General features: G+C 39.9%; 8 protein-coding genes across 12 annotated transcripts; 6 read left to right on the forward strand and 2 right to left on the reverse strand.

Annotated features, from left to right (window-relative positions):
• Window positions 1-2,908: 2,908 nt before the first annotated feature.
• LOC137606915 (cyclic AMP-responsive element-binding protein 5-like) lies at window positions 2,909-18,108 on the forward strand. Of its 4 annotated transcripts, none has more exons than XM_068332252.1 (11): window positions 2,909-3,016; window positions 5,524-5,590; window positions 6,392-6,485; window positions 9,122-9,231; window positions 9,402-9,634; window positions 12,791-12,917; window positions 13,170-13,241; window positions 15,576-15,896; window positions 15,982-16,275; window positions 16,352-16,460; window positions 17,282-18,108. In XM_068332252.1, exons 2-11 carry the CDS (start codon window positions 5,537-5,539, stop codon window positions 17,410-17,412), a joined length of 1,545 nt encoding a protein of 514 aa, XP_068188353.1. In that variant the 5' UTR covers window positions 2,909-3,016; window positions 5,524-5,536; the 3' UTR covers window positions 17,413-18,108. The 4 variants fall into 4 exon arrangements, with proteins under 4 accessions (XP_068188353.1, XP_068188351.1, XP_068188354.1 ...); XM_068332250.1 differs by having other exon boundaries at window positions 2,933-3,016; window positions 17,276-18,108; XM_068332253.1 differs by having other exon boundaries at window positions 2,976-3,016; window positions 6,345-6,485; window positions 17,276-18,108.
• A 102-nt stretch (window positions 18,109-18,210) lies between these two features.
• On the reverse strand, window positions 18,211-22,281 carry tril (TLR4 interactor with leucine-rich repeats). The gene is made up of 2 exons (XM_068332249.1): window positions 22,251-22,281; window positions 18,211-22,140 (listed from the first exon to the last, which is right to left on the reverse strand). Exon 2 carries the CDS (start codon window positions 22,017-22,019, stop codon window positions 19,566-19,568), a length of 2,454 nt encoding a protein of 817 aa, XP_068188350.1. The 5' UTR covers window positions 22,020-22,140; window positions 22,251-22,281; the 3' UTR covers window positions 18,211-19,565.
• A 9,559-nt stretch (window positions 22,282-31,840) lies between these two features.
• Window positions 31,841-43,862, forward strand: LOC137607206 (oxysterol-binding protein-related protein 3-like). Its single transcript, XM_068332780.1, has 22 exons — window positions 31,841-31,957; window positions 36,507-36,613; window positions 36,781-36,897; window positions 37,523-37,576; window positions 37,661-37,774; window positions 37,852-38,004; window positions 38,116-38,206; window positions 38,333-38,436; window positions 38,622-38,705; window positions 38,814-38,973; window positions 39,084-39,208; window positions 39,313-39,444; window positions 39,652-39,745; window positions 40,015-40,250; window positions 40,353-40,490; window positions 40,660-40,723; window positions 41,259-41,337; window positions 41,488-41,632; window positions 42,063-42,207; window positions 42,304-42,430; window positions 42,609-42,731; window positions 43,303-43,862. Exons 2-22 carry the CDS (start codon window positions 36,551-36,553, stop codon window positions 43,397-43,399), a joined length of 2,445 nt encoding a protein of 814 aa, XP_068188881.1. The 5' UTR covers window positions 31,841-31,957; window positions 36,507-36,550; the 3' UTR covers window positions 43,400-43,862.
• Window positions 43,863-45,711: 1,849 nt separating this feature from the next.
• Window positions 45,712-51,833, forward strand: LOC137607317 (gasdermin-E-like). The gene is made up of 10 exons (XM_068332999.1): window positions 45,712-46,069; window positions 47,225-47,463; window positions 47,632-47,824; window positions 48,077-48,254; window positions 48,403-48,523; window positions 48,853-48,999; window positions 49,253-49,374; window positions 49,483-49,666; window positions 49,758-49,828; window positions 49,965-51,833. The coding sequence occupies exons 2-10, from the start codon at window positions 47,253-47,255 to the stop codon at window positions 50,196-50,198; spliced, it is 1,461 nt and encodes a 486-aa protein (XP_068189100.1). The 5' UTR covers window positions 45,712-46,069; window positions 47,225-47,252; the 3' UTR covers window positions 50,199-51,833.
• Window positions 51,834-52,246: 413 nt separating this feature from the next.
• nup42 (nucleoporin 42) lies at window positions 52,247-57,010 on the forward strand. The gene is made up of 7 exons (XM_068332981.1): window positions 52,247-52,525; window positions 52,964-53,261; window positions 53,353-53,441; window positions 54,392-54,468; window positions 55,734-55,820; window positions 55,913-56,006; window positions 56,207-57,010. Exons 1-7 carry the CDS (start codon window positions 52,348-52,350, stop codon window positions 56,701-56,703), a joined length of 1,320 nt encoding a protein of 439 aa, XP_068189082.1. The 5' UTR covers window positions 52,247-52,347; the 3' UTR covers window positions 56,704-57,010.
• Window positions 57,011-60,387: 3,377 nt separating this feature from the next.
• Window positions 60,388-88,177, forward strand: rims3 (regulating synaptic membrane exocytosis 3). Its single transcript, XM_068333552.1, has 7 exons — window positions 60,388-60,561; window positions 71,262-71,565; window positions 85,459-85,600; window positions 85,679-85,791; window positions 86,352-86,453; window positions 86,790-86,929; window positions 87,276-88,177. The coding sequence occupies exons 2-7, from the start codon at window positions 71,301-71,303 to the stop codon at window positions 87,486-87,488; spliced, it is 975 nt and encodes a 324-aa protein (XP_068189653.1). The 5' UTR covers window positions 60,388-60,561; window positions 71,262-71,300; the 3' UTR covers window positions 87,489-88,177.
• A 5,071-nt stretch (window positions 88,178-93,248) lies between these two features.
• On the reverse strand, window positions 93,249-107,673 carry smap2 (small ArfGAP2). Of its 2 annotated transcripts, XM_068333817.1 has the most exons (9): window positions 107,542-107,673; window positions 98,492-98,625; window positions 97,865-98,029; window positions 97,661-97,720; window positions 97,403-97,460; window positions 97,002-97,159; window positions 96,700-96,880; window positions 96,167-96,576; window positions 93,249-96,087 (listed from the first exon to the last, which is right to left on the reverse strand). In XM_068333817.1, exons 1-9 carry the CDS (start codon window positions 107,645-107,647, stop codon window positions 95,962-95,964), a joined length of 1,398 nt encoding a protein of 465 aa, XP_068189918.1. In that variant the 5' UTR covers window positions 107,648-107,673; the 3' UTR covers window positions 93,249-95,961. The 2 variants fall into 2 exon arrangements, with proteins under 2 accessions (XP_068189918.1, XP_068189919.1); XM_068333818.1 differs by lacking the exon at window positions 97,661-97,720.
• A 953-nt stretch (window positions 107,674-108,626) lies between these two features.
• Window positions 108,627-112,603, forward strand: trappc3 (trafficking protein particle complex subunit 3). The gene is made up of 5 exons (XM_068333133.1): window positions 108,627-108,776; window positions 109,411-109,508; window positions 110,527-110,626; window positions 111,553-111,735; window positions 111,883-112,603. The coding sequence occupies exons 1-5, from the start codon at window positions 108,735-108,737 to the stop codon at window positions 112,000-112,002; spliced, it is 543 nt and encodes a 180-aa protein (XP_068189234.1). The 5' UTR covers window positions 108,627-108,734; the 3' UTR covers window positions 112,003-112,603.
• The last annotated feature ends 31,576 nt before the right edge of the window (window positions 112,604-144,179 follow it).

Genomic DNA, 144,179 nt, shown 5'->3' on the forward strand with positions numbered 1-144,179 from the left:
CCTCTATCTGTCCAGCCATGCGAAGCACACAGACAAAAACTTTTAATAAACTCAAATTAACCCCCTCAAGTAACTATCGGTCCAAACAGACACTGACACAAACAACATGACATCACTGCCATCCACCGTCTCAATGTACACTACAGAAGTCCAGTGACTTCATCGGCTTAACACAGATGTTCTCTCTTACACACAAGTGCCTAGACACACACTCCACATAAACACAGTCATTACACACACGTGGTGTATCAGAACTGTGACAGTGACGCAGTTCCTGACACCATTACGTAAAGGAGAAGTGGTAGCATGTGTTGTGAAAAGCGAGAGTGGGAGAGACACAGAGAGTTTATGGTGCATGACATCATCTCATCAGAGGTCTCTGGGTGGTGCACAACTTTGGGTCGATATCAAACTAGTAAAGATTTCCAGATCATCAACCCATTTTTGCCTAAGATCGACAATCAGACCAGTGTCATACACATATTTTTTTTTCATTGTGGACCAAGTACAACAGTAAAGTTGGATACAACTAACTCCAATCACCTCGTTATGTAATCAGCTGACTCTATCTTGTATTCTTGGCTTCTAACTTAAAATATCTGTTTCCACTTGCTTTTTAAGTCCCACATTGCTCTGCAACTTGCAGATAGGAATGGTCATAATGCACCTGTCAAATCAAAACTGTTTGGCAGCCTGACAGTGTGTGTAATGAAGCAACAAGGAGGATAATGTTACAGACTTGAGAACACTAAGTTTGCTTGACTTCTGAGTTGAAATGTCATATTTTAGAGACAACATGACATCAGGCCTTGACCAGACAGGTCTGTACCACTCCTAGTCAGGCTGTTAAAAGCTATGCTGAGGAGAAGACGCCAGATGGTAATGGCTGGTACAGCCACTGAGTTATGGAGGCAATCTCAGCCGCATTATTTTCTCTGAAACACCAGCCAGTGATTTCCTGGCTGCCATCATACACTTTTGACTACAAGACACACACAAACACACACAAACACACACACACACACACACACACACACACACACACACACACACACACACACACACACACACACACACACACACACACACCGTAACACATCCCTTATCTTCGCTGAAAACATACTCAGTGATTCACATCTACACAAGGGGGAAGAGCTCAAAACACAGGGTGACATCATCACAACTTCCTGTTTCTTCCTGTTGCTATGGGCACTAGAATTTGAATACTTTTGGCTATTGGTGGATGATGAGTCAGTAAGGCTGGGTCCTATTTTGCACATCAACCATAATAAAACCTCATTCCTCTCTTCTCCGGAAAGCTTGACCAAACATGGCAGAGATAATATGCCAAATCAGTGAATATGTAAAAGACTAAAGTTACTTTTGTTAGTTTTTATGGCCAATGGAATTTCATGACACATTACAAGACTGAGAATCTTTTTTAAAATAACAACTGAATGTAGCATAGCTTTACCAAAGCCATCAAAACACACACACACACACACACACACACACACACACACACACACACACACACACACACACACACACACACACGCAATGTTTAGCAACAGTGGATTTACTTATAAAACGTAAGTAGGCTTTAGAAATAGAAAACAGTAATTATTCAATGTAAGATATGTTATTTCCTGTCTGCTGGTTGAGATATATCTGTCTACATGTGGCTCCACGGTGCACTGGCTTTGTGCCTGGAGTGTATCCTGCCTCACACCCCCAGTCAGCTGGGATAGGTTCCAGCACCCTGCAATCCGCGACAGGGGAAGTAGCATTATTGTGATATAATAACATTTCATCCTCAAGAAAAGTAGAACAGAATCAGCTTTATTGACATTGTACATTGTACAATGCTCACAGTTCCAAGAAGAAGAAAAAAAAACGAGGTAGATGACACAATACATACAGATGAAAGCTATGTACATACATGTCGATGAAAAACTAATATTTAAAACACACACTGCTAAAATAAATAAGGAAACACTTCAAACAGTCACAGATCACATTTTCACAAACAAATTATTTCAATTTGATTTTCTGGTCTACATTGTATGACCTGTTGAGAAGAGGATGATTGAGTAGAAGTATTGTTCTAGTCACAAACATTCCCACCAGCTCTCTTCATGTCATAGCTGCTCTGCAGACTGTGCTGGGTGACACTGTAGTAAACTGTCTTGCAGTCACACATGTGGATGTGTCATCCTGGAAGAGCTGGATGTTGTGATGGGCCCATACCCTTACGCTACTTGATAATTTAACCAGTTCGGAGTCAATCAATTTTGGTGGTCATCATATCTGCGCAATATGCGGGGTACACCGAGACAATATATTATCATTAGTCATATATAATAAAGTATAATAACAGCATATCTAAATTACTTTAATTACTATTAAAACCACAAATGAAATTGTTTACCAGTTATAATCATCATCACACAACTTATCTGTATTCATTGGAATCAGTTCGGGACAACGTAAATCCGAATTCCATCGAACCACGACCCAGAAAAAGTCAAATTAGTTCACAAATAAATCAAACAGAGTCTTACCCTCTGAAAAGTTAAGAACAGACAAACCCCGGCCTTTATAATGGCTCATTTTGATTCGTAAAGTCGGCTCAGACGCTGGGACGTCCCGTTTCAGGCAGACACAAGGAGGGGAAAGAGGGGGGGGGGACAAAACAGGGTTTCATCCGCCCACCGGTCTGCCCACGTCCCGTCACGTTGCTGTTGATGTGTCTGACACGGCCCGTCTGCCGGGACAAGCCCACAAACCATGTTGCCGTCCCATCCATCCCCTTTACCGGTGGTGTAACCCCGCCTCCCCCCCCCCCCCCCCATCCTTCTCTCCGTACGGGACCGCAATGATTTAGAAGTTCAGGAATCCCATGTGACGTCACCGGGAGGGTGATGTAATGCTTCTGTAAATAGATCGTATTGTAATCCCGCTCCAGTCCAACGTGGTTCCTCTCTGGAGCGCCGCTCGTCTCTCTCCACAGTAGGTAAGGCTCCGCTAGACGCGTTCATTCACAAAAGTTTCAAACCGCGCAGACTCCACCGAAGTCAACTTTATTTCTTTTCTTTCTTTTTTTTTTTTTAATTTTTTTTTAAAATTTTTTGAATATTTTGTTTTCTTCACACATCGGAAAGTTAACGAGGGAAGTTTAGGACTACCGCTTCCAGTCTCATCACCAGGCGGACGGGTCGAGCGTTGCGCGTCTATTTGGGGGGTGTGACAGCACCCTGCGTACAGCTGTGCCGGGCTTGTTTATGGGTTGAACAGGTTGTTTTACGGAGCGGTTAAGGAACGGATACACCGCGGTGTGTTTACGGGACACATGCGGGCACCGACCGGCCGCTTTTACGCAGAATTTGCGGGCGAGAACCGCTGACTAATTTGAGCTGAATGAACTCCAAACCAACGCGACCGATTTAATGTCAAAGCACCGACAAGTAGTAAGTAACGACCAACTCTTTCAAAGTGAACACATGGATAAATGGATCAAATGCACGCCAAGTTTTAAAAGTTATATAGCAAGTATGTGATGTGGAAAAAAAAAAGTTTTGAAATCCATTTGTCCTAAAGTCTTTTTTTTTTCTTCTTTGTCACGTCGGACATTAATCCGGGTTGGATTGACAACATGTTGTCCGGTCTGTTGTTGGATTTATGTATTAAGGATGACGTCATTTGCATTGATGTAACCAGTCTGACAGAAGGTTTTGCTCAAAAAGTGCTGAGTCTGCTCATCTTGTACAAGTGCTGCTGACAGGAGGATAGAGACCATAATGGTGATGGTCTGTAAACAATCTAGATAAATACTTAAAAGTGAATTAAGACATTATGTAATCACTGTTAAATCCTGCTCCAAGAAGGGCTACACACCATAGGTACAGCTTGATAACAAAATGTAAGCTTGCAAAACTTTTTCATCTGATTTTAGGAATTAGTTTTCTGTTTGTGGTGCTGTAAACACTTGCTTGGTCATTTACTTTGCGAAGACTATAAACATAGATAGACAAATAAACACACACACACACACACACACACGCACACACACACACACACACACACACACACACACACACACACACACACACACACACACACAAACAAACACACACTCACACACCTATGAAGTCACCTCTTGCTGGGTGCTGGAAAATGGAGGCGGGGGGAGAGACAGGTTCAAACCTGTCAGGAGTAGGCCTGTGACGCAGCCCTCCCTCTGCTGCCTCCTCATTCCTTCTGTCTTCCTTTCATTGTGTCCTCTCTCACTTTCTCTCTCTCTCTCTCTCTCTCTTTCTCTCTTTCTCTCTCTCTCTCTCTCTCTCTCTCTCCCTCTGATCGCCCCTCCTCATTCGCTTTGCCATCACCTAATGTCACTCTTCACCCCTCCATCCCACCCCACACACACTTTCCATTTCTTATGGAAGCATGCACTTTTGCCCTCTCTCTCCTCTCTCTCATTCTTTCCCATAACATCAGGAGCCACTTTAGTGTCTTCTCAATGCTTTCACGCAAACCCCAATTTTTTTTTTAAGATGAAGAAATGTACAACGCTCTTCTCATCACCTCCAACTCCACCTGTTACATTTCTTGATCACATTTTCCTCCTCGCTTGTAGTTTATCAGTCCAGTAGGACAATAAGAAGTGAAGGAAGGCCCACCCTGACCTCAACAAGTGTGTGTGAATCTTGTTAGGTGACACTCAGCACTAAGGAATGTCTGAGGTCACGATGTTTAAGGATTCTTTCCTTGCTGAATGAAAAATAGAGGGCCAGTAGCGGCAGCAGCACTTCAGATCGGACCTAATTACTGCCCACCGCTGCCTTGACATCGCGACTGAAGACCCAAGAGGGTCAAAGCTTTGTTATGATGAATGTGTTCTATTCCATGTTTGATATGAAAGATGACTTTATTTTTCCAGTTTGCACGGAAAGCAGCTATCATTTCCTTTTTATTAACCGATGCCCTGATGAAAGTCTAATTGCAGGCTGAAACAACTGCACAACATCAGATTATAACCACTGGAAAGTGAGGATCACCATGCTGTAATACGTTAATTCCCTTCTAGTGCCTACATGCTATTAGCAGCATGTAATGAGTAGTTTGGAAACACACAAACAGATTATTCTTTTTTAGTACTTGTCCTAATAAGACGACTCTCTGCCATGTACATCAAAGACAGTTGTGCTCCCACTGGCAGCAAATGGATCATTTCTCTTGAGATAATGTAGAGTCTCAGGGTGAACCATCCATCAGATGTTGCATTACTTCATTACACAATGCTTTCACAATAAGACGTAATAACAGGAGGAGACCTGAATCATTTAAGCTTAGAGTTTGATTTATCTCACGCCATTTCCTCTGTGTGAATAAAAATACAGGACAAATAAATGACAGGCCTTCTGCTAAATTATATTGTGTAGTGACTGCGATCTAACACTTCCCTGCGTATAGGATGATGAGGTTACAATTTAATGTATTCTTGCTTCTTCTGTTTTGTAGGCTTGCATATGACATGAATGAAAAACAGGATAGGCCTTATGTGTGCAGTGCTCCAGGCTGCTCTCAGGTCAGTAGGAAACAATATGTGTGTTGCATCTGCGCTGTGGTGATGACATTTCAGAAAATATGTGGTTACATTATCATTAAGAATTTTTAAAGAATGAGGTCGAAGTGAAAGAAATTGTTTTAATGTGGCAGGGAAATTATTGTAACATAATGATAAAGTGAGTTTATATTAGTCCTTGTGTGCTGGCAAACAGAGGTCATGGTGTATTTCTGGGCTTGTAAAAATAGGATGTAAGATTTTAGTTGTTCTTTGAATGTCACTGTAATATGTCCTAAAGGTTGGTGAGCAATGAAGAACTATACTTAGAATTAGAAGGACAATAGAAAGTTCACCATGACTCCATTTTTTTTTTGTTTAAATAATTTAAACTGAATCCTTGTGAGTTTCATGAAAAGCAAGTTCAATATAAAAACTGTTTTTAAAAGATGAAAAAAAAAATTCACCTCAAATTATAATGGGTTCTTCTCTCTGATATGCATCAAAATCTGGCTAATAATTTGTGTGTAATCTTGCAAAGAGACAGACAAACATGTGAAAGACAAATAACTGGTGGAGAACATATTATCCACTTACTAACCATTGGAAAAATAAATCCAAGATATAAATTTGAAAGACAAAGAGTTTAAACATATGTATCAAAATAATGTTCCGTCCGTCTTCATCTGGAGTGATTCACTTGAGAAAGACTTTTATGACTAATTATTCAGCTTAAATGTTTAACTGATCATTTCATTCCGTGTGTCATGTCATCCAGCTGCATGCATCTGTTCTTGTCTCTTTCACTCGATTGGTGTGCTGCAGCGCTTCCAGGTAGAGGAGCATCTGATCATCCACAGACACAAACATGAGATGACCCTCAAGTTCCCCCCACTCAAGACAGACACGGCTTTTCCAGGTGAGGCAGTGCAAAAGAAATAAGAAAGCACTCAGAGAGACAACATTGCCACTGAGGGCGCTGTCACTAAAACCTGAACAACCAAAGAAATTGGTGACAGGCAATATGAAAACAAAATCCTGTAATAATCCTCAAACTGACGAGATCATCAATTGTTATGCCACTGGGCCCAAGGTGTATAAAGCACTCACTTTAGTGATGTTGCCATGGTGATGTCTCTTTACTTGGATTAACTGCATTCCAAATCAGCTGATGCTACCCAACACTTTGACTTAGGAAATCTTTAGTATAGACAGTCATGTTCATCAATATTTCTAACATATAAACAAAAATATAATTGAAATGAATGTAATTCACTATATTTCACAAATATGTAAATCTGATGGAATGATTCTGAATCTGCATTACCTCAACTACATAATGACTGCAGTGTTGTGTTAGTGCACTGTAACCGAGACGATGATTTAGATTTGAACTGAGTGGTGTGACTTCATGAGATATTCATGCCTGGATATTTTAATTTTTATTGTTATATAATTATTTATCTTGATATTGATAAATGATTTAAAAGACTTGTTGCTTTCCTCTATGCCTCTAGTTTTTCTCCTCTCCTGCACTCCACGTAACCACGGCACACCACACGATCTCTTTTTACTGTTCAGACATTCTTTATGTCAGCTGTTTTCTGGGTGCGACTTCTATTCAAGATAGGGGCTTGATGAACATGACATGATGACTGTACAACGTGCAGTATGAAATCAGATAAGCTTGAGGGCTCCCTTCCCTGTGCTGTGAAAAAGAGCTGCTCATGTTGCAACATGTAGAGTAAAATATCAGATTTTACCAGACATCTTGATGCTGCATCAGTGAAGATAAAAAAAAGGTGGCATGCAGAGGTCTGTACAAATTCAAGTATTTTATTTTTTATTTGTACTTTTACAGTCCGTGTAAATTATTGCTTCATCAGCGGCTTGCTGTACATGAATACGCATAAGAAGTTCACTAATTCAAAAAGTCCCAAAAGACTTTTTTCATCCAGTCTGGGGCATTATTCATAAAAATGTCCTATTTACTTGGATTTAATCTTGACATCAGCTTCAGTGATGTGCTTACATGTTATTGTTACTCGCTACCCATAATCCATAAATCTCAAATCAACTTGTGTCAGTGTCATCTTCCTTATGATTTCAGCTTTCATAACACCAGGACAAATGAGGATTTATTCAAGAATAGTTATGCACCAGAAGAGAATTCCCACTTTTCATATAATGGGAATGTCTTATGAAAAGATTATGTGAGAGAGTTGTGGTCCATTAAGTACTTAGTTCATTAAAAGATGAGTACTGTCACACAGTTCATAAAGATTATGCAGAGTTCCCCTCAAGTTTGGAGGCAACCCCGAACCAGCAGGAATATCACTCACATCACGTCTAGACTTTGCAACGAGATATTGTCCAAGTCAAATTAATGTTTTAAAAATAACTGATTTTGCATATTTTTGTGTTTAAGTCATACTTAAAAAATAAAATGATCCTAAATAAACATGTTATATCATTTGCAGCCCAGCATTCTTCACCCAAAAGATTTGAAGTTTAATATTTAAAGAAAATTTTTAAAAAAGTATTGAATGCTCACATTTAAGGAATGCTTTGGCTTTTTTAGGTTACAAATAGCTAGGACATTGGTTTGAAAAATTATTTCCACTTACTTTGTTGATAAAATATTTAAAAAATATTTGTTGAATCATTTCTTCTCAATACCACATCCACATAAAAACTGTAAAACACCCAGACTTAACTGGTTTGTATTTTATGTCTCCCGTGTCTTCAAGGCTTAATTTTTCCCACAAATGTGAGTCATCCTGTTTGAAGATCTGCAAACATACAAGAAGAATTCAATTACCTTTGGATGTAGTGGGGAGATTTTGAGTTCCAGAATAAATGCTGCTCCAGGTCCTAGCTGTAATTGTGGAAAGAAGACTGGGGCAGAATGGCTTTCAAAGACATAATCAGATCCCAGTGTGTTTGACTCATCTGAGAAGTCAAATAAAATACCTTTGTGGCTAAAGGCAAAATAAGTTCACAGCCAGATATTGGAGACCTGACTTTTCTTCAACACCCTAAGTCTGTATTGTAAGGTACTGTAAATGTAAAATCCAATAAGTACATCTAACCGATACAGGAGAAGTTTCTTTTAAGTGATCCAGTCTTCCTGTCAAAGTAATGTCACATGATGCTGTCTGTTACCATAGAAACAACTGTCTGTCTGGATGTAAACATCAACATGACATCTTATCTTTGTTCTCCCACCGAGCTTTTCTGTGTGTCTCAGTCTTGCAGCCTGTCACAGCTCCCACAGGAAATCTCATATCAAAACAAAAGGCCCAGCTGACCTTTGACCCCTTCATGTTAAGGAGGCCCAGAGAGGCAGACTGATGTTATCACAGAGCGAGACAGAGCACAGCTGAGAGGAGATCCGGTGTTGGACCACAGTTAACGTTAATGGAAAATTTTTCATTTTTTAAACCTTTCTCTCTGTCTTTTGTGTGTGTGTGTGTGTGTGTGTGTGTGTGCTTCTGTGTGTCTGTGTGTGTGTGTGTGTGTGTGTGTGTGTGCGTGTGTGTGTAATAATTTTAGACCAAACTCCGACGCCAACGCAGTTTTTGCAGAACTGTGACGAGGTCGGCCTGTTCAAAGAGATAGAGGAGGAGTTTCTTCAAGCACAAGAAGAAGAAAAGTGCAAACAGGTAAATTTAGGACAAAAATGAAAAATAAAGCTTAAGCAAAATTTCAAAATTGTAACTAAAGTTAGTCTAGAAAGCCCAAATGGGGACAATATTCACAACAACACGCATCCACACACCCAACCTTGCTAAATACTCAGACTGAAATCAGACTATCGCGTCCATCTCTGCAGACACTTCCGCATAATGGGCCGTCCTGTATGAACCACCTCAAACCACAGCTTCAGCTCCAGCACACGCACCCCCACCCACAGCTGCATCACCCCCAGACCCATCAGCTGGAGCATCCACAGGCTCACGCCATCATGATGGGTCCGAGCTGCAGCTTGACTGCACAGCAAACTCTTTCCTCCTCCCAGTGTGGATCAGTCAGCACCCAAACTCCTTCCACGCTCACACACTCAGGGTGAGTACGGTCATTGCATACACACGTACACACACATATATATACACACGTACACGTACACATAATGTCTTTTTTTTCCCTGTCCTCCTCTCCTCTGCTGTGTTTCTCCCATCCTGCTTTTGACATGTTATAACTCACTCAGTTCGGCACAGGCTGGCATTTCCCTCATGTAATTTATCACTGCACTAATGAACTGAGGGAAAGCAAGGGAGAAAAATCAAACAATAATTTACTGACACAACAAAGTCGTAGCAAAAGAGATGAAAAACCGCTGTGCAACACCCACTTGAACCCACTGATACGAAAGAACCTGCCACCCAAACGCTGCCTCTACTCTGTCTGTTCAGACTCAGACTGGAGTCTCTCAGCTCTCTTCCATGGCTCCCTGGTTATCACCCAGTTCAGTGGACAGATTAGAGGAGTTCCTGTCTTTTATCTGAACAGCTGCTCTTTCTCTTCCTGACATTAGTCACATACATATGCTTTCGGGATGATGAGAGATTTAAGATCAATATATTTTCAACATGTTGCTATATGAAAAAACAACAGTATTATGTTAAAAGATGTATGATTTAAGATGTATATTGGCAATCCAAACCTGTTTTTAGCTGTAATTGTTAACAGTTTGCATTTGGAAAAGATTTTCTTTGTGACATTTATCTACGTCTGTTTGGATTATAATAATTCTTTGTAATAAACGCGTACGTGGATTATATTTATCTTTATAGAAAATTTTAGAAAACAGAATAAAGCATCAATAAATGAAACGATGCTGTGGGTTTTAAAAAAATATTTTTTCTCGAGCTTAATTTCGAACACATCAAATTCTTTGAACATTTTTGACGGCACATTATCCACATATTTCACACTCTTTTTCCAGAAATGTTTTGTTTCATAGTTATGGTTCCAGACAGAACATATGGGATAGAGAGATATAGCATTGCACAGGACAAAGGCCACCAAGTGGAGTCATATCAAGGGGCAGTCCTTACACTTGGGTGCAGTAGTAGCTCAGGGTCTTGAACTGGGGACCCAGATGTGTGTGATTCAAGGCCCTTATAGACCAAAACGTTTGGAGAGTGAACTCGCAGTGGAACTGGCGGTTCACCTCTTGAGCACTGCCAAGGTGCCCTTGAGCAAAGCACCATCCACCTACAAGTTGCTCGCTGGGCACACTGTGAAAGAGCTGTCCACCACTCTATATCTCATTATTTACATGGTTGATGAATAACAACCCAGATACGAGAATGGCAAGAATAATTTCCCCCACAGCGAATCAATAAAGTTGTTTCTTTTAGCTTTAGGAGGAATCTTAATTTTACAAAAAATAAAGAAAAGTATTGATGGACCTTGACTCCTGCTTGCAAGACATTTTGTAAAAATCAGCGTCTCTGTTGTAACTCTGCCGTTTATTAAATGAGAGAATCGAAGCAGTAAATAAATAAATAAATAATGAAATAAACTCCAAAATTGAGGACAGAATGAGACGGGATGGACCAACAGAGAGAGGGCCGACAGTCAGTCATGGTGCAGTAATGCTGTGTCAGTTGAATCCAGATGAGTCCAATGAAACTAGCTAAGTGTTGCTGAATGAAACATGGATCGGTGGTGTGACTGTTTCTCCTTATGTTTACCACTGGTTTCCGTAGTGACCTGGTCTCCGAGTGCCTGGCTATTGGCCCGGAAGGACTGTTGTGGTTACGTTAGGAAATGCTGTTTTGGTTTGTCTCTACTTTGTTGTACGTTAAACGGGCTGCATACCCCAGATTCAGTGATGACATCATTGGCAATGACTTCAGCTAAGTTGTGGAGGCCCACACTGTGTGATTGGTCAGAGCGGTTAGGTCAACACATGGCACCCCGCTTTTCAGCATCCCCTGCTGTGATCCCTGAGCTTCTCTCCTGCCTCTCAAGCTGTCACTTTTTCTAATATATATCTGTAATATCTTGATAATTGTTTTGATACATGAATGCTTTTGCATGCATTTTAATTATTAGTTGTTCAAAATTACCAAACACCCTATTTTCACTTACTTCAAACAGCCTGTAGTGGTACAAAAATATTTGGTTGTATGTGACCACATTTTTTAAGCCTTTCATCTCTAAGATTTCTACCTCCACTCAGCGTTGCCAGGTTTTAATGACATCTAATAGCCTTATAAAAACTTCAAACCTTCCTTTCTTCTACTTGTTTTTCTCCTTCTTCATTATTCTCCAGGTGTGAATGTGTGTGTGTGTGTGTGTGTGTGTGTGTGTATGCGTGTGTGTGTGTGTGTGTGTGTGTGTGTGTGTGTTTGTGAACATTTACATACTGATCATTCATATATCAACACCATTAAATAATTCACCGCTGACAACCCGCTTAAAAAAAAACATATTTAAATGCATAATCATAAATAAATACATTTAATATAATAAATAACTATACTTATATCATGTATACATTTATATATATTTCAATTAATTATGTTATTAAATCATAATAACATTTATGCATTTTGATACAAGAATATTTATTATATATATTATGTACTGTATATTATATATATCTTTAGATATATATCCATAAATGAATAATAAATAATGAAAGTTGTACATCAATTAACCTTAAATAAAAACCAGAAATTAAACAAATTTTGCAGACAATTTGACAATATGAGATTGATTGTACACGGTATATTCATATCTCATAATTTATATTTATAATATGAAATTACAAATTTCAAAAGAAAATTACTAAGATTCAATGACACCCAACGATTAAAAAAGTAGGTCAAACAACCCCAGAGCTAATTTTAGTCACACAGTCAAATAAAAGGAAACACATTTAAAAAGAAAATCACCAAATCAGGCAATGCTGCTTACTCCTAGGCACAGTGAAAGTGAAGACAATTTGACAAAGGAAACAGCCTTTTCCCAGAAATAATACTCTTATTCTGGATAATCCATAGAACAATAATTTTCATAGAAAATTTTAACACAAAATCGTTCACATTGAGGACTGATATATCTACAGCACCTAATTTCTAAATTCCACATAGACCATTTTAAGTCATGTCCACTCATTTCAGTCACTGCTGTTAACACCTGTCTGAATATTGTGCCTCTCAAAGTGTAGTTCCAGAAAGCCTCTTAGCCTTCTCTGTCTCACCACAGGCCGGTCCCAGGATCGCTGTCCTCCCTCCTCCACATGCGGAACAGACACCGGCAACCGCTGCCAGCATCCTTGCCTGGAACCCTGCCAGACCCCGCCATGCAAGGGGCATCTGCTCAGCACATGCCTGTAAGAATTGGAGAGACATGAGCATCCAGACCCACATGCATTATGATTTATACATGCAGGTATATCGACCAAAGTGGTCAAGATCCTTGAGCTAGATCTATTCATGGCTGACATAAAAATTCACTTCACGGTTTGGGATGAATTAGTCAAACTCCAAATGGATGTGACCTTGTGGGGAACTCTTTATACTTCAGGGTGATATGCTGAAGCTTTTCCTTGTCATGGTTGAAAGGTTATCTTTCTCTTCTTCAGATAGAGAAGCAGATGTCGTGTTTAATGGGTATACCACGTCCTGTACACAACCCTTCCTGTTCCTCGCCTCAGGTAATCACTTTGAAGCACTGGTGTTTCTTTCCTCTTTCTCTGGATTGCTCTTCTCTCCTCCAGTAAGACCAGCGAGCTTTGTCACAGAACATCACACCTTCATAGCTGTGGCATATAAATCAAAGCGGAGACAAACTTTTAAAACAATAACCGTCTACTTTATTCTCTCTCTACACACACACATGCACGCACGCACGCACGCACACACACACACACACACACACACAAACATACACAGAGTCACCATGAAATCACAATCTACATACTCTTCCTGTCTTCCTTGTGTCAACATGCTCTCAATCTCTGTCCATGTAAATGTGATATTTTTTTACTTTTTAGGTGCATGTGGCATAAATTGTTAAACATACAGTACAATGGCTATCAAAAGCAACTTGAAATGAAAAACTGTGAAATTGTGCCACATCGACAAACACATGCGTGCGCGATTTATGATTCCGAGTACAGAGCGTGTATATGGAGTGGCAAATGAAAAGTGGTTTCAGGTTTCGGAGCCACGCAGGTCACGGGTTCAAAAAACGAACCTCTCTTCTTTGTGTGTTTGAACGGACTTGCATACACTCATCTTCTTCAAACCATGTCTTTTATGTCGTTATTATTTTTATGTATTTTGCATTTCCCACATATGAAACAAGACTCTTTTTCTGTGAACCCAAAGTAGAACATTAACATTCTTCCATTGTGGAGTATCTCTACACTCAACTTAAGTGTAAAAGTCAACTTTTAAAAAGTAGATCACTGCTTCATGTACAGTTTCATGTCTTCATTCACTGATCCCTCCAGAAAGAAATATCAGCGTGGTGTGTCATCCAGTCCAAGGAGATCCATGATGTAATCACAGGCCTCTGTGTCAGGGTGTTTCTATGTAGTAAACAGAAATACCCATGTCCCGTCCTACTCGGTGTGTTTTTCTGTGTGTGTCTGTTAGGCTGGCAGCCTGGCCAGTCGGTGAAGCTGGCACAGACAACCCAGTGACCTCATCTTTGGCATCCACTAAATGTGCTCCCTTTTTTTTTTCTTTCAATGCTGAATGGTTGAAGGGGGAAAAAAAACAACTGCTGCTGCTCTTAAAGAAATATTGTGTAATAGGGACCAGATAGCGATACTCAGATACCAGGGAGGTGGGTTGATGTCATGCTATAAACATGACCTCCCCCCCTCGCTCCCTTCCTCGGCTGAGCGTAGGAGAAAGGTGAGATGAGGTTTAATTTAGCTCTAACAGTCTGCTTAGTCAGATGATACACAGGAATGATAAAGTGTGAAGGTATCAAACGGTAGGCAGCAGCATTTACTGGAACACATCATTCCTCTCATCCACATCTATGGTTGCTGATGATCGGTGTGATTAGAACCAACTGCAAAAAGTGTGTGATTGTTTCTGAGAGAAGTTATAATGTGAGACATCTTGCTACACATTGCAGGAGCAGGCTTCAAGTCTATTGTGTATGTTTGCAGGCTATTTTTAAATGCAGTAACATAATCTCCTTGCCAGAGACCCTTGTGATAGGAATACAGATATGTTAATGATATGAAATATTCATACAGCAAATGTGAAAGCACTGTAGTTAGCAGAAACTATGGTATATGTGATCCCCTTAAACAAAACAAAAAAAACCTTGGTGTCAGAGGTCAGAAGAATTCATTTTTCAGTAGTTTGAGACTCTTGACATGCTTTTGTTGAGCATCGAAAATCAGAATAATCCTTACCTGCTCCTATTTACTGTGGAGGGGGGCTACAAATCCCAGGATAATATAATTGAAAGTCATGCTTGATTGTCTGTAACATTCCTGCAGGACCCAATAAACTCAGATGGAATGTGCAGTTCACACGCGAGGGTGTGAGAATATACCAGTTGTAAGGTTTTGTCATCTACTGAGGCTCCACTGTGTTTATCTTTCATGAAGCACTGACACGTCCATCTTTCTTTTTTGTTAGCCCTGGCTCTTTGCCTAAAAAATGTGAAGTTCTTTTGCAAATAAAATAGTGCAAAACAAGAAACAAAGAAACAGAACAATCACCAAACATATGAGCCATGTAAATTAACAGTATTCTACTGTTCCTTCCTCATGGACAAATGTTTTTCTCATATTAGGGCAAAAAGACATTTCAAATTTAAGCATGCACGGGTTTAACAAATTGAAGGAATCGCTGCACATTTATTGAAATAAAGTCGTCATTGCTTTAATATAAAAGGTTATCTTCATCTTCTAAATTGTTTCTCATAATTTTTTAATCATTTTGACTGCATGCTGAGCATCAGCTGGACTCTCTGTATAATAGTTTTTGTTTTCTATGTCATATTTAATCACACCCAGAGATCCAAACAGATGCAGGGCCACCATTTCCAACAGCACCACACAGGAATGGTCGCCGTTAACAACCCTGTGGCATCCATGGGTCGTGTGATGGATATGATGTCACACCATCATCAGCACCGTCATCCTCCGCCTCATCATCACCATCATTATCATCACCACTCACAGCTTTCAGCTCCACCTCTCACTTACCAACAGCGATGCCATGCCCCGCCTCCGCAGCATCTGGGAAACGCCCACTGCCACCAGCATGCCCCGGCTCACCAATCACCCCCTTCAAACCTGCACCAGGGCTCGCCTCCACTGTCTGTTCCAGCTCAGGTGGGATGTCTTACATTTACTGATCATCTCAGTGATGTCACAAGGATGACAATGAGGTTTTATTCTGATGTGCTTTTGTTTTCAGTTATCTCCTGTTGCACAGCACATGCAACCCTCTCAGCCATCACACTCTCAGCATGCACAGGCAGGTGGGAGCTGCAGTGGTGGAGGAGGAGGAGGTGGTGGAGGAGGAGCAGGAGGAGGAGGAGGTGGCAGTCGTCGCAGAAGGACAGTAGAGCATGACCCCGACGAGCGCAGGCAGAAGTTTCTAGAACGGAACCGGGCTGCAGCCACCCGCTGCCGACAGAAGAGGAAAGTGTGGGTGTCGTCGCTGGAGAAGAAAGCAGAGGAGTTGACGCACACAAACCTGCAGCTACAGGTGGGGCGCGCTCTGAAACAGTAACACGATCACCATCCATTATTTGTGGGTAGTACTTAGTTCCTCTGTGTTGCAGAACGAGGTCACGTCGTTGAGATCTGAGGTTGGTCAGCTGAAGCAGATTTTGCTCACCCACAAGGACTGTCCTGTCACTGCCCGGCAAAGAGAAGCACAGGGGTACCCCAGTGAGTAAAACCCCTTACCCTGCAACTCCTCCTCTGTAAATTCTCATCTGTTTTTTTTTTTTTTTGACACAGACATCTCCATCCACAACTGAGGGTATCATTCAAATACCTTCAGTTGTTCATGTAAGGGAATACATCCCGTTGACACAAATAGCCCCTCGGCACAAAGAGAGACATTACCTGTACTGTACATAGAGGACCTTAACAGCACTTAAAAAACAATTATTCTGTTTTTAACCCCACTGCCTACAATTATTGGTACTTGCACTTTTATTCCAGTGGAGAGTCAATTAGATCAAACACTGCACTCTTTTCTCTCCAAAAAAAGGAATATATTTTTTATTGTCATTTTCATACTCACTCATGATATTTGAGAAACTCTGGTGGGCAATGCAACATTCTGGCATTAGCTATTTTCGTTTGCATGAAGCAAGCTTGCAACAAATCGCCATGCCAATCTTGCTCTTAAAGAAAGGCTAAAGTTTAATCTCAACAATAACTGAATCTGTGTGTGAACTAAAATGAATGCTATGGAAAAGATATACTGCACATTGTAATTAAATTGAAAGCCAAAATTAGTTTTTGTTGAGCTTCAGAGAACTAAGGATGGATGCAATATTGGCATGTGTTCTATTTGTATTTTTTGTTGTCTTTTCACCTGTATTTGTTAAAATAAAAGAGATATTTTCCTTTAATACGAGCTGTAGTGGGTTTTTCATTCATTTTATGCACACACACTCATGCATCCCACCCGCGAAGCACAGGGTTCCATGCAGGATCGTGGGTCTTTGATTGACAGCTGTCTCTGTGTTCAGCTGCAGGGGTGAGCCCAGGAGGAAGTCCCACCCCTGCAGGTCGTGGGTCTCAACTGCAGGCCATCCAACACAACAGCATCTCCACCTCCTCGACTGCCGGAGGCAACACAGGGCGTAACCCCAGGCCGGGACTCTAGCCCTTGACAGATAAAGGAATAGGTGGGGACTGGGTGGCTGAATCCTGACTGAATTATCTGTCTGTCATTCTTCACCACTCAGCTATGGATCCACGTGTCTTTCCATTGCAGATTAAATACTGAACTGGATGGGTGAAATTTTTAACACATTTATGTAAGCCATGTAAAGTATTTTTAAACAGAAGAGATGACCAGAACCATGTACTGCTACATTTCCATAACAGTTGCAGAAATAACCTTAGCTCAAAGCATTTTGACCAACTCTGATGGTTATATGGCAAATGAATCCTGTATTTATTCAGATATCTTCTGTTTCTGTTCACAACAATCTAACCACTGACTGTGAGCATGCACACACACACACACACACACACACACACACACACACACACACACACACACACACAAACACACAATCATAAGTATTTTTCTCTCTTGTATGTTGCACTCTTTTGGTAAAAAAGCCTGCATATTAGTTTTATATAACTGAGCATATGCAAGTTCACATTTTACACCTTCTCATCTGAGCAGCTTATTATCGAAGCTATGTATTTTTCTACAAATAATTCAATGATGATTGTACAGGATTTCTTTTCATGCTGTTTTTCTCTAAGTGCCCGAAGATACAAAATAGATATAAACTGTTCCTCATAACTCAAACCGCTCCAGATAATAATAAAGAAAAACATATTGTTATTTCCTTGTGTTTTTATTTTAATTATCCTTTTTCAGACTCTTTACTGATATAAAGTAGGTCTGAATGTTTGATTTATATCCGTGGTTGTGACCATGAGGTCGCCTGTCTGTATATACAGTGTGGTCTAGTTTGCCATCTAGTGGCTGCTTTTGTTAATGGTTTACCAGAATAACTGGTGACAAGTACTGTAGATCACAGAACCGATAAATCACAAGTATTTCTTAAGATCAATAGCACAACGCAACTTTTTTTTTTTTTTTGTCTAGTCTAATTTGACTGACTTCATCATTAAACTGGCCTTAACTTTGGGACTCAATTTTAGGCACCAGGTGTTAACAAAATGAAAAGATGTAATCGTGCAGTATGCTTTCATGTCAAAACCCTTTCCATTTTGACATCTTGACTGATTATATGAAACTAGCTTGCATGCATATGTGTGTGAGAGAGCGACTGTGATTTGGAGTGTGGAAGGTGATCCACCCTGTCTACTCAAACAAAGGGACTGCTTAAGTAATGCCAGACCTCATCCTGTGATGCATGCAAAAGCATGGATGCACAAACACTTAGTCTTTAACATATGATTGCCATTATTGTAGCCACCCACACGCTTCATGTCTGATGATATTTCTGAGCCCGACCAGTTTGGCCTCCTTAATTTAGGCTTATACAATGACTAAGTCAGAAGTGGAAAAATAAAGAGTAAAATAAGATCATCTTGATGTATGGATATCTAACCAATCATGTATAAAGTGTGTTTATATATTCCGCTGATATTCCAAGGATCTCTAAAAACTATCTTTGTGCACAATGTCAAAAGTCTCACACAAAGTGACATTAGTAAACATTCAAATGAGAAATCAGTCACATTGCTGGGAATTTTACTTCTTCAGTTAATGCAAAATCATATATAAAAAGTATAAAACATGATACAAAGTGATACAAAACATGTGCTTCTTTCCCTGCCAGCCAGCAGCCATCATCACATACTGTACAAATATGAGACAATAGGATGTCTATGAACTAAATAGTAGCACCATAGTTGAAATCAGTGATCAATCATTCATGCATACAGAATTTGCATTCGCAACAAATCACACATTAAAAAAAAACAAAAAAACTCACAGGTGCAGGGAAGTGAGAGACAAGGTGAAGAGAAAAGGAGCAAAACAGGAAGAAGAAGTCAGAGGGATTGGACTTCCTCTGGTGTCTGAAAAAGCACTGATGAGCTCAGCTGTTCTTTAGTCACTTCTAAAAATGTCATGTGGTCAAATGATAGAGGAAACATAGCAAAGTGGTGGGACAGATTAGCTGATTCATTCACAACCACTAACACACTATTTTTTTAATGTGACACTTTAGTGTGACAGCTTTGTCTTTTCTGCCGTATACGTCTGCTCTCACCTTTACACTGAAATTCTCTCACTACAGCTGAAAAAAAATAACAGCATTTCCAGCGTTAGTCAGAGAATCTCTGCATGTCACTGTCTCTGCGGACGCTATTAGTGTCCAGAAAGCGCTCACAAGGGAACTGAATGAGATCCCCTTCCTCCAAGGGAGCAAGACGCGCTGGACGACTGCTTTGGTAGCTGGTGAAGTCAGCGGACACCGAAGCCGTCGTCATAGTGGGACGAAATGGTCGCCTGGTGGAGTACATGTGCCGCACATGGACTGCTGACTTCCTCCTCTGCAACCTTCTCTTCACACTCCGCCCCAGCCACACACAACCAATGACCAGAAACAGCATGGCGTTCCCAACCAGAGTAGCCACAGTCACCAGCTGGAGGTCAGAGGACAGCAAGCCTCCATGGCTCAAGGCCTCAGGGAGCGTGACCAGCCCTATGCAGTGGTCACGGGGTGCGACTTGACAGACAGTTCGTCCCACAACTCCTTCCACGCAGACCATGTAGGTCACATCTGAGCTGAGCTCTCGGAGGGTTACGGAGCGGGCTGTGCCACGAGTGTAAACATAACGGGGGAAACGATCTGGGGTGCCAAAGCGGTCAAACAGAATACGATAGTGTACTTCATCGAGCGATGGCCCTGGCCCTGGTGTGTAGCGGTGATGATCCATGGTGGTCCAGTGGACCATGACCGTACTAGATGTGACATTATCCACTGAAACATCAATGATGAATTGGCGGTTGAACACACATGGATCTGTGATAAGCGGTAGAGCGTCCTCCTCATCTGACCTTAGAAGATCAAACTTCTCCTTCGGCTGGACAGGAGAGGCGGTGGTGAGCTCCTTGTGCAGATCAGTAGTGCTTTCACCCTGGTTTCCAGCCTGTCGTGTTAGAGAGATGGCTGGTGGATCAGTTCTGAAAATGACATTTGATCTTCCTCGTCCCTTAGTGTGTTTTGACGCGGTCCCTGCAGGTCGTGATCTTGGACTCATCGAATCTTTCTTTGTTTTCTTTCCAGCTACCCCTCTCACATCCTCCTGTCCTTCTGGCTTCCTTTTTTCTCTCTCCTTCCTCGTTATCACCTCCTCCTTGTCCCCCTCTGTCAAATCAATAGTTTCTGGGCCCCTGACCTGACCACCTCCAGCTTCCCCCCCCTGCTTCATTGAACCCACTGGTTCTATCTCTCTGTCCTTCACCTTTACCAGCACATCCCCTCCCCTGCTCTCCTCGGGCCTGGGTGGATTCCTACACAACTGGGTCAAGTTTCCCAGAGGTTGCAGTTGGGAGCTGTTTAGATAGTCCAAATATTTCCCTCGAAGACTTTCTGGGTGATGACATTGTACAATAACAGTCAAAAGTTTGCCCTGAGAATGCTCGGCGCTCATCCACCTCCTCAGCTCCTCCAGACGGCAGTCGCACGTCCAGTTATTACCATGGAGATCCAGGTCGTAAAGCACGTTGTTAAGGGCAAAAATGTTCCCTGACAGGCTAGTGAGCATGTTATTCTTCAGTTTCAAAACCTTTAAATGTTTAAGTTGGGAAAACGCAAGAGAGTCCATGTTAGAAATCCGGTTTCGACTCAAATCGAGTTTCTCGACGCGCTCCAGGGAGTCGAACAGACCCGCGGGGACTTCCTGCAGTTCGTTGCCGTCAATGAGGAGTTCCCTCAGGCTGGAGAGTCCCTTCAGAGCCCTGCTGTCCAAACGAGAGATTCTATTGTTGCTGAGGGACAGTTTGGACAGTTTTTTAAGGTTTTGGAAAACGTGGTTTCCGATGTGCCTGATTTCATTTTCAGAAAGCAGCAAAGTTGTCAAAGCTTTGAGTTGAGAGAAGGTGACGACATTGCGCACTGCAGTCTGCTTATTGTTGGCCAGATTTAGAAATCGCAGGTTGGTGAGTTTGGAAAAAGCGTTTTTGTGAATAAACTGTAGTTTATTGGATTCCAGGTGAAGATAATGCAGATTGGTCAAACTTTTAAAAACAGAGTCCTGCAGAACTTCTAGTGAGTTCCCGTCCAGACGCAGTTTAACAAGATTATCCAGGTTGGCAAACAGCTCAGGAGTGATTTTTTGGATGTCATTATTATTTCCATAGAGAATAGTTAATTTCTCCAGGGGTTGTAAAGTCCCTGCGGGTATGTTTGATAGAAGATTATGTCCCAAGTACAGCTCTTCCAATCTGGCCAGCTTCTCAAAAGCTTTTGGCTGAATGTTTTGAATTTGATTGTACTGTAAATTCAACCTCATCAGGTTACTGTACCGTGTGAAGTCGAAGGCAGAGATGTTACAGATGAAGTTTCCTCCGAGACTCAAAATCAACGTCTCCTCGGACACCTGCAAGGCGGGTTTGGGCACCGTGCGCAACCCGCGATTGGCGCACATGAGGTGCTGCTGGTGCTGACAGTCACAGCGGTCTGGACATCCGTTTGTCACCGGTGAGGAAGAGATTGTACCGTTCAGCGTCAGCAGGAAGAAGCATAACACCGCCAAGAAACTACCGGTATCCATTCCCACAGCGCGGATGGCACAGCCAGAGGCCGGCGCGTCATTCGCTTGGTGTATTTCAGGTGTAGTCGCCCTTCTCCTCTCTCTCGCTGGAGATCTTTTCGTCCATTATCCAGTGAATGCCCTGCAAAATGTGCGTAAAAGCATCGCCTACATCATGCACAAGACTAATAGCAGCATCTTCCTCAGAGCTGTGTGCAGTGCGCCCTCATTCTGTCTGAGGAAAACGCTCACCTCCCCAGTAAAGCCTCCATCCCCCCAAGCGGTCATCTGCTGCGAATTACAGAGTTCTGCCAAAAAAAAAAAGTTCAGTCGCTTGCGCGCGCTTTTACACACACACACACACACACACACACACACACACACACACACACACACACACACACACACACACACACACACACACACACACACACACACACACACACAGTAATGTAGTCCCTCCCACACAACTCTGGAACGCTGAGAAAAACAGATGTGCTATGGATCCAGAGCTTTGCTCGTGCACGCATGTAATCACATACACATATAGAGAAAGAGGGGGGAGAGAGAGAGAGAGAGAGAGAGAGAGAGAGAGAGAGAGAGAGAGAGAGAGAGAGAGAGAGAGAGAGAGAGAGAGAGAGAGAGAGAGAGAGAGAGAGAGAGAGAGAGAGAGAGAGAGAGAGAGAGAGAGAGAGAGAGAGAGAGAGAGAGAGAGAGAGAGAGAGAGAGAGAGAGAGAGAGAGAGAGAGAGAGAGAGAGAGAGAGAGAGAGAGAGAGAGAGAGAGAGAGAGAGAGAGAGAGAGAGAGAGAGAGAGAGAGAGAGAGAGAAAGAGAGAGACTCTTTGACCGAGTTCTCTGCGCGCCCCCGCAGCCACCGGGGGTCTGAGATCTGGCTGGGATCTCTGGAATCGGACAAAGCAGACAGGAAGATCTCCTTCCCATGGAATCCCGAGGGAGTCCCGATGTTCTGGACGCCCTCGCAAAAGCAGGCTGTAAACCGAGCAAACCAACACAACAAGTTTATCAAACCCGTTAACATCAGTGCTTTTGTCATTCGATTTGATCAGCTGTGAAAATGATAAATCATAAAACAGATACAGCCTAGGGGGAAATTATGCTTGTAGCAGGGAGACATTAAATGGCGACAAGCAGGACCTAAAAGCTAAAATCATCACATAAACAGCCTATAGTCTATACTTTGTAGAGTAGGAACACCACGCTTTGCAGTTTACCATCCTCTTATTAACGCGTCTTGTGCTGCCCAGGCCATAAGGAGAACAGATGGTTCACATTTACAGACAAGGTATTCTGCTTGTGAAGTGTTTGTTTAGACTGGGGAGAAAGGTGCCAAATCTGAATTAAAGATCTCCAACTTGAAAGTGTGGAAATTAGTGTAGCGTGAACAGAGCATGTGCAGAGCTGTGCAGAGTGAGGAGTCATTATCTTCAGCACACAGGGTTGTGTTCCAGTTCTAGATGCATGGTTTGATACCACCAAGACTTTTATGGAACATGAGGTAAACTGCTTGCCCTTGGACATACATGCAACATCCTCTAGTGGTTCACAAAGGTGTACCACTACTAAAACTCACCAAGTAGAACTTAACTTTTCATGACATCAACTTTCTTTTTACTACGATTCGTAGAGTTTTACTCTACTGATAGAAAAGCGGATATTTAGTGGCACTAAGTTTTGGTAATTGTTTGGTCTAGTTTGCATTCGCATTGGTAGATCTTTCATCTATTCATTCATACTTTAAGTAGCCCTCTCTTCACGTTACAAAAAATAAATCTTAGAAGCAATTTAATTTGTTTTTTTCACAATACAAAGTAAATAGTTTATTGGTTATGTTTTGGGATGTCTCAATATACCAATATGGATGATAAACAACACATTTAAAAATAGAATTTTGATAAATGTTAGTAATACAGTATACACAGTTCCATCTTGTAAACAATCCAGAACAGCTGTTAAGCTTCTCTGCTTTCTTGCTAACTAGATTTATCACCTTTTCATTTGGAACATTTGAAGTTAATGTCTATGAATAGACATTTGTCAACCATGTGAAAATTTAACAGTAGTAACTCATCCATGCTCGCACACACAGACCAACACACACATGTATAAAAACACTAAAAAAAAACTTTTCTTGAGAAGCAAATGATGCAATGCTTTCCTTGTATTTCTACCACTGAGCCAAATCCCCAGACACACTCCCTGATGACTCATTCTTATACATATCTGTTGGTAGACATCATCGTCAGGCGGTATAGCTGTGTGCGAGCATCTGCATGAACAACAAAGAGTAATACAACCCTTGGGGAAGCCCCTTCTCTCTGGGAGAGCATTTCCTGTCTGACCATTTCTCCTGAGTTTTCCTGCATCTCTTCCTCCAAAAGGTATCCATGTCTTTCTGGTCCCTCCATCTCTCTCTGAGGAACACACACACTGAAATAACTCTCATGACATTTGTCCTTGTAGCACTCGTATGGTCTGTTTCAGCGTTGAAAGGAATACACAAAGAATTTCGTCAGCGTAGATTGAGTTTCACTGTACCATCAGATACAATTTAGGCTTACCTCAAATGCAGCAACATTTGGACATGATTAAGGGTGAAGCACTCATTAGGAAGACATCTTGCCAAGATGAAAGATTGAGAACAGATAAAGCGAACAGAGGAAAGCGAGAGCAGGGCATCAAATGATAAGAGAAACGTGTTCGATGTTAGATTGATGTAGCCTGAGATTGTTGCAAGGGGGAAAAGTGTGCTGGAGTTGACCCAGATTCAACATTCAGACACAGAGGAGCTAGCACAATAGGCAGCATTGAAGACTCTGAACAGTGGTGTCTCTCACTCTGCCAGTTCTCAATAAAGACTGGGTAATGATTTTGCTGACCCAACCTTTCATCACTTGTCTCTCACAGTGAGCCTCTGACTGTCCAATCAACCGACCGTAAGACGATTCGGTTTCTCAGCAAACAGACGGGAGAGATACTTAATTCCATCTTGAGAGAGGGGAGAAGAACTTGCATATACTTCGTGATACTGATATTGTGTGCGTGTGTGTGTGTGTGTGTGTGTGTGTGTGTGTGTGTGTGTGTGTCTGTGTTTGTGCATATGAAAGAACGTCTGCATGGAATAAAGGATATCCAGGTCAGTGCAGGTAAGGCTGTAAGTGAGTGTGTGCTTGTAAATGAGCTGATGCTTCAACATATGTAGGTCATCTAGGCGAGTCATATTTCTCCTGCTCCTGAATCTCTTCGGTGAATCAAGCCAAGATGGCAGGTGTGTGTGGGGGGAGAAATTAAGTCTTTTTAAACAATATTACCTCTATAAATATACCCCTAACAATTTTGTAAAGGTCTTTATATTGTTATGAAATTTTACTCACTCTACCAAGGAGGTCTAGCTGTCACCTGTTGGATGGTTTGAACATATCTGCGCTGGATTACACACAAACTACAGACTGGATTTCAGATGAAAATTGTGGATAACTGATACATGGGCCATAAATGAACCCGTTATAGTACAATACAACATTGGGCATTTTTCAATGTGTTCCGTGGGTACCCAAAATGAATTAACTACTTCCAATACAGTGACGTGGAGAAAACTTTGTGGAAGGATGGGACTGAGACAACTGTATGGATATGTTTCGGATTATTAAACCTTTGGTGAGGGCCTAGATTTTATATTTCTTGCATTCTGTGGGTCAGTTAGCTAATTTAATCATCTGTCACAATTAATTTAGCAGTTGTTGGCTGGTACATAGCATTAGGGTTAGATGCAATAAAAAGAATGACGTAGGTTAAAATTATATGAATCACCTGCACGGTGACAGGTTTAATCCAGATTATGTGAGATTCTTTGGGGTGGGGTTGAATATAGTGTGCATTTGTTTAATATTGAGAAGCTGTCTTTTAATGGTTAACCGACTGAAGCTCTGTGGAGTCATGTTTATATCATGTCCATAGATGTGATTTGCTGTGATAGGTGACATTCACTAACATTAGGCCTCTGACAGACCTTTGTAATGTCTGTGACAACCTTAATATCGTGTGCTCTATGTGAAAAACAGCAGCGAAGAGAAACAGACTAAACATACTTTTCACTCAGGGAGTTTCTAATGAAATCATGGAAACTGTGAGCTAGGTGAGTAACATTAGCAATGTGTAGCCGTGAGGCCCTGGAGCCAACATCCAGTCCAGAGGAGTGACATCTCCCTTTAGTGTGCAGATATGAAATCCCCACTCTCTCTGCCTCACCCCCTCAAAGCCCTTCTCTCTATGCCAAATCTGCGACTGAAAACCAGGGACACTGTCCAAACTGTCTTGCTTTGCTTAGCACAAAAGCTGGAATTAAGGAAACAGCCAGTCTGGCTCTGACCACAGGGAATAAATTCATTGTAACACCAGCTCAAAAGCTCACTGACTAAGAAATTATCTCCGAGCTGTTGGCTCGGCTACTGGTTCCCTTGTGTTTTAAATAGACTTAAAAGTGCAGCACACAACACCGAGGCTAAAATGTGAAAAAGAGGGAAAATGCAAAATCCTACCAAGTTCTGGGAGGTAATGTACACAAGTAATCTGCAATACTAGCATATATGCATTTAGTAGTACAAAATCACATTATACCAAACAGTGCAAGGGACCAATGAGCCTCACACAAAGTCACACACCTGTAGTACATTATTCTAGTGGATACATGTGCATCTTATTGTAGCAGAATGCACAGACCTCAGCAGCTCACTTTCCCCTCTGGGACTATCATCATATAACAGAGGCAATCCATACAGGCATGTCCTGGAAATGTGACACTGCATGAAACTAACACATGTCTGGAGCTTATCATAGTAATCAGCGTAAAGGATGGGATATAAGAGATTAACAGCAGCTTTGTTCTTCAGATTAGCCCTCCAACAGGGCTCCAATCAATAGAAAATCATCTGAACCAATAAGAAATCTCTGTGCGTGGCACAGTTCCAACACTTCATTGCTTCTGTTGTTCATGTGTGTGTGTGTGTGTGCGTGCGTGCGTGCGTGCGTGCGTGTGTGTATGTGTGTGTACTAATGTTGGCTAAAGTGTATGTAAGTCTTTCTTACCTTTGCTATTTGAAGCGTTGCTTAGTCCATTTAAGAAAAAGGGTGGTCTTCGACTGCCTTATTGTTTTAAGAAGAATTATCTGGCTGCTCAAATGTGACTAGTTTCTTTTTGAAAACCTCAGTGTTTCTCACTGGGTTTCCATTGGAATGCACACCGTGGGAGAGAAAGTGCCTTTGATTTTATTTACAAATGACCGCCGATGACCATGGCTATAAAAACCGACAACCCTGTATTTATACATATAATCAGCATATGGTATGAAGTCGACAAATATCTGGGACAGGAAACTATAGTCTGTCACCCAAAACCCTTTAAGACAAAATGAACTCATCCTTATGACTATGGACAGTAATATTTTGGATGTGTGGCATCAGAAAGGGATTCTCTATCTGGAGGATTGTTACAAGAATGGATCTCTGATGTCCTTTGAGCAACTAAGGAGGAAGTTTGATTTGTCCTGCAAAAACTCTTCCTGTTATTTGCAACTCAGGTCCATTCTTAAGCCTACTCTGGGATCCACAATGTCTTTATTTGCGCTATGTGACATTTGTAAAGCTTCTTCATGGGGAAAATGTATCTGGGTTGGGTTGTTATATATATATATATATATATATATATATATATGGTAAGATTTGTATGAAAAATAATATATTCCGAAAAAAAAAAGGCAAAGAAGCTACTAGGGGTTGGGATTTGATAGTGTGTGTTTGTGTGTGTGTGTGTGTGTGTGTGTGTGTGTGTGTGTGTGTGTGTGTGTGTGTGTGTGTGTGCGTGTGCGTGTGCGTGTGCGTGTGCGTGTCTGTTTACATGAGCAACAGCTGCTGGGATCATTAAGTGATTTAGCTGGAGCAGCGGCTCATAGATGTAGTTCATGTTCACATGCATGAACATTCTGTGTGCGCCTGTATGGATGTGAGCATGTGAGTGAGTGTGTTAATACATTTAAGAGGGAGACAGTGAAAGAGACCGTCTGCTGCTCCACTAAAATGTATGTTGGAAGGTGGGGTTTTCATTAGGTGTCATCTTACAAAAGAGCCAATTTAGCTTTAAATTACATATAGTAAGCCATACAAGCCATTGTCTTCTTTTTGTCTGTAAAAATATTCATACATTCAACTTCAATACCCCCTTCTTCTGCTGTCGCGGGTCGCTGTGTAAAAATATTTCAAAAACAAATTGTGGCAAATAGACCCTCACATGTGTTATTGTGAGATTTCATGACTCTTATTCATAAGACCAGCTGCCATAGAATGAAATTGCGATTTCATGTGACCTTTCCTCCATGACATGAAGACAGCAGAAAGCAAAGGGCTGTCCATGGTGAGATGGAGCATAGATCAAGCAAGAATATAAGAGGAACCATTATTCTGGAGGACCACCTGTTCTCAAGCATGAACACCCCCATATTCACACTGGTCAACTTCCAAAGTTTGACTCTATCACAGAAAGTAGAAAAGGAAGGAAGGACTAATAAAAAGAATTTAATCAACCAAAAAAACCCCAATTAATGCACACTTCCAATCACTTAATTTTAAAACTTAAAACCATTTGATCCAAATCCAGAACAAGGTGCTTGTGAAATGTGAGCGACAAAATGAATGAAAATGTAGTATAGTCTCAATGGCTGATTGCAATACCGGCATCATGCAATGTGGAAAATGCATTTGCTTTAGCATTCCGTTCTGCTTTGGGAGCGCTCCAACCTCTCCCTCTTGACCTCATGGGTTCATGTTTTGCTTTTCATACCACTATTTTGAGTATTGGGGAGGTGAGTGTGGGGAAGAGTAAAACATTCAGACCTTTAGACCCCATGACAGTTGAATCTAGTGGAATAGAGGAAAGGAAAAAGGGGGATTGACATCTGGAAAAAATTACAGAGCATGCTAATGCCCTGTTGTAAGGGCGGGAGTAATGGAAGGGGAGATAAGGGGGAGGAATAAGAAGGGTAGTATAAAGGATAGTGTGTGTGTATTGTGTGTGTGCATGTATGTGTGTGTGTGTGTGTGTGTGTGTGTGTGTGTGTGTGTGTGTTTGTGTGTGTGTGTGTGTATGTGTTTGTATTGGAGGGCCTTTGATCTTCTGGGTTTGATCTGACTGCATGCACATAATCAGCCTTATTCACATAATGACACAGAGAAATCCCATTGTCGTAAGATCACTGAGCTGTTTCAGAAGATAACGTCCTCAAAAGCACAAGAAAGAACAAATCGATGTTGGACTTCTACTAATCCGAGCTAAGACAACGCAAAACAAGTCGCAAGCAAGACTACATAAATGACTCATTAAAACAAAGTTGCCAGTCAGTAATTTGGAGCGCCGACTAGACATCTGATCTGCAGCTGTCGGGTCTGAGTCACCCCACAACATTGCTTCTGTTGAACATTGCCCCCTGCAGACGTGGAACATTACGACTTACAGCAACAGAAGTGCAATGTTTCCGTCCAAGAAACTCACATTTTTTGTGTTCTCCTTCACACAGAATGAACAAAAGTGAACAATGTAAACTGAAAATGATAGGTTCCATTGGACAGTATCTACATTATGACTCCATAATGCAAAGTTGTTGAGAAGAAGAAGAAATGAGAGGAACCTGTTTATGTTTGTATGGCAAAGCTGTCACCATCAGCAGGCTATCTTAGCACAAATAGAAGAGCTAACCTATTAACGATAGCTGTTTCATTGTTCAGACCATCGGTCAACCAAACAGGAGGCAAGTGACGAGGGAAAACCAGAGATCATCCAATATGAGTACTTCAAATAAATGACATTTTAATTTAATCCAGAAAACAAACAAAAGCCAGGCCAATAACCAAAACCTATAATAAACTTTGTTTTTGCATTGAATAGATGAAGAAGTTCATTCATCCATTTCCTATTACCACTCGTCCTTTGCAGGACCAGTTACTGATTACCAGCTGACACTTAAACAGCACAGACCGAGTCAGGGGCACGAGGGATTAATGTGTGTTAGTGTGTTAATATGACAGAGGACAAGAGGTCCTCCCTGACACCAGCATTACAATTAAGGTCAAATTGGACAGTGTATGTAGCTACTTATTTACTGGACTGTTGACTGTAATTAAAATTGCAGTAGTGCTATTATTGTACCAACTGTGACTGCATTAATAGAGCGGGAACAAGTTGACACTGGGAACAGGCTGCCTGGAGTCAGCCTGTTCCCAGTGTAAAAGTCAATCACAAACAAATAAAAACTGACTTGCTGAAATGTATTTAGAATTTCATTTCTAACATTTACATCTTGATCATACACACACGGATTGGAATAAAGTTACATGACTTTCTGAGTGCATTCACAAATAGATTTGATACAGAAATGTTCTTACTGCAGTTCACGTCCTTCATAACAAGAAGCCTTCTGCACAGCAAGTAACGTTTCAGTTTCCTACATGAACATGAGCTGCTCTGTGTGCAGTAACCATATCTGACCTAAAGATGACACTGTCATACATAATCTGCTCCTGCAGTATGGGTTTGCATATCTGTGTGTGTGTGTGTGCTGTAAGATCTGAAACGTGATAGGGGATATTAATACAACACTTGTATACACAGACTTACAAGTGCCAGATGTCATCTCCCATTACATTGTCATATTTATGACCATCTTGCTGTCTCATCTTTATCATCCCCTTCATGAAGTAAAATTTAAACTGCTAATATCTGTGAATTTCATGTTTGCCCTTTCAGAGGATTCAGATTCGGGTCAGGTTTGCAACCTAATGCTCAAACAAGTACAGGCGAATCCAGCTGGGTTTGATACTAATTCTGTGACATTAACACCAGTTTCTTCTGTGTTTTATTTCCAGTATCACTCCACTGCAGGTAAGTAGTCCACATCCATTTTCTTCCAGCCAGCTGGTGGTGTTGTAGACATTCCTTTAAACTCCAAACACGACCGTAAGTTTTGTTCGTTCTAACTTTCTGGACACACCTAACTTAAACTCTCCCTTCCAAACACATTTCCTCCCTATTATATGTTTTCCCTTCTCCCTGTTGCCATAGATATAAGCCCACACCGGAAGTGACAACTGCATGCCCATGCAAAGGAGGAAATTTGTTTTGTTGGGTAAACAAATCCAAAGGCATGAAAGAGGTTCAGAAGGCTGCAAGGACAATAGAGGTGGAATGACTAGAGTTTACTGAAAAGAAAATTCTGAGAGGATTATGAAGGGAGACACAGACATGTATTAACACAATAGAAACGCATGATTGGTGTTTCACACACGTTCATTATGTCTTGATCTAGTCATGCAAATTCTCTCACCAATTTCCAGTTTCATTACGTCAGTACACGTGGTTAAATGATTTTTTTTCCCCCAACAAATGAGAAAAAGCACCAAACATAGTGAGACTGACTGGATTAAGTCTTGTCAGATTTGTCAGGTGTGTTTTCAGAGTTGAGTGCTTATAATAAAATAAAAAAATTAAAAAATCCAGCAAGCATAACCCATCCTCACAAAAATTGATTGTGATGAAAAACAGGCTCAAAGTAAGGAAAAACGTGTGACAACACATTAACACATTAATGCGTCATATTAAAACGACGTAAACATGCAGGATTCGCCTAACATTCCTGTCTGACATTAATCTGTCACCTTGATTGCTATTTCCCTGTCTTCGCATTTGTCGTGTACGTCATTCACTGTCTCACCCTCAGAAACTTGTTCTACCACTCAAACTCCCCGCCCCTTTCTTTTTTAATTTTTTTAAATTCTCGATTGCTATAGGCTCAATGAAACGTCAGTCAGTCGTACCTTCTATGTGAGTCCCTCCCCCTTCTCCTCCACGCAGCACACAGGCAGCGGACGGAGACGGGAGCAGCGACGAAGCCTTTCAGGTAACATACCTCTCGTTTGTCAGGATGTCATAGCTTTCAACACGGAACCGTAAGCATCTCCATTTGTTTTTTTTTTTAAAAGCTAATCATAATCCTTGATAAATCAAGTCTTTATTTACACTGTTGTTATTTAGCATTGAATTATGAAGCTGAACTGGCAGCACTGCTGGTATATCGATGTTTCACGACTGTTGCCGACTTGCTGAAAAATCGCTTTCGATAGAATTATTAATGGTTTGGTGTGAATGAATGGGTGGACGACTGCCTCCGTGTACCAGTTTAGTGTTGGTGTGTTATGTAGGGTGTGTTAGAGACGGGTTACGACCACATGGAATATATGAGACATTTTTCCTGTGCTGACAAGTTTGAATCGCTCTGCTGGCTGTTAGCAACAGGAACTAGAGCCCTTCATTCAAAGCGGACACCTGTGGTTCCCAGCAGTGAAGACTCAAGCTAAACTAATATCCATCAGAAACATTGATTGTGGGAAAGTTGAAAGTGTTGAAAGTGTAGCACACAATTATAAAAAAAAAACGCAAGTTGATAAAATATAACAAATAATTAGAATTACAAAAGCACTGCTAGGTTTTCTGATTTACCAACTTAAAATCTTAAACTCTACAAGTTTAGAGAGGAAGATCTCTATTTGGAAAGTAGATTAGTTGAATCATCATTAAAGCAAATAATTATTCCAGAACTGACAATTTTGTTCTAGAATTTTTTCTCTCTCTTGAATATAATTTCAAAAGTCTGTAATAATTGGATTGTTGATCTTGCCAAAGCAAATTTCAAAGAGGCCTCTCTGTTACAGATCAAATATTAAATAGAACCACAGAGAAACTACAACCTTATTAAGAGAAGATTAGTTGATTAGTTGCCCAACTTTGAAACTCTTGACAAATGTTTTTTGCTTTATTTTGTTATTACGATAAATATCCCTGTGTTTTTTATGTCATGAAGAACAAACAAAGTGAATTTATTCTTGCCTTAGCCTTTAGGGTTTTTTTTGGGTATCCATAGCAACCCATGATTGAGCCACAATACAAAGTGTCGCTTATCTGAACAGGAACTTGACAGAAAGATATCTCTGGTGAAGTAGTTTCTCAAAAATACCTCGGTGAAGAATCTATGGGCCTGATGGTTTCCTTTGTGTAATGGCACTTTGGCCCTGCTTTTAACCTCAATGATCCTGCTCACAGGAAATATGAGTTCCATACAACTTTCTGATAAAAAAAACAACACATTAAGAACACTTAGTCACACATGAGGTCAGAGGTTAAGTAAACTAAGTGCTGCTGCCGCTGGTCAGTGCAAAGCCACAGGCTGTCATACATCTGTTTTTCTCTTTTTAAAATAAAAATAAAAAAATCATTTTTCAGAATCTGTTTTGATGATTTGAAGCTGTCTGTTAAAACTACCGGATGTAAATCTTTTTAAAGTGTCTTATGCCAGATTTCCGTTTGATAATCAGAGGATCATGCACAGCTTTAACCGAAGATAATGCCGTAATTCGTATTTTATTGGAGGTCAAGCCACAAGATGAGAGTTATGTGAGGACCCTGTTTGCACGACTACATTCATAATGTGCTGGAAGCTAATGACTTGCTAAGTCAATGCCTGTGTTTGACATGCCAGGACTGGAAAGTCCAGGCTGACAGTTCCTCAGACTTCAGCCTTTTGTCTTGAGATCCTGTCCTGGAAACTGCTGAGCAACAGATGAGGCTTCACATAAAGCACAGGGCTTTTCTTTTAAAACTACAATATGTGTTGCCTGTGGCTATTTTCAAACTAAACAGGATATAATGGCAGACTTAATGACTTCTTGCATAATTATTCCTGCTATGAAGACGGGATACAGAAAAATTCCCTCTGTCTCATTTTGTTTCCACAGCCTATTTTTTTCATGAAACTTCCTGCACACAACAACGGAGTAAAGAAAGTGATGTCTTTTCCTGTAAATGCTACCTGAATTGTTCGTTTTTCTCTATGAATATAACTTGTAATTTACATGTTGAGTTAAGGCTCATTGTGTGAGTAGAATTTTTTGTCAAAAACATATTTTCTCATGACATTATGTACATCTGGTCCTGTGTCATGGAGGGCTTTTTCTTTTTGATATTTTTGTAGATTTGAAGTATTTTAATTTCTTGTTCATATACTTTTTAAAAAAAAATCTTGAATATACAGTGAACAACTTATATCTTTCTGTCAGTCTTCAGTGAACTGCATATGTCTTGACTCCGTGCTTGTTGGTGGTTGAGGTTGAGTTTGAGTTGCATGTTGCCTTTAAAAGCATCCCTGGACATTTCCTTCTCCTGTGATTATTTCCATTCCTGCTTTGAGGACTGTGATAGCTATAGCAATTCTAAATTTCTTTTCCCATGCAGACTCACAGTATAGAGATGTTTACCATCCCTTTGTGTTTGATCTCATACTTTGTGCTGCACTGTCTGTTGTACTGCCTGTGTTGTACTGCCTGTGTTGTACTGCCTGTGTTGTACTGCCTGTGTTGTACTGCCTGTGTTGTACTGCCTGTGTTGTACTGCCTGTGTTGTACTGCCTGTGTTGTACTGCCTGTGTTGTACTGCCTGTGTTGTACTGCCTGTGTTGTACTGCCTGTGTTGTACTGCCTGTGTTGTACTGCCTGTGTTGTACTGCCTGTTTACCGTGGGTCAGAGAGGACTGCAATTTCATCTGTGCTGCATGTCATGCATACTGTATATGGTACACCTGACAATAAAGCTGACTTTGACTTTTACACATAAAACATCCCAAAATATTTCTCATTTATATCTGATTTCTTCAATTATTACTCCATGACTTTTGTACATGTTTAAGTAGGAAACACATAAAGTAGAAGTACTTCCTTCACCTTTCGAACTTTTATTCCCTCACTTGGGCCTTGTGACTCTGTGGTATCTGCCCTTCCTGTGAGAATGATCCCTTTCCAACTTAACAGATCATTTACAACGTGTTGTGCTATAAATGATTGACTCCTATTACATAAGCCTGAAGGCAAAACCCATCCGCTTCTAGTCTTACCAGTGCAGGAGTCTCAGTGGTCTATGATACTACAGTAATCACTCAGCTGAGGCATGCAGGCCGCTCAGCGGGATGCCTGGTTACTGACATCTCCTGGCTTCATTTCTTCATATCAAATTGAGCAGTTCCTGTGATGTAGGGACACATGAAGTGAAAGCCGGGCACAGATACTTTACAGTTTTTGGAAATCTTTTTTCAAAAGAAGGTTTTGCAGTTTTTGTTGCATGTGGACTCACTATTGAGTGTCTTATTTAAAGTAGTGCCTGATGGCTCCATCCTTACCCACTGTTTACTGCATTTGTAATCATGATTATTATTTTCCTAGAATTAATCTGGAGCTGTAGATTCACCGTTTTGATCGGAAGCTTTCGCAGCACTGAATGTTTAATGGTTGGATGTCCCTTTTGCTGTTTTAAACTTATTAATATACAGAAATAAGGATCTTAAAAGTAGCAGTGTAACAACTTGATAGGTTGATAATCGTGTGAGAACTGCTCAAATATGTTGTATTTAATTGGGTGGATGTGTGTTTCAGTCTGCTTTCAGCTGTTTCAACTGTTGCTCGTTGTGTGTTATGGTGTGTTCGGGGGTATCTAAGCACAGGACACATTCTTTCCTCTTGATGACTCATGTCCTGGGCACGCTATTGACTGTAAGCAAGGCTTTGGCTCAATACAGAATACACAAACACTCATTTAAACCACCAGACCGTTTCAGAAGAATTCTTAGAATCCGAGAGTTTATATGAATTTCAGATCTCAAAGCAAGGATGTACCAGACAGCTCGCCAGTAGGGTAAATTTCCATGCTGGTACATGTGAGTCTTGTCTTTCGCGGGATCAGAGTACACAGGGAGAGGCACTTGTGCTCCTTTAGAGGTTTGACATACTGTGCCAGGTTGAGGCATGTCATTTGTGGTGAGGGCAGGAATGAAAGTTGCATCACAGTTGGAATATGTTTCGCTCAGGCCACATAATCATTAAAATGTACGGTAATAATTTGGACACATAACATGTATAATATACTTCAAAATATGCAGACAGTGTGATGGTTAAATGTATAGACAGAAACCTGCATACATGGGACATGCGTTCAGACAATTAAGCCCCAGCCAGACGTCTCCTACCCTTATTGTTGTTGGCTTTGTGACGTCTTTTTTTATAGAAAAAACCCAGTAGCTATAAAATACCTGTGGTTTCCCCCCCCTGTAATTGTTTTCTAAGCAAGGTACTGTATTTTGATAGTTCCTTAAAACAAATTTGCCTTGGGGATTTCACATCCTCTGGTTCACATGTAGTCACACAGACGGTGAGTAAGGAACTACTCAGTCTGTCTCGCCCATCTCTTTTCTACCATTCTCTTTAAAGCGTGCATAACCTCTGTCCCACTTTGACTTGGATTCATTCTAACCCGTCTGCGCTCTTCAGACTGTTGTGGCGTGACCTTCAAAGGTCAGGGTGATGCTCCTGGTGACCCTGCTGTGATCTTTGTTGTTTTGGTTTCCACAGAAACAAGACAACCGTGGGATACAACGCAGTGAAGACACTCCGAGATGACGTCGCCATCACCCACTCACAGTGACAGTAGCAGCTCCTCTAAGCACGACAGTAACCATGTAACTTATTATTTATTGTACTTATTATTTATTGTACTTATTATTTCACTGTACTTGTTCAAACTTGATTTACCTTACTGTTGACATGTTAAGATTGTGATGCACTTCTGTTATTCCACTGGGGAGATGTCTGTCAGTCTAACTATCCTTCTGGCGTCTCTCTGCAGGACAGCTGGGAGATCGTGGAGGGTCTCAGAGGGGTTCCGGCTGGCATGCAGAAGCCTGATAGACAGGAGGGCTTCCTGCTGAAAAGGAGGAAGTGGCCCATGAAGGGGTGGCATAAGGTGAAGACCACAGCGTTTTTTTTTTAAGCTGGAGACGACAACAATAATTATTAAGCTTTTTATTAGAGAGCACTGCTACTTCCTTTCTTCCTTTTTTCATGTAAGACCTATTTTCACTCATCTTCAGTTTTATTAGACAGAGACAGGTGAGTTTGCTCATAATATGAGGCTATAAAGACTTTCTATTTGTAAATGCATCACTTGTAACTGCATCACAAGGCAATTGTGTATTTTGAATTATGTTTTTAATTAGTTGTAATTTCTTTCCTAATGATACCATGATGGAAGATAACAAACATTTAAACCAAAAATGAGGCCTAAAGTACTGTTAAAACGTGCGTTGTCAGTGCATTCCCCTGAACCTGTAAAACAAAAGGGAACAAAATGTACTTCTAAGCCGATGCTGTGTTGGCACATAGTCCTTATCTATACATATACTGTTGCTGTTGTGACGCTTGAATGGCAGGGTCAAGGCAGTGAAATGCAATTGCTGCAAAACTTCACAATGTCTCCATCTTTTGAGCATTTATGTAAGCAAGGCATGCAATAAAAGCATAACTTAAATTAGAAAGCGAAAAAAAATCTTGTAAATGAATATTGATTGTCTGATTTCTCCTCTGCACAGAGATACTTTGTGTTGGAGAAAGGCATCTTGAAATATGCGAAGCGTGGAAATGATGTAGGTAGCTCCATAACACCATCTGCGCTTCATTGTTGCATTTAGTCACACTCAGACCTGCTAACAGAATGTTTCGTATCATAGATGAAGAAGGGAAAGCTTCACGGCTGCATTGACGTTGGCCTCTCTGTCATGTCAATCAAAAAGAAAAGCATGTGCATTGACCTGGACACTGAGGATAACATCTATCACTTAAAGGTAACACCTGAAACCTGTGTGCTGAGACGCATCAACAGCAAGAGCCCCTGTTCCTGATCTGACTTTATGACACCCAGGTGAAGTCTCCAGAGCTGTTTGATGAGTGGGTGTCGAAGCTCCGACATCACCGCGTGTTTCGGCAGAACGAGATTGCCATGTATCCCCACGAGAGCCACCTCTTTCACCCCCACTCCTCACCCTCCCCTTCCCTCAGTGACTCCATGAGAAAAGTAGGTTGAATCGATGCTCATTTGTAGGAAACACTGTAAAAAAATTATTTGCTGTTCCATTAAACCTGGTGCAGATATGACCCCCCCCCCTTTTTTTTTTTTAAAATATAGAGGGCTACACTTACCAAACAGACACCACCCCACCATTCAAAAGTGAGTTCCTGGCTCTATTCCTCAGGAGAGATGGACAAGTGTTGCAAAGGTCGGTTGCTGTTTTGTCAGCTTATTGATTGTCTTGTGGTTTGTCGTTCGTTCTTCTGCCATCACTGCGCCTGTATGCATCTGAACCTAAAATACTTAATGGAATAATAATCTTTCTGTCACTTAGACTTGGAGGAATGTGAATCGCATTTACTTGAACTGAACCTGCTGCTGAAGAGCATGGAAGTTCTCCACCGCACATACTCAGCCCCGGCCATCAGCGCACTGCAGGTAACCACAGATGCACATTAATACATCCATGGTACTAAATGTAGAATATAAGCATTAAAAATAAAAAAAATTAGAGGTAGTTGGCTGTGTTCATCTCATTATGATGGTGCAGGACTGATTCGAACAATACTAGGTACAGTTTTTGTATTACTGTCTCAATATCTCTGCTTTTTGTGGTATCACAGGCATCTGATGTACCGAAAAAGGAAAAGAGGCCAAGGAGATGGCGTTCCAAAAATAATGGCAAAGAAACCAAAGCAACACTGCAGGTACCACCGCAATCTTGTCTTTTCCCCCAGTCTTTCGTCTAATTTATTAAACAGACATACTGAAATTACGGCACACTTTCTTCACATTTACCTCTTTCTGTGCACCAGGTCCCAAGCTGCATCTCTTCCCAGTCGCCTCGTCTCCATGCATCCAACCCCAACCTCTCCACCACTGAGTCAAACACCCAGGAGGCCTGTCTTGAATCCCCAGATTCACCAACGGATGCGTCCCGTCTACAAGAGGACTTCTGCAGGCTGGCTAACAACGGTGAGTCCTTTCTGTGATTTCTCCAGATTGAATAGAAAAATATGCTCTTTACTTTCATAGGAGAAAAGAGTTGTAAACTCGTACACCTGCTGTCTCCCTCTTTTCTCCAGTCTACACAACGCTTAAATCAACTCAAAGTTCTCTAGTGGCAGAGAGAAGCAGATTGAGGCACGCTATAGACCTGCAGGCCGCCCAGCCGGCCCAGGTCATGGAGTTGAGGACTGCCTATGCCTCAGTGAGTGTTTCTGCTCCCAAGTCATTGTTGTGCATGATAACACATCAAATGTCCACCTGTAACCAGCATCCAGTGTTATTCGACTAATTTCTTTTTCTCTTCAGGACGTTCCAGGCGGCTCCCACCCATTGGTCCACCAGTTGTCCAATGAAAGCAAAGCATCCATCCCAGAATCCATATCAGAATTTTATGATGCTCAGGAGTACCTCGTCTCCTCTTCTTCTTCGGACAATGAGGTTAGACATGAACTAATACCTTATCATCTTCCATCAGTTTTTCCAATATCATGCATTGGGTGCAACTGGGTTTAATCCTAACTAAATTAATTTAAACAATTCCTGGGGTTAAAACAAGCCCCCTGAATACAGGCTGTGCATTTCCCCCCCTTTGGTTCTATGTCCTCGTCACTTACTGACCTTTCACCATTGATTTTGATGTGCCAGGTGTCTGATGATGACTCTTACATCAGTGATGTCAGTGACAGCATCTCCATGGAAACATACAGCAACGAGGGAGGCAGTGAGAGACACAACTCTGGTATGTGGTGCAAGTAACACATGTGTGCATCTAAGTACAGTGTGTCTGGGCACACATCAACTCCCTTTGACAGGGGAAAAGTTGAGTGTCACACAAGTGTACAATGTCAGCATGATCTAAATTCTAAATTTGAGTTACCTCACTCTCATTTATACCTTACCTTTCACTCTTTTATGTGAGTGGCGACCCCTGAAGGGAAAAGCCGAAAGGAGAAGAAGAGATTGTAACTTCCTCGTTTCCCCCTCTCTTCTCCACAATCTCCTTTTTAGTTAGTAGTGTGATGACGTTGACCCAGCGGCGCTCCACTCTGCCCTCGCCCAGACCGACCAGCAGTGTGAGCCTGTGGAACATCCTGAGAAACAACATCGGTAAGGACCTGTCCAAGGTGGCCATGCCAGTCCAACTCAATGAACCAATCAACACCCTGCAGAGGCTGTGTGAGGAGCTGGAATACAGTGACCTGCTGGAAACTGCCAACCAGACCGATGATCCTTACCAGCGGATGGTGAGTGAGAAGAATACCTGGGGAAAATGACAAGAGACGTTTACATACAAACACACAATGTGTCGTCTTTAATTTTTCACTCATCTCTGTTTTTCTGTGCAGGTATATGTCGCTACGTTTGCGATATCTGCGTATGCTTGCACCTACCATCGGGCAGCAAGTAAACCCTTTAACCCTGTCTTGGGGGAGACGTACGAGTGTGACAGACCGGATAAGAACTTCAAGTTTATAGCTGAACAGGTAGACGTCACACAGTTGTACAGTAATTACACAGATCTCTCAAACATAAATGTTTTAGAATTTTAGAGCTGGAAAAAAGTTACAGGCATCAAAATTTCTAGTTTACTGTGGCAAAAGGTTTGATAAAACGCCTTCATCTCATCTTCTGGTTTTGGCCTGTTATTCACAGGTTAGTCATCACCCGCCTGTGTCGGCGTGCCACACTGATTCAGAGAACTTCACCTTTTGGCAAGGTAAGAAGCAGATAACTTGTTCAGAAACAAAGATCCAGTTCCCCTCGATTGCCTGGCAGATCAGTGAAAAGACAATAAGAATAAAGCAAAATCCCAACTTGCAATGACAAATTAACCACCAAATACCAGTATGGAGGGAAAAAAGGAATGACTTTTGCTTTTGCATGACCTGTAATGTGACCATTGGTTGTTGATACATACATAATATTTATCTCCGATGACTTATTTCTCTGCACATTACTTTCTTACACTGGATAGTACCATGATTATAACAGATAATGCATATCACAAACTCCATTCTCAGGGCTTTTGACATTTCAGCGTTTCCAAACCCTCACAAAAACACGAAAGGGTTTTAGGGATTCAGCATCTACTTATATTATAGGGGAAATATCCCTCTGTGCACAAGAAAAAGCTGTTGATGAACAATATGCTGCTGTTCACTGATGAAACCCAATGAAACCTACGACATTTACATTTTAAAACGTTTTTGTTTTTTTTCACTCATCTGTTACATGTTTCTTTATTCTCTTAGATGTCCGATGGAAAAATAAGTTTTGGGGCAAATCTATGGAAATCGTTCCTATGGGAACCACCCACGTTACACTTCCTGCGTAAGTCCTTCACTCCTGTGTGTGTGTGTGTGTGTGTGTGTGTGTGTGTGTGTGTGTGTGTGTGTGTGTTACACCGGTCAAAGTGAAGCCCAAGGAAATTATATGCATTTTTAAATTTGTAATTACAGTATGTGTGTGTGCCCTATCCAGATTTGGGGATCACTACGAATGGAACAAGGTGACGTCCTGCATCCATAACATCCTCAGTGGCCAGCGCTGGATTGAACACTATGGAGAAATGGCCATCAAAAACATCAACAGTGACATATGCCAGTGTAAAATAACTTTCGTCAAGGTCAGAAAACATTGATGATTAAATTAACGTTTGTTGTGAACATCCTTTTGCCAGCTATTGCTCCTCAACATTACAGTGAATATGAAACAAATTTAAACTCTGTCATACACTTGCAATCATTAGTTGTCTGGGTTTTAGGATCCGATTGAAGTTTTATCAACCTAGAGATTCTTCAAGTTTGTGTTTAACTTGATCTGCAATGCATTCAATTCATTCAGAATTGTTTACCAGGCATGATCATTGCAGTAAAAGTAAACAGCACCCTCTTCTGGACATACATGGGAATAAAGCGCACCAGAAGAGCAGCATGAATCCAGTCCTTTTAAACTATTGACATAAACTCAAAACTACTGTGAAACTACCATGTCAAAAAATAAAACTACTGTATCAAATGTATGTAAGATTTTATCTGTCATTGTCTTCTTTTCAGGCTAGATCATGGAGTTCTACGGTTAATGAAATAGAGGGCGTAGTAACGGATTCCAACGGAAAACCCATACATTCCATTTTTGGAAAATGGCATGAGTCTGTTTTTCAAGGAGATCCGCCTTCTGCCACATGTATTTGGAGAGCAAGTAAGTGATTGTTTCCTGGAAAAGTCACTTATAATATTTTTTCCATCGGAATACGTCAATCAAACAGCAAGACTGAGTGTGTATGTGTCTATGTAGACCCAATGCCCGTGGATCAAGAGCAGTATTATGGCTTCACCAAGTTTGCAATGGAGTTAAATGAGCTGGACTCGACCGTGAGACCTCTGCTGCCCCCAACAGACACACGCTTCAGGCCCGACCAGAGGTGTGCACTAGTTTTTCTGTTAAGAAAGAAAGACTCTTTGTCCACTTACAGACTCTCGCTGGACTTAGCTGTAGCTGACATGTACCATTTATATAGGCTCGGAGCAGATTCGTTCGACATGAGCAAATTTCTGGTTTCCTATTTTCATTCTTTTCTATTTGTGTTGAATTTTTACCAGGCTGTTGGAGGAGGGGAACACAGACGGAGCTGAGGAGCAGAAACAGAGGATAGAGGAGCTTCAGAGGGAGAGGAGGAAAGTGCTACAGGACAACAACATGATCCACCAGCCACGCTTCTTTAGGTACGCTGCTGTTTTGTCAGCTGTTCATATATGTCTTGGTGTGTGATCAGACACAGTGTTTACGTGTGTTTTCCACTAAATCGTTCCGCAGCATATGGTCACAGATCATCCTATAGTGGCTTCTGTATCTAAAGTGATATGAACATGTGAGATAGTCAGGATCTACATATTCCGCCAGAGTAGGAATATTTTTGCTGATTTTGCTTGTCCATTTCTGGCTGTTAGCAGGATTACACAACTAGTGTTAAATGATGCCAAATTTGATGGGTTGTTGGGGAATAGTTCTTCTTTATTTGATCAAAATAATTCCCGACAGTTTAAAGTTTTTGTGCTAGATCTGGTAGACAAGAGCATGAGCGAAAAGTTGATTTTCTTGAGTAACTATTAAACTTATAATCATTCCACTGTGATTCCGGAATCAATTGTTAGGTTTTTATGGTCAAGGAGTCCCTTTGTGAGGTCAAACTATTGCTTTAGACTAGAAGTCTGCTGATTTGACTTTAAATTTGTGTGATGAATTACTCAATGTGTATAAATTTAAAAAAGCACTTCTGTTTTTTTTTTGTACCAGAAAGTCAAACAATGATATGTGGGTGAGCAACAACACCTACTGGGAGCTGCGCAGTGACCCTGGCTTCGCTAAAATGGACTTCCCGGTTTTGTGGTGACATCTGGATTTAAACCAAATTCCTCCACGACAACTACACGTAGAAGGAAGTATAAAGCTGAACTGAGACCTCATTGTCCTGACTGGGGTGACATGAAATGCTCCATGTCAACCTAAATGGAACTGCATCCCCTTTCAGGGCTCATCAGAACTTGTTTATTACATTTTTCTTCAGGGTACCTTTTCCACCTCTCCTTATCATAAATACAGTTTCCACAGTGTTTAGTATGTTCTATTTATCAATATCATTATGTCCTGTTGGTTCTCAGAATTTACCAAAGTGCCTTTTATTGCAGTGCCTCACTCGAACTGCTGTAGCAAGTATACAAAAATTCTTGTATTCATAGACTGTAAAGCATCTCAAGTGCTCATGACTTTGAAGACTGTGGAAAATGTGCTTCAGTGTGGACAACAGCAGTCACTTATGTTTAAAGAAGAAAATAAACTAAGTTGGCTGGACAAGTTATGTTGTGACTCTTAGTTTTTGTAAGGCATGAGCCACATCATGAAAAATTCATTTAGAAGATGGGGGATCATCGCCCTGCGGGGGAGCATCAACCGCATTCCAGGGTTCTGGATGTCGCAGGGGTTTGAGTTTGGCAATAAGTCAGATACAGTGGTTTAGGGTATAGGACAGGATGGTTTTAGTGATTGCAGGGAGATCAAAAATTCTAAATCTTTTATAGAGAATTTAATTTGATAACTTCCAAGAGGACCACAACTCTAGGTCCTGTGAATGATGGTGGATTAAAACTGAACAAAGTCACATAAAGGAGCCAAACTGTTTTATAAACTAAACAGAATTTACTAAAAGACAAAATTTCTCAAATATGATGTTTTTCCTCATATCACAGCAATAACAATAAAATGTGATTGCATAAATGTCTGATTTAAGTCAATATGTATGAAACATTTCATAATTTTTTAATTTTAAATGATTGTTTTGTCCTTGGGTTTATAAATGTTCTAGATATTTAAGCAAAATTCCACTCTAAAAAAAGTGTCCTGTCTGTGATATGATTGGTGGTTCTGTGGTATGTCATGCTTTGAATGTAGATATACTGTATGCTTTATGTTTGAGTATATTTTTCTGGAGATAGGTTTGTTTGGGAGGGATATGTCATGAAATTATGTTTATGACGTAACTTTTTTAAGTATTAAGTGAGGTTCCAACTGTATTTTCCAACTATATTTAGTTCCAATTATATATACTGTAACTATACAAAAAGTGCCATAGAAAAAAGTCTTTTGTTAAATTCTATTTTGTACTGCACTGTTCCATGCCAGGCCCTGCGATGTACTGGTGACCCGTCCGGGGTGCCCCCCGCGACTCACCCATAGTGAGTGAACCAAGATGCTGAACTAAAACAGACTAATGTACAATGGATTTCTTGGGTGACCTAGCTGGAGCATACAACATTTTACACAATCAGTCATTCTCTTCCCCTTCTGGTGTTGCACAATCTCAGGGTGTCTTCAGTCCTAGCTGCCAGGAGCTGCTGGAAAATCGGTGGAGGAGGTTCAAGCAGCGCTTTTAGCCATTCCCACAGGGTTCAGGTCCTGAAAACCCCGAACCTCTTCCAGCATCCTGATTGCATTGCATCAGTCATGGTGATATAGCACCTGTAATTCTCACCTTAAAAAGAAAAGTGGATTAAAAAAGGTTCCAATCATTTGGAATCAAATGAGTATGACTAAATATGTGAAGTGACTACAAATTGTGTTTTCAGGTTGATCAGCACTTGAAAAAATTAGTGGAGTAAGACCAAATCCACTTAATTGAGGATGATCAATGAATCATCCCAATATACTGTATAAGCCAAGATGTGAAAGCACTTTTATGACACACAAGCTGAATGTACAGTAAGTAATGGGGGGAAAAGTGATGCATTAAAAAAAAAAAAAAACCCTGAGAGAAATTTACAAAGCAAAAAAAAGTCCCAGCACAGAGGTAGCGGTCGGGAGTGAGCTGCAACTGGAACGGAATTTGGTTTCCGTCCACAAGAGGGGCAACCCCAGCCTCATGTTCATACTTTAGAAACGATATTTTGACAGCTACATGTGTCATGTGTTAAAAACAACGTTAATATTCTGCTGCATTCCACACATTCTAAGTTTTTCCCCTCCACGAAAAAGAAAGTTAAGTCCTAAAATAAGATGCTCAGGAAATTCCTTCTTTTACATGAGATCGGATGACAGTATCGGCCATGAAGCTGTTGGGCTGTCCTACAAACCTCCACCATCAGGCAGGCGGCACAAATGTATGAATGAACCGTTCTACGAGCAGTTCCTCTTTTACATTACTGTTATTTGGAAGGAGGGAAGTATGGTCCTACACACACACACACACACACACACACGCACACACACATTGAACATTGGACAATTCATATGATCATAATTAGTGAGAGTAGGAGGAGGAGGCGGTCCCTGCCCGAACATCTAGATCGTCTCCCACCAGTCAGACACAGCTCAAACCGATCCACTGATGTAGTCGATATTCTTTCCCCTGTCTTGAGTCACTGCACGTTTTTTATTTACATCATCCAGGCTATTTTGGAACGCGTTTGGACGGTTTGCTCTACTTTTACGCATGGCAAAACTTGTGACAGCTCAGAAGTGACAACTGGACGGACTTGAATTCTGAACTTGGAGCTCTATCCAGACTGGAGTGAGTATTATGAGATATTAATACTTAAAGCAACTAGTGAACGCATTAAAAAAAAAGTTGATATATCTTAGCTGGAAGTGGAAAAACGAAGACTTTCCCTTCTAGTTTGGTCAATTTGGCATAAATCTGAGATGAAATGGTCGTTATGTAACGATTTTCCAATCACAACAACATTCGTTTCTCTGGATGGCCATAATTTTACTTCCATAATCCGAGTCATGCGTCCTCAAGGTTTGCGCGCAGCTGACCTCACCATGCAAACGCGCGCAGCCTTCAGACGCGGCACCCTGGTTACATTACAATAAGTGGACTGCCGGGAAGTACGCACGCACTGGCACATGTGCAAGAGAGGCGTGTGTGTGTGGAACACACACACACACACACACACACACACACACAGACACACACACACACACACACACACACACAGACACACACACACACACACACACACACACACACACACACACACACACACACACACACACACACACACACACACACACACACACACACACACACACACACACAGAAACATTGTATGTGCGCGCAGCCCACCCAGACGATTTCATTGGCATAGAACTTCACGAGAAACTGCTGCGGTTTGTTCTAGTTTTCTTAAAAAAACGATAGAAAAAAAAAAAGTTCTACTTAGACCCTCCTTTCACAGAGAAAACACTGATGATAAAAGAATTCGTTTTGGAATCTGTTGGTCGTTTGCTTTACGCTGATCGGACTCGTACTTACAAGCCATAATATTTTCGTACGAGTAGAACTCACCACACAAATCCCTTTCACGCCTGATTGCTTGAATTATTTAGGCTATGAAAGCAGAGCCAGTGTGTGTGTGTGTGTGTGTGTGTGTGTGTGCGTGTGCGTGTGTGAACTACATGCAGGTGACTTCCTTCAAGCTTTGTGAGTCACACTTGTTGGATTCAAGACATGTGTGGTTTCACTAACAGGATCTTGTCAGCTTTATCTGGGTTTCCCATCTTTTGAAAAAATTACTGTAGACACAAAACTGGATGGGATGCCTATAAGAAGTCGCTTTGGTGATTTAAAATACATGCAAATATAACTTCTTCTTCTTTACCCCAGTTGCCCTCCAGTAACCAAAATAAGCTCAAATTGAGGCCTTGATCGTTTCTTTTCCAGATGTTGGCAGTCCTCATCTGATGAAGACATGTTTTCCAAAGCCACTGCTAACTTTGTCCATCAGATTGACCCAGAGGGAAGTCTCATCCATGTGTCCCGCATAAATGATTCTAAAAAATTGATTTCTATGGCACTGGTTGTCAAACGCAAGCGGTTCTGGTTCTGGCAGAGACCCAAGTACCAGCCGACTGATTTCACCCTCAGCAAGTTATTGCAGGATGACAAGGAGCTCATTCCTGGTATGAAAGTTAGCACATGTACACTGTTTGTGTAAGAACACTATGCAAAATAAATATACATTGTTCAGATTACATTATGTCTATACCAGCCATCTTATCGTAAGAAACAAATATTTTGTATTTTTCTTTACACATCAATATGTATCGTAACACCCCATGTCCTGTCAGGAGTGTCTGATACAGAATTCCTGACCTACAAGGAGACATGTGGAGACAGCCTTTCTGGGAAACTGGACACCGAGACCGGCCCTGTTAGCGTCAAGCTGGAGGGGCTGGGCTCTTCTAAGCTCCAGTCATGCTTTGGAAAGCTGAAAAAAGAAGAACTTGATGTGAACAAGCTGCTCCATGACTCCAGTGACAGGTATCAAATACTTCCTTTTTGTACTTTTTGCCCAATGCCAGCAGGTGATGGTAGGTTGTTAACTTTATTATTAATGAGATGAACATTAATATATGATTAGACATCAGATATATAGATATCAGAAAACCACAACCAGAGAGATTTAGACCCACATTATCTGTCCATGTTCATTTTACTGTTCTAATCAAAGTCATTCTTAGCTGACTAAGTGATGAAATAACAATAAGTCAAAAAACACTGTGTTTGCTTCAGGTGCATCAACATGCAGCATGTTCTGGTGCAGCAGCTTAAAAAGCAGGCGGAACTGCTGGCAGTAGTGAAGGAGAGAATCATCACCACCACCTCATGCTCCATCACCCAGACGAAGAGGGAGCACTGCACCTTTCAGGGGGTGCTTGGCCTAGCGGGCATGCTGGGAAACTCTGTTAAGGTGGATTGGATTAAGTGTCTGGGCATTTTAAGATTGTGTTCTGTTTATATTAGGCTGCTAAATCAATTTTCATTCAATGATTCTGTTGTGTTGTTCAATCATAACATTTCCAATCATGTGCTTCTGCATGTATTTTTTGATCTTTCAGGTTTCTGTGACAGATTCCAACAACATTGAAGCGGATAGCGATGTCTCCGTGGAGATCCCAGCCGGTACAGTTGTGGCTTACAGCGTTCTGGAGCTGAAAATTGAAAAAAATGGACACTTCAGTGAGTGCGCTTGCCTCCTCATATAACCTGAGGTTGATGGGATAAAGTAATTTCTGGAGAGGAAACATGAATGGGCAATTCAAAAAACATTATCTTGTTGCAGCTCTGCATCTTAAATATTATGGATAAATGGTACTAAAATCACAGATTAACTTGTGTGCCTAACATACTGTATATTACTACTGTTGACAAAGAGACATAGCATGGAATATAGAAGTGGAGGGTTAGAGAAACATTCTGATGTGGTAATTCTAATTATTCAAACATTGGGCTGACATGCAATAATGTAATTTGATTGTGTTTGTAATACATAATGTGTGCTTTTTCAGTTATATGCCTACAACCTGGCACCTTAGGAGGCATTGAGACAGACTCTGAATTGTCCTGGCCTTCTGATGATTCTCTGAATGTAGTGGATGGCGAGTTCCATGGTGAGATGGTTCCATATGACACACCGTTCAGAGCTCCGCTAAATGGTTCGTGTTCATTTTTTCACACATCAGCCAGTTACTCAATAAAAGTGTACTCATATCCATTGATGATGTGAAGTGTAGTAATGAAAATGATGTAAGAGAAATGGTTACATTTTCTATCTTTCTCAAATGGCACTGTGAACATAATTATTTTTTGCATCTGGATGAATAAGGTTTGCAGTAGACAGATATCTGCATATTTGTGTGGCTTCAGTTCATTATAAAAGCTGATACAGTATTTTCTGGTATATTTTAGGATCAGGGGAGATGAACCTTACTCCTCTTGCAGACCTTCCCAAATCAACTCAATCGGCTGTATTTAAAGGACTCCTAGAGATTCTAAAGGACAGGACTGCTCTCTCTTATCTGCAGTGTGCAGTATGGGACACTTGATTTGATCAGTTTATGCCTCCATAAGAAACTATATTGTAGCAAAAATATTCTGTATTAACCAAATTCCCCTTTCTCTGTTCCACTCTCTTTCAGTTGGCGGATTTGTGTTGTGGTGCAACACCTAATAGCACTGCATGTGAAGAGCTGTTAGAGAATCAGAGAATATTAGTGTCGGACATAGTGGACCATCTCGACATAGACCATTCCCCTGAGAGTAGCTGGTCTGGTCCCTCCTCTTACCTGCAAGCAGCTCACCTGCTGGTTACTGCCCTGGAAGGTGAGAATGCTAAAAAAAATTCTCTAAGGCGTAAGAAAAACATAAATGTTTTGGAGCAATGTTTTTAGTTAATGTGTTTTTGCTTTTGCAGAGTTGCCTGATGAAACCCTGAAGATCTTGACTGAGAGCCGCTCCTGTTTTCTAGAGGACTTCAACACGCTGGTTAGGAAACTTTTTTCATTAACTGCACATGTTTACTCTACTGACTTATTCTGTCAATGCAAATTAATGCAAAAAGTTAAGGTCCTATTTTGAAAAAAAGTATTTTTAAACCTGTCAATCTATGTATCTGTAACAGATGTGCGAGTTGAAGGACATCGGTGAGCCTGTCTCCATCCAGTTGCCCCCGGATCTCTTGCGGGACAAACAGGACTTCCAGATGGCAGAACAGCTTCTCAGCTCCTCCAATGTGATGCTGAGGAGAGACGCCAACAGGCAGTGGATGGAGGTGGAAAGTATAACAGGAGTTCCGCTGGTGGTGCTCTGGCTCAGCATACAAGGATTATCCTTACTTGGCAAAGAGTTTAAGTAGAACTGTCCAGTTTCTTTTACGTGGATTATATTCTATTCCATACATTTCTTTCTTCATTTAAACTATATTGGAAATAACCATGAACTTATTGTAAAAGAAATGATCATTATCTTATATTTGTAACAGAATAATATATATAGTCCTACATGTTTGTTTTTACCAAAATTTTATTTACCTTGCAAAAATTCATATATGTTTGTGTGTGTGCATGTGTGTGTGTGTGTGTGTGTGTGTGTGTGTGTGTGTGTGTGTGTGTGTGTGTGTGTGCGTGTGTATAATATAAAGCTTTTTACAAGTTTTATAGCTGCTTTACAAGTTTCAACTCGAAACTATTTTTTATACATTTATCTCGCTATTTGTATTCATTTTTAGCTCATGGTGAAAATTGAGTTGTTTATCATTGGTTATGGTGTTTACGCCAGTTCAGATTTATTTACTTTTACTGATAGTAAAACTAAAGTTAATGTCTCTTTGTGGTACAGAGTTGATAACATTTCTATATTTTTTATGCACCATGGTAACTGCCTACCTGTCCTGTGTCAGGTGGAACAGCCTTGAGCCACCCACAACCTTTCAATGGATAAGCTATATACAAAATGAATTTAATGATGCACAAAGTTGAAAGCTGTGTTTACAGCCTATTTGTGCCTGAATGTTTATTTTAAATGATTTTAAAGTATTAGAGCATTGTATTACAGCTCCTAACCGAACATTATGCTATGAAACACTTTTATGTAGTATATAGGCCACACTGCATACATGCAGAACATTCCAAGAAATAATGCCATTGAAAACCAAAAAGATTTATTGTGGTGTGTTATGATGCAGTATTGTTTGATGGAGTCCTGATCTTACACAATTTGAAATTTTGTAAAGCTGTCTCTTCTTTAGCTTCTCTGATAGTTAATGGCCTGATTTATCTTTGCTTTGGAAAAAGGGTCAGTTTTTATTTCTTTCATATTTTCTATCATTTACATTTCTCCTTGTATCATTATATCATATAGATTAAAGCTTTTTGTAATGGAAAATAAGACGTCACCATATTTGGACACATTAAAAGAAAAAGTTCACCTTTGAGGTGAATCCCTATGTTCTGTGACTGAAAGATCTTTTGATGTTAATGGAGTTATAATGGTAGTTATAGTTTCTGGTGATGTAGACACTAGTTAATAAGGACTAGTTAATAAGTATTCAATATTTGTTCACTATTTTTGCTAGGGCACTCTAACAGGTTAATCTTGGCTGACCATATTAGTTAATGAAGTGGGGACCTCAGGAAAGTCAAAGCACACTGCTCAGTAAGATGCATACATGCGTGTCATTCCATGACAGCTGTTAAGTTTGGGTCTCCAATATTCAGAGAGGAATGGAAGACATAATAAGGCTGCCAGTGATATTTTCAGTGTCTGAAAGCTTTGATTTAGCTTTGCTTGTAAGCATGAGGTAAAATACAATTACAGTAAATAAGAAATATACAATTTGCATATCATTTTCTTGTTTCCACGGATCATTTTTGTCATTAATGTAATGTAAACCTTAAAAAAATTTCAAAGAAATCGTACATATTTATTGTGCTTTCATCTTAAAAAGAAATGTGATAATTATAATTAAATGGCATATTTTTTGGTTAAAATAGCAGGATTTGTCTGTGTCCTTTTAATTCTTATTCCACCCCGACACACTGTTGTGACACCACAATCAGGCGGTAACATCATTCAAGACTTTGAATAATTTATTATTATTTATGTATTATTTATTAATTCCGTAGGGAAATCATTTAAAACAGGTATATTTCCTTTCAAAACCTTTTCCGTTAAGCATAACATCTAGACCCCACAACACACACAAAAAAAGAGAGAATATAATGTTTTATTCAAATTTTTACAAATTATATTTGTATAAATTATGTTTTATTTTTATGTACTGTAGTTTCAAAATATATACTGTCAAAATATCTTGGAAAAACCTCTGATTTGACCTCTGGACTAACGGAAGTTTACACCCTCGCCACAGGAAGTCGCTGCTGCTCTTTGAACCCGGAAATACACGTTTGTTTTCCTACTCGAGCTCGAAGCGCACCAAACATCCGACGAGTGGGTAAATAAGGTTCCACTTCGGACGTACAGAAATCTACAGTCACTGTTAGAACATGACAGTATGCAGTTTTTTCCTCGAGGGCCGTTGTCGGTATGGTGATAAGTGTTGGAATGAGCACCCAAGAGGAGGAAACCGAGGAGGAGGTGGATATAACAACTACAACCGTGGATATAACGACAACAGCTACAGCCGCTCCTCCACTCAGCAGCAATCTCGAGGCGGCGGGGGAGGTAATAGTGATATGAAACACGTTTTGCTCACGTTATCTGTAGCTGGTTTTGTTATGTGAGAAAATCCGATAGCCAAGAGAAAATCTAGCTAGCCAGAGTTGCTAGCTAGCTCCAATTCTGTTAGCTAGCTAGCTAGGTTTCGGTAGCTCGTTGGGCATCGTCAGTGACCGTTTAGTTACCTTAAAACAAACACACACAAGGTTCAATAAATATCTTTTTACATTTATATATTAATATAACCATAACAAACCCACTTACCTACACAGGTGAAAATGAAGGCTCTGTATCTTGTAACAGGCATGTGATTAGGTCTCTATATATGCATTATAAGGCGATGGCAACAGTAGAATAACAATATGGGCAGAATGATTGTGATAGTTTTAGGAAGCACTTTTTCCCATCAGTGTTTATGGGTGTTTGTGTGTTTGTTGATTTCAGGCTTTGGGAACAGAGTTTGGGTGAATCCTTCCCAGCAAAAAGGAGGGTATATCCAGCCTTCATCATTCTCTTCTCGTGGGAGTGATGACTGGAGCAGAGGAGGAGCTGGAGGAAATGACTGGGGTCGAGGAGGAGATGATGGAGGTGGAGGAAGAAGCGATAACAGAAAAGCTTCCGAATTCAGCTTCTCTTCTCAAAACAGATTTTCAGCGCTTGGTACACCGAGCTCCTTTGAAAGAGGAGGAAGAGGAGGTGGACAGCAAGTGTCAACTGGTGATGATGATGATGACAGAAAACTGTGAGTTTTGTTTTTTTCTCAGTTGTGCGCAGCATAGAAATCAATGTTTTCAAAGGGAATCAGTAAGCATCACGTCTATCTCGGTTACCAGGGATATCATTCAGATGGACATGGACACATGGGAGAGTTCGGGACAGTGGGGCTTCTCCTGCTATTCCAATGGGAAGACATGTTTATCTGGTTAGTGTCAAATTTGCATTTAATTACTTGATTTCTGTTGGTATTTCTAAGGACTACAGTAGTTTTAATTGATCTACTATGGCAGCGTTTTGGATGAGCTGTGAAATTCCAAGAGGGGCGTGTGTGACCCTAGGGAACATGCTTTTTTTGTTGTACTAGAATAAGGTGTAATTGCACATCCACTACAGTAGTTAGTAGTGGCACTCTCATTATCAGGTGTGCGCAGTTAGTATTAGCTTGAGGAACTATGGAGAAACGTCTGTAGCGCTGGGCTAGTGGCCGTCACTGTGACTACAGTGGGAGATGAGGAGAGACCAGTGTGTTTACTGTGTCTAAAAATGCTGGCAGCAGATAGCGTGATGCCTAATAAATTAAGACGGAACTTTAAGACATTACACCCCAATCATGCTGATAAGCCGCTGAAGTCTTTTCAGCAAAAACTTGCCGAATATTGTTAGAAATCATCCCGCTTTGTGAATGCTACTTCAGGAAACCAGTGAGCTCTGTTAAAATCATATAAGGTGGCGTACCAAACTGCTCAGTGAACCTCCCCACCCCCATCATAGCAGAGGAGCTGAAACACTGAGCAGGAGCTGAGAGTTCAGTTTTATGCTTCAAAGCCGAAAAGCTGTGCACTGCCTAAACAAGCTCATTGTAGCCATTAATCCTGATTTGTATATTATTATAAAAAAGTCAGTACAAATTGTTTCATTTATTTTTGTTTTGTAGGTCAAGGTGTTGTATATATTGTCCTCCTTAATTAATGTTATGCAGAGGTGGACTCAACAATTTTGTAGACAACTGATATTATTTATAGTCACAGTGGAGAGTGAGGGGTGTGCAAATTGTTTTCTTCTTGCTAGGTGGGGCGCAGCAGAAAATAATTGAGAAGCACTGTACTATAGCAATGACCAAGAAACCTGATCTGATTCATATTTTTTACCCAACAGGTTTCTCTGATGTCTCTCCAGAAGAACTCAGGCAAGAATATTACACCGCAAGAGCTTCGGGTGATCTTCAGGGCTATGTAAGTGTGTTCTCTTTCGAGTCAATTCTAATATTTATATTTAAGCCATCCATTTTTTCCTCCGTTAAAAGGGTTTTGGGGGGAGTTGTTCCTTATCTGATGTGAGGGTCGTGCTGCTCGCAGTACACAAAGGTCAGAGGGATATCGTCCATGTGCAGATTGTAAAGCCCTTTGTTTTGTGAAATTTTAAGCCTTATTTGAAGACCTAATGTCCGAAGTAAGTCAGCACACTTACAAATGGTTAATATATTTATTATAACAAAAGATCCACAAAGCAAGCAAAGATAATCAACAGTGATGAAAACGCTAGATACTGGTTGTCACTCCCGCAATCCCCACATTAACATCAGTTCAAAGAATGCAAACAAGTCATCAGCTATATCACTCTTACTGTTGACAATAGGCGGAGAGCCAACACCTCAGTCAGAGCAGCAGATGAAAAACAAAGGACCAGGCGTCTGTACCAAGACCCGTGGCAGACTCTTAACTGGCAGAGAAAAATCTCTCTTCTTTATAGTGGAACATCGCGTGCAAATGAGGAGGGCCGGTCCCCACCTGCAGGCAACATCCATCCCTGGTCAAGGCTAGCAGTCTCCCCTTATCTAAGTTGTCAAGGCAAAATACGAGCATCAGCTAAAATAATTGGTCTCACAAGTTTGACATGTTTTGCAATAACAAGGCCATATATTGTATGGGAATGTGCAGATAAGGATATTTTATGACAATGTGCAACAGTAATGAGTTTGAGCTCATTTAGGAGTTCATTCGTAGAACACTTGAGTTCATTCATACACTTGGGTTCATTCATGGGACACATAAGACACATGCATTCATGGGACACATAAGACATATACACTTCAGTTCATTCATGGGACACATAAGACACATACACTTCAGTTCATTCATGGGACACTTAAGACATACACTTTCCTCCACACCCTTTGAGACATTCTTTGTGAATCTGGGCTATATAAGAATAAATAAACTTTAAACTTGAAGATAGTTTAATTTCTTTTGTGAAAGTTTGAAAAGAAGTGAAACCTTCTCCTGGATGGATACAAGTCTGCTGGTGTGTTAAATAGAGATGTGAAACCTTTAGTGTATGTTGGTTTCTGGATGCAGAACAATTCTGGTGCATCAATAATGTTAAATCTGACACCAGGAAAAATAATAGGTAAGCAAGTCCATCTTTCTTGAGGGGCTTCCTTTAAATTAAGGTGTAAAACTTGCATGAGATTTTAAGGAACTTGCTTGTATGTTTTCAGATTAATGGCACTAATCAATTGCTGCAACAATGGAGAAATAGAGTCCAGGAGCTGAAGATCATGAATCCAAACACCCGCACTGCTTTGGTAAGGAACATACACACACAATTATTGAAGCTTAATAAGTTTTATAAAACATTTCTGTGACATTTCCTTTATTTCTTTTATTTTCTTGTTAGCTGAAAGAATTAAACAACCAAGCGTCTCCCAGTGGCTTTCAGTCACCGACAGAAGCTGGATTTGGCTCCACACCCTCCACCTTTGGAAGTAAAGGTAAAGATGTAGTATTGTTTCATTGTAATAGTGGAAATCAAGAAATTGATTTGATTACAATAAGCAATTTAGCAAAATTATTGCCACCACGGCCCCACAATGTGGTACTCACGGGACTGAGTGACTGCAATATGTTTATTACATTACTCCATCTGAGTACTACATGCTAACTATGCAATCACTTATCCATTCTCATATAGGATTTGGGGCTCCAGCACCAGTCCAGGCCAGCAGTTTCCGCTTTGCTGCTTCAGATGGTGGATTTGGTTCCACAGCAGCACCCACACAACCTGCCAGTGGGTTTGGTTCCTCCTCTGGAGTGCCCACTGCTCTTTCATCCTCATCTTTTTCCTTCAGTGCCCCGACCTCCAGTACTCCAGCAGTCACATCAGGATTCGGATCTGCTTCAGGATCCAGTTTCTCCTCAACAGCAAATGCAGGAGGAGGATTTGGAGTCAATTTTGGCGCACCTGTACCTGCTGTAACAGGAAGCAGCAGTGTTTTTGGACAGACAAATGTAGGCTTTGGAACAGCTGCTTCTGCAGTGGGAGCCAAGTCCACTGGTGGGGCCTCGGCGAGTCTGTTTTCACCTGAGGACAAACTTACTCCAGAGGAACTGAATCAGTTCAAGGCTAAAAGGTTCACTCTGGGTCAGATTCCTTTAAGGCCTCCCCCAGCTAACATGCTAATGTTGTGAGAAAAGATAGCCAGGATTATTGAATAAAGAGTTAATTTAATACAGTTTGTTATATTCTTATAGATATTATTTAAACATTGTCAGTATTCATTTTTAAGACAGTTATTTTAGATACTTTAGAGTATTTTTGTAGGAGAAACTGTAAAGTAAGATTTTTGCGCACATTTTGCTCTATGTATATCTGTATAATCTCATATAAATTTAGATCATGTCCTTTGTCATATATCAGATGAAGTGTCTTTGGAGTGTTTTGTTTGCTCATTTTATAATTTCATATTTATTGACATAAACTCAGAAGATATACTCATCAGTATATACTACAGTATATCACTTTGTTGCAATAAACTAGTGTTTATCGCAACAAAACAAAACAAAAAATCCTTCAAAACACATCAGACCTCAATTAATGAAAGTTGTAATTATACAAAACAACCAGAGGAGGGTTCAGACTACAAGCCTAGCTGTAAAGTGTCATGAAACTGGAATCAAATATTAGCTGGCAAAATGTTGATAAATGTGGTTAGATATTGGGAAAGATTAACACGGGGTTCTCTGGTTATTGTCTGTCCAGTGACGGCAATAAGCCACACTGCCAGCTGCTGTCTTGAGGGGCTATAGTCCTGCTGACTGAAGCATATTTTCAGCTGACAGAGACTTTGTGATATTAGCAAGAGGTGAAAATATTTTTGATTTGGCTCCTCTGTGTGAAAACTCAATATATGTTGGTCACATCAAATGTGTTGGCTCTGTGATGAATACAAACGTAGAGTGGTTACATTAATAACAAGCAGTGATAGAATTACTAATTTTGTTTAATAATGGAAATTACTGAAAAATTGAAAGTGTTCTTAAATAGTTGAATATTTACATTTTTTATGCTTTTATTCTGCAACAGTTCATGAAGAGGAATTTTGGTCTACATGTTTTCAACAAATGTTCTTTATGCTTTGCTAAGAATTAATTCACTCCATAGCAAATACTGAAATCAATTAAAGGCATTCTTCAGCATGCAAACACAATTGGTTCTGAAAGATTGTAAGTTGAATTGTTAAAAAAACAAACATGTTGCAAGTGTCATTTTATACATTTAGTGTTTTTAATATTTCAAGGACATTTCATTCCCCCTAAAATGTTTGCATGCAATGAAAAATTCAGGGCTTGCATTTAATCTAAAACATTACTACCGTCTGCCAGGGCCAGGATGCCAGCCACCGTCCAACTGCTGTTTGGCAGATAACACAGATATAGTATTAATGATCAAATTAAAAAAGGAAAAGGCACCTCCACTCCTTTTTAAAACTGTCGTGCGGTGATACATCTAACTAAGAAATGAGCAGATGCAATCTCCAGCTCCAGTGCCATCGAACTGCCAGCCAGCCAGTTTTTAACTGATGATCGTAACGTGATCAGAGCAGTATTAAAGGAGCGCCTGGATATATGCAGTCATACTGGAGATGCAGTGCGCAGTGGAGTCAATTAAGATTCATACAGTATTCTTTATGAATGTTGTCATCTCATCCCAACCTATTGAGAATTGTTCACAAAGGGAATCACGCAAACACACACACACACACACACACACACACACACACCACACACACTCCTCCTGCTGCTTTAATTACAGTTTTGCCCCACTCAGTTTACACGATCTGTTCATGACCACAGTGTGTGCTGTGACTCATTTGGATGTGACATAACTTAATAACATGAACCAGACTTGAAGTGTTTACAGCACTCTAATACATTTAACACACTTCCATAGGCGGTATGGGTGTATTGTCTTGTTCCTGGTCTGAACTATGTTTGTTAGCTCTGTTTGTGTCAGAGCTATGGAAAAAAAAAAATCAATCCTATGAATTATGACTTTATCCTGCAGTCATTAAATTCCTCCTCCCGGGCCGAGTTCTCCAGATCAACACTTTTTAAATGACAAACACTATTTAAATGCACTATGTGCTATTATGCAGGGATTGTGGTCGTTAGGCTGATGACAGCAACAGATGTTCTTACCACTGCTTGAATCCCCTCTCACTACAGAATGCCAATGAGCTAATTCTGATTCACTGCTGGTATAAATGTTTGATGGGGGCAGTTTCCACTCGACCCTCCTTACTGTTGCAGAGGAGAGCAGGTATTGATTGGGTTGTGCCACATCAGATTGCCTATGGGAAACAGAGAATCGATCCAAGGCCTTTGATTCATTCCTATTTGAGTGGTTTGCCACACGGGTGACTGAGCAGCACATATTTCACCTGTAACCCACTGAACCCGGGTTTATGTAGAGCAGATGTTTACGGGCTCATATTAAGATGTAGTCAGTGCACCACCAGTGTGGTTAATGTTAAAATTTAACATTAACCACACTGACAGCATGAGCACACTATGGAGAGTAAATACTTTTAAGTGGTAAATTCAGTGTGGCCTGGATCATCTCTGTGTGAGAGGAAAACATGTGAAACAAAGTCTAAACATCTGTTTTCAGCATCAAACTGCAAAAGATTCCATATTTAATAAAAATACTTTAGTGCGAACATCATGTCTGATCTAGTTGCATTATTTCACTACAGATACAACCGCAGAACCTGAGAAATGTTCAAAACTGGAACACTCCATTTAGAAAGCGGTGCTATATGCTATTCTAACAAAAAAAGACGGCTTTAAACCTGTTAATGAAGAGATGTAACTTCTTGTTGACAACAAGATAAGCTTTAATCCACTCTCATTAGTATCCCATTATGTTAAGAGTGTTAGCTTAGTTTAGCACAAAACCAGAAACAGACAAAAAGCCAGTTTGCGTCTTTACAAGGGGAAGAAAAACCCTCCAAACACACATAAACTTCTCCAATCAACGGATTACATTGTGCATAATGTGTTGGGCTATTTCTTGGTTGGGGATGGTGACTTCCCAGAATCTTTTTGTCATTGTGAACTTTTCCAAGAGAACTGGACTAAATACATGGCCTGCAATCTTTTATTATTTTCACTGTTGTTTTATCTATTAGCTGTAATTACAACATTTATCTATAACTTTGCTCATTTACACGATATTCCCGTGTTTCTTTCACTTTGACTCTTGGTCTCCATCATTTCATGAGGAAATAAATGACACATTATTGGAATAAAAATATTTATTCCAGCTACTTTAAAAGTACTGTAGTTGTTTTTAGTGGATGCTAGAGGAATGGAGCCATTGATAGAGACTGGGTAATACAGTAGTTTAAAGATGTGCTAAACTAAATGGTTTCTGGTTGTAGCTTCGTATGATTAGAGGTGGATTTGTGAGTTGGAGCCTTTCTGTTATAAGAAAAACCTGTAGTAACCTGTTATAGCCTGAACTTTCCATCTTTAACTAATCAGTGCCATACATACAATTAATTAAAATTGACAAGAGGGGAGGGGGTCAATACGGCCCAAAATATAATTTATTCATCCTCATAAAATTAATCCAAGGGGTGCGGTCAGAGCCAGTTTTACGTGGGTCATTATACCCCACATGCTGTAAAGATGATAAAACCAGGTTTGACTGTCGCTTCTCTCCTGAAGCCACACGGTGTCGCTGTTTGCCAGACCTCCTAAAGCAGCGACGCACAACTTGGTCTCTCCTGTTCGCCTGCCTTCATCTCTCCTCTCATCTCCTCTCTTCATAGCAGCGCGTCTTGGATGCCGAGTGAACAGCAGCCCTGACCGGGGGAGCCGTCCAGCAAAATAAAATAAAACAAAACAAAACAAAAAAAAGACAAAAATACCACCAGCGAAGCAAAAAGAGATCTTGAACGATGACATTCTTACAAATCCAACAGAAACAAAGCATTATTTGACAACTTCCGACCCTCGCCTTCCCCATTCTTGCTCTAAGCGGTAAGTGCCTCTTGTCTTTTAATTGCGGCGCTCAATTTGTGCACCGGGTTGCCACGGCGCCGCCGGACCGACAAACGTAAGCGATGGCGGCATAGCGGATCAGCTGTAACCGGACGCAAGTCAGTCTTCATTGTCTATGCAGGATTGTTGTAGAGGGAACGTGCACCACATTCAATCATTAGCATCCGATCAGAAGACTTGGTTTGTTCTTTTACACACTGTCTCCGTGTAGCTGCGTGAATCCGGCAGTGCCGGGATGCGCTGGGAGCTGACGTTTCCATTCGTCCGGATAGATCATATAAGAGGAATGCACATGAAGACGCCAGGGCAGTATATGCTGGTTACATGTTTTACACCATATACCTAGTTTTGAAATATAAATACATTGCAGATCTGTATGGAGTGGTATTGTTAGTGTGCATGTGAAAGTAACTGCGCCTCTAGATTTACCAGCAACCGGTCGATTTTATGCAGTTGCTGGTGATCTGGTGCAGAGCTGCATGGGGTCAAATACATACAGGGCTGCAGGTGCCTTAGGATCAGTTCTAGGCGATGCTGCCTCTTTCTGGTTGAGTGCATATGGGAAAGCAAGCAAAGGTGGCAGGGGGGGGGAGGAGTGAGGGGCATCAGCATATTGTCAGTGCCCTGCCAGGCCGCAGGTTGGGCCAAGTGTATGCTGAGGCATGAGATGACATCATATGTCAACACAAACAACAAGCAACAACTTCCAGGATCCCAGATCCAACTGTTGGCCACCTGTGGATAGAGTCCTAACCATGTGACCATCGGGCATTAATATGACCTGTTCTTGTTAAGAGTAGCTTAATAAAGTAGGGCAGCAATAAAATAAGACATTTCAATATTTGCCATAAATTGCAACATGGAAAAACAAGTATGACTACTGTATATTTGAAAATAAGGATTTTTAAAAAAAATGCTTTTTTAGTGTCAGGTGCGATCATTTTCAATGCCAGTGAAAGTGAAGCAAACATTGTCAGATACCGTACTGCTAAAACAAATAGACAGCTGTGTTCAGTTTTCAGTAGATGCATCAATCTAATTCACCTTAACTTTTTGGGGCAAAAAACTAAAGCGACAGCTCAAATTACAGCAGATTTATGTTGTGAACCAACTGGTATGCATCCTTGAAAGAAGTCTTCTCTTGTGAAAGTGATCCATCTGGGTGTTATATAGCTTTTGATGTCAGTAGAAAGTAAAGATTTTTGTTAGCCTAAAATAAATTAAAAAATGCATTTTAGTACAAATATCTAACTGTGGTTTTATCTATGAAGGCTTGTAATCGGTTTCAAAGAACAAAACCACAACTTGTGTTTGTTTAGCTCCATTATTGCATAACTCAAAATTCAATTTCAAAACAGGCCATTTTACACAAATATACAATTATGTATTGATGCAAAAAAAAAAAAAAATCCAAATCCAAAACATTTGTATATCTTCCCTTGAAAGCGTCACATGACAAATATTCATCTGGATGGGTCTGTCTGCCTCTCAGATTTCACATGTGTTGCAGACAAACTGAAACCTGTATCTTGAGTGGAATATATATGTCAGTCTTTGTGTTTGTTTGCACGTGTCTAAGTGTGTGTTTGACAAGTAAAGTGAGATGGCAGCAGGAGAACTTCCAGTGTTCAGTGTGACCCTAACATGCGCTTTATCATCTTGCATCAAAGAGATGCTGTACACACACACACACACACACACACACACACACACACACACACACACACACACACACACACACACACACACACACACACACACACACACACACACACACACACACACACACACACACACACACACAACACACACACTTCAGATGTGTAGCTGGCAGCTGCTGCTCTGCTTTGAAATGAAAATAACATTGAAACAACCAAGAGGCTGAGCAGACACTTATCATAGTAATGAGTCGGCTGCAGTGTGTTCATTGTTGCTCTGTGTGTAGCTGTTTGCTCTACTACACTGGCCAACTGGTTTGCGTCATCAGAGAGTGCAGCTGTGATTGGCTGTCAGTGAAATGTTGCCCCAACCTCCTACTTGAAGCCAGAAAAAGGCTGATTAAATGGTATTAATTATCTTGAGCTTAATGATAGGTGCGGTGCTTTTATTTACATTTATTTATTACCACGCACAGTGATTATGTTTTCAATACTTGCTGCTTTTTTGTCTGTCTTTAGGATTTTATGAAAACAACTGATTTGGAGATATGGATAAGGGGAATGATTTAAAAAAAAAATATCCTAATTTAATATAACAGAATATATGTTCTCCCAGAAGAATAAAATAAAGACTGAATTCACAGTGGTCAACCAGTCATGGTATAATTAACTTAATTAGATTACAACCATATTTTCTAGACTATAAGTCGCTCCGCAGTATAAATCGTCAGCCAAAAATGCGATACATACTTAAGGTACACTGGACTATGAGTTGCATTTTGTGGGAAAAATTTAATGTAAACATTTTAACATCTGCAACTAAACGCACTAGGAGTGGATTTGTTCAGCTGTCAAAAGTTGTTGGGCTGTTGCCATGTCTCCGTTAAACAGATAAAAGTCTACCTTACGGTCAATGAAGAGGTCCTGGATGAGATGTCCCTTCCTAGTCAGTACTTTGCACCACAGTATAAATCGCAGGACCAGCCAAACCATGAAAAAGGTGCGCGACTTATAGCAAAATACAGTAATCGGAATTTGGATTAGGGTGCAATTTAATAAAATGTGCTCATTCGGCTTTGGAAGCAGTTCATATGTTCACATGAGTTTTCATTGCTGTATATAGTCAGTAAAATAGTTTCTAATTAAGTCAAGGACCATTTATTTCTGGCTGTGGCAAATTAATTTCATCAGGACAAAGGGGATGATATTGGCTGATTATTATTATTGTTATTATTATTATCCATTACTGTTGAACCTCAGCATCAAACCAGACTTGCTAATGAGAAACTATTGTCTTGTTTAATATCAGTATGCTCCCTTACATTCAGCCAATGTTGATTTGAATGTGGATTTGTCAGTTGTTGCTTTTACCAAGGTACCTTTCTCCAAGCCATACTGACACTAACAAACTGTATTTTTTTTTCTCAGCACCAGATATGTGGTTGAGGCTTTAATAGTAATAGTAATGGTGACTTCTATGACATGCGTGCAGAAACCAGACAAAAACCTTTTATGCTTCCAGCTAAAAGCAAGTGTGCAACTAGGAAAAAATAGTAAGAGAACAGGTAATTGTCTGGGAAATAACTTCATTATTTATTCATTAATGCCATGTTTATATAAAATGAACTGTTGCACAGTACTTTAAAATAGAATATACTATCAAACATTAAAGACCTTTCACCGACACTTAGTGTCTCAATGCTTGCAGCCATGTTAAGGTAAAGATGAATGCATTGCAATTGTCAGTTTGTGTGCTTGATGTCCTCACAATGCACTTCATACAAATATGAATTCAATTTGTAAATGTCAATTACAATTCAAAAGATTAATGACCACCTTGTTAATGCAATGTTAGACAACATATTCCATCCAGGGTCGGCAACCAAAATCCCTCTTGGGATGTTGTGATGGCATATAGTGACAGAGATGTCACCAACCACATTTGTCACCAGAGAAAGCCAACCATGAGTCAAGAGTACTCTTAGTCTCATCCATCAAGCCCTTCCTAACCCACTTTCCTTCCAGTTCAGCCACCAGCTTTTTATGTTTTATTTTCTGACAACCCCTTTATCCCGCCGCTGCTGACAGAGTGTCTTTTTTCCACCATCTTTCTTCAGACGTAATGAAAACAAGAAGAAGGAGCATTATTGCAGTGTTGTGGTGGGAAGTGAGAGCCAGAGGAGGTTTTGGGGTCAAACCTTTGGTGTGCAATGATGCGAAGAAGGAACCCAACTTGTCTCCCAAACATCTCTTGCATTTGAAGAAAATAGTTTGAACGACTACCTGCAGCTTGTTTGGGGTGTGTGGCTGCAGGGAGAGACAGACGATGACACTGATGTGTATGCATGTCTCAGCTGAGTCCCTATGTTGATGTGTAGACTGAAACCCTGTGAGCTGGTGAGACCGGGGTGTGATGATAACTGATGATATGTGAATTCTCACTTCTCCAAAAGGCCACTGACTCAAATCCTTGAGGTATTACATCCACTGCTGAGGAGAAAACGTTGTATCGCTAACTGCTCTGGGGTGGAGGGATTAACAGGAAGCATGGGAAAATAGGTACGCATCAGAAGAATGAACCTGAATGAGTAAATCAGACATGATGTTCTACACGCTTGTGAGCTGATGATGACTGATGTGGCTTTGTGTAATAGTTATTTTTATTAACCAAACCATCTACCTCCCAAGTGTGTGATTGTGTGTTTATGTCTGATTCATGAACTAGCATCACATGAGCAGAATGCTCACCTGGTGGTTATGAAATTAAAATACCAGTGTAGCAAACTGTGAGTGTCTTTTTAAGGTTGATGCAAGTTAACTTTCAGTGTTTTTTCATATAGACTATTTTCTTTTATAGCATAAAAGAATGTAAAAGTAACATATTTTCACGCTACCAAAATAAACTTGCTTCACACATCCTAATAATTATTGACTTTATATCAAGAAATCCAAAGAAGGCTTGGATCTACATGGAAACCGCAGTAAATTACAGGCATATTGACACAGCATTAAAGATTCAACTTAACAGAACTAGTGTGCTAAAATAGAGTCATCAGTGTATGTGGTTCTCTTTATGGAGGTAATGCAGGTAAACAACACTGTAGGGTCATTGTGTCCTTGATTGTTGAATATATACTACAAACAAGTGTATGCTGTATGGTTTCATTAAGAATTTAAGTGCTTTACAACATTGTGGATAACCTCTGACAGGGTAATTCCACCCTTTAACTATAGTGAATGTAATGTTCTCAAAGAAAATGGAAATCTTTGTTTTCCCTTCAACACAATTCAGCTAACTTGTGTAGAAACACGAGGTGTGACGGATGGAATTTATGTTTGTCGTCACAGTTTGATGTGGAAGGAGTGACTCAATAACCCGCCTCATTGAAGATGTTATTGGATAAGTATTTGATTGGGCTGTTGTCCATGTCTTTTAGCATTAGATTTAGATTTGTGCGTGTGTGTGTGTGTGTGTGATCTGTTACTTTGTGCGCGCGTGCACCAAACATTCTATTGCTCAGCTAAGGGTGAAATTGGGAATTTGCAAGCATTTGCTCACACTGTGACTGTAGCTGGTCAACTCATGTCTGGTGCAACGCCCTGTATGGTCAGGGACATACGTAAGAAATTAAATCCGTCTTAAAGCTGAGTGTTTCAGCAATTCAGACGCTAATTCAGGTCCATCAGTAAGTAGTTCAGCATCACTGCCCCTTGTCATTCAGCGATTTGGCATGTATTCAGTGCAACATATGTGTGTTTGCGATACGCTGGGTTCCCCAATGTGTGATTTTTGTGTCTGGCTCTGTCATCCTCCGGCCTGGCGCTCGCAGCTCTGTCTCTCTGTGAGTGTAGGCTGAAAACGCATCATTCTATTTCCTCTCCTTAAGAGACCCCTCATCATCTGCGAGATACATCAGTCACACACACACACACACACACACACACACACACACACACACACACACACACACACACACACACACACACACACACACACACACACACACACACACACACACACACACACACAGACATCACACTGAGCCAAACACAATGGCAGCAGGCGTTGGGTCAATAACATAGCTTCATGGGAAGTTTCCATGGCAGCCCTACAGGAAATGCTCGTTGCTATAGACCACCGGTGTGACAGCTCATCCTGAATTTCCTTGAATTTAAGATGTTTTTCAGTTGTTCACACGTTACGTGAAGGATATGTAATTTGTAATGTTATCAGTATTCAATTTTATGAAACATCAAAATAAACCTTTATCATTTCAAATTCATTACGCATTCTGACATAATTTTGTTTGCTCTGAGTAAACAGAGATTTACAATCGACTTTTCAATATTTTTTAATGTCTCCAGTGTAAACACATCAGCTGTATTGTATAATTCAGAGTTCATTTATCCAGGAGAAATGACAGACGCACACTTGATCCACTACTTAATATAATCATTATAACTTTTTTTGTTCTTTCAAACCAAAAGTAAGCTCAGGCTCTTCTGAATAAATACTTACATTTAAATAACCTCACATATCATGGTTTTATTCCATATCTCGAGATTCTGATCTCTGCAACTTTAAATGTCTAATGATGTCTTACTGCTGACAAATGATCAGCACATTGCTGACAGATGCACTTTCCCTGTTAATTTAGCTACGATTCAGCACGGTTCACTGTGGGAACTTGTTGCAGCCAGAAGTACAACAAAGCAGACCAGTGTAACAGCAAACACACCACAATCAGATAGTTGAAGAATCATGCAACGCCAAAAGCTGTAAACACAAGTAAAAGCTTGTACGAATTCAATCAAGGTTGTCTTTCGCTTGTGTTTAACAGCACTGCTTACCTTAGCTTGTTTTCTAAGTAGTTACTCAGATCTGCAGCATATTTTAAGCATCTTCTTTCCAGCTAAATCTAAGTTAATTAATGGAAGGGCTATGGCAGTTTGGTTATGAGATTAACGTTAAAGGGACCATTAATGGATCTTTCAGCCATCTAATCTAATATAATTACACCATTGTGGTGACTGTTAGTGGAGAAATGTAAAACGATCATTCTTGTTTTTACTCATTGCTTCACTTCATCAGCCCACACCGACAGAAGACGTTTGTGCTTGGTCGGACAACACTGACATTCATGTGTTGGGGCTTTCACTGTATGCCCACAAGCTCTTCAACCAGATGTAACTACAAATGAGGAATGACAGTGGTGAATTATTGGAGCGTTTTCCATTGGTTGCTCACATGGAGGGACGGAATAGGGAAGCGAACGAACGTCAGAGTCCATGACGAGTCAGAAATCTGCAGCAGACTTTTCCAACTTCTGTTTGGAGGAATTTAGTCCTGGCTGACTATGAGAAAGTGGTGAGACATGTTGGTGCCCATGGTTTTTTGATACAACTTTTCAGGGATTGCTGCAGTTGAAGGTCACTTATCAAACAAATTAAAGTATTAAGTGCGTCTCAAATTAAAGTATTAAGAATCTATTTGTTAGTTGAATTTCAACGGGATGTTTGAAAGAGTGAGCATATACTATCTGATATCTATGCTAAACACATTTATTTGCTCTGATTGGTCGCACGTTCAACCAGATCCATTTTTGTATGCACTTGTGAATGCTATTTTTAAAATTTGAAAACAAATGTATTTTCTAAATTACTCACAAGCCATTGGAGACAATGCTTGTGTGGAAACACCGGGACGGAAAAGTGGTGACATCATCAAATGGTGTTATTCATATCGAAAAAGTTTTTTTCTATTCAACTCCAATTTATATCCATCATAAAAAACAACAACATTTTCCTGAAATCCAAGACTGCGTTTTCTGTTCAGTAATTTTCTCAATGGACTATTCCTTTTCAATTTTACCTGTACAATGTTCGTCTTCATTTAAAAGATTCAACTTTTTAAAAGCCTGAAAGAGTATTGACTTTATTAGGCTAGCAGACCCGAGGGAGAGAGAACCACATTGTTTTTTGCTATGTCCATTCATTATGAAGCATCCTCTCCTCCCACGTTTCTTTCCCAGTCCCATACTCGTTCTTTGGCTTTCTGAAAGCAGAGCTATTCTGTTTATCTCTTCTCTCTCAGCAATGTACTCCATCCTACCTCCCCATCCTCATCTCGCTGTGTTTTCAAAGTATACAGAAGCCTCCCCCATCCAAGAACCAGAGAGAAGTGTGTGTGGCCTGGAAAAGAGAACAGTGTGGAAGAAAGAGGAGGGAGAAGGAAAATAACAGAAAGAAAATTGAAGTGCATGCAGGCTCACCTGATTTTTGATTTTAATTCCCCTCGCTCTATCTTCTTTCCCCCTCAGTACCCTTTTCTAGCAAATTACAAATAATAATACAGTATATAACAAATGTCACTGTAATAGCTCCTCATGAAGCATGAAGTCAGCCTCAGCTTCCCAGGTGGCTTTTATTGTGAGTGTATTGCAAAATGCCAAAATTTGCCCTTTGCTACCTCAATTCATTGTTCATCAATAGCACCGACTTTGGTCATTGTTGTAATTCAGGAAAGTTCTGCAAAAGGTGCCACCCAGCAACATTTTTTGGCATCATGGTCCTGGTGGTTTGAAAAAGCAAGGCTACCAGACTACCTAACGGCTTTTTACATTTTGATCTGCATTTCCATAGATGAATCAAAGGGGAATTCGCTATTCAGTATATGTATTATTTATGATTTTCAGTCACGGTTGTGAGCCTTTACAGTATGTTGTATAATGAATTTATGCAGCATTCCCTGCCATCAGTCGCATGGAACATAAAACCTAGAGATGGTCCACTGCTCCACAGTGATTGAGGTATTTTTTGTTTACATGGACAACAATTTCATTGATAATGGAAGTCATGGTCGCCTGATGTCGAGTTCTGCAAAATTTTAGTCGTGAAAAGTAACAGCAGTTGCTGACATAACATCTAATACTGTATGTAGTACACACAATCATCTTCTGGAGGAATTTCAACAACTTTGTGGATTTTTCTTAATGGTTCCATACTGCAGTTAAGTCATTAGTAATATTCCACCTCAAATTTTCACACATTCACCGAATTTGTCATTTCGTCAGCCTCGTCAGTCTCAGCAGCTTTCAGTCACCGCCACCACCCATGTTGGGACTCCACGGAGGGACTTATCTTGTCCCTTCTCGGAGTACAGTAAATGCTCTTTGATCATTATCTTCCTGAAGAGCTGGTGCTGGGGACTTTCCAACTGATTTAAGTATCTCATATCACTGGCTGTAAAACAGGTTGGCTATTATAATTAGAAACACAATCATCAAACATAAATGACCATACTGACACAATCTGAAAATAAACATAAATCCACAGAACTGGGAAATTACTGGTTCTGAAATGGTGTGCTATGAAATGAGAAGGACAGAACTTAAACAACACAGCCATGCGCAAGGAAATTAAGAGTTATCCTGGAGAATGAATGTACTGAAACACATGTACTGCTCCTTTTTTCATATTTTTAGTCTTTTGTTGCCCTATGTATATTTAAATCCCTTGTTGTAAAACATCCTGGGCTGCAGATGCCGTAGAAACACAATTTATTATTATTGTTGCTATGAAACATGCAAATTGACTAATCAGGACCTATGGCATGAAGTTTTCAAGGCTCTTAGTAAACGCATTCTGCATTGGGTCGCCATGACTCAAAGAACAGAGCAGGGGGAAAAAAGAAGTTCCACAGAACTGAAGAAGTGAATAATGAGAATTTTTAAATTAGCATGTGAAAGCTAAAGCTTGTTGGACGGTGTGTGTCTACATGTTTAATGTGCCCCCTGGCTGTCAGTTTAGCTGCAGCATAACTCTGAAGTAAGAGAGAGGAAAAGGATCTGATCTGATCTGTTTCATGGCAAATTAAGTAACACGGCGTAATTCATTGACCCTGGAAACTCATTCTGTGCCATTAGATCATGTGCTTAGCATTAGTGGCTTAACAAAAATAGGTTTTCCATAATGCCAGCTCTATTTTTCATCTTGATACTCTTTGCTATAACTTCTAATATATCACAAATGAGATACATGAATGCATTACCTAAGTCCAAATGCATATTCCGCTTTTTAATCCAATCCCTTGTTTTCTAGCCCCTCACTTTTTTTAAACTTACCCCTTAAAACAGAGTAACGAGGGGTAGTAATTGTAATTGTTTATCTTAGAAAAGGGACACCACTCGTCATATCATGGGTAGATAAGTTACATCATAACTACGATAATTATGACAGACATTTATACATTTATACAGTTGATATTGTGATTGGGCTAAACTGCATCTCAGCTACATGTGGTTGGCAGCACCATGTCTATAACCCTCCCTGTTCCCTTACTATAAGTCAGTACTTATAACCCCCACCCGGATACATGTTTTAATCTCTCCAATCCATTTTATGATCTGTATCATCATCCAGATCTGGATCCACTTTTCCTGATCGTGGGCTTGTCCGTGTTTGGATGTGTTTATTTTTATGAGACCATCATAATACAGTAAATGTGCAGAGTTTAGAATCTCTCATTGACTAAGGTCAGACACAGAAAAAAACACACAAAAAAAACCACTCACGAGATAAATGCCGACCGACAAGGTCACCCCCTCCAGCGGCAACCCAGCCCTGACATTTGAGTGTGCTGTGAGTCTGTGACTGAAGATCCGTCTCAACTCGTTTGAACAGCCTGCTGCCATCTGCACAGTCCTGACCTTTACGTTCTTTGTTTTCTCCGCTTGCAAAACTCGGATATGAAAAACACTTTCATAGCTTTTCATTTTCAGTTTGTCTTTGAGGGGGGCACTCAGTCGTTCTGCTGCCAATGCAGTATGTTGGGTAAATTAAGTGAAAGCCAAACTATGGTTGAAATTTAAACTCATCCTTCAACCTTGGGGAGCTACTGCCTCAGCTAGACTAGCTATTCTCTGATTTTATCGGACACTGGCATTGTTGTTTTCCCATCCTTCGCTCAGCTTCCATCCTCATTTATCATCTCTATCTGTCCTCTGACACCTCCTTTTCCAGCCGTGCCCCAACTTTCTGGCCCTCCAGTCCAGAGGGACCATGATGCTCAGCAGCTCCGTGGAGGTGCCCAGCCCAGGTGGGATGAGCACCCTCAGTGGGCTGAGCGAGGCGGCGCGAAATGTGGTTCGCTCCTCCAGCATCTCGGGTGCCATGTACAACCTGGAGAAGAGCCCCAGCAGTGGGGGTCCGGACTCCACGTCACTGAGCGGCAACAAGAAGCGCCGCTCCAGTCTGGGAGCCAAGATGGTGGCCATTGTTGGGTTGTCGCAATGGAGCAAAAGCACACAGCAGCTCAACCAGCAAGGTTGGTGACTCTTGTGTTTCCCTCTTAAATTTGAAGATTAATGCAAATTCAGGTGAAAATTAAAAAAAAAAAATTAGATTCAACTTTTGCTCAAATTCTCACTTTTTCAAGCTATTCATACCATTTCAGTTTGCTGAGTACAATATTTTCATTCATTCTTTCATTATCGATCAAGCTTCTGCTTAAATTTCAGTGTAAAGTCAAAGCTCAACCTTATATCCCTATCAAATAAAGAAAAATAAGGAATTTTGAAAGTAAGATATTTCATCACCTCTACTCTACCAGTGTGGCTTTAACATTTCTAGATATGCCACATGCAATAGAACAATTCATGTCTTTCTTGGTGCAGTCGAACATTTAAATAGATGCTAACATAGTACTACCAAGAAAATTATATTTTTGGAGAGCAACATTTACATAATCCATTCCAAAGGGTATTTGGTGGTGTGCTGCCTCACTTCTAATAACTATAATATCCCATTCAGTAAGCTCTGTCTAACCTTTTGCTATTATTGTCACTATAATGAGCTTTATTTAAAAGCCTTCATTGCTGTGAACATCATTGTGTGCTTACCACTGAAGTAGGTTTGCAGTAGTTGCAGCTTTTATGTGTAGTGGCTGTATCGTAATTACAGCACTGGTGTGTTCCTATACATGTCCTGTGGGCAATAATTACAGATATGTGCAGCAGCAATGAAAGTGTCTTTCATTTTGCACCCCGGTGTCAAACACAAACACACACACACTCCTGGTGGGATGCAGAAAAAAACATGACGGAGGCTTGGTAAAGAGGCAGAGCCATGAGATGCAGGGGATGCAACTTATTTTCCTGCTTCATTCTTCTGCCTGTTGATAACAAATGTTCACGTCCCCACATCCTTCTGGTACATTGTGTTTCTCCTTCCAGTACACTGAACTGCAACCTTGTCAGAACAGTGACTCCATGTGTCTTTCTGCCTGCCTGCTTGTTTTATAGCTGTGTCTTCCTGTTATTTTTTGAGAACATTCAGTCTCATTGCAAGACCTGAGGATGGTTAATTTCTCCTTTGTGCCGAGGGTAGAGGTAATCAAGATGCGAACAAAGGGACCTTATAGGGACACTCTTGTGAATACATGATGGGATTAGGTCTATATAGGTCTCCACAAAAATCACTTGGCATGATTCAATGAAAGTTCACATATCTGTCAGTTTTCACAAATTTCCCTATTTTCTTGATTGTTTAATCCCCCTCTCATCACTCCTCCTCTCTCTTTATAGACACAGTTTATACTAATTTGACACCCAGTCCTGCTTCCAGGATGTTCCAAATATTCATCACACCACTGACACATACTATGCGAACCATGAATGGAACTAGATGACATGGCAAATGGTTTCCGTCCTGTCAGACGAAGAATCTCTGAAGTCCTTTGCTGTTTCTTGACTGTAGTAATGTTGTGTTAATAAATATTTGAAGCCTTTATTATCTCTCTTTCTGTGATCATAAGTTCAAATTGATTGACTATCAGTGACAGATATGCAAGGTAATTTTTGTCACACTAGGTCACAATTATCCTATGACTTATGGGCAGTCATGGTACTCCTGCTCAGCTGACGTTTGCTTGATTGACATTTGATGTGTGATTGATAAGATTCCTCTTGATATTTTCACCACGGGGGGAGGGGGGGGGGCTCACATTTTTCTTTGTTGATGAGGAGAGAGAAGTGTAGATGGAAAGGCTAGGAGGGGCTGAGGATGCAGAAAAAGAGGAAGGGGCGATGAGGGGTGTCTCTAAATTTAGATGTTCTCAGCTGCCACAAGAGCACATTGCGCCTGGTACAAAAAAAAAAAAAAATCCTCCTCTGCTCCTTTATTCTCTATCCCAACCATGTCTCCTTGCTGAAGCAGTGTCATCTTCAGTACAGGCACACTGCTGTTCATGCTGTGGCAGCACAACAGGGTATGAAACATATTTAGAAATAAACCTCTGGCTACCTTGGCTTCGAGTGAAGCATAGCCAATTGGATCAGTATTGTTCCTGATATCGTTTGCGACGTAGAAATAATAAAATCCATGTTAAATATGTAAATACTTCATATCTGAGTCTATTATGCTCAACCTGATTCATGATATCTCTGCTTTACCAGCAACTTTCAAGTACTGTTCAAAATTAGCATCAAGATCACCACAAATAGACTCAGTCTAGTTGAAGTTTGCAGCTTTTTGTTTTGTTTTAAAATTGTTGAACCTTGGATGCTGTAAAGTCTTTGCAAATTTAGAAAAGGTTAATGGCACAGCAGAACTTAACATCAAACTATAATGCCCAGGAATAAAAATAAACATCACTATGGATCAGCTGAGTAATTCTAATGAGAAATAAGGATCAGTAGTTTTATCTGGAGACAGTTATTATTATCAGGAGTTTAGGTATTATTATTTGGAAAGATAAAGTGGTTTTGGTGCACCCCAAGTCTTAAGCTGAGTGTCAGAAATGACAATACAGAGTCAAAACCATGTCTTTTATTTTATAATCAATGTAAACCTTACTATCAGCATTTTACAATTTGACCAAGCTGAGTCTAGGAACCTGTTCCTGGAGACAAACAAGGTTGTTTACTCAATGTGTCAGGAAGGCTGAAATGTCCTACCCTAATGTGTGGTTTTCTCGGCTTTGTAATTCCCACCAGCTAAGGGCAAAATTGGGTGCATATAATTAGAGGGCTAACCCACACAGATGGACCAACAGGCAGACATTCTCCCTCACTTGGTCAGGTTTGATTAGTGTCCTCACTCTTCTCTTTTCCCTTTGATCATTATGGGCTGGGCTGGTCAGCGGTCGCTGCTTCATGTTCTGAGTGACACACTAATCAATTAGCTGATGGGGCGGTTGGCCAAACCCCTCGCTTTGTTCACTTAGTCACCAAATAACTGCTAAAGCCATGAGGTCCTACTGGACTCTGAAGAGAAGGAGGTGTATGAGGAACGGGATTAGAGGATGCAGTCTCCTCAGAATCTATTAAATGCATTTATTCAGTTTTTACCACCCACCCAAACTTATTGCATCCCTTTTATATGTTTAAAATTGATCAATATCACAAGCTTCTGTTTCCTTTTTATTTATGAACAAGATCTCTTTCTGTTGTTTATTTTTTTGACACTAAATAAAAAAAATACAAAGTGAACAAAGACAGAGGGAGAATATTTTAGCATCACTCTTTAAACACAGTTGGTGATAATGTGGTTATTGAGTTTCCACAGGGCATGTTCTAACCATCTCTGGGTTTGGGAATTAGATCTTCATAATTTAACTTTCAGTAAAATTTACCCACTCAACATTGCAAGTAAAGACTTGTTTTTGTATAGAAAAAAATCAGGTACGGTATGTTATTTATAGGACAACTTCATTTCCAAACTACAGAGAAACACACACACACACACACACACACACACACACACACACACACACACACACACACACACACACACACACACACACACACACACACACACACACACACACACACACACATATCAATATCCCACTGATATGTCTTCACACTCATCTGCCAAAGATAACTCTATAATTAAAGTACAGTAATGACAAAAAGAATGGTAAAACAGATCAGTGAGGCCAACAAAGCACATAGCTAGAGAATGAGGTTAGATGAATTCCTTTGTTTTGTACTGACTTTTACAAAAGTGCTGTTCTTGTGTAAAGTTATTGTTACCTTTGATACTATTTTCATTTATTTTTGCACATATTGTGCACCTATTTATCCAACAATGTGTTCTTCATGTAACTCCATTGGTAGCCCCCTCCCACTGCATCATCGTCTCGTTATTCCAGGTTTCATAAGAGTGTTGTGGTTGGCATTTAGATTCTGTCTGTGTTCTATATATTGCCAGCGCTATTAATAGTATCAGGGAGGAGAAGGAGCACAAACACAAATGGTTTCCCAGGTTTAATGAGTGACTCACTCCTCCGTTGAACACGGTCCTATCTCCTAACAAGTTTATCCATTTCAGCGAAAACAGAGCCAGCTGAGCGGTCCCTGTGAGCCCTCAGTCTGCACAGGGGGACGGAGCTTGCACAGAAACATGCACCGGTGATGAGATGCAGTGCTCTGGGAGAGTTAGATAAAAGGCAAAAAGAAAAACAGGCGTGGATGTATATCAGGTTGTGATTCTGGCGAGCGTCCCAGTGAACGGCTTCACATTTGAAAAAAAAAGAAAGAAAGAATATATTTGTATATGTAAGATTGTACTGTATATGTATATTCTGTTATTCTTAACTTCACCTTTAAATTATTCTATTTATTTAAAATTTGTCTTCTGCTTATTTATGTTTATGTTGCTATAGATATTGGAAGTATGTCAGAGACACCAAAAAGAAATAGTGAAGCAGAGGAGGAAAAATGTGTGACACAAGGCAATAACACTTGTTAGTTTACATTCAGTAAACCATGCTCCTTGAACTTTCGATGAACTAGCACTTTGTCATGAGCGTACCTTACCCAATGTCAGCGATGATTAGCTTCAAATGAATTTTAGACTTTCCAAGAAAAGCAGGTCCAGACTGTATTCTGTGCAACTTTGGTAATGCTTGAACACATGAAACATAACTGGCTTTATCTTTAATATACAAACAGTGGTTACAAGAATTTTGCAAGCATTTAAAAGAACCTATAGTTCTTGTGTGCAGATATTCCTTTTATTTATTATCAGTCACTTTTGTTATATTAGTTATCTATTATGGAATGTAAAGATCAGGAGTTCATTTGCTGTTTTATAGATTCAGAACATTTAAATTAAAAAAAGATCTTCAGTGTTCCTGTCATAAATTTCAACTTATTGACAGAAAGAGCTAGTTTTGTATTGCTTAAGGCAATCTCTTCTCCTGTAACAGACAGAAATCATTATGCAAATGCAGGGTTACAACATAAATATGGAAATGATTCCCTGCTTCATTTCTCTCCAATTATAGATGAAGAATGTCATGAAATTATGAACTCAAGGAGCATTTGCAAGTACGCAGTATTGTTGTTTAAACTAAAAAAAAAGCAGGATTGCTTACCTCAGAATGCTAACTATTATAAAGCCTTGAGTTCAATCTTTCATTTAGTTTGTAAAGGGGATGTGAAGGCAGATAGAATTGATGTAAGCCTGTAGGATTAGAAGTGAACCTTCATTTTCCTGGGAGATTTGGTAGTGCACAAATCTGCATAGTTTGCAGGGAGCCAGGGAATTGTTGCACAATCATGTTTTTTCCCCCTGCCTTGTTCTTCTCTTCTTATTATTAGGAATAAAGCAAAAAAAAAAAAAAAAAAAAAAAAACAAACCCCAAAAAACTGCAGCAATTTAATGTGGCGTTCAGAGGTGCTTGCCAAGAAAACGATAACACAATAAAAGGTCATGCACTGCTGTGTCCACTGGATGTAGACTATTACAGTAGACTGGTGAATACTCCTGCCATTTTAGTAATCAGGGTGCTTTAGGAGTGAGTCACTCATGCCCTACTTCTAGCTCTGTCTCTGAATCAAACACACTTCAGGAATTTTGGCAAGCTTTTTGGAAAGCTCACGGTGATGTGATCCTTCAAGGGGAAAATTCACCCCAAAGAGAAATTCTTCTTCGACTCAGAAAAGGTTTGAGAACAAAAATATGGATGAAAAGCTTTGAATTACTTTGTCTTCTAACTCTGGTGCCACTAAGCTGTGTTAACGCTTAACTTGCCCCTTCGTAATATTAGCTATTTCACAGGATGACTCCACATAATCGCCTTTCATATTCACTATGACTAGGGGAAAAATCCTCTTTATGTGCTTTGAGCTGCTGTTTCAGCTGAGGCTGTCACTTTGCTGTCTTTCTCAATACATCTCCAGCTTCACCAGTGCACCCCCCCCCCCTTTCAAGCTTATAGTGTCACCGGCTCTCCTGACACTCTCAAACTGAAAGGTTACTCATGTTTCTAAAAGGTTTCTCTCCCCCACTAGAGCTTTTAGAGGCTACAAAACTCCAGCGATGCTATAATCACTTTCTCTGGCCCTTCTGTCTCTCATCTTTCTTGCCATACTCCCTTGTCACCCCCTTTGTGTTTTGTCCAGATCACTAACATCTTACTTTCTCCTCTCGTTTATCTCTCTACCCTTCATCTCCATCTTTTTTTTTTTTTCTCACTTTCACTCAGAATCTCTATCATGTTTTCTCAATCTCGCTCGCTGGTTCCTCCTCGCTCTACGCTGTATTCTTAACCAGAATGACTGATGAACCGTTCAACTGAAAATCTGCCGTTATTGGTGGCTCCATGCGTGTTCATGCGTGCACGCCAGTCAGTCTCGGTTGTAAAAGACTGCACCTGCAATCTTTGTTTGAAAAGGAATCATTTGTGAATAAAAAAATCTTTTGAGTGTCTTTGCTTAGAAGTAGAGAATATGATTGATACTAATTTAATGCCTGTATTTCTACAGAGGCCATTGTTTTCTTAAACAGTAGAATAAACCAGAATTTAATATGATATAAGCTTTTATAGACAGGCTTTTATTTCTGCTTAACTCCCTCTGGTAGTAAATACTGTATATATACAGTATATGTAACCGTAACACCCTGAAAAGACAGCGGATGAGAACACTGTAATTGAATCTGTGTAAACAATAAAAAAGACATCAGAGGTTCCATGCATTCACAGCCCTTACTATAGTAATAACTGTTGTACATTGAAGCTACTCAGATCCATTTGAATCCATCATGTATTTTTATGCCTGTGCATCTAAATCTGTCTGGATACACTTAAAAATTGAATGACTTCCATCTATCATATGCCCAACAATGCCATGAAAATGTGTGTTGCTTTCTGTGTTTCCGATTGTATACTTACATTTCTACAAAGGGGGAGTTTGAGTGTGTTGAAATTCCCATTCTACTGAAGTATATAGAGTATAGTACAATTGATTATACTAACAGAAGTATGTGATTTGGAATTAGTACCCCTGCTATCAGAAACAAGGGCTCTTGTAGCCTCCTCGGTAGACGTCATACGATTCTGCTGCCCAAAGGAGCACTCATAGTGGCACCCCAGCAAAGATTTATAAGGCCATAAAGTGTTACTGAGCATGTGTGGTGAGTCACCACGTTGTGTGTGTGTGTAGTAATGTGTGTAAAAGACCCAGAAACTACAACATCATTATACTGAAGATATACAAGCCTAATGCCATCTGTTGTAAGGTGCTGTTGAAGAAAAGGTGGCCAAGAGAGCAGCTTTGTCAGAGAAAACACACATTCACACATCGACGCTGTATCACGGCACTGGGGAGACAATGCTGCACCGCAGGAAAGATCGACTAAGAGAGTCTTTTAGAGCGGAGACTAAAAATGTTATTTGCTCTCAGTCAAAGTCAATTAGTCTCACCTTGACATTTTCATTTTACAATATGCAATTGAATTATTCTGCTTCATGTGGAGACACACACACACTGTGTCCCGACTCCTGTTTAACCGGAGCGGAAGGAAATGTTAACGTCACACCAACTTGCAGATTTTTTTATTGTAAGAATTATGAGGGTTTATTGAAATGAACACGAATTAATGGAAAGGATTTTTTGCAATTTTTCTAATTTTGATTTGTGTCTTGCCATTGGACGTCCTTTGCCTCCTCTCATCTTTTTCTGTCCAGTACATTGTTTGACCCTCTTGCATCAACTGTGTAGAATAATCAAGAGGAAATTACCTTTGAATTAGATTAGTCCTTTGCTTATCATAATTAAATGTCATTAGACTGGAGCCCGTGTGGCATATTTAGTCCCTGACAGACATCCTGCAATACATGAAGGTTTTACAATAATAATAATAATTTCTCGACAACATGCTGTTGATAACGACTAATTGCTTCACGCTGTCTGTTGCCTGCCATCCATCCCTGTTTGATCTGTTGATGTGACTCATGGACAACAATGGTTGGCCTACCTTTTTTTTTGTTTCATAGAACTAACTAAATAAATACAATCATTAAAGACAGTAAATGTCAGGACAGTAGATGTAATGTAATTTATTTTTCCTTACACCGAGTTCAATTTCTGTCTTTGAAAAGTGGAGTGACTTGAAACATTGCTTTCAAATTAAAATCCACCCTCATCAAAGCAGAAAGAGGAGCTGAGGAAAGCATCAAAACTGCAAGGTTGCTGATTTTTCATGCAAATAAGTGCTTACGTGTCATATTTTAATAAGGGAGATGAAGGAGGATAAAATAAGTTTCCGTGTATCGAAAATCAGCAAACAAACTGACCACAGTTCTCTGAGGTAGTGATTTACTAAAGCATTTTAACTAAAAAAAACTGTGTACAACTAATAGGATAAAGTGTAATAAAAGAATTTTGCAAATTTTGCAAATATAAAAAAATAATTTAGATAAAACCACATACAACAAACAATAATAAATGTCAATATGGTATTTTAAAATTCCTAGGAAGTGCTGTAAATCTATTACTTGGTTTGTTTTGTAATCATAACTCAGCTTCTAGCTTTTTGTATGTACATTCTGTCCTAAACGCCGACTGTTTATGGTTTTAATTAACTGTATGATATGTAAATACATTTCTAAATCCCATCTCATCTCATCCGGATTTAGAAGGTGTCTGATGGTGAAGGTACAACAACAGATTCTTAATCTATGACACTGATGCTTGGTTACCGTTGCTATGCGTGGCGGATCATTGGCGTCACCGGTGCATCCAATAGACACATCGGTCCAGCCACAGACTCTAAAAACACCTTTCTGTATTACAGCTTATAATGAGAAAGGTTTCATCAGTGTTCTCTCTAAATGTCATGGCAGCTTTAATGATCTTCAGAGTTTACGACACACACAAACACACGCACACACACACACACGCACACACACACACGCACACACACACGCACACACGCACACCTGCACGCACGCACGCACGCACACACGCACAAGCTATGTATCATATATCAGTGTCTTTTTTCTTTATTGTTGACATTTTCAGTAATCTCACCTTTCTTAATTTCCCTGTCTGCTTCTAATTGCCTACAATGAAATCATTATTTTTCCATCCCCTTCATTTCTGTTTTCCCCTCATTCTAGTCTTCCTGTCCATCACCAGTTCTTGTCTTACCTTGATTGTTAAACGCTACACAAGAAGCTTTGTGCACAAAAACAAAGTTGTAAGTGTGCGATCGCTCTCTGAGCTACATATTTCTGTGCCATTGTCCTCAGGGACGAGGTATTACTCATAGTGTGACAACAGGAGGCATTTTAACAGACTTGTAGCACAGAAATAACTCTCCAGCATGGTTGAGTACACCAGTTTATGTAATGTTGCTATTTCAGCTTTTCAAATAGCATGTATATTAATGTACGTTTGATAACTTTCCTGAAGATGCGTATATACATGATGTTAACCCAGAATGACAAAATATATTCAACAGAGTTAGAGGAGATAATATTATACGTATTTGGATGGGATGGACCGGCCACAAAAGTAGTGAACTGTGACAAAAAAAGAAGAAAAAGTAAGTGATTTTTGAAATGCCGATCAAGCAAAGCAGCAGAGGAAGTAGTGAGTGAGTGTATTTTTAGGAGCAATGATGTGAAAATAGACAGAGATCAAAGAGTGGAGATGAAGATCAAAAAGAAAGTATCTGGAGATGCGAATAGACAGGGAGAGAAAAAGACATAAAGAAAGACACACGCGGACACACACAGAGAGGGGAAAGGCTTCTGAGAGAACACACTCAGCCGGGGCTCTTGGTGCAATGCAGACAGCATTGCCATGGAAACGAACGGAGGGGTAAGCACAGACGAGGAGGAGGGGATTAAATAGGAAGGAACAGATCACTGCTTCGCATCGGGGGTGGGTGGTGTGGGGAGGGGGGGGGGTGATGGTGTTGGTTGGTGGAGGGCTGCTCTGACGAGAGGGGTGAGGCCTGACAAGTGTGGCTATGATGTGAAATCAATAGCTACTTGATCGTTCAAAGACGTTTGTTGTTTGGAGTAAATGAGAACAAACTCACTTGCTCTTGATTCGCCATCATTAAAGACCACGTTGACGCGTCAGTAAATCATACACACATTATATTTTCATTCTTGGGAAGCATATATTAATGCTTTTACTGCGGGTGAATTCAGATATCTGTTAGAATGATGGTGCTGAATTCCTGCCTCAGTCTGACCTGCAGGAGTTTCAGTGAAATATTCCTTCTATAGATTAATTTAAAAAAAAAAAAAGTAATGGGGGACAGGCCTGTCACATTTGGCGCTGTGTGTCTCCTGTGGCATTGTCTGTGTCCAGCTCCGACGGTGAGAGTTGTCATGGCAGCACGGGTGCATGGAGTTTTTCTGGGTGTGATACTGCAAACTTGCACACACACACACACACACACACACACACACACACACACACACACACACACACACACACACACACACACACACACACACACACACGCACACGCACACACACACTGTATCTGTTGGATATATTCTTGATGGCAGGATTATAAATAGAAAGCAGCAGAAGGCAGCGTCTCTCTCCTCATCTCCAACACCCATGGGACCCCATCATTCTTGTTTTCCTCTTCACCCATCTCTCCTCAACACTTCTACCTGCCCTCTCCTGTTGCACTCCTCATCCCTCTCTCTAAGACGTTCCCTCCTCTCATTAAATCTCCTGTTTCAACTCCCTGAAGCCTCATCAGGTGGCTTGGTTTTCTGTCTGTTTATCGTGATGTGGGAAGAGTTATTAGGAGTTTCGTATTTTTAGCTTGTGTATTTTGTTTTCAATTAAGTTTAGCTTCAGTCATTTCAGTTTGCAGTTTTGGCATCATTATTTTTTTTATTATTGTATAAGATGGGTGGTTTAAAGGGAGCTGGACAGATTAAAGCTAAAAACAAACATGTATTCATCACCACCAAGGTGGTTTGAACTGGTGTCTCTTTGTTGGCCGGGTTACACAAAAATATTCATTTTTTTGTAGCTGCTTATTGTTTGCGGGAACATTTGGGGAAATGGAGTCTAGCTGACATTGGACAAGAGCCGAGGTACACAGTGAAGCATTTGATCACAGGGCCACCACCAATTTACACTCACATTCACAATTACAGGCAGTTTACAGTGACTGGTTCACTTTGACACAAGATGTTACAAACCCCATGCAGAGACTTGTGTCGGCTCACGTTCTGAGCACTGCCGAGATGCCCTTGAGCAAGTTGCCGTCCCCCTTTACAAGTTGCTCATTTGGGGCGCACCATGTAGGGGGTACCGACCACTCTACCTCACCCTGCATGCGTAGAGTGTGCTCTTAATTTCCCTTCAGGGATTAATAAAAAGTATACAAAAAAAAAAGACATCCCAGCTCCTCTGGCGGATTTGAACTAAGGACCTTTTTGCTGTGAGGCAAATGTGTGGCCAATTATGTCATTATGGCAACTCTTGTCAGAATTTCATGAAGCCTGGTGGGGGGATTTGGTGTGTGGCAGGAAAGAAACCATGACATTTAGTTGTGGATCCAGTTTACAGGGTGGATTCACAATTTTTTTGCACCTTTTTGGACACTATAGGGCTTTATCAATGTAAAACCTATTTCAGTGAAACTCAGTTAAAGGACAATTACATTTTGGATTGGATCCATGTATAGAGGATGATTAGTATTTGTGTCATCATTAATATGGTAATATGGTTTTTTTTCCAGGCTTTTCCTCATTTACAGATAAACCCTTACAAGTATAACCGTTGGTGCAACAGGGCAGCATTGTAAGCCTGGCCCATGTTTGTTATGTTGGTGAGCTGGGTACAGTGAAGATGCTTAATGGTAGTGGAGATGCTCAGGCTAATGAAATAAGACAGCCTTACCCTGAGTATGTGCTCAACTGGCAACATTGTGCAACCGCTTGTTAAAAATCTTCTATGCTGACTGTACTGCACCATTCCACAATCAGGGCTCCTATAGAGAAGCCCCTCATTTCCTACAGCAACTACCACCACAATAAGCTGCATTGATGCTGCACAAGCACAAGATGCTAATTAGTTCCTTCTTCTTGTTGCTACTTACAGTATATATCCAGTTGTTTTACTCAAGCTACTTAAACTTACTCTGTAAAACACATTTTCAAGAGTTTAAATCCCCTCCTGCAGGACGTAGGACTTCAGAAGAAATATATTCCAGCCGCAAAATCCCTTGTCAAGCAGAGGATTTTAAAGAGGACTTCAGAGAGGAAGCCGTGCTGCCACGACAAGCATTTTCCTTATCCTCATCTAAAATGATCTTTCACCTGTTCTACTTGTATGCAGCATCTTCAAGTTTAAATGTTTCAAGGAGCTGTGAAAGCATAGACATAGTCTCACGTCACCATGATGCCGATGTGTGAATGAGTAGACTTGTCTCTATGGATTATTGAGTTAAATGAAATTGGGAGTTACTAAATTGTGGTTACACTAAAAAAAGAATTTATCAGTGCAATCTCACGTCTGTTATCAATAATGAAAGAAGACATCGGTTACTACAACAGTTATACTTTAACATTTATAATTTCTGAATTATTTTTGAAAGACGACAGAGATGTGCATATAATCTGTCAATGCCCACTGTTGTCATGCAGATTATTAAATTGCTAATTTCTTGTCTCATCCCTGTTTGTGGACCAACAAATTAAGTAAATGATGAAGTAAATGATGGTTAAGTAAATAAATATATTATCTCTACACTCTAACATCATCATGTACATGAAAAATTACATATGCAAGACTTTTAGATTTTAATTTTTAAATAATATATGTTGCTATAGTAATGCTACAACTATTGAAACATCAACTTTATTTTGTTGGTTTATTTTCTGAAGAGTATTTTGTCTTTACCAAATTATGTTTTGCTTGACCAACAGTGTTGAACATCAGTTTAACATCATATATGATGAAGGGAAGCAGGATGGCCTCACATCTGAACAAGGAGAGAATATTTATCTGTTCAGATTAAATGGCTAATTTAATAAGGTATTAATGCATCAGTGTGTATTTGTGTGGAAGTGCATTGGTAAAATCTTAGCATACATTGCCTTTTTTGGAACCTAAGAACTTAGGTTCAGGTAGAGATGAAAGGGATTAGGAAAGAGGTACCTGTAAAAGCTAGGTGCACAACCTTCTGTCATATCCTAAATCACTTAAACTGAGCTCTGAAAGTTTGAGGCTCTAGGTCTCATTACAGGGGATGATGCCCTGAAAGCATCTTCTGAGGTTAGCAGTTCTCCGTGTCTGCTTAGTCTCTCCGTGTCAGCAGAGCTGCAGAGCTCAAATACCTTCCCTTCATCTCCCTTTAGCTCAGTTTCCCTGATTTCCACTCAGAGCCTTCCTCAAGCCACCAGTCTGTGTGTTTCTACCTCAAACTCAGGGATAAAGGGTACCATTGAAGAGACCGTTGCCCCCTACTTATCACAGCCATTGTGAAAATTGTATTTAAATGCCCCATTCAGTAGTCTCAGTGGAAATTAGCTGAGATTACCCTTTTGCCTGATAGCAAGGTAATATAAAAAAGGTAAACACTGTGGCCATTTCTGGTACGGCTGAGCTAGCAGAGATAAATTAGAAAGTTTGAGAGAAGCGTCCACCTGTTGGTCAGTTTCAATATCGACATTTTTAAAATAATTGTCATTTTTTTCATATTTTTCTGGAAACAAAACAAACAACCATTTGGTGATGAATTTGATGATTTAAGCCCCACCCCACAAAAAAAAGTTTTTAAAAAAATGATTAAGGGTAATTATTTTAGCAGGGGACAATATGTTTTTGTTGTAAAGTTGGTAAGAGAGACACCAGATTCTCATTGTTGTTAGGATCAGTGGAGTATCCTGCTAAAATAAAGTTCTTGAATCATAAGATGTGACCTTTGTGATTATTATTAGATGGAGGGACAAAGAAACTTCGCAGCACCATCCGACGGAGCACGGAGACCGGCATCGCTGTGGAGATGAGGAACCGAGTGACACGGCAGGGAAGCAAGGACTCAACTGATGGCAGCACCAACTCAAACAGCTCTGATGGAACGTGAGTACACCAGCATTCCATCCATCAATCCATTCATTAAACACCATCTGTGTCATCATTCTGTTTCCTCCCTCTCAGGTTTGTCTTTCCTACCACACGCCTGGGGCCCGAGAGCCAGTTTAGTGACTTCCTTGATGGCCTAGGCCCTGCTCAGATCGTAGGTCGGCAAACACTAGCTACACCCCCCATGGGTAAGACCAACATGGCCTTTTTTAACTATTAAATCCAGCTTGTTTTTTCCTCAGTGTTTAATTGTTTCTGTGATTCTTGGGAACCATGCACATCAGCACTTCAGTCTTTTAAACTTATAAACTTAAAGTCACATATGAGTAAGAACCAGAAAATCAGAGCTAAGTATCTATCTATCTATCTATCTATCTAAATAAATTTTAATACAAATCTATCCAAATATTATTGAACTGTAGCCCGATATAGAATCAAATACAAAGTCTACAGCCATATAGCAATGCAGCACCATCTAAAAATACTGCACAATACAAGTGCATTCACTAAGTTACTCTTGCAAGTTATAAATCTTTCATGTAAAGGTCATTGCCTGTGAAAAACAACAGAACAGAGCGCTGCAAGCTTCTGTTCCTGTGAAAACATACAGCTCTATGTCGCCCCCTGGAGGTAGAGATGAGCCATTGCAGCCACAACAGACCAAAGTCAACAAAAAAGAAAGTTTTTTGAATCTATTTGCAGAGATGTTCTGGATTGTTAAAGTCGTGCATTTTCTTTCTCTTTGTAGGGGATGTCCATGTAGGTGTGGTGGACAGAGGAGGGCAGCTGGAGGTAGAGGTCAACCAGGCCAGAAGATTGATTCCCAAACCAGGCTCAAAGAACATACCAGGTATAGTAGTACATCAAGATACACGTTTTATGAGACAAACAACATTTCCCCATTCATAATAACTAAAATAATTTTAATCTCTTCCAGCCTTGTAAAAAAAGCCCCAAACCCCTTTAAATTCTGAACCCCCCCCCACATTAAATGTATTATTTATTTGATTTTGCCCATATGTCGAACAAAAATATGGACAGCGCAATGGCTCGTATCACAAATAACTCATATGTCAAGGTACTACTGTACTTTAAACTGTTTCAACCACGACATGTTATATTGCTTTAGCTCATTTGTCCAACCTGTTTGCTCTTGTAGCTTCACTGTGTCTTATTTTGTTCATAGCCACATATGTCAAAGTGTATGTGCTGGAGAATGGCGTGTGCTTGGCCAAGAAGAAAACCAAAGTTGTTAAGAGGAATCTGGACCCTACCTACCAGCAGGCTCTGTTGTTTGATGAGAGTCCTCAGGGCAAAGTCCTACAGGTATGTTATTTCTTTTTCTTCCGAAACATCATTTCCTAATCTTACAAATGTTACACTCATGAATTTTCGCACTTGACAATTGTAATAATTACCTGCAGCTTAACCATATTTTCCTAACTGTTTCAGTGTTATAACCTATCAAATAAAACTCATATGTTTGAATGATTTTTTTATTTTTTTATTTTTATAAAATTGTAAAAAAAATTAAATGCAAGAATTTCTCATTTAAATAATAATAATAAAAAATCAGCATTAAATCTCCTTGACAATAAACATAAACCTAACTATATGTTAGCGTTATGTGTAATAACAGTATGTGTGCAATTTTCTCTCATGTACTGCACAGGTGATAGTTTGGGGAGATTATGGCCGCATGGACCACAAGTGCTTCATGGGAATGGCCCAGATCCTGCTGGAGGATTTGGACCTGTCTGCCACAGTCAGCGGCTGGTACAAGCTTTTCCCTACCTCCTCTCTGGCGGATCCCAGCATCGGGCCCCTCACCAGACGCCTCTCCCAGTCCTCCCTGGAGAGCGCCACCAGCCCCTCATGCACCTAGACACCCGGTAGACACCCACATGCATAAGCAAAGTCATGCAGATGTGGACCCATGTACTGTACATACACAACAACTGTATTTGAAGACAGGTAAACATACAGACATATTCCAATATGTATCTGTGCAGGATACACTTTTGATAGGCGCAAATACGTTCTGTCATCCACATGAATACACTCACTGATTATGCTGCCATATCCTTTAGTGGACACCCCACTTGATGCCCATATTCTCTACCCACTGATCAGTGTTTATCGCTGAGAAAGTGTTTGCAAATTCCACTTGAAGTACATATTATTTATCAGCATCATCGAAATGTAGCATTTTTCACTCTCCCATTTCTACATTTCCTACCATGACACCCACCGGATGCCATATTCTGCATTCCAAGGTACCAGATATTTGTGGTGTGACTCACGCCAGGGCCATCCAGAATGCCAGTCTTTAAACTCTCTATGCCAAACTAAGAAAAAAACTTTATTTTTTAAAACCAAAGCAATTGTTATTGTTGTTAGTAATACTATCAGTAGTAGGTGAGCCAGTAGACAATATAACGTATGGATATGTAGCAGAGTTGATGACTTAGATGTAATGCAAAAAAGAAAACTTAAGAAAAAGAATTATTCTACAGGAATGGTCTGAGAACAGTAAGCCAAACTCATAAAATACCTGAGCTACAGGTTTGGATATTTACATAATGGCAATTATATGAGGTAGCGACACTGCTATTCTATAATTTTCACAGGGCAGAGTTTATATCTAGATATATAAATATACATATATATATATAAATTACTTATTTGTGTTTATGTATGTATAGGCTGCATTCTGCATGTTTGCTTGCAACCCTTGTAGTGAAACTTTTAATGTGCTTGGATCCTTTTATTTTAGCTCAACCAATGTAATGCCGGTATAGTGCCCCTTCATTATGCTGAGAAAAGAGCACTGCACTGAGGTAGAGAGGAGGATCTTGGAGGACAGGGACTGCCAAGCATGAAAGACGAGAACCAATGAGTCAGCTAGCTATCCTTTTCACAGATAAACATGTCTGATCCTGCCTTCCTCTATATAATATAAAGGACTGTTGGACCACACAGGACACTCAAGGCCAAGGCACTCTTCTGAATGTGTCCAGCTCTTGTCTGGGAGTTCTTGTGTTCTACACCCAGGGTTGTCACCCTCTCTGTATATATACCAGCATCTGCACTTCTTTGGATTTCTTTTCGATTTGCCCTCCGGCTGTGACTATTCTATCAGACTTTGACTTATCCTTCTATAAATATAAAAATGCATTTAATTTCAGATATTTTTATTATTTTTTCAATATCTTTACAGTATCATTTATGGTGGTTTTATGTGTTTCAGGGACAATAAACTCGTATTTTTCTGTCAGGCAGAGTGCTCGTAATGGAAAAAGCACTTTATGACAAAAACTTTGAATCACAAGCAGGCAGTAATTCCCCACCTGTTTTTCTTTGGTTGTACTGCAATCTGCAGTGCTGGAGCTTTTGGTGGAATGGCAGCACGGGAATGTGGTTTGAGTGTAATTTCAATTGGACATTGTAAAACTGAAACAGGTCAGTTCTGCCACTGATTTTTAAACAGAAATCAAATATTTAACATTTTCATTTACTTCCAAAAGCTATGTATTTTTATGTATATTCAAAGAATATACATGTCAGAACATTTATTTTGACATTTGGTTTATTCAAGTAACACATAAATTGAATTGAAATAAGATCAGAAGCTTTATTTTTCTTGACTTAATAATCACTTTGAATCATAGCCAACCCCACTTTATTCTTATTATCTGTATTTTGTTTCCATTTGAAAACCCTTACAGGGTCAGACTGACCTGTTCAGTAAAATGAAGTGCAGTAGGTGGGTCATCATTGATGTCCAAGTAGAGGCGAGGCAAACTGAGCAGCTGGTGTGTACTATTCTTTAAGATGAATGTTTCATCTTTATTCAGTGTTTTTCCTGTTTTCATAATCAAATCTATACACTGCTGCTTTCCAGTAGTGTTATGAGACGTGATAATGTCAAGGCAATTCCAATCTTGTGCATGTTTACGAGCTCACATTTTATTCAAGACTTGTTGTCCTCCGAGGACCACACTGCGCTTTCCTCTTTTATTCTCTGTGCAAAAAGGGGAAACTAATTTTCACTTCTCAACATTTCAGACCACAAGTATTTAGATTTTGTCACTTGAACTTTGGGATCTCTTGTTATTCTTGAATTTTTTGGGAAATTAATGATTATGGTCATTTTTGGCCTTCTTAACCCTCCCAGCATGGACACAACTGTTTTCAGACGAGCCATTGACTCTGATTCCTTATTTTGGAGCTATTCTTTCCTTAGCCGATTGTTAGCTTGTAATTGCCATGTTGATGAGGGATTTTGTGTACATGATTGGTTTTTATCTGTTTTTGTGGTCAGCTGGCATGTGCACACATTCTCTTTGGTACAGGCCTTTTGTGAGAACGAAAAAAAAAAACCCTCTTTGATTGAAGAGAGAGACAAGAAATGCCAATAACACAAAAACATTAATAGACATCTGGAATACATTTCCTGACTTGTATCACTCTCCTGCTAAATGTTAAGTGCTTGGTAAATTCCTAAAATTAATGTTGAAATTTTTCCATGTGTTTTCCAATATATTAGAGCTCGTATTAAACTGAGTATTCCCCTTACTTACTTCCCCTTATTTAGTTGGAATTATTGAAAGTAGGGGATGAAAAAATATGAATAGATGCATATATGCGCTATAGCAGATATTTTATTGAGAGCAAAGAGCTTTGTCCAAATTTTGATTTCTGCAACCAAAAGGAAAGTTGCAATACTGCCTTACATTTGAGAGCTGTTGGAGTCTGTATTAATTGGTGCATAGTGCTGTGTGTCGTGCATAATGATGAAGACAGAAAGGTGTGCATGGTAGATGTTAATGTGTAGATATTTGTTAAGAAACCTGTACACTCACATTGTGGACCACAGTGAGGGGAGTTGAAGTATCAGGGATTTCAGATATGAGCGTTAACAAACATTTATTTGGCATTTACCACAAATTACAACAAGCTTAGAATGGGATGCTAGAGCATCACACGGTTAACATGCATAAAAGTCACTATTTACTTGAACACATCGACTGAAAGAGAAGTTGAAGTCAAACAGGGTAGAGTGACATTAGTTCATTACAAAGTTTTAATGGATGTGTGAAGCTGAGTGATGTTTGAGTCATGTTAATATGAAAGTTAAGTGGTTGCAAATGAAGCAGTTTATGGGAAACAGCAGAGAGCATGTGGGGGCTGGTTAAATCTTTTAGGTTGGTGACGTTTAACATTGGTTAGAATACATTTCTTGAATGTAAAGGCTTTGGATGTTTGGAATGTAAACCCATATGCTTGCTTGCTTTTCTTTAAAATTAACATTAAACATTCTCCAACTCGGTTTTATTATGTGCAAAAAATTAATTGAGGTATCTTCAATCAACCTGAGTTGAAAATGTATCTTATTTTTGTAAAGAGAGAGGAATTATTCTGAGATGGAGGAGAGGTGGTGTGGGCAAAACCTGCCTTTAGATTTTATCAAAAAAGAGGGCTTGTTCAGTTTACAATGGCCTTATTTTGTGCAGGAGACATTACTTCGCTATTGTAGCACACAACTGAAAGTTTTGACAATGTATTTTGCTTGAATAATTGTAATGAAGTTCTATATGTGTATATGTATAGTTTTATGAATGTTTTTCTTAACCCTTACACCAGATGAGTGTAATTTTTTTGTCACTTTGTTTGCTATACCGTCTCTTTGAAGACTTTCCATGGACCTCACCTGCCTTGGTTCAGGCATCTCCTACTTTTGCTGTACTGTATGCTGTATGTTTTATTCTTTGTTTGGTCATTTACTGCTCTGTGATTGAAATAAGCATGAACGCTGTCAGGCGAAATGCAAATGTATTTATTTAAATAGCAATGTGTGTCAAAAAGAAAAGATTGCTATTTTCCCAACCCCATGCACAGATGAACTTACCACTTTATTTATAAAGCCGATGGAATTATGATTTTTGTACTTTGAATTAGAAAATGTTTATAGCATGGTCACTCTGACAATTTTCTTGTATTTAATCTTTATGAAGGTATGACTATGATATAACAATTACAATAATGACAACTGGTGAGGAAGCAGGTTTAACCCAGTCCAATATAAAACAGAAAGTCATTGAAATGCCAATAGATTTTCAAAAAATGCTGAGTTATTTTAGTAGCATGACATTAGCCTTCCATTTTCTGAAATATTTCTGGCAATAAGCATCGGGTGTAGCCTCTACTGTTCTTCACCTCTAGCCCCAGCCTCAGATCTGAGTTGTAGCAACCTCACACAGATGACTATGATGACAAATAGAAATATAGCATCAAAACACATTTTTGAACACTAGACTCAACAGAGCATGCATTGCATTGAGAATAACTGCTTTTGATATGATTAGATATGATATGTTATATGATATGATGTAACATAATATGATAGATCCCACCAGAAACAACTATTTATATTTATTTATAAAACATTTCCATTTACCTTTCGTTTTACTAATGTAGCATGCAATCCATATGTAGCAGCTGTTAACAGGAACAAAGCAAACATTACTTTTGACCTGATGGACAATTTGGGAGTTTTTGCTGCTTTGTCTGTCAGTTAATTATTATCCACCTCTACAAATGTCTAATCACAGCACAAGTTTTCCTGAGAAGGCATTTAGACTTTTTAGATGTCTGTCAAACTTTACTATGACCATTGTAGCTCCCCTTCATACTATTAAGACAATGCTCATTTTATCGAGCCCAGCAAAGCACAGATCTCTTCAATACAACCTGAGCTAAAGGTGCAATGTGGAACCTCAGATTAACATAATAATTTGAAAAGATTTGATTACAGACTATCAATTGAAAAGATGAATGGGAGTATCAAAACATTCAGCTAAGCTAAATTGAATTGCTGGTGCTGGTAGATGAGTTGTTGTCTATTCCTAACCGGCCTTAACCTTTCAACAGGGGAGTGCTACCAGACTAAGATTTTAAAGGGCAAAGCGCAACAAAGTATGAGGATTGAGGCAAAGAAGAAAAAGGGAGCTGTAATTTTATACCCGTGCTTTGTAAATGTTTTGTATGTGCAGTATTTGATAATGTAAAACTGGTATTTTTGTCGTTTGTACGCTGCAGAATTGATTACTTCAGGTGCACGTAGTTTTGTAAGAAAATAGAACCAAACTGAAGAAAAAAGGAACAATTTCTGATTCAGAAGCCTGTATTTGCATGCCCTTTGACATCCGGACGCAAAGTCAATAAAGTTTATTTGACTCACAAACCTTTTGTCGGGTGTGGATTTTAATCATTTCTATTCCAACATTAATTTAGAGCTGTGTCTCTGGCATCCTGATAAATATCAATCCAAAATTAACTTTCTTCAAGCTCTTTATTTGGTCTAAACATCCCCTGAGGAGGAATGCAAGCTGTTATATACTTCATCACTTTTTCCAAGTTGGCAACTTTTTTTGGTAAGTCTGGGCAGGGGCTATACAGTGGAGAGTTTAGAACTATTTAGATAAAATGAATAGTTACACAATTATCTGAACAGTCAGAAAATACTTTTCAGTGTCAAAACCAAGACACTGTCAAAATTTATTTGATTATTCTCCAATCAATACCAGACATCAAACATAATCAAAACAATATTTATTTTGTATATTTTCACAAAGACAAACGCTGTTTGTTACATACTCACATAGTGACTAATTGTATGAACACGGAATCAGAAGTTGCGAAGCATGTGAAAAAAAAAAAAAATCCAGAGGAAGTAGACAACTGAAAAGTACATATTCATCAATATTGTTTTCAGAAACATACAAGATAAAATTCAATAAACAATAAAAGTACACAATATCTTCATCAACAAGTACATAAAAAGATACATTCCTTCATTTGCTTTCATTTCACAGAAAATATATTGGACAAAAAAGGAATGGATTACAAGCCTCAAGTTAAAGATAATTGACAGAAACATTCAGGTGGAGCCTCCTTCTGCTCTTACAGAACTGAGACGAGTTAGATGACAAATTGTCTGAGGGGGATTTTATTCCCAGTAGAGAAAATGACTGCTACTGTGTCACATTGTTGCCTCAGTTGTCACAAAATAAGCTAAATGTGAAAAAAAAAAAAAAAAACCAGGAAGGAGATAGAGTGAGTTTGGGGAGCCGGTACTAGGAGTCTTATTATGTTGCTCCTTTTACATTCGTGCTCCTTGCATTAAAATGGCATAAAGGAATGAAAACAATAGTTACACTAATGGCTTCATGCTTAGGGGAATGGAAATAGAAACACTTTAGGAGAAAACGGTGCACACAGATGGTTTGTAGAGGCGGGTGTGGGCGAAGTGTGAAGGGCCGACGACAACATGGAGATGAGACAGATTGTGGTCACACAATCACTTTTTCAATTCACAATGTGGTTCGAACTAATTGTTAACTCCCCGAATGACTTGAAAATGTTCTTGACAGCCTGGTCACAGTTTGCTCCTGAATTTGCAGTATTGTTGAAACTCAGTCGACTCAAAACATTGACCAAACAACATTCAAAAGACATGAGTGCTTGACAGAGTCATTTAACCAAAAACTAAAAGCGCAAAAGCAATACTCTCGTCTTTGTGTTTGAAATTAGTCCGGTATGATTGAGAAAACATTCAGGACAAACATTCAGTGAGATTTTTTTGTTGGTCTTAGTCAAACTAATCGACAAATAGAGAAAAACATTAAAGGATACACATTCCAGAGACATTTTCCATCTCAATAAACACACAGTACATACAATCAGAGCTAGAAATACATTCTCCTCATGCAATTCAGTGGAAGAACCTGAAACATGATTATCTGTACCTTCAGGTTTTCTCATTGTCCGCCTCTCTGCCTTTATTCGTCTTTATAAGGAGCATTCTTCTATAACCAAGACCTCTATTGTACAAGTAGATCGACTTGAGGTGTGTCCGTGTGCAACAACTCAACATTCACACGATATGGCATGCAAATACCTCTTTATTTTTTTTTAGTTTCCAGCTCTTGCAGGATAAATAGCACAGTGGATTGATAAACCCAGACATTCACAATGTGAAAGCAGATGTAACCAAATGCGAATTAAAAAAAAAGAAATGCTGAACTGTATTTCCTTCCAATCTCTAATTAATTGGCTATAATAAAGCACAGAAATATTTCTATAAAGCTTGAACTGATCTTTGGTTTCCTTTGACTTAAAATGAGATATTAGTTGAAAAACCAGCCCTCTGTAAATTGAATACATATTGTAATTAAAATTTTTGGGTGGGCTTTAAAGCTGCTCTGTCTCGCCAACAAGAATGTATTAACTAGAAATATTTAAATTAAGATAAAGGAATGAATGAATATTATCAGATGGGTGTGACTAACTAAATACTAATATAATTTTGTACTGCTTCGCACAAAGCAAGACAAATTCTTCTGTCTTACAGCTTCAAAATCAGATAATAAAACTAGCCTAGCCTAGCATAGATTGATTTTCATATCACCTAGAACCTTTAAAAGTACTGTATAGAAATTTCCCTCTATGCTTGACAGAGGCTGGAAAACATTTCTAGCTGCTTCTTCGTAATAATTGTTGTGGCTGAAACAAATCACATTTTTGCCATATGTTTCAAATGAGATAAGACTGTACATTAATGTTGGGTAACAAGAATAATCCAGCATAAATTGAATATATGCTGAACCCTCCCACTCTGACGAAAATGGAACTATCACAAGAGGAGAGTTAGCTCAGCAAAAAAGAATTAATCTGAGATGTCAAACCAATGTCCTTTTATTGTATTTTGGTCGTACTGTGCACCGACTGTATCATACAGAACTGAAATCTAATCAGCGGTGAAATGTTTCACCTGTTTTGCAGTGTTCACGCAAAGGCATTTGCCATATTTTCCTTCCCAATCTTAATCTCAGCAAATAATCTCATTTATATCTTTATTTACATTAACCAATCCCATTTTCACAAGACTAAATGTTTGGATTCATTGATTCTGATCAAGACAGTGTAAAATTATCAACAAAAATCCCCCCAAACCTTTCTCACACAGTCACACACAGGCTATTAACAAAGAAAGAGGTGAAGTCTTAACCAGTGAAACTTTGAACCCTGTTGTATTGGTCATTATATGAAAATGTTCTGAAGGCAAGCATGGACATCAGAAAAACATTGCCATGGAAGAGGAAGCATGGGTAGAGAGGAGAGAGAAAGAGAGGTAGTAGTAGTTTTCCCAAATATTCTTCTTCTTAGCATCCTCTTCTTCCTCCCTTGTATTACAGCACGTCTCACAGAGAGTCTCATCCACAGATTCCTACAACTCAGTTCCCCTCTCTTTTGTGGGTTATTGGCATGACATCGCTTCTTGAATATCGACGAGATCACTTCCAAATGTGTGCCGCCATGCGTGCTGAACTTGGAGTTGTTGAGCCTCCCATGTGCTGATTGCTGTATCCCATCATGCCGTTGGTGTTGTAAAGATTCATGCCGGCCATGTGGTGTGTCATCTGAAAACCACAAATCAAAAATTCTTATTAGCTGCAACTCCTATGGAATGAAAACATGTATGAAAACACACATGCAAACCTGGGCAAGGTTCCACTGCAGCTGCTGTGCATGTTGCACTCCATATAGGTGATGACTCGGTAAACCCCCGACCTGCTGCTGTCCCATAATGCCATTTTGCTGCTGTAACATCGTCCCAGTTTGCTGCTGTGCCATCATTCCACTTTGCTGCTGTCCCGTCACGCACTGGGTCATCCCTGTCATATATGGTGACGCCATGACGCCACTAGGCTGAGACATGACACCATGCGGACCCATCAAGCCATTCTGCTCCCTCATCATGCTATTCTGATGAACTCCAACCATGGCTGGTGGCTGCTGTCCCATCATCTGTGATGTCATCATAGAACCTCCAATTCCCCCTGCCTCAGCCAGAGAATGGTATGATCCATATGGGTGTGTTAGGTACCCCATTTGGTTCATGTACAAGCCTGCCAGATAAAAATGGAAAAAATAAACTTGGGAGAAAGACTTTTATGCCTTTATAACCAATTGACAATTGGCTTGTCTTTTTAATGGAATAAAACATTGTGTGAAGGCTCTCCAGTTCTTACCATGAGTAGCCATACTGCTGGCATGTACTGAGGGGGCGGAGGCATACAGGGAGAGAATAGAGTCCTTGGAGAGTTTCTTGACAGCACCTTCCTCTGCTTTGGGAGCCGGGTCGAGGAACAGACTGAGGTTTTCAGGCACAGATGCTGTCACTCTGCTCTGAGGCATGGAACTGGAAACAAGCTGAAGGGAAGTATTAGAGACACAGAGGAAGTAGTAAGGTAATCATGAACAAAGGGACAGAATATTAGTAGGGGTGCCAAACAGGTACAATGAAAACAGATTTCAGTGAAGCACTCCCTACTGTGGTTTTAGTGGAGGAAGCGGAGGAGGGTGTTGGAAGGGAGCTGAAAAGATCCAGTGCAGAGTGTGCCAGAGCTGGATTTGACACTGCGGGGCTCACATTGCTGCCTGGTATACATCCTCCACCTTTAGGTGCTGCAGGACTTGGAGCAGGGACGTCTGAGACAGGGTAGAGGGAAGCATGGTTGTAATGATTTAACTTGTACTTGGCCTGCAAATGTTAGTAATTGGAAAGATAGGATCATTAAAGTATTGGTTTCTGACTGCAATGACATCTGGAAAGAACATTCCAATACATAATTTAAAATATAGCTGTGGTAACCAAGAGTCAGCTGACTGTACTGTTAAGTTATGTATGATGTATTATACTCTAAAGTGCTGTTTCTGCATGAGATGCAATACCTAATCCAAGTAGGTCTGTAACAGTCTGGGCATCCGTCTTCGGGCTGATGTCTTTTTTCTGCCTCAAAGAAAAAGCTTACATCACTAATGCACTTTAAATGCGCTGACAAATAAGGCTGAATACAGTGTGGTGTAATCTGTGGTGTAAATAATTGACACATTCTCCCCTCTTTCTTTAGCTCGTTAGAAAACAAGAAATTTAACTAACTACTCTATTACTGAAATGCAACCAGTACGGGCAAGAAATGTTGCACTCACCAACTTCATCTTCTCAAACACAACAGGCTCTTTGGGTATATTGTCACAGCTCTTTTCTTTCTATACAGCGAAAACAAATGTTAGTTTTGCAACCTCTTTTGTGTTCTGTCTGTTTTTCTGTCTGCGAATTCTGTTTGAAACAAACCACAACGTTTTTTCCGAGGTCTGTGTGTGTGTGTGTGTGTGGGGGGGGGGGGGACTCACCCTCAGCATTTGGATGTCAATGACCTTATCCATGTACTTTTTCTTATCATACTTGTCCCTGATGAAGATCTCTGCAGACTGGTCTGTTTCCGGCCGCTGGAAGCACTCAGGTAAGAAAGCCTCGTAGAGACGCTTGGCTTTGGCATTTCCCATCTCCTGAACACACTGGTGACAACGGAACAGAATGCACTATGTCACATTTGGTGATCCAGGGAAGTGCACAGTCCAGTAAACTTGATAAATGATACCGCTTATGTGCTATTCTTATTTTGCTGAAATCCTTATAATGAAATAGCAATAAATCTGTGATGAAAGAGATCAATATCTGATGAAAGGAAAATAATAAGATAAATATTTTGTCAAGCAGAATAGATTTAGATAAAGGACAACATGCTTATGTGCTTTCTTCCTGAAGGTCTGACTAAGCGAGTAGCTGATTAGTTCAGATTAGCATGTAGGTTGAAAACAAATGTGACTGTAACTATGATATATCTAGACCTATGTTATATCAAACCAGCTATCTTGGACTGATATTTTATGAGAAAACGTACTGCATCCGATTGCACACATTAACATGAAGCAAATGTTCAAGTCTTGATTCATAGATCTTGTAACGTGACCTCTGACCTGGACCTGTTCTTGTGTCCACTGGTCCAGATTGACGGACTTGACCTTGGAGATGTGGACCCCAAGGTTTCGATGGATTCCAGCACAGCGGATGCAGACGAAGATACCCAAATTCCAGGATGCCCATCTTGGACCTGGAGGAAAGAGGAAGATGATGATTTATATTTAAAGAAGAGGGTCTTTGGAGAACTCTAAATAGGGAACTAGGTGACGGAACAGAAACAAAACATAATAGAGAGGTAGTGGAATTGAAAAGTTAATTTCAGTCTAATTATAGATGGACAACGCAGACATTCAATTCCAAGACTGAATTCACAGGGGAACTCATCCAATCCTGTCAAATTCATTTGCTGTCCTGATAAGTAGTGGGATCCCGAAGGAGAGTCACCATACCTTGTTGAGTGAAAAGAAAGTCGACAGAAAGTTTGTGTCTTCAAAGCTGTCAAGATCCCTGCCTGACCAGACAACTCTGAGATGGGGGGAGATAAAAATAACCCTGACAGACTGTTTTCCTGCTGAAATTATGCAACCACCGTCTTCAGGGAATAAAATCAACGATAATCCCAGTACTGGTGCCTTTCCACCCGATGCTCCTTACATTATATTTTGCCTTACCTCTCTTCCTCCATCTTGTTCTACTTCCCCTCACTTCTCTCTATCTCAAGTCAGCTGATGGGTTGTTTTTTTTGCCTCCATCTCTCCACTGGAGTCCTGGTCTGCAATCTTACTACAAGTTGATGCACTGTGGCCTTTCTAACACTGGATGGAGCAGCAGCTTTTAAGTTAGACATCTCATTGAACTCTCCTGTCTGCCAGTAACACTGAGCAGTAAAAGAAAGGTCGTTCTGTGCAAATGGAAGGGGGAAGTCACATGTCACAAGCGAGAACACGCAGAACCATCCTCTTAACAGCAGTTATAGAAGCACTGTCTCTCATCGCAGACTCATAAGAGCCTCTTGTCTTGGCTGCATTCTGATTGTTGATTCATAAAAGGTTCAGTCTATGGGCTTAAGTAGAAGGTAATCATAAGATGGGAGATGCATCCACATGTATTTCTAGTTGACCTGGTTTGTAGGCTATAATTTCAAGACGGAAAGGGAAGGACATCATTGAGCAAAGACGTAAATGGAAGAACAGAGGGCAAATCTGGATCCATACACAAAAAGGTCACTAGACACAGTATTCCCATCGCCCTTACAGTCTGGCCTGCTTGGCACATGTAAATGCTGACATTGGCGTGAAAAGGAGAGATTGTCCATTGAGCTTAAATTCCTGAATACAGGAATTAGTTTCTCATCCTAATTAATGCCTGCTGGCCCCCATTTCTCATCTCTATGTTTCATCCACCAGCATCACCTCCATCATGTTTTTGACCTCATGTCCATCCATATCTCTAACTGATAGATAATTCTCCTTTTCTGTTACATCCTCCATTACTTACTCTGTGGGGCATTACCCACTTGCTGCCTCATTTTTGTTCTCTTTCATTAGCATACATTCCCTTCAGCCATGCAAACGACCCAGCTCTATGGCAAGATTGATCTGTTTGTCCAGTGATTTTTTCCCAGACTGAAAAATCTCAACAGCTCCTGGGTGGACTGCCATAAAAGGATGAGAAGCCCTGAATCATTGTAAATATGTGGAATACCCAATACAAAACAAAATTACAAAAAACCCCCAACAACAACAAAAAAACAGCACATAAATATTTTCCTTACAAGCTTGCTGAAATTCAGCCCAAAGCAGAGCAGCAAGCAGAACTTCAAACAGTTGCTAACAAAAGGACAGAGGACTGGACTTCAAATGTTGGATGTGGTGGGGTCCCGTAGAAAGTCAATGCTAAGACAAGAAAAAAGCTGGATCTGGATCAATGCGCATCCAGAGAATGATGCACCATCATCAGTGATGAATTTGCATAAGTAGTGGTCATGGGCCCGCTTGAGTGGAGAGAGAGAGAGAGAGAGAGAGAGGCTTTTAAGCTACTGAAAGCTACAGAGTTCTCTCTAGAGCTGCATGCACAGCTGGATCGTCTTGATGAACAAAGTCTTTCAGTCACATTGATTTCTGCTCTGATCCACAGCGGCAGGAAAGGAACACAGAGCAGGGAATTTATCTTCACTTTCACTTTTCAATGCATTGTAGCAATGAGCTGACATCACATTGGAAGAGAAAACGTATTTTCTTTCATGAATGTACAGAGACATGAGCGGAAAAAAGATAGTGGATGAGGATGAGTTGCTGCTTCAAGCAAAGGAGTTTAAGTATCTGTATCACACCCTTGTGGTGTCGAGGGAGTAGAGCCAGAAGACAAAGCTCTTTATCAGCTGATCTATGGTCAAAATCCATCACCCATGGTCATGAGCATTGGGCAGCACAAAAAAAGAAATCAGACACGAGCTGCCCCCCGTCTTTGAAGGATTTCCAGATATGTTCTCAGTTTATTGAGTTGGACATATCTCATATAGCCTGAGAATGCCTCAGGAACCCCAAGGAAGAACTTTAAAGTGTTGCTCGGGATACGGACATCTGGAATTTACTGCGTAGTCCTTACTGCCACCATGAACTGACCTTGGACAGGGAGAAAGTGAATGAATGGATGGATAGATGGGCAGATGGATGTTTGAGGTGAATTAACATAAACAATCCAGTGATCCTGGACTGAGGCATACATGTATCAAGTCATTGCTTGCTTGGCGTGAACATATCCTTCCTGTTTCCATTAAATGGAATATTTATCACTCTGATCCGTGCATGTCAGTTGGTGTTAGCACAAGTGACATTAGAGAAGGAAATAAGATAACGTACTCAGTGAATCTAACCTATCCAGAGTACCACAGCAGCTTTACACTTCCAATCAATGCAGCACTTGGGTAAAAACCTATTAAAAGTTTGTCTGTCCAGCAACAAAACACAGATCCAGATACTCTGAACAGATATTGTAGGTGGATGTAGGCGGAATAGACGTCTATAAAAAGGAAGTATTTCTGTGTCACTGGGTTTGTACTGCAGTGTTCATTCCTACTGCTAAGTAACGCAACACATAATCCTCTTCACTTTTAGTGATCTAAAGACAACACCTTACTCAAATGAAATAGTTTCTCACCATTGATTACAAATGTGTACTCTCTTTTTCCAAGATAAACCACCCAAAATGAGCGGTTTTACATGCAAGACTGGTGAAATACATTGAGGGAAAAACAAGACTCTGATTAACAAATGTTCTGCTTGAAGCATAACAGCAGCAGAGATGGCTGAAGTGTGAACAACAAGGAGGAATTTCATAGTAATAAAATGGTGGACTCAGCTGTTTGAGACCCGCTGGGATGTGCAGAGGGAATGAAGAGCAGGGAGCACAAGCAGAGCTCTATAATGAACCTCACTGTCACTCACACGCATACTTGCGTTGCGACATTTGGGAGGACCTTTAGTGACTATTTTGCAATAATTCAGTGCAAATACTTTAATCCTTACCGTTCATAGACATGAATTCAGTGTTACACCAGTGTCTTTGAAATGCTATGCACACGGGTGCTATGTTACATCATTATTAACATTGTCTTTTTTATATGTGACTTGTTTTGGTTGAGTATCGTGCACACCGTGGCCAGCTTATGTCCTCGTGATGGTATTTTTTCACTACGTTTGGGCTCAAGTCATGACCTGAATCATTAAGGATTAGCAAGATTATATCATTCAAAGATTCAAATCGATTTTCGATTATCTTCTAATATCTGGAATATATCCATCTGAATGGCCAAAGCCAGGATTTTTCCTCTTTTGGGACTTTTTGGACACTGTTTTCACACATAAACTACTGAAGAAATTGCGTGAAATTGGGTTAAAGGGTAGGGAATGCTTCAGGGAAGAAATCATTAAATTTTGGAGCTCAATCCTGATGAAAACAACCACTGTAATGAAATGTGTTTTTTCTTGGATGAATAAATGTACAAAAGTACTGGCCCCCTGTTCTCTCCGCTCAGCCAAACGACTCCAGAAGTTCCCTGATGACTTCTGAATGATCCAATGTTGACCTAAATGACAACAATGACAGAGTTCACCTGTGTGTCATTTGGTCTCACATTTGCACGTCCTACTTTTCAGTTTTTTATTTTTAAACACAACATAAAATGATGAATAAATTTGGTTATACTTCACGATTGTGTCTCACACGTTGTTGATTCATGAAACATGTTTTCAGTTTGTTATCTTTAAGTTTGAAGTCTGAAATGTGGCAAAATATCAACAAGTTTTTTGGGGGGCCAATACTTTCGCAAGGCACTGTGCCATGAGACGATTTTTAGGTGCAAAGACACAATGCGGAAACTGAGCTTCATTGGCAGAGATTTGTGATCCCCGAGTGTCATCTCCTCATAATATTCGTCACGTTAAATACCAAACAGAACTATATTTAAGAGCCAGTGATTCCAAAATGACCTTCAGGGTGGGGGAACACAGTATTGTTCAACTAAGGATGAGTTGGACTAAGTCTTGGACTGTATTGTGTCATACTTGAAGTTTCTTTTAAATCTCTGCGACATTTCTACACTAACACATACGTATGTCCATGTACACAACCACTGACTAGCATCCACAAGAATAGGAGCAGGTGATGTGGCTCATTAGCTACATTCCACAAGATTAAACTATAACCTCTCCATAGGTTTGTGTAATCCTACCAAAGCTCAGTCATCATTGGATCCTACGCCCAACCACACGCACGCACGCACGCACACACACACGTATATAGACAAATATCCCATCCTTCAGGTCAACTGGATCCAAACTGATCTACAAGCCCTGAGGCCTTCCAGTGACCCAGTCCCAGTCTGAGCTAAACAGATGCACCCCTATCGATAATTCACTAATACACAAGCACCATCTGTGTTCTGGTCCGAGTCACGACTGCTATCCTGCAGGTGAGTCATCAAGTTTCAACAGATTGCATTCTGCAAAAGATGAGCAGCTTCACAAAGCTCATCTTGCTTTTCTTCTTCATTTTGGTCCAATAATTGATATTATTATTCACACTCTGTAGTACTTGTCCTTGTGGGTGTGTGTTCTAAATTGATATCATTTGTAACAAAATCATGGCCGATAATACTAAATAAAAAAAAAAATCTTCAGAACCTGTTTTTATTAAATTTGAAATCTATCACAACACAGACAGTTCTGGTTTTGCTGCGTGTTAACTTAATTCATGTCTATGGGCCTAGGGGAATAGAAATTGATGACACAATTTCAACTGACAAAGGTAAAGTCGAGAAGAGTGTCGAGTGTGCCCTTTGAAGAACTCGGTCCCTGAATGGAACCACTGCAGATGAAGACGTTAAAAGGTGCCCACCTAGTATACCTCGTCTTTAACTGCTGCCTCATTGAGGGGACTGGTGTCGACATCCAGTTCTAACAATGCCGTGTGGATCTCAGCTGGAGGGTTGGTGGTTCAATCACCTGCTGCAGCAACCTACATGTTAATGTTCTTGATACTAAACCTCTAATTGCACCCGATGACTGTTCCATTTGCATGTGGGCGACGGTGTGAATGCTGGCTGCTGTCAATGAACAGTGTTGAATGTGTGTGTGTTTGTGTGTGTCTGTGTGGTTGTGTGTGTGCGAATGGGTACAACTTAGCTCATGTTGTCAAGTGCTGTAAGCTGGCAGTCAGACTAGAAAGGTGTTGTAAGTACAGTGCATAAAACATGTAACAGGTTTATCTGTCCGTTTCTCCTTGGCACAGTGAGACTCTACAGATAGATAGGGATAAATATCAGCCAATCACCAACTTGTTTCATTGGAAATCCCTGCTGGCACATGATTGGATAAGATTAAGGGTTGTGAGGGGAGGAGAGCAGTGGCAAAGGAATAAGGCATGGTATCTCCAGGTAATATCTCTAAGGCAACCAACGCTTGGTGTGTGTACGTACACACACAAACACAATGGAGCAAATAAAGAAGGAAGGCAAACACACGCACACGCACACGCACACACACACACACACACACACACACACACACACACACACACACACACACACACACACACACACACACACACACACACACACACAGCACCCCTTGAGACTGCAGCTAGAGGTTTAAGTGTTGACTACATTATGCACCTGCCTTTCAATCCTCTTCTCATTATTTTCTGGCAGTAGTGAGAATTTATTGTCGAAGTGTCACAGTATGAGGAAGTGATGAAAACAAATACTAGAGGGAAGGAGAAACAGGAAGTTGCGTAGCACAAACAGCACACTGCAGTCAAAATGCAGAGATATATTTGACTGGCGTCTGTGGAGTAAACCTAAATCGTGATGCCCTGATAGCATCCCTAGTTTAGGTGAAGTCAGCTCTAACTTGACTTTATACAACTTGCAGCTTCCTCTTTGATCACCTCATAGGGAGGAACGCGATAAACACATGATAATCTCTGTTAAAGCAAATAAGATTAGAGCTAACCTCATCACACAGCCATATGGCTAAAAGCCTGATGAGGCATTGAGAAGAGGAGGGGACTGATGAGTTTCAGGCCGACACGTGTGCAGTTTTTGGGAGAGTGAGAACTTGTTATCTCGCACTCAGACAAATTGAAAGTACACATTTAAGAATATGTGAATTCCCTTTGCTTTACTTGATAATAATGGTGTTTTAGGTATTTTTAAAAAAGTTAATCCACAGTAAATGAAACTGAATAAATACCACGTCTATGAAGATTATGTCAGTTTGTTGCACACTGACATCACTAATCAATAAAAGTTATACTTCTTGAGCGCTTAATTTGGAATGTGAAAAAAAAGACAAGTGTATCTTTTTTCTTTTCAAGCCCATCATTTAAAAGATGTCTATTTATTTGCTATGCTTCAGTAATGCCTGATCAGTTTGCTTTTCAATATTGACTTTTAAAGAGTCAGAGGTGTTTTTTCCTGATGTCTTACGGTATCCTAAGTTCTATTAATACCTTGAAAAAGACCATCCAAAAGGAAAAAAAAGCCTCATATTGATAACTAAGCATCTGTGGTGTGTAAATGTTAAAACGAAGCAAGATTTTAAAAAACAATGCAAAAAATGTTTGTTTTTTCTTTGGCTGAAATACGATGTTCATTAAAGTGGATTTCAGGTTTTGCTGATGAACAATTATCTTTTTCTGTGTTCTTGCCTCTTATGATGTGATTGTGGTATGTCCGCACCAGCACCCTGAATAATATTTATGAAATAGAGGCAGAAATATAGACTTACTCAATAAAAAGTGAAAAAAAAAAGAGTCAAACTGAGAAATCGTAGAGCACCAGTCCAAATGAACAACTGGAGATCAAAACAGCTTCCCATGTGTTTGCTTAACCTCTATGAACGTTCCTTATGTTTGAACTAAACATTACTAAAAGGCAAAAGACTCAAAGGTCTCAATTCATTCTTTTCACTCATATATGTGTTTATTTAAGCAAAGAATCAGATTAAAAGACGCTTTTAAGTCGTATTGTGACTCAGACTTGAGAGCGCCTTGCACACTTGTTGTACTTGTCTGTCTTCATCTGTGTTTATTGAGCACTCAAAAACTGGTCTGAATATCAATGAATAGGCTTAGAAAATATCTCACTTAATTATGAGAAACGACATTCTCATATTTGTCAAGTTTTTATAAGGAGATGCCAGTGTCCCATTCTTGGGAACATGCAGTGAATTATTCACAAATGAATTCAGGGCCTTAACTTGAGTAACTACTCAAGTAACTAGTAACTACTCTGTATATCTGAAGTGTGAATAGTGACATGCAGCTGCCCTGTGCAGACATTTCCTGACAAGGTGTGGTGATGACAATCTTACCGATTTCAACAGGAGTTACATCACATTATGTTTGAAATCTAGCCACAGGACATTATGTATTGACATGAAATGATGAATTCATTTCTTCTGTTTCCTGTAAAACCTGATGTGTGTGTAAATATAAAAACGAAATAGTACGTGACTACCCTCTACACATAATTACTGTTAATAGACACATCAGGTTTGCCTCTGGGAATCAGCTACAAGTATATTAGTGAAGTGGTAATGAGTGCATAGCACGTTATCTGCTGATGTGCAACCCACTAGTGGCACATGGATCTCATGAACTTATTGACAAGTGACTCTTCAATAATGTAGAATTTGCTGATTTAATGTCCAACCTGCTGTATTTTTGGCCAAAACAGCAGTGTTTACACACCAGTATCACAAAACAGGTTTAGCAAATTGCTTATGACATAGTTCAAGGCTGCAGAGACACTGACTATCCGTATATGTTGGCTCACAACCAGCATTTAAAAATAATAACATAATAAAATAGATATACTGTAGATAGATAGATAGATAGATAGATAGATAGATAGATAGATAGATAGAGAACAATAGATAGATAGATAGATAGATAGATAGATAGATAGATAGATAGATAGATAGATAGATAGATAGATAGATGTGTATAATACATTTTAAAAAGGAATGGACAGTCTAATTCACCAACATTCCAAACAAAAATTGGAATGTAGGTGATTCCTGTGTTGTAGGCTACATAAAACATTCTTGACAATAATTTTTTTTTTTTTTTTTAACTTAAATAATTTAAAAAATACATTCAATGCAAAGCTGGGCAATTGTGGTAATTTTATGGTGGGAGTCAGACTTCTGCACAGACTGCACAGGGGTAAAGAGAAGTCAGTACAAGTTGTCTGTATGATCAGGATTCACGTTTTTGTTCAGTAATTTCTAGGGGCCACAATAAAATGTTGACGGATGATCATATTTTCTTTCATTACATTTCAATGATCACGCAGATGAGACGCATATCTCGTAAAACACACCGACCTGCCGTGGCTACCTGTCGATTGGAGGGAGCTGGCATGATGTAACAGCATGCCACGCTCCAGCATCGTGTCTTGTAACGTAGTACAGCGTAATTGGTTGAGGGATGATGATTGCAATGCCGCATTTTCCATCGTAGTGAATGAGAAAGAGGGTCGCTCCACACAGTGATCATCAGCGAGCATGAACGAGGTCAGAACACCGGTGAACACACGTACCTTTCGATTCGCAGTCAGCGCAGTATTTATTGTCTTCCAACGCCAGTAAAGAGTTGAGGACAGCCTGGTATCTGTCAACGTCTTTCACAGATTTACCCGTCATCATCGTAATGGTCCAGATCCTCCACAGCCCCGGTAGTCCGCGCCGGCTACAGTTGAATATCCTCTAGTTTGACCAAATGAAGCCGGTGTGAAGCCGACGCGCTCCGTTCCTGTCTTCGATGTCAAAGCAGAGCGAGTTTGTTTCACGATAGGACGATTTCTATTCCGCAACCAACATGCAGGTAATTAGACATGCAAATTCCCGAATTGAAACTCAATGTTAAGGATATCAGCATATAATTAATAAATAAATTTAAAAAAAAAAAAAAAAAGCCTGACCCCGACTTTGAGCGCATCTGTTATCTATCGCTGCTGAGATATTGAATCTTCTGGTTTTCAGATCACTCTACCTCCCGCCCTCTCTCCCTCTCTCTCTCTCTCTCTCTCTGCCCCTCCTCTATGTCGCTCTCTCTCCCGCACACACGCACACAGTCAAATACATTATATTTTAGATTGTTATCAAGCACAAGTGTACAGCGTATATATTCACTAAATTTGCAAATGAAAAACACGTTGCTGAAATATCAGACTATAAGTGAGGCGTTTGGTTTATTTTTACCCCAAATGATCCAAACATACAGTACTGCCATCGAGTGGTCAATCACATTTGAAACCGTTCAAGGTAGAAGTTTCATCGTTGTCCGCTGTTTCTCTCCGAATCAGCAGGGGGCGATAAATGGCGTGCTAATGGGAAAATAAGCGCGAGAACAAGCCGGTAAAAAAAAAATGCGTCGCACATACAGGAAGTCGTAAATTTCTCTTCAAAATAAATGTTTTAATTTGTTCCTTTTGTCAAAAGAATGAAATATAAAGACCTATTGTGACAAAATATTTCATTTTATTATTAATAAAGTTGTTCAAACCAACATATTATTTTATTGTATCTTTATATTTTTTATTATTTAGAATATCCCTCAAAATAACTTTTCGGATGAAGGATGACAGGAAGTTCTTACTAATCATAAAGCTACTTTAACATTAGCGGAAGGGTGATCAAATTGGCCATTACGGAAGTAACTGCTCAGCACGAATCAACTTTGTAAAGGATTTGTATCGACTCACCACCTGTGTATGTCTATATACTGTCCACAATGTCTAGGCAATCCAACCGAACAACAGACAGCAAGAAGATGGTAGGTGACTGCCGCAAGATTAGCGTTTGACAGACTCCTTCAGCATAGCTAGCAAAATGCTAACTCCATCCAATAAGCTATATTTTACGTCGACCAGCCAAAATACTTGTCAGCTGTTTATCCTTGTAAATTACGTGTGCAAAGATAAACAGAATGTTTTTTTAATCAGATCAACAGGTACTCTATTCATTGTTAAACATTACTGGCTTTGACAGGATGTGTAGTTTATTCTTTATAGCACGAGCTAAATGGGTAATCCTGGTAGGTATACTGTTTGTTGTTTTTTGAATCAATTGATAAATTATTCCATAATAGGAAAAGGCTTTATAAGAAAAGGCCTTCGTAACTTAAATACTGAACGAAACTGTGCTGATTAAAGTTAATTAATACAATCGTCAGAATGTATGAAAAATCTTGTGTTACTTCACTTAGACAGCATCAGCAGCTAATTGTATCTTACATGTAGAACCATCCTGTTAAAGAAAGTAACACAGTTATGTTTCTGTACCACTTTGATATCACATTTATACATAAGTTTGCCAAACTCTCAGTTATCTGATGATTTTATTTAGGTTAAAAAATTAACAAAAAATAAAATATATATATATAATATCTGCTGTTTTCCGTGTTGTAGAACTCGGAGCTGTTCACACTGACATATGGAGCTCTGGTCACTCAGCTTTGTAAAGACTATGAGAATGACGAAGAAGTCAATAAGCAACTGGATAAGATGTAAGTATCAAAAACCACGTCAACACATAACTCTAATTTACAGGTGTGCTAAAAAGTTGCCATGGTGTGGAAGGAACAGAAACATACTTATTTATTAGGGATTTATCTATTGCACTGATCATTTTTGTCACAAAAAAGAACAAATGTAGTGCAACCTTTTCTGTTTTCAGCATCCCAACACACACTAGACACCTCCCTTGATTATCCAGCAAAATACAGTCATCATACCAAATGAAAGTACCATACAAGACTGAAAATATTTTGCATAATTTACATATTTTCAGTCATTTTCAACATTCAATAGACGGGGAATGTTGTGAAATCAATTAGTGACTGCATAATCGTAGTTTCTTTGCTTTGAAATGTTTGCCTTTTTAACCAATGGAAGAGAAGAGGCTCTCTGGCTACGTGTGTCTCTCTTAACTTCATCTTCACAAGAATTTGATGAATTCTGCTGCCCTGTGTTCATACTTCTATACACCCAGATGCAAACATGTAGAGAGGTGATTTAATAAGATTTGATTTCTCTCACTTTTCTGCTCTTGTTATTTTTATAAAACCCCCAGGGTCTTTGAAGGAGACAGCACTGACATGAGCTTTTCTGATAGGAGTTATCTCTGGAACCCGTTGCTGGATACTGTTCATCAACTAAATAAGATTAAAATAAATGGATATTTTTATTGCTCAGCAATTCAAAACATTCTTCAACTCTGATAGGATTTTGGACTTGATATAGTTTGCTTTTCTGGTAGGCAAGCAACACTTGTCTCTCTTCATTCTTGTACATGGTGAGGTTTGTCTTATATGACCTTAGAAGGCAATGAATTTACACTCGCCCCTCTGCTAGTCACTGGCTGATCAGTTAGAGTATGACCTTGTAAAGGTTGGGATGCATCAGCTGACTTCAAAATCAGTTGTGAGAATAAGTGGGCTTGACATTCTAAATTCAGAGTTATGATCTTTTGCAAAACTGTACGACCCTAAAATACCTTTTTCTGTATTTGTTTTTTTTTTTTAGGGGCTATAACATTGGGGTGCGTCTTATTGAGGACTTCCTGGCACGGTCCAACATCGGCAGGTGTCAAGATTTCCGAGAAACAGCTGATGTCATTGCTAAGGTAACCGGAGGGCTCCAGGCCAATCAGTGTGACAACTGAGACTGGAGGAATGAGACAGAAAGATAGTTGAGGGACCATCCTGATTTGGGAAAGAAGAGGTAGTCGTTGGGGGGGGGGAGGGTTGGGATCCTGATGGATGTGTTTGAGGAGATTAGAAAACAAAAGTCCATGAATAGATCCTTTTAAACTTGAGGTCAAGATCATATTCCCATGCATGTGGAATGAAATTTACTCCCCTCCCTCAGAAATGCAGCAATCATGTTACTTTTGTGATATGATGTATTTCAGTCTTCCTGGCCTTTGGATTTTGATCGTACACTTGTCATATTTAACAAAAGCCATCCCTTGTGACCGATGTTGGCAGACGACAAAGGCTGCTGTCGGGTCTCCGTTCAGCACTTCATCTGTTTTCAAGGCATTCTTTTAGATTGCCGGGGGAGTCGTTCCGTAAATGTAATCCCACACGAGCTGAGGGAACTGGTTGTCGGTCATGAAGAAGAGGAGGGTCATGGCTGTAAGAGGAGGACCGCTATGGGACAGTGGTTTAGACGGTGTAGCAACCCTGCCAGAGGATGTCAAGCTAACCCCTGAAACCAAGTCAGTCATTCATTAAATATAGATGTAGATTTAGTGGATCAGGGGCAGGTTCTTTGGGAGTTCAGTTCATGACATCATTGCTGTTGGCTAGCATTCAGTAACAATTGTTTTTAGATAGAGCTGCTTTACCCTGTCATAACATTTTACAAAGTTAGACAAAAATCAATAATCCGCCAAGTAGTACTGAATCATTTCATGGTGTGACGGCAGTTTCTTTTTGCTTGAACACTTTTATTTGTGCATGTGGGAGGGAGAATGCCAACATTTCACAGGGACAAGATTAGACAAGACGCACAGGAATCTTACTTTTTCTTTTTTGGTGGGGTTAGGTTGCATTTAAGATGTACCTGGGAATCACGCCCAGTGTGACCAACTGGAGCCCAGCAGGGGATGAATTCTCCCTCATCCTAGAAAACAACCCACTAGTTGACTTTGTGGAGCTCCCGGATAACCACAGCATGCTAATCTACTCCAATCTGCTGTGTGGTGTCCTCAGAGGAGCCCTGGAGATGGTAAGGACAACACTCACACATGAGTAGGAAATCTAATGAAAGTTTAACAAAGAGCAGCATTTTCTTAAAGTGTCAGTGGGCACGTTTCAGACAAATGTTTAACCTGTTTGAATAAAGTCATTCATGTTTATGATGTGTCTGTTTTAGGTCCAGATGGCTGTTGATGTGAGATTTGCTCAGGATACTCTGAGAGGGGACAACGTAACCGAGGTCCGCATGAAGTTCATCAAGAGGATCGAAGAAAACCTCCCAGCAGGAGACGAGTGACTGAAAAGAAAATATCCTCCCCGTCAACTTAACGTGTTCACATACAAACTGAAAAGGCGAATTAACTCGTGAACATCGCAATTTGTGGTGTATCTCAGAAGTTAAAAGGATGATTTTTTTTTCCTCAGCTGTTTCTTTTTCTATCTGTGTTTGGAGAAGAATGGTTGGAGATTAGATTATAGAGTTTCCCAGACAAACGCTGTTGAACTATGCCACAGAAACAGTTTAAAACATCTCTTCTGCTTTGAGTATCTAAAGGATAGAGAAAAGAAAATCCTTGGCACTAATCTGGAGGACGAGTTTGAGGTATAAGTTATTGTCTGTGCCTAAATGTCAGCCCGTTGTTAAAGAGAATGCCTCCGATCTTCTGTCCGTCACCATCCTTTATGTGAAGTCATTTTTATTAACAATTATATGTTTCGTAAAAGAATCATGTCTTTTCATTTAATTGTGTCGAGAAGTTTCTTTTTGAAGGCTGGAAAAAAATTTAATTGTGATGTTTGATTTTCATCTTTTTTTTTTTTTAAGGAATCTCACTCATTAATGCCAATTATATGGCATGTGTATTTATGTAGTTAGGAATGTCAATAAAAAATGGCATATTTAAGTCCTTTCTAATGTGTTTACTGAGAGTGGAGACTTTTGCCCCTTTTATAACATGCCTGTGGGTGAACTTTTACTGGTCCCACACCCACTGTGTCCTCTGTGTCACCTTCAGTTCTGCTTCAGTGTACTGTGGAACCCTTATTTCTGTTGACAGCTGCCCTGTTAAGGGAAATACTAACAACCCTCTTGTGTTTGTTCAGGTTACACGGAAGTGATCTGTGTCGTTTTTCTTGTTTGCATATGTGTAGAAAAAAACTAGCTGTGTCTCTGAAACTCACCTGAGCTGCTTGTGGTCGTCACACTTCTGAATGACTTTAAATTACCCACAAGTAGCAAACACAAATTTTTAGTTGGCCCACTGCCCACCTCGTCAATAACAGAAAACACAGGCGGTCATTCACAAACGCACGCACGTACGCACGCACACACACACACACACACACACACACACACACACACACACACACATACATATACCACAGGATTTGTTTTTTGTATGTATTCATTGTGTAACGGGACAATGCCAATACCATACATATGAGAACATATTATTGTATATTAATCGTCAGACTTTATATTCTATTTTATTTGTGAAGCCATTTCTACCTTTTGCTGATCTAGTATTCAAGCACCTGAAAGGATTTTCTCCAAACAGCCACCAGAGGACGCCCTTCACATTACTTTCCTCTCCTGCTGGCAACTCTCAGTATGAAGCTGAAGTCATGCATGTTTGTAGGTTTCTATGGTCTATGATGTATTGTGGGAGAAATACATCCTCTTATTTGTAGGAGTGTATCTTGGATGTGCCAGATAGCATAAATTACAGGTTAATTTTCAGATTCCGAATAGGCAAAGAGTTTCCAGTAGTTGAGTAAGAGTTGTCATTGCCAATATGTGGACTCCAGCATTGATTTGGCTGCAGATGAGACAAGGAGAGCACAGAGTCTTTGTTCTTTGTAATCCTGGTGAAAATTTTGCATGATAGGACTTCTTAGTATTATTTACTGACATAAGCCTCTTCCCAACTCCTGTCTGGGTCGTGATCATTCAAAAAAGATAGGAGTGTAAAGTGGAAGCATCCTGATGGCCGTGTGCCTGGTGGGCCTTCAAGAAAGTTCTGAACACAGAACACAATACCCGTGAACTCTACAGGCGTGTGAGCTGCTGGTTGGATGAAAGAAGCAGAAGCTCGATGTAAATTACTTGTCAGAATTAGAGTTGTACACCTGAGAATGGATGGGTTTGTGTGGTTGTCAAAAGCTGTATTGCTCTAACATATGCTCACAAAAACTTAACTTGTGAAACACACAAATATGCACACATGTTTTACAAGGAGGCCCAAGCGAGGATGAATTTATTGCAGCCACTGTCTTGACAAATACGTGTCAAGACACAAACAGCTCATTTTGGTTCTCCTACCAGTTAAACTTTGATTTATGTGCCTAGAAGGAGTTTAGCGTTGACTCTCTTCAGTTTTATCCATTAAGCAAGACAGAAGACTGCAGACTGATGCTGCATTGTGATTTCAGTCCTCATGACCTGCGCATCTGTGATTTCTATTCCTTTCTCAAGACGACAGATGCTTTTTGTAAAATGACTACAGACGAAGAAGAAAAAAAAATGCGTTGAGGTACGACTCACTAAACCATGAAGAATTGTTTTAAAAGGGTAATTTTTATCTATTTGTGTTCAAACCACATGCACCCCAGGTCATGAATGTTTCTTAGTACTCATATCTGAATATGCAATTTGTTTGGTGTTTCCCACAGATGTGTTCATTGTGTTGCACTTTATTTTATTATTACTATCATTTGTTATTTATTGTAGCTCACTATGTTTTCCAGAAAACTTTATTAGGATGGACCTGGAAAACAAGTAGCAAATGTTACGGGCACGAGACGGTGTGCGCCGATCTGCTTTAAACCAGTTAAACGTTACCATGTGGCCTTTATAGGAAACAAATGGTGAAAGGCATGCTGTGACAGTAAAGCCCATTGCACAGCCTGGTATTGACCTGTGCTTATTGAATACCGCATCTCTTTCTTCTACCTCCATTCAGTCCGTTTCCATCCCTTGCTTCTCTCAGTTTTCAGCCCTTTTTGTTTCAATTATTTCTCATTTTTTCTTTCCACTTTCTTTGACTTGTTAATGTTTTACTGATGTGCGCAAAGGGAGCCAGCGGTCTCTAAATCAAAGGGAAAAAGATGTGTGGTAGTCAGACTTTTGGGAATGTCCTATACCTCTGATGAGAAACTTGTTGCCTCACAGGTGAGGTAAGGGATTGAGTCACCCACAATTTCTGGAGGGTCCCAGAGTGTGTGTTTTGTGTGTGTGTGTTTGTCGCGTCATTGGAGAGAAAGGAGATGGCACCGGGATGGACAGCACTATAAGAAAAGAGACTGTGACACAGCAAGCACGGAAATTATGTCATAGATTGAAATATGTTCTCAGGCGGTTGGAAGAAAGGCTCGAATTAGTGAGCGAGTCTTTTTGGTGCACCTGGAAAGATGCTCACATGTAAAAACAGGCTTTGGTTGTTATGTAATTCAGAGGCTCTTGTAAAACAGGTCTTATTGTTCATGGTGTAAGAGCGATTAATAGTTACTGGGGATGTTCGGCGGATTTAAACATCTCCGTAAATAACTCTGGTTGTGGTTTTGAGGAGTAATTAGAAGTTGATTTGTTATTCCATCGCAGTATATGCCCATTTAAATCTCCTTCAGCATCTGCAAGTCATTTGGAAATGAATCATCCTCCACTTCCAGACAACCTCTTCCTATAAATCCAATAAAAATTTAGTGGCTATTTAACATTGGGCTCTACATCCATTGGAAAGTGAGGTGTTCCCAGGCCTCCTGTGGTTCTGTTTGGGTCATCATAGTTGGCATAAATGGAGAAGTAGGAAACAACACCAGGGAAACAGAAATGGAGCCAATCTGTACAGTAAAATCTTGGATCACTAAGGTTGTGTAAGATTAGTGTAAACAAAGAAAACTATTGCAGGATGATGTATCTGAAATTAGTTTACAGCTGAGTCTCTTTTTGTTTGTATCAGCGACGACCGGCTGGTTCTACGGGGGTTACAGCTGGAGCCCCTGACTCCACTGAGCCATTTAATGTCTTGTTTTTAGTTTTCCCTCCATCCATTTCTTCCAGGCTTTTTCTTGGGGGGGGGGGGGGGGTTGCGAAGCTGTCTTCACTCTGCTTCCAATTTCCTCCTGCTCTTTTGTTCTTCTTTCCATTTTCTCCACGTTCCGATGAAGAGGAGTTTTTAGATGTTCCTGATGAAACACTTTTTACCCATTCCAGATCCTCTTTATCTCTGTGCCTCCCTTTCCCACAGTACATTCAACTTTTGTCTTGTTATTTTCCCTCCTTTCTTCCCTTTTTCCTGACCCTGCAGCCGTTTAAATCTGAGTTTATGTAACAGCGGCAGAACTTTCCAGCTTGGAATGGCCTCACTTGAAGATGGAGTGAGGAGAATGAGTGGGAGAGAAAGAAAAAAAAAAAAGTCATGTAATATTAAACTGGATAGCCCTCAGCGCAAACAGCACCTCACCTTAGACTTCATTATTTCAAGGCCTTTTTCCTCCAAATGTTCATGTGTAAGAATATATTTACATCAGTCTCCCAGGCAGTAACAAATAAATTAATTCCAAATGAAAAGTAGGAATTTGAAAGTCCTGGTTTGCACTGGACTAAAATCAAACTAGGCTTTCCTCCCAGAGCAGAGGGTCACTTGGAGGCTGCACAATACTTCAATAGATGGAATAACACTGCTTAACACTGCCAAATATAAACCTACTGTAAATACGTGTGTGTGGGTGTCACATAAAGACACAAAAGAACAACAAAACCATACATCTATCAGAGTGATGCACTTCGGCTGTCATGTGTCTCCCCTGCAGGCCATCTATCTTCCTTTTAAAGCACGATATCTGACCTAATATCACGTCATAACTCTAGACATCGACTCAAGGGCTTTACATCCTCAGCAGGTCATTTATTATCCACCCACTGCGAGCACCTGTCGCACCAGACAGTGTAATTTTTAGGGGTCTGGATGTTCTATTATCCAGACTTGGCATTTCAGGTCTGTGAGTATGACTTTCCATATAAAACAACTCAAGCTGTCACACTGGAAAATGACACTGATAGGAATCCGACGAGGTGACGGAAGGTACATGAAAAATTGTCAGTGTATGACAAGCACAACGGGCAAATATTAGCTATGAATTCCATTTGAGTATGACGATTTTTGTTCACTTTTCAAAAGTTGCAGTAAAGGCACCAGTGTCCAACTTGTGTGGTTTGATCCAACATGATGCAAAATGTGATCAATTCATTTGTCCCATACTCAAGGCACCTTTATAAATATACAAAACTGCAAACATTGTCGACAACACAATCTCCTGGGTAGAGGGAATTAATCCAGTAATGGCCTGAACTGATTAGTCGCAGCATTCATACTTGTTTTGGTGGATGTGGTTGATTTGGATAAATGCCATTGGAGAATGCTGCTGCCATGAGGGGGTGTGCTTGCTCTGTAGTTGTGTTTATGCCAGAAACCCTGTTTTAACAGCAGAACAATGTTTCGTAAAGAGATTATCAATATAATTTATTTTCCATGATTGCAGTGTTAATTAAACACTTCAGCTATGAATTAGAAAAATAGTTTTAAGAAATACATCTGACGTGTTGTTATTGCTCATTGTTGCAGGGAAGTGGTGATGATATTTTATTCTTAAATTTATTTTTAAAATAAGGAAATACACACTGGACATTTTTCAGTTTCTATATATTTTCCACATGCCATGTCAAATCCAAACTGAAAGCATGGAAATAAAATATTTCACACAGAACTGGCCAATAATAAACATTTGACATGATGATGTTCCAGAGCTTTGAAGAAAGGTTCTTACAAGTAAGACCACACATGCAGCTTAGTTTGATTTATTTGTTATTTTATTTCATGTCACAAAGTCCTGTTTCTCCAGATGTGTGACCTTATATGATTCAGATATAATAAGATGGAACAGTAGTATGATTAATGCCACGAATGTGGATTTCCCAGAGATTAGAACACAACAGAGGATTCCTTCAGCACAGGAAACAAACTTATTTCACTTTGTATCTGTTTTAGAGAGTGCAGGAGGACTTGTTCACCTGTGAGTATATTTATTGTCCCTCCAGTACAAGATGTACAAAAAAATGTACATTTCCTTGCTTGTCACATTCAGTAATGTGAACACATCTTGTCACCTCTTTTACTCACTGGTGTGATTTTGTTACTCTTTCAGCGTAGCAGCAGCAAAGGGTCGCTGAAAGTCTCTCTCGCTGGGCTTCATTATGTGCAAACCTTTTTCCAATTAGTCGACCAAGTTGAGCTCAGTGGTGCTTGGATCAGTTATAAATATGCCACCAGAGGGAAGAAGCTGTCAATGTTCCGTGAGGCACTTTGTTGGATGGTTTCTGGGCTTCTCGTGCTGCAGGTCCTTGTCTGGCCCAAAGACAGTTAAAGGACAGTCACGTGATTTAACGCAGTAAAAAATAATGAACCTGTGTGACATCTAGACACACTTATAAAGCCACATAAATGTCAAATAATTTCTCTAAATCTGTGGTCTCTGGAGGAGAGGCAGGACTCAGCAAAAGGTTTTGGAGTAAACAACTGGTAGCTGATGTCACCAAAGAGACTCTGTTTGTTAGTCTTTCCAACCTCTCATCTGAGGATGCTGCGGTCGAGGCTTCATAGAAACGATGAGCCGATTTAATAGTTAATATGTTGTGAGACCATGCAATTATCTCCCATTTCCCCTTTTCTCTTTCTTTAATTCTATAAAGAATTTCTTTGATACAGAAATGTAACCGTAACCAGTTGAACCAAAATTGAGTATGTAGGAAACAAAGAGAAAGGAAACATAATCAGTAAAAACAATGTGTTCACAATACCACATTTGGTTTCTTTTGCACTCGGTATGCAGCACACGCCATAGACTGGAGCTGAGTGAATGAGACCTGGATGTCCTTGGAGATGTGCTTTGGAAGAAAAATGCATGAGAGGATCCAACAATCACATTTTTCCCCCACATTAATCTCTGCTTTGTCTCCTTTTTTGCTGTATCTACCTCTTAATAGGTAGGTGGTAATGAGTGCACATGTTTCATAGATAGATAGATAGATAGATAGATACTTTATTAATCCCGGAGGAAATTGTGCTGTTAGAAAAAGGACGACATATTTTGGCCAAGGTGAAAGCGGTGACACTTTCGTACGAGCGATACTTTTAACACCTATTTGATTTAGAGACCTATGTTTTTAGAATGCACAAAGTTAAAAAATAAATCACAAGGGTATTTATGTAAAGCAGACACACACAGTATTAAATATCACCAATCCAAATGACTGCAGGTCTGTTAGCAGTACAATCCTCAACACTTAGATAATGGGTACTGGCACCAATAGGTCTACTTTTTATACAAGTTCTTTCTGTTTGTCCTCTACAGGTACTTTGTTCCAGGACGGAATAAAAAAAGACTACTGGATGGATCCCTGTGAAACTTTTAATAGACAACCACAGTCCCCGGAGGACACATTACACACAGACGGGGGTCATTTTTTGACTTCTTCTCTCACCACGAGGTTTACTTTTGTGGCTTTGAATGAAATTTATGAACAGACATTTGATGGACTGCCTTGAAGCTTGGCAGAAACCGTTATTTGTTTGACGATCTCTTTGGTGATGCATTAACCTTTCATTTTGCACCAGTTTTCAATGTGCCCAACACTTTTACTCATATATTTCTACGTCTAATGTTAATTCGTAAAGTTTTTTTAAAAATCATTAAGATGGTGAACATAACATGAACATGAAGCTTGGCTAAAAATCAGCGTGCTAGCATCATTACCATATACATTGTAGCATACTAACATTAACTTTCAGTGAAAAGGAAACAGTGCCTTAGCACAACAACATGAGTGTAGTCTTAGTCTTATTTACTGAAAAAATGACACCTTATTTATGTAGAATTACACAGTCGTTACACTGAAAATCACAAATGATCTTGCCAGCATTGCCCTAGTTTGTGGTAAAGTGATGTGATGCAGCTACAGTTTAGTTGAAACATTAAATCTACTCTTAACATTCGAAGCCAGAGGCACCAACTAGCCTGATGGCGACACCTTTAGCATGAATGCTCATTTTGCAATAGGGTGGACCTGGTTGTTGAAGCTCAAAGAGTGGACTGTTCAGGGACACAACCCCCTCATTCACACCGGGGGCTGGTACCACATGTTGTGATTTCAACTTTAAAATACAAAAGAAGGGGTTAGAGTTCTAAAAAACATGCCCTGTCACTACTCAACCACCAAAAAATGTCCATGGCTCACCAAACATTTGGAGGGAAGAAGGTGGGGCTCTCTTTTTAGCAGGGTATTTATGATACCATGACCTCACCAGGCCAGGTAATGGAGTGCTGTGTCATGCTTTGTTTGGTTTTCCAGCAATAGCTGTTTTAGGAATAACACCAGGTCTGGGAAAACATGTCAGTGATGAATATACCTGTAACCGTAACACAAAGATGAAGAGAAGAACAGAGCATTAAGTAATAACCAGGAGGTGAAAGCGTGTGGATGATATCCAGATTAGAACAAGAGTATAATTGTAGCAGGCTGTGTCAGTCATGGCTTGAGCTACCTGGATTGGTATCCCCCACTCTTCTCAGTCACACCTCAGTGACATGTCACTTCATACACAACACTGTCATTATGTTTCTTGTGAGACATCAGGTACCTTGGTGATGTCATACTCAGCCTACTGTAAATGGCAACACACCGTGGATTCAAATAAAGAGTTGTGCACTTAGGTTTCAATAACTTTATGTTGCAGTTAAGCAGCAGTTTTGGATTCTCTAGTTGAATGTAATGTTTTCTATCCTTGAGGAAAACATTCGTTTAATCTCAGGCTGTGTTACTGAATTTGTCACACTGAACCTTTGACCTCTCTATGTGATAATACCATTGCAAGATGGGGCCTGTTAATAAAAATGAAAAAATAAATAAATAAAAAAAATAAAATAAAAGCACTTTTCTAGTTTGTTTATTGATTTAGATTTTTTTTGTCTGCAATTCCAAATCATTCACAGTACGATTTGTGATGTGATGTTTTTGTCATAAATGAAATTAAATTGAGAACATGAATCTTAGAAAGACAGAGAAAAAAGAGAAATGTTAAATTAATGGTAAATTAATGAATTGAAGAAGAAGGAGATTTATTTGTCATTATTCAAATTGTACAATTAAATTCCAAATTTAAAGTAGAGAGTTAGTCCTGAGTCGCTGTGACCTGCAAATGAAACAGAATCAACAGACAGGACATAAATTTGACCCCACAACCTTCTGGCAGTGAGATAACAATGCTGACCAGACACTGACAATAGGTTATAGTTTTTATCCATTAAATAATAACTTCTCTGTAAAATAAAACCAAACTGAAAGAAGGAGTGTGACCACTGATAGTCACGTGTTCTGTGGTGGAAGGTGTGAACAGCAAGGAAAAAATGACAGGCACAGTGTAAGGTCCTACACAATGTGAGTCATTCATGAGCACCTTTATATAGTTGTTTACCTCATTTTTAAAAAGTGCACTGTACATAAGAATAGAAGCAATGCTTGGAAAACTGCACTACATATTTCCATTTTCACATTTTGAGCAGTGAAGTGTGTGAGGAAGTTAAAAACTGAAATTTGGAAGTTGTTTGACCGCTTCCAAATTTCAAAGACACATCACACCACCTGCAGATGCACGCACAACTGTGACACCAACCAGCATCTCCAAGGAAATGAATAAATATTTACCTAGCCTCAGGAGTGAAAACATGTGGCTACATTGTGTCCAAATTTGTTAATAGTATGGAATTATTTAAGATCAAATACCTCACATCTGCTCTGTCTGATGTGTGTTGTGACATGCAAATATCAGTGAATTGTCCAGCGGCCAACAAAGACATGTACATGTTGGAAGGACAGTGGGGTAATAACGATGTTTCCTGTTAAATGTCTCAGAGCGGAGCAGACTGACGTGGGGAGGAGTGTCGATGCTGACAACAGCTGACAGATGAGGTCACTGTAGGAAAGGGAAGTAGGATGCAGTTGTTTGACCTATCAACTGGGCGGATAGGAAATATTCATCGTCATCTCATGCCAGGCCCGAACACTGCAGCTTTTCTATGCTCTTTGCCACCTGCAGCAGTCCGTGATTTCTCTTTTCCATTCACAAACTCAGTTCAAGCATGATGTTTTGTCTTTAAAGCTTTTATTTAATCACATGAAAGTATTTTTTGACACTAAACTTGAGGCGATTGACTCAAACAGAAATGTTCACAAAAAAAAATTCAATTACTGTTACCGTAAGTCACATTCACTGAATTCATATCTGACTTCTAGTTCTCCATATAAACATGTACAACTTGTTACCTGTGAACCATGAATAACGAGAAGGACGACTTTATTAGTTATGTTATCAAAAGTGTTCATTGTTACTCTGGACAGTCACATGGAAATCTGGCAAAGATGAGATAAATTTTTCAAAATGTTTTGTCTTCATAGCAAAATACCCAAAAGCCATAGATTCAACTTAAGGATTTTTTCGTTGTACCTTCATGAGGTTAAAAAAAAAAAAAAAGGGAGTCACTGGTGAGATATCCCTGGCTTTTGTTGTCCATGTCTGGGTAGGTGAAGATAATAAACCCTGAATGAAACACAAAAAAGCGAGTCATTACATTTATGAAGCGATTGATGAGTTAGTTGTACTTTGAATGTGACCCGCCAATCAATGTCAACTACGATTCCTCTATTTGGATTTGAAAATGTCGTTGTATGGATGCTCTAACTGTTTCTTTCCATTGAACATTACATTAACTGTGTGTCAAATCTGAAAGAACAAGGTCGCCACCTCCTTTTGGATAAAATACAGAGAAGAGTTAGAAAGTTAGTATTTGACACCCTGGGAATGAGACCAGGCTCTGTGGGAATGGATCCCTCACACAGAGTCTCCAATACTAATTATGAATCAATTGGTGTGGGATTAATTGGTTTCTATTATTAATGTCTGGATAGGCAAGGGCAAACAAAGAGGAGAACAATGGTTATCACGCTGCTCATGTTACCGAATCCATTTTTGAGGTGAAACTGGAGAGGACATGCCATGCTGTGGAAGCTCTTTGGTCAGCTGGAGAAATCCAATAAGTGAAAAGAGGTTAAAGAGAAATAATTCTGCCTATTAGAGATGTCACACTGAATAGTAAGTGAATTAAAGAGTAAAGATTTATGACATTTTGCCTCTGGAAATGTAAACCACAACGGACCATATATCCATAAAGTGAATAGCTTCTTTGCCGTACTTCATTCTTTAATAACGACCTGTGAAGCGGTGATGTATTGTAATTGTCAATGTTTGTGTGTTTGTCCATCCGTCCATCCACAAAATATCTTTGCAACCGTTGCGGATAGAAAGATGAATGAAAAAACACATTACTCGGGCAGCAAAGGGGATGAAAATGAGATGATGACTTTGACCTTGAGAAAACTAGGTGAAGGCCAAATTTCAACTTGTGTCCATTTTTTTTTTTTGCACATATCTCAGGAACCTGATAAGATAAAAAGACGAAACAAAAGGCGTTATATTCAGGGAGGCAAGGGGATCCAGGTGTGGAGACGAACAACAGGTGCGGAGACAAGGCTCCGCCCACAAGTTCAGCCTCTCTTCCTTTAACACCCCAGCTCAGCACAGCAGCAACACCAAACCGTGACAAGAACAATATCGTAGGCTGTCATGAGTCTGTCTGCTACAGCATGCCTCTAGCAGTGGTCAACTTACAAATATAGAATGAAAAGCCAAATACCTGATACAATATAGAATTACAATATAGAATTACAATGCAATATAAAATTCAAGGCCATTACGAAAGTAGGTCAGGGTAAAATTTTGAATTCAGGGGTGTCGCGTGATGTTGCAGTCCCTGTCTGCCTTGTTGTGGTTTCAAATTGATAACTCCAGTTTACATATACAACGTTAGTGTCTTTCACTGGTTTTCAGCAGTGAGTAAGTGCCACAAAAAAGTCCATCTCAAACACAATTTTACTTCAAAAGCCTATCCTACTGTATTTGTTAGACTATTACAATTTCAACTGCTGTGAAGCACAAATGAGGAGAGGAAAAGGAAGGGTTGAGAGGGAGAGTGGAGAAAGAAGAGGAATGAAAAACACAAGGAGGTCAGCAAGCGAGACATTTCTTTCTTTCACACCATGTGTTACTGTAAGACGCTCATTTCCTCTGTGATTCCTCTTCCTCCATCCAGCCTTTTGTTTTTCTTCTCCATCACTGTCAATGAGCACTGACTGAGGTAGTCCAGGTCGCATCCAGCCCACTGAATCCTGTCTCTATGTTGGATCCATCTCTCTGAACCGGTTTCCCAAATTGTGAAGCGTGCAGAGCACAGCTGCAGTAACCCGAGAACTCTCTGTTGTAGCTCGAAGCCGCCAAAATCCATTAAAACTGATCATGTTTGGTGTTTTTGCCTGGTTTTATGTTTGAACAAAAAAAAGCACTATCTTTATCAAATTGAAGCTACATAGAGACCTGTGACTTCTAGCACGGCTTGCATTGACTGCAACATGGCAGCGACACAATCTGCTAACAGGGATTTTCTTTCCAAGCCAGTGAAACTGCTATTAATATATTTAATGATTAATAGATTCTTTAACAATGAAGATAAATGGAAAATAATACAGTTTTCCTTTTCTCTTCATTTATTTCCAACCCCTGGTCTGTGCTCTATCTCCGGTAAACCTAAAGTTATTATTTAAAGTGCAATATGGCTCTGAGTTAAGAGGTTTTCATCATAAAAATCATAAAAACATGACTGTGGTTGCACTTCAAAATGAAGGGAACTCTGGCAGTCAGACTGACTATAAGTCAATCCATGTGGAGGTGGGGGTTGCTGAGGCTGATATTGTCACATGTTGCTGTTGGCTCCCATGAACAGTAGCCCAGGATCTTCACTGGACTACATGTTTTTATTTAAGTCTTAATGCGTAATTGTCAAAACAGGATCTTTCTCATATTTAGCTCAATTCAAATGTGATCCACCTTTGGGCAACATACCATGTAATCTGTTCACGAGAGGTGTAATACACACAGGTATCAACTCATAATGGTTTTGGTGTGTTGACAAGAAGCTGAACTGCCTCTCAGAGTAATTCTAATCTACCATACCTTCCTGTCCTGCTAGTGAACTTTATTTTGGGACGTTTGTGGATGGCGCATTTTTGTGTGGTTGATGAAAAGTGAACTAACATCCACTGGTTGGATTCCATTACTTAAACTATTCCTTTTTTCGGTTCCCCATTAGAAACAGACACAAACATCAACAGAAATGATTTCAGCTCTTGGCATTATTGTTATAATTAATATACAAACACAAATATTGTGCTTACTGTTAGGTTACCATAGCAGCAATGCAAAGATGACTTTTAACATGGGGGTGAGCACATTTAGAAAATTGCACACTTAAATTGACATCCCTTTTTTTTTTTTTTTTTTTTAAATCTGGGCGTTCTTTTAGTCAGTTGCCACCGTTATTCCACAGCAGATTTATTGTTTAGTTTCCTCCACCAGTTTCCCTGCCCCTGCATGCTTAATTAAAACCGTCTACTTTTCTCAATTTAAAGCATACGTTTCTCTGACTCATTTATTCTGTTTGTGTCTCGTCTAGTCGTAAGCATCTCTGGGTCACTGACAAGAGCCGAGCCCTGAAGTCCTGCACCTGCTGCTGTAAGAGCTTTTCATTTGGTTATTCAAAGTACATCCACATGGACACGATAGACAAGAACAATGTCAATGAAGAATTGAAGACCAGTTCTCAAAATATGTGGAAAACAGACATTGATTATTTGCTTTGTTGACAGATTAGAATATTGACCTGGAATTGTCAATCTACTACTTCAAATTATTTCAGATTATAATGTTAAAGTTCAGTAGTGAGAACTGGTAATCACAGAAGAAAGTCAGCTGTTAGTCAATACGGTTGTTCTGTTTTCTGAAGATGCCACTAAAGCATTCCTGAGATAATATTTAGCCAGGTGCTGAATGTGGACTTGGAGCCGTTTATAGAGCTGGGTGCTTTATGGAATCCATAATCCTCCTCAGCGGGGCCCTCTTTGGGATCAAAGCAGCAACATGTAGGCCTTCCTGCACAATGCTGCTCCCTCTACAGAGAAGAAAAGACTAGAGTAGATGAGAAAGGAAGAACACCAAATAATGACAGAGACAACAAACACCTGTGTCTGATAGTGAAATTAAATTCAATACCTTGCAATGCTGTGAACCACGCTATTTTCTCTGTCTTTTTTTTTTTTTTTGTAACGAGGATCAACAATTTATTTGAAATCAGAACTAATGAACTCACCTGAATTTCTGCCTTTGGAATTTGGATTATTGCATTTGGAGACATGTGTTTTATACACCCCCCCATCTTTATCTCCTGAACTGGACACAGCTGGGAAGAGGAAAGAGACTTTTGGCCTCATCCGGACCCAATTCCACTGGTCAACGCTCATCAATGCACCTCGCCCCACATGCTCAGCTCGATTCTGTTTGTCTGTGAAAGAGAGAGGAGCTGACAGACTCATGAAGGAGAATAGTAGGATTTGGGCCGACCGGAGGGCCACCTCGGTGGCTTGGGTTACCGCTGCTCATTTTTCCCTCCCCTCTTCCCTGCATTTTTCCACACTGACAGGAAAACCCTGGCTCTCCCTTCCTCTGACTAGTGGTGTGTCTGTGAGCAAGAGGTGGGTTGAACTAGATCCGCTTGGCCTTGGGAAAACCACATACTGGAGTGTGCCCAGCCTCTAACATGCTTCTCAGAGAAATGGACGTCGTGGACATCCACAGCACCTCTTGTAAAATCTGAACCACGCTTTCATCTCCACCATGTCTCCTCTTGTTTCTTTGTGTCGTTCTCCTAGTCTGTCTTTCCCTTTTCTTATTTTTCAGCAAGTTAAGCATACTTTCTTTCCTTCTTCCTTTTTCATACGTGCAAACATGTCAGTGGTAATTCACGTTGATAGCAGTCCTTTGTCTAAATATTTCGACTGTAACATTAACCGAGAAATCAAAATGGCAAATCCTTTTAATCGAGGTGTTTGCTGAAGTGGTCGCAGAGTCTTGCTTTTCTTGGCTAGTTTGCAGTGGCCTGTTAAAACATATGCCTGTTTCTGTGTTTAGAATGGGATTTTGGATTTACCCACATAGCCTACCAAATCATCACACCTGATGGGAACACATGGAATTTGGTTAAGCTTTCCGTCAGTGTTGGTCTTGGGCTACAAATGTCTGTGTTTGTATTTTGTGTATGGTTTTTGGGAACAAAGGGATTGCACTGCTGCAGTAAGTGTGATGTTTGTACAATGTGTTAACACTTATGCTGTGTGAGTGTAGGCTGTGTTAATGTTTACCAGCTTTTTGATAAGTCTATGTAGTGTTCAAAGAGTGGATGCAAACACACATTGATAAAATACTGCCATAGAGCTGCCATAAAATAAATTCCACATTCCACAAAAGTATTTTTTGACGTGTACAACTCACTTTTATGAATTAAAAAGCTCTTTATGGACACAAGGTAAGGCATTGGACTGGAAGTATTTGTATTAAGTCATTTAAATTTAAATAGATACTTCAGGTGAGCACTGGGTGTAACAATTTAAATTACAATACATCACAGCTTTGAAGCAGGATGTAAAAAGGTTCCATCTCCCATTCATCCCAGCCAGGTGCACCAGCTCCTGTCATGATAACATGATTCATCACATTTAAGAAGCTTCATTTGTCCTGAGGAGGGACAGGACAAAAATCTTAAACTACTCATACTTAGATAAAGTCAGCCAGGTCATACAATTGAAAAATCGTACAAATGAAAAATTTGTTTAAATGGATTGGTTGAGGATTGGTTCATGAGGAAGATATTAATGTTGGTTCCATTTATGCAGAAGTACAGCAACATGTTTGTTGAAATCAACATGCATAAAGGATCTTATGTTAATTAATATTGCCTGTCCTATTGCACATCTAAGTTCGTAGTCCCATAATTTGGCTAAAATTTGTTTAAATTTATTTGGTTAAAATAATGAAATCTCCATATGGCTGAAAGTCTCCAAATCAAATAACAACCTATTATGCGATGCTTCAAATTTCTGTTTCCCTTGACAATCTTAGTATTAAGTGAGTTTTCCCACAAGTCTTCATGACAAAATGAGAAAATCAGCTGTCAGCGCAGTCCACTGCAGCAGTTTGATTAAGTTGTTGCAATAAAAAGTGTTTTGTTAAGGATACAAAATGAGCGGTTATGGTAAACATTTGAGAACGATTTTCTACATGCTTGACATGAAACCAATATTGCCTGCCGGTATGAGACAGAAACTGTGGCCGAGGTCAAAGTCACAATCTTCCTACGCCAAACAATCCATCCAGATCAACTTGAGGTTTGCTACTGTATTAAATCACACTGATTTGTTTTCTACAAAAGATAGAAGCTATTGTCTGTCACATAAACATGCTGCTTCACGTAACTGTACAAACAAACTTGTCTTTCAGCATTGTACATTGTGTGTACAAGCAATACGTAGTTTGTGTCTCATTATTTTTGTGGAGAAATCTGAAGAATTCAAAAATATAAAAGAATCAAGATGTAATGTGGTGGTAGTGTCAGAGAAAAATATTGTTTTCTGTATTTTATTAGGTAATACTGTTTGGCAAGTATTAATACGTTTTGTTACCTTTTGGTGCTTCATGTATTCTGTGAATGCGTTTGACCAATGCATTTTGTAAATCAGTTTATATACAAAATAACACAGCCTTAATTTTCTTATTTACTGACTGGGGTGATGCTTTGTTCGAGTGATTTCTGACTAAATACATTATTTACACACAAACGTGACTTACTTTACATACATATGATTGATCCCAATGATGAAACCCCTGAATCAGTCTTATTTCTACGGTTGATACTAAATAGGAGACTTGACACCCTGAAATCTCACGTATAAGGGAGTTACTAACATTGTAACACTATTAACTAAGTGTCCACTGAAGTACTTATACACTATTTAACATAAAACATAACATACCTGTCAATTCACCCACACAAAACCACAATCTTTCTCAAACACACACACACACACACACACACACACACACACACACACACACACACACACACACACACACACACACACACACACACACATGCTCGTGCATGCGCGTATGCACATACACGCGCACAAACAAGGCAGTCTGTTCTCATATGAGGCTCTTCCAGCCCACAGATGTTCCCTCTCAGGGTGATCTCCAGGATTTGAGGAGTGTTTTGAAGCACAGGGCCAACGACGCGCTCCAAAGCCCTGGAGATTTCAGTGGCGGGTCTTAAAAGAGTATTTGCCCTACTTGCTGAACTCCTCAGATATGCCAAGCTACTGAGCATCGCATCTGACCAAAAAGGGACCAAAAATAAGTTTGATTATTGTCTCTGTGGTAAGAATGTCACATGAAAGACAAATTCTGTTCTCTGAAAGCATGTGCGGCTCAGCAGGACTGTCAGCTTTCATTCCTGAAGTCTGCAGACATATATATTTACAGATTTTGTACTTGCAACCTGCTTCTGAAACACAGCTCTTCATTCCATAAATGGAAATGGTCTACAGTGACTCAGTACGTACTTATTATCCAGTATTTTCTATAAGGGTCAATGAGGAACAATCAATAAAAACTTGAAAAAACATTTTCTTCTTCTGTGTCTTGAATTATATGAATTATATGGTTAGTCTGCTGTACACTTTAAATGATAGCTTTGGCTGACTTGGTGGTCTGAATAAAATACTTTTATTGAGGCAAAACAGTCACAATATTACCATTTTCTCTAATATCGTCTACCTGTCCAGATGATTTTTCTTCAACAGACGCCACACAGGCAAGGAATGAGAATAAGAAACCATTAAACAGGCACAGAGTCAACACCCTATCATAAACATTTCACTTTCACTGACTTTGGCAAGTATCATGTTTTTCATACCACTTTAATTCAGTGTGGTGGCACACCAACATTAGTCAGTAGGCACAGTTAACACATAGCAGATTGAACTCTGATGGAACTTTTCATACATAAAGAAAAACATTTCACAATAAATTAGCTTGAAAACAGCAACAACAACACATTATTAACACTATCATTATTATTATTAATATGTTTATTATTAGTAGTATTAATAATGATATTAATGTTCTGCAGCATTCTAAAACTACGGTTCATGTAATAAAATCTTGTTGGCATTGTTGGTCAACATTAGTGGCTTAGCAGCTGGGTGTGGTGCAAATGTTGAGAGCAGCAATATACAGTGGTTTCTATAAAGGGTAAAAAATATCTCTTGGTGGTTCATTTCATTCCACACCCTCACATTTCAATAGATGATTAATAAAAATATTTCAGTAAAAACAAGCCTTGAACTGAAAGATGCCTTAGCTTCATTTTTACAGACTAGCATTTGTTTTAATGCCATTCGTATTTGGCGGTTCTACTGTTAATTTCATTTTATTGCAATCCAGTAGGGATTAAGACATTTTACTACATGTCAACCACCTGGAACCACACATATCTAAAACAAATGTTGATCCGGTCTATTTGTAGATGATGAAATATTTCACTTGACAAATGCAAAAGATTATATTAAAGAATTATATAAACAATGTATAAAAATTAAGGTATTAATTTAGTTGGACAATCAGAAGATCAACATTTCTTCCCAAGAACCCTGTCAGTGGAAAACAATGGAGAGAAGCATCACCCCTACCCCTTAACTGTTGCATGACAGAATCACTTCTTCTCTGACTGTACATGTACTGTTTCACTGTCTGTTCCTGTCTGCACCAGTTTCCGTTGTGCATTTTAGTCCTGTATTCCCTGTGCCATGTTTAGGTCAGTACAGTAGGATATGATTTTAATCAGAGGCAACCATGATGAATGCTTCTATTAAGTTTCATTTTGGGGTTGCAGAGTCTGTGGTCAGTTTGGCTTCACACACTTTTGATTTCACTTGTGAATACAGAGGACATTAATGATTTGAAAGCAATAAGAAGTAGTCATTGTCCAACAGTGACCAAAGTGCCAAACTGGCAGTTTATCAAGACCTTGATTATTCACTTATTCACTACCACTCCTGAAAATGAGAAAAAAGCTGAGGAAGTTATTGATGCTTCGCTTTCCTGAAATAGAAGGATCCAGAAACATGTACTCGTTTCCTCACACCTGAAAGAAATTAAATATGTGTGTGTAGTTTCCTTTGAAATCAAAGCAAGGTCAGCAAACAACTGACAACCAGGGGCATTTTGTTGCCCAGAGCTTTTTGGTTTTGCAACTTTTGTTATGTAACTCTTTCAAATTCTACTGTGCTCACTGTCAATGAAGAATATACACAACTAAAAGAGAGTTGGATCTGTACCATGGATTCAATATGTTTCCATTTCGATCCTCAGAACCCACACTGGAAACACAAAATTCCAGCCAAGACCATTTTTGAAACAAGCATATATGAGTGAATGTTACAACTTACAAACACATTTTCCTGTTTGTAATATGTAGAATGGAAAAAGACAGCAGAGGACTTTTGGACTGACGATTAATAATTGTCTTAAAATAAATAAACTCACAGGAAAGACAGATTTAGCCTTCCTGAAAACCTCACCACTGGCTGTAAGTCTCTTGCACCATTTTGCTCATTTGTCTTTTTTTTACTGTTGACTCAGAGCTGAAGGGTTCGGAAAGAAAATTCTTCTACACATTGGTTCTGTACCTCATGAAATATAGAATCGTATTGCTTGATTGTGTTTGCATTTTTCCTGTCTTTCTTACATGTGTAAAGTTTGAATCTACTGTTTACTGAGAGTGTTGTGACAACTCAGAACATAACCTCACTTAGCTCCCTCCTCCAAAGCGTTGCCTGGCCGACACCCCCTCCTCATCCCTCTCTCCCTCCCACGATAGAATCACCACAGTGTTTGCAGTATGCTGTGGCACAAGCATACAATTACTTACCTGAATTTCAATCCAAAAAACATGACTTTAGGTTAAAAATAGTATGATGATTGTTTGTTTACGAGTTATTGGGCATACATATACCCACTTAGTGGCGTGATCCTTAATGACCTCAGCCAGGCTATTAATTTACAGGATACTTGACTCACTAATGTCATTGCAAACCAATTAGTCTAAATGCTAACATTTAGACTGCATTTGGAACTGAATATGCAATCTCATTGGGTGGAACATAGCTGGTTCATTTTCACAGTGAATTCACTTTATGTGCAGAACAGCAAGGAATCAGAGGTACATGGCTCTGCGGACACTGTTGGCACTCTGGTGCGTTTTTCAAAATTGAATTTTCAGTGAATGAAACAATGTGCAATATTGAATAAAGATTGTTTGATATGCTAACTTAACAAAAATTGAACACGTATAAAAGTTATTATAGAGCGATAAATATTTTTGTTCTAATTGTTACTCACCTCAACAGCGGGGGCCACTGAAGGAGCGTTCTCGTCGCGGTCCCTCTCAGGTGTTTTTGCACTTGCGAATCCTTCAACAACACTACGCTATCAACAGCAGTTTTTCTATCTGTTGCTAATATGACTCAACAAGACCTCAGATCTTTCGGTGGTGCCCAAGGTCACAAGCATGGGTCCTTGTCAGGAGCGGCCTTGTGTGTGATATCATTGAACATTGAAGGACTTACTGGCGCCAAACAAGATCTCCTGGCGGATTTATGTATCAAGAATAACTGCGACATCCTCTGCCTCCAAGAGACACATCGTGGACCTTCACGCGTCTGTCCTCGCATCTCTGGTATGACCCTCATCGCTGAGAGACCACATGACCAGTATGGGAGTGCAGTATTTCTCCGCAGAAGTCTGCATACAGACAAGGTATCAGTTTCTGACAACAACGACATTGAATTTATTACCATCTGCACAGAGGGAATCTCTCACTTCAGTATATAAACCACCCTCCATCATTTTTGACATTCCCTCTGATCCCACCGATGATCGCATCAACGTGATTATGGGAGATTTTAACAGCCACAGTGTCACCTAGGGTTATGCTGAAAGTAACGAAGATGGTGAGCTGGTTGAGAACTGGGCAGAATCTAATCAACTGTCTCTCATCCACGATGCTAAGCTCCCTCCTTCTTTCAATAGCTCCCGATGGAGAAGGGGATACAATCCAGATCTGATTTTTGCATCAGATGCCATTGCCGATCAGTGTGAGAAGATTGTCCTGGACCCAATTCCCCACACCCAACACCGTCCAATAGGTCTCAAGATCAATATTCCAGCCTCTCTTAGTGCAAGACCGTGGTTGATTAATGACAGTGGCACGAATGTCATCACTGACCACTGTTCTTGCAGCCCTTGGAATGCCACCACCACATATTCTTACACCTCTTCCCTGCCCTCTCCTTGGCCCTGCTCCTCTCACTGATCCTGCTCCTCTCACTGCATCTCTCACTGGGTGTACTCTTCTTTCCTGGGCCCCTTGCTCTTACTCTTCCTTGTCCAGACATTACAGTGTTTGTCTTTTTCTGTTTCAAAAAACATCACTCCTCAAAGTGCACTGCCACTTATAGTAAGCCAGACTGGAATCAATTGTGGTTGGCCCTATTTACCCAACATAAATCAGCCGTGTGTCAATTATTCAATTGTTTGTTTATCAGCTGTGATATATTGTTTTTGAACTGATATCATTGCAGAAGCATAGTTTTTATACTGTATGTAAGGTTTGGAATATTGTTTTTGCTATTGTGGGATGCTGTGTGTTAACATTCGTAAATAATAAAAAAAAAATCCATAATTTGTGACTACTGGTTAGACAAATGCTTCTAAGTGACTGAAAAAAACTACAAAGGTGTGGTATTAGTGGTATTATTTCTAAGTCTAACACTCTCTCATTGAGCACCATACAATTGCTGATATTTTTGCACCTAAGACTTAGACTTTCGTAACGCTGAAGTACTAACTTCACACATCTAACTCTAACCATGTCCCTAACCCCTAGCAGCAGTGTAGATCTTCAGTGCTTCATTTTTAAAATCAGTGTTATGTTCGATGCTGAGCACAATAAATTAACCCTAAGTCTTGTCTGTGACCTAGTTACCACCTGCAGACAGACCGTCTCTGCTCCTCAGCTAACAGCAGCCCTCATTTTTGTTCAATGTGAAATTGCATTGTAGCTTTTGTTCCTGAAATTCCTCTGAATACCAGCATTCTGACTTTCTTTAAATTTAACATCAAATGTATCCAAGTATCATGATGTGTAACTCCACACTCGACCACATTCAGGTGACTGAATGAGACCCTGATGATGACTTCATACATAGCAATGACCTTCTATTACAACTTTAATATTCCTCCAAACTATGGTTGTCTGAGAGACTAAATTGAATCACTTGTTGAAAATAATTATCCAGATGTGCAGATGTAAATCCTTGCTAAATGAACCCTGACAAGTTGTTGAGTTTTTGAAAACACTTCCATATTCATACTCCAGGCTCAACACTAATGAAAAAAGTTCTGGCTGCAGAATTATCATTCTGACAGCAGGGGGAAAAACCTAGCTTGTTTGTATTTTTGTGAATTACTCCCAATGGTCTTTGTTAAGGAAAGACTCAAGATTTAGAAATGGGAATATTTGCATGTAGGGAGAGAAGTCATGTTAAACTGAATAAAGCAGATAACTAATTTGTTTATGACCAGATCATGGTTGTAGAAACTGTTCATTCACAGTCTAGACATTGACAGTGCAGAAGCTGCCTTTGGTGTTTCCTGTTGAGATTGAAATAAAAAAAAAATCCTAACAAACAGATTTGGAAGGAGAGAAGAATGGCATCTGAAATAAGCAGTCACTGGGAGGCTTCAATGACCATTTATACCCAGTCGGTCAGACTAATGAAACCACAACATCAATTATGATTTTTCAAGGAGAAATCACTTGAGATGTGTGTGTGTGTGGTGTGTGTGTGTGTGTGTGTGTGTGTGTGTGTGTGTTTGTTCGTGCGTGTGTGAATATCTGTGCACTTTTGAAGGATGCGGATGGAATAGAAATAGAAATAGAAAGCCTTTATTGTCACTATACATAGTATAATGAGATTAGGGCAACTCCTCACAGTGCCATAATGCAACAGTAGAAAGAGTAAGAATACAAATACAAGTATATACAATATTTACACTAAATGCCGATTTCTTTACAGGTGTATACATCGAAATACAAGAAGCGCCATGCCCAACACGGCGTATTGCATGTTCCCATTGAAGAATTGCACAGTATGTGTGTGTGTGTGTGTGTGTGTGTGTATTAGAGGGGTATCAGTGCGTGTTTGAGTTAAGCAGAGTAATGGCTTACAAACGGGAAGAAGCTGTTGTGGAACCTGTTAGTTCTAGTTTTGATGCACCTGTATCGCCTGCCTGAGGGCAGCAGGTGAAACAGGCCTGAACTGTCAGCAGGCCGGTGGTGTCTTCAGCAAACTTGACTGGCGGCAGTCGTGGGTGAGTAGTAGTACAAGAGGGGGCTCAGCACGCAGCCCTGTGGGGAGCCGGTGCTGAGTGTCCGTGTGGTGGAGAGGTGGGGGCCGAGTCTCACAGTCTGCGGTCGGTCTGTAAGAAAGTCCTTTATGTGAGAGGGGGGAGACCGAGGGTGAAGAGGATGGGATTGATTGAGCTTTGAAATGGGAAACAGACGAGCAGAGACTCTTCCAGGGGTGATTATATCTGAGGTATAATGAGGTCCATCCAAATGTGTGTGTTGTCTTTGTCTCTGCCTGGTTCTCGACTAACCCTTAGGGGTATAGAGAAGCTTGAGACAAAGAAGTCATGTTTACCTGTGTCCTGTGTTATTTAGTTTTTTCTGTCTGCCTATGACAAGTGCCTTTCACCCTGGCTGGAAAGATCTTGATTTTCTGGTATTCCTATGATTTGACACAATAAAAAGGTTATTTTTGTTTTACTGCAGCAGGAAAACTCATAAAATATGAAGATGAACTCTGACAGAACCCATGACATCATGACTTAAGGGGAGAGTAGTAAAATTTAAGAGAAGATTTATTGATTGGGAATATTATACGGTATGGCTTTTATTCCTGTCTGTTAGCCTAAGTGATTCTGATAACTTCTTTTTTCATGGACTTATGATAATTTTCTTCTTTTTTTCCTGGAGATCAGAAACAGGCCATTTAATTATAATTGCAAGATGTCCAGCAAGTCAACCCTCCCCTCCCTGCAGTTTTAATATTTTGATACTTACAAATATGGATTTGATTTTTTTCCAAGCATTTAAACAAAGCCACTTACTAAACAATTATGTTGGATTGTTTATTGCGTTGTAATTTAACAATTTTTGGTTAATAAAAACCTCAAAGAAAACAAAGCATATGTCATATCTACTTGCACATCAATCAGCTCCATTTTTAATCTTGTAGATCCATACAGCATGGAGTTTAAATTTGGTGATGTTTCTCGCCGGAAGGAGATTCTGAATGAAGAGAACATATGATGAACATCATATGAGAACAGATGATGAAACATCTCTCTTTCACCCATTTCATTACTGGAAAATGTGTTCAGTTCTCATAGAGATCCACTTTGAAAATATCCAACTTTGTTGGAAAGACTGGACAGCTGCGACCAAATCATAGTTGATTTTGACATGTAATTATAAACTGGGGCCATTTAAATGCAATGCCATGTCAACCAGTAAGTCTGCAATATCAATTTTTCACTCATCTTCCAAAAACTGAAATAAAAGTCTGGCCTTATGATCTCTCTGTTGTTCCAAGAACATTTTTATGAATGCCAAAAAGTGTGCTAATTTATTCTCTCTGTCCTCACCCTTGCTTCCTGTGGGCAAGTTTCTTTACAGTGTCTGTCAGTAGCTTCATAATATCTGGACTTCAGACAAGTGCAACAGACTCTATGCAAACTAGGCATGTCAGCCTCTTAGAGTTCACATGGGGAGGACGTCAAGGGAGCAGCTCATTGTATAATGGATCATATGAACTTTATGTGAACACAGTGGTCCCTGTAAGGACAGTCAAGTGTTACCACAACAATAAACCCTGGTTAACCAAGGTGATCAAGGCTGTCCTAAACAGAAAGCAGCAGGATTTCAGGAACTGTAATGAGGAGGAGATGATGAAGGCTCAACAAGCAGTGAGCCTCTGCCTGAGGGAGGCCAAGGACTACAGGAGGATACTGGAAAACCAACTGGGGCGCAATCAGGTGCGCAAAGTCTGGAGCGGCATGAGGACCATCACCGGGTGCGGCAAGGGGTGCAGTACAATGGAGGGGAAGTGGAGCAAGCTGATGAACTGAACAGCTTTTTCTATCAGTTCAGCTCCCCCTCGCCCTGCGACCATGGATGAACAAGGTGGTGGAGAGGGGCAACAATATACTGTGGGGTCTTGGGTATAGATGTCCAATGATTTTATCTATAATGGATGTGCCTTAACCACCATGTGGCCCTTCATTTTACCATACATTCTGCTATCTGTCTGTCTATCTCTGTCTGTCTGTCTGTCCGTCCGTCCGTCCGTCTGGCCGTCTGTCCGTCCGTCCAGGAGGCTTAGGGGAAGACCAAAGAGGAGATTCAAGGATGTGGTGAAAGAAGACATGAAGGTAGTTGGTGTGAGAGAAGAGGATGCAGAACACAGGGTTAGATGAAGGCAATTGATTCCCTGTGGCGACCCCTGAAGGGAAAAGCAGAAAGGAGAAGAAGTTTAAAATCAAATGTCTAAAGTAAAAAAAGTTAAATTTATATTATTTCCAGCTATGTTAATATGGTTTACAGTGAAGATAGAAGCACAATGCAGATTTTGTCCGCAGGTTGCGAATTGGTGACCTCTGGCATACACCCTGTTCCCCATTAAGAATACACTCAGACACAACTTTGTTTTGATTACTTCAGTATGTGAATTTGTTCCTAATCTCTGTTACCTATTTATCAGTGGTGCATTAGGACCACAGAAATAAAACAGGAATTTGTTCAGGAAGAGGTGTGCCTCAGCCGCTGTTTGAAGTTACAAAAACCATGAGAGCAACCTTTCTGTTACCTAATTGACATGAGTTGATTACACATGATTAGACGTCGAAAAAATGAATAATTTCATGTTGTTTTGTGTATACTGTTTGCAGATGACAGCTGGCTTTTCTAAACAGTTTATTTAAAGTCAGATGGATTCTGATGTTGGGCAGCAGAATGGAGGAAGGATGGCCTCCGGTGGAATAAACAGGCTTTGTTTGAGCGTGTAAATGCTATTTGTGCAAGATGCTTTCCCACAGGAAACAAGCTACCCTTCACAACAGAGAGATGATACGATATGCTTTATAAATGAACCTGTACTCTATCTGGATGCTGACGTACCACATTGCCAGTGTTCCAGAATGCTTACACTCTTTCAGATATCTCCACACATTGCCAGGTTTTTTGGCTTGACGCCGTGCTTCACCTATTAGGATGTTCAAGGCATCAAGTCTCAATCTGAACCACATGTTGGGGTCTTGATTCCATTTGCTACCATTCTCATTCCATTTCTCTTTCATTCGAAGTTCCTCTTGCTTCATCTTCCTGACCCTGCAGCTGTTTTTGGGTAAAATTTCCTTTGTATCTTTCATTCTCACTTTGATCAGTGTCTTAATGTTTTATCTGGTTGAGGTTGGTATGTGATGCTTATCTGCGACTCATGGAACCTTTACCTTGTCTTCAACCTCCTTTGCACTATCAGCTAAAGATGTGTATGTGAACATGTGCATATGTGTATATTGTACATTAGGTCCATCCACGCCATTCAGCACATCTGCACTGCAGCTGAACAGTCCTTCAGGCAATGTCTGCATTGTTTGCTTTTCAACATTGTGTATTCGTGCATGTGTATGTGAATAATGGTGTGTGCTCTATAAGATAAGATGGCCCTGAAAAGGATAAGTGATTGGTCTTTCATGTCTTGCCATTTACATTTGTGCTTATCAACACAATAATAATAATTGCCTGTGTGAGAATGTGTACATCTTGAATGTATATATGAGGAATACAGGTGGATGTGTCAGTCTTATATGATCCCCGTCATCCCCACTTCTCTACAGCTTCCATACCGTTCCAAGGCCTTCCAAAGATAATATTTTATTAGGAAAGCAACCACAGTCAATATGGGGGGAACTGTAAATCACAGTGTCTTTTATTTTTAGCTCAGGGATCAGACCAAGATCCACAGACAGCGCTGATGGCTTTTAGAGAATGACTAGTGCACGCCACAGACTGAAAAATCTCATGCAAGATTTGATTCTTTGGCAGGCAGTGAGTCCGGTCTGGGCCAAGACAGGTGACTGTCTTTTTCCCCTGTACTCAGGTATAAATATTTATCACAGAGAGCAATAGAGCAGAAGAGGATGTTTTTTTCCTCTACCCCTGCCCCCAGATAATTTGCTTTAGTCATGTGTTACAGATTTATCTTGATAATCCAGATTTGTTAACATAACTTTAAAATCAAAGTACCTGTACAGAACACAAACATTTGTTTTCTTTTTCTCATAAGAAACCCAGAGAAAAACTCTTTGGCTGATTTAATTGAAAATCCTTGCTGTCAATGGCTTTGTGGGACATTCCTTGCCAATCATGTATGATTTTTCAGTGTCTCCACTTCAAGACTTTGTGTCATTTCTTGATGTGAAAATGGTTAAAAGAAACAGCATCAACTACATACATTTGTATAGGACAATAATAAAGTAAACAAAAATATTTGATCTTTACCACTGCTTGAATGGTCATGAGTTTACAGCCCTTCACTCAGTTTGCAGATATTTTCAGGTCTTCTTCTTTCTAAACGTCCGAGTTGTGTCTCACACTCTGTCTTGTAATTTGACTTACTACTATGTGGAGCACTGATGTTGAACAACTGGGGCAGCGAGTTGGAATTTCCTATTAACCAAAACAATGCAAATAATAATGCAAAATAGACGGAAGGCAATACCTATACAACGCTTGTCTTCTCTTGATGATGACGTGTCTTGTACTTGTATCCATCTTATGTTATGATGGAATGGTGCCTGCCCATCGTGTGGGCATGTAGCTTGGGATCCAATGGGATCCGGACCTATTGTGCAATCTCTGCACTCTATTTATGCTGTTAGGGTGGTGAATGCTGTGTTGTCTAATTTTGATAACTGTATTCTTGTGTATTCTTTCGCTTTGGGATTATTAAAGTATTCTTCATTCATTCACTATTATTAACTCATAATTGATGCCAATGTTAGTAAGCTGAGATCATTTGCTTCTGGTCTCAAACTGGGTACTGTATTTGTTAAATTCGGTAGATAATTACCTTACAGCAGCGCCTGTAGTCAAGTTCATGAAAGAGTCTGGTCAGACTGCAGCATAGAACATGACAGCATGTCTATTAGCATTGACATTCCCAGATGTCAGTAGGCTACTGCCTTGGAAAATGCTGGAAACTACAGATTATTTCTTACTCATATGCCAAAACTACATCCAAAAACATAGCCGTAGTTTCATCATGGTATATTTCATTACAAAGAGATGTAAGACAAATCAAAATTCAGGTCAGATCTTAAAAAGTAAGCTCTCACAGTTTCATGCTGATGTCTAATGACAATTAACACCAGCAGAAGAAAGACAGTTTCATAGACTGACATAGCAAGAGTTGGAAAGAGTTTAAAACTCACTTTTGAGAAGTGTATATACACATGGCAGATCATTTATGATGACGAACACACTGAACATATGTTTTGAATTTGCAGTGCTGTCTTGTTTCTTACCATGTCATGCAGACTGTTATTCCACAATCTAGCATTTCTTGCTCCTGTGGCAAAACAGACTGTGGAGCGACGGATGTGAGTGAAACTTAGATGGATGGACAATAGACAGAGCTGAAGGGGAAAAAGCGCAGTTTGTTTCCTGAAATGATCCCTTGCACTTTCTGCACATGATTCCAGTGATTAATGAGCAGGGGTCAGAGTGAACGGGCGCAATCAAAGTGAAAGGGAACTGTGTTATATACATCCGTCATGACTTTCTGTGCAGTGCTGAAAAAGTGCCTGCACTTCTTCATGGGCTGGTGAACAGCATGCCAAAACTGTAAGTCATGCAAAAAAAAATTTACAATGCATTCTTCATAACAAAATATGTGAATCAAGCATAAATAAACTGAGTTCCTTTCATTTCCACTTTGGTATGTTTTATTAATGTAATATCAGGTCTCACCAGTATGATATAATCATTTCACAGATGGTGCTGTACACCATTATCATATCTACATAGCTACATATTCAAATAGCTGCACATTTGTTTTAATTTTCAAATGACGGCAAGCTGATGATGATTAAAAGGAATTATGGCCCTTTGCCTGCTGTAGATGAGAATTAGACACACATACTTATTGCTTTTCACTGTCTGTGTTTGTCTTGATAGGAAGGGTCAAGACATACATCACTAAGGCAGAGAATGAATGAGAAAAAGTTAAACAACAGTGGGTTTATTCTACCGGTATCATTCAGGCCCAGGTGTTGAGCAATCTTCACATTGAATACACACACACACACACACACACACACACACACACACACACACACACACACACACACACACACACACACACACACACACACACACACACACACACACACACACACACACACACACACACACACACACACTCACGTGCACACACACACACTGAGGAACTAAGTGGTCATAATGTGAGAATGTGAATCCAAACGAAAAAGAAGAATTCAGGGAACAAAAAGGAAAACAGATCAACATAGCAATAAAATGTAAATCAAGAGGGTGCTGACTGCTGGATGTTGGCCTCAGTGTTTGTGTTTACTGAGGTATGAAGTGTTGTGCATGAGCATGATGAGATCAGAGCGAACGGGTTACCATGGGAGCAGACAGACCATTCGGAGGTCATGCGACGGAGTCCTGGAGCACTCTGTCATCACCCCGTGGAGCTCTATGCTTGATTTCCTTTATTAGCTCCCTTATGTTTGCCTTTGTGTCCGTGCGAGCGTGAATGTGTTGGGTAGGGGTTGACAAACTTCACAAGTTTGTGCGTCGTTGATGATTAATTTAACAGTGGGATGTGTACAATAAACGTTGAATGACAGCTGTTAGAACGTTGTTCAGTTTTTTAGTCATAGCCATCTGGTTTCTTCAATCCTACATTTAGCACATGGTACAGTATTCAAAGCACACTGCATATACACTGCATACAAACTGCTGACACACAATCAAGCATGTGCTGGGGTTACACACGTGGGCCAAAGTCTTTTTGACCCTGATTACAGTTGTAAATGGTGGAATTCTTAGTTGATACAAAATAATTTCATTAAAATTGCTACTGATGTTAGCTTTTAGAAAAAAAGCTGTTTCGAACACCTCCAGGACATCTCCCTGCAGAGGTGTTCAGGGCATGTCCTACTGGGAGGAAGAACTAGAATGCGTTGGAGGGACTATGTCTCTCGGTTGGCCTGGGAATTCCTCTGGATCCCTCCGGAAGAGCTGGATGAGGTGTCTAGGGAGAGAGAAGTATGGGCATCCCTTCTAAGACTATTTCCCATGTAACTTGGCCCCGGATAAGCTTTTGAAGATGGATGGATGGATTACTTTTTTTTTGAGAGATCTAGAAAATCATCATAGAGGGAGCAATTATATCAATTACATTATTTATCATTAAAATCTACAGTGCATATAGATACACTATACTACTTGACCTCGACCAGCAGTAATCTGTATGAATTACAGGTTGTCATTTTGATGAAAATTTTTCAGTTACCTAATCATCTACTTTTTAATTTGAACATACAAAAAAAGATGAAAGAAATTGTGTGTAGTCCTTCAAAAGTTAGGAAGGTTGTAAGGTAATATATATCCCTCAAACAATTTACAGCATCAGTTGTATGTTGGGAACACATAATTGCCTTTCACCTCATTAAGACCGTAATAAGACATGCTTGTCCAGCTGTAGGAAAGCTAAAAGTGCACCATTCAAGTGGCACAAAAAGTGATTTATAAAGACTGTTACTATTAAGCTGCAAAAAGGATTACTGTTGAAAACATTATTAACAGCAACAGTGGCAAAATTCATAAGTGAGCACCAGTGAATGACATACACATTCGTTCATCTGTGCCTGTGGCCTTCGTTTGCTGCCAAATGGGAGATAATGAAAACCTGATTCCTCATCAGACGAATATTGGAAAGGCATCCAGACCACAGAGTAAATGTAATGCAGACACAAAGTGAATGTAACTACCCGCTCAACCTGTCAGTCACTTTGGAGTGCAAAAAGACTGGGAAATGTGACAATGAAGTGAAAGCTGAGGATGACGTTGTCCTGTTTTAAAAAAAAATAGAATCTGAAAATTTTAGGGAGAGAAAGAAATGAATACAACACAAAACACCTGTTGTGATTTACTTTCTCTCCCTGACCATGCCCCCCTTTAAGCATTCCGACTCTCTCTCTTTCGCTTGACACCGTGGCCTAACCAAACCCCACTACCACAACAGGATATTATGATACGACCATTTTCACAAACAGGAAGCATTTTAAGCCAAGCGACAGTGCTGTTTATTTTGATCATGGTTGTTTAGACCTCTGCAACTTTTCCCCAATGTGCTAATGTGTACACAAGTGTTGAAACGTGGATGCTGGGCCAATTCAGTTGTGGTGAAAGCTCTTTTCCCTCAGTTTCTTTATCAAACAGTGTTTGGGTTTCTCTGGTTGATACTAAAAATGTGAAGGTCTATTGTTTTGTCATTTCAATTAAGACAAAGAAGAATGGTTTTATCTTGTTAATCAATGTTTCAGCTGACACCTATAGCATGTGCATTTAGAAAATTATGTGTTGTTCATGTAGATAGTTCTCTATCTATATATAATTGTTTCTGTTGTATCAGTGTAGATTTCTCCATAATATTGCATCAATGGATTTTGTCAGTGTGCATGTTTGTTCAACCCTGGTTTGCACCATTGCAGCAAAATTGATTTCCTAAAATTGTTTCATTACACAGCACGAGCAGGAAACAGGAAGTGCTTGCTGCCATGGCACAGTATGAATGTTATGTTCTCACATGTACTGCCCAATGACACTTGGTGAAACTGTCTGGACCGCCCTTCGAATATCCAGACGCGCGTGCGTGTGTCCGCCTCAGTGCAAGTTTTCCTGGCCTGATTATGCACCCTTATCAAAGTTTGTGTCGTTCAGATGTTTTCAAAAGGTCTTTAAACCTCTCGGTTACCAAATATCATTCCTGCTTGTAACAAAAATTAAAGGAATACAGGGACAATTACATTCGACAATTTTCTTCTGTTTTTCCAGGGTTGATTATGGTGGCAACACTTTCCAACTCTTCTAAGGCGATCCTGACTCAATGCTGTACTAGATGTGTGATACCCATGCAGTAACCTGTAA

The sequence above is a fragment of the Antennarius striatus genome, chromosome 14 (assembly GCF_040054535.1).
Source record: "Antennarius striatus isolate MH-2024 chromosome 14, ASM4005453v1, whole genome shotgun sequence".
NCBI lineage: Eukaryota > Metazoa > Chordata > Actinopteri > Lophiiformes > Antennariidae > Antennarius > Antennarius striatus.

Coding starts and splice junctions, on each gene's coding strand:
- LOC137606915 (XM_068332250.1), top strand. CDS start 5,537: ATGAATGAAAAACAGGATAGGCCTTATGTGTGCAGTGCTCCAGGCTGC. Junction 9,635..12,790: donor TCCACGCTCACACACTCAGG/GTGAGTACGGTC, acceptor GTCTCACCACAG/GCCGGTCCCAGGATCGCTGT. Junction 12,918..13,169: donor CATCTGCTCAGCACATGCCT/GTAAGAATTGGA, acceptor TCTCTTCTTCAG/ATAGAGAAGCAGATGTCGTG.
- tril (XM_068332249.1), bottom strand. CDS start 22,019: ATGGATACCGGTAGTTTCTTGGCGGTGTTATGCTTCTTCCTGCTGACG.
- LOC137607206 (XM_068332780.1), top strand. CDS start 36,551: ATGACGTCGCCATCACCCACTCACAGTGACAGTAGCAGCTCCTCTAAG. Junction 38,706..38,813: donor AAACCAAAGCAACACTGCAG/GTACCACCGCAA, acceptor TCTGTGCACCAG/GTCCCAAGCTGCATCTCTTC. Junction 39,746..40,014: donor CAGTGAGAGACACAACTCTG/GTATGTGGTGCA, acceptor TCTCCTTTTTAG/TTAGTAGTGTGATGACGTTG.
- LOC137607317 (XM_068332999.1), top strand. CDS start 47,253: ATGTTTTCCAAAGCCACTGCTAACTTTGTCCATCAGATTGACCCAGAG. Junction 47,825..48,076: donor CTCCATGACTCCAGTGACAG/GTATCAAATACT, acceptor TGTTTGCTTCAG/GTGCATCAACATGCAGCATG. Junction 49,667..49,757: donor GCTGGTTACTGCCCTGGAAG/GTGAGAATGCTA, acceptor TTGCTTTTGCAG/AGTTGCCTGATGAAACCCTG.
- nup42 (XM_068332981.1), top strand. CDS start 52,348: ATGACAGTATGCAGTTTTTTCCTCGAGGGCCGTTGTCGGTATGGTGAT. Junction 53,262..53,352: donor GATGATGATGACAGAAAACT/GTGAGTTTTGTT, acceptor CTCGGTTACCAG/GGATATCATTCAGATGGACA. Junction 55,821..55,912: donor CAAACACCCGCACTGCTTTG/GTAAGGAACATA, acceptor TTTTCTTGTTAG/CTGAAAGAATTAAACAACCA.
- rims3 (XM_068333552.1), top strand. CDS start 71,301: ATGATGCTCAGCAGCTCCGTGGAGGTGCCCAGCCCAGGTGGGATGAGC. Junction 86,454..86,789: donor AGGCTCAAAGAACATACCAG/GTATAGTAGTAC, acceptor TTTTGTTCATAG/CCACATATGTCAAAGTGTAT. Junction 86,930..87,275: donor CTCAGGGCAAAGTCCTACAG/GTATGTTATTTC, acceptor TGTACTGCACAG/GTGATAGTTTGGGGAGATTA.
- smap2 (XM_068333817.1), bottom strand. CDS start 107,647: ATGATGACGGGTAAATCTGTGAAAGACGTTGACAGATACCAGGCTGTC. Junction 97,721..97,864: donor TTGACATCCAAATGCTGAGG/GTGAGTCCCCCC, acceptor TTCGCTGTATAG/AAAGAAAAGAGCTGTGACAA. Junction 96,881..97,001: donor CTTCCTCCACTAAAACCACA/GTAGGGAGTGCT, acceptor ACTTCCCTTCAG/CTTGTTTCCAGTTCCATGCC.
- trappc3 (XM_068333133.1), top strand. CDS start 108,735: ATGTCTAGGCAATCCAACCGAACAACAGACAGCAAGAAGATG. Junction 108,777..109,410: donor CAACAGACAGCAAGAAGATG/GTAGGTGACTGC, acceptor TCCGTGTTGTAG/AACTCGGAGCTGTTCACACT. Junction 110,627..111,552: donor CAGCTGATGTCATTGCTAAG/GTAACCGGAGGG, acceptor TGGTGGGGTTAG/GTTGCATTTAAGATGTACCT.